We start from the raw sequence: 121,896 nt of genomic DNA on the forward strand, positions 1-121,896 counted from the left end.
GGTCACTCCAACCCTTGGCACGAATGGCAAATGAACATGTTGTAAGCTTGATGGGTGTTCATTTCATACGTGTGAACACTTGTCTTTACAAACAAACCCATGCATCATTTTTAATTGGCTGCGTTTGGACTGCAACTTGTGCTAATTAAAATGGAAAGTCCTGGCAAACGAGCTGCTGCAAAACCCATGCTGTGATCTGGTTATCTTACTTTATCTATTAGTGGATTTACTTACAGCGTATGCATGAGACTTTGGGGATGTTAACAACCTGAAGAGGATGTGAAAAAACTCCTAGCCATTGGAAAACATTAGAAAACAAAGCAGTTGTTGTTTTTGCTCAAAACTTTAAAATCTGCTCAAACATCCTCAAAATATTACACGTTAACAGGCCATGTTGCCATGTGCTGGAGAAAAGGGTTTAAAGAGCCTAAGGGAGGAGACTGCAGGGCTGAATGTAGGCACTGTTCACACAAGGCTCTCTCTGACTCCGTGTTTACTCAACCAGACATATGTCCAAATCTACGCAGAAGAAAAAGTCATATTACCGTCTTCCGCACAGATTAACCCTACGATTCAGGTTAACAGCCCTCCAGTGCAGGAAATTCCTCTTTCACTCGCTATAAGGGAAACCATAATTTTTGTATTAGTCACATAATGAATTTTGATCTGTGCTGAAGCACCCTCTGAATTTTGTCCATGAATTTTGGCATATGCAGTAAAATAAAAATAAATCTTTAAGTCTTTACTTTTTATGGTCTTTGTAAATGTTGCATACATTTATCTTTTTTTTATAGATTGAGTCACTGAGCCACACAGGTATATTTACTACCATTTATAATGGAAAAGCAATAAAGATATCTCAACTTCATATGGCTTGTTTAATGGTTAAACATAAGACGGCAATAATATCCGTCTTCTGGTTCACGTAGAAGAATCAAACAAAATTACAGTGACTAGTTGTCCCACGTTAGGAGTGTTTGACAATCAAGATATTCCTGGGTCTTTTAAATAAAGCCTGATAGGGTGGATTTTCCATGCTTGCATGCACTAAGAGTCTGTGTAAATAAAGGGAAAGAGCTGGTATAGCTCTCTCAAGGCTTTGCTCTCTGCTCAGGCCTTATAAGGTGGCTCGCAGATCAACAGAGCAGTTACTGGGGACATTTGATCCGCGGACACAAATGGAGAGCACTTGCACTGGAAACAGTGGGCAAAGAGGTTGGGGGAGGGGAGTTAACCATCCAGAACGTATCAGTGACATTGCTTCAGGCCCTTGCTAGTAATATTTCCACAATAAATCCATAGAGACATTGCATCTGGAAGAAAACTTACATCTCTTCACTGAACTTGAACTCCTTGACTTTTGCTCTGATTAAAATTAAAAGTTAAATGAAAATTTCTGCTGGTGCTCAGATGCTTTTATTACATGCAGGATCAGCTTGCTTTGGCCCACAGGCAACAGTTGCTGATTCACAAAACTGCTGTGATTAGAGGGTGATGCCAGTCTTTGTGAGACTTCAAGATGACGGTGAATCAACATCTGGACATCTGGACACCTGGAAGTCAGTTGTGACAGCAGGTTGGGTTAGGATCATCCACAGGGTTCTCAGACCTTTGCGGTAAAACCAGCAAGAAAACAGCTGTTCTTGCACGCATCCACCACCCATCCTCCCTTTCTCCATCAGTCATTCCACTTAGCAAGAGCTGAGTCAACTTTGTAAAATGCACCCCCCCTCCCCACATGAGCAACCACCTCCCAGACACTTCGCTGTTGTCTCTAGCTCATGCTTTCTATGGCTGCTTTTATGTCTCAGAAGATTGTAGGGTGACTGTGAGAGTCTTGAAGAATTGCTCACGACATTTGTTTGTCAGAAATGCTCAGGCTTCTCTGTTGGTGGTATTTCCTTGGCCGTACCTTGAACTCTAAGTCACAATGAGAGATGTGAACAGGCAGGCTCATGCAGGGGGGTCTCAGGTGGCACAGTGGATGTGGAACGGTGAGAAAACAAGCAAGATGAGGAGGAGATACAGGGAAGGGGAGACCACCAATTGCAAAGCAGTGAAGTGAAACATTACACATTTGCTCCATTGGTTCACTGATTGGTCTGAAGTTGAGGCAGCTGACTGGGAGGATTCAGTTTCATGACCCAGCACCCTTATCAGTGAGCATGTTTTCATTGCTGATCACTCAGTGAAACTCCTGCAGGGTCCACATCATGTAAGCCAAGAGGTGAATATCTGTGACGCAGAAATGCCGTTAAGACAGGGCGTTAAGTGAGTGACTTTGCAGATGTGCAGCTAACAGGCTCGGGATGCGGCAGCAGGTGTGAGGGCCAGACCACCTACAGTCCAACCTGAAAGTGCGCACTCCCTGAGAGCTCTTCCCCAGTCCCTCATAAACAATGCAGGTGAATCCATGTGAATTCATCCTAGGCACCTCTACCTTTCTGTGATCACTTGATGTCCATAAAGCTCAGTTTTAAAGTTAATAATTGTAAAGTGGTTTTTTAAAATACTGCATATCCATTTCAAGCCCATTTTATCCTTTTTTGCATTATTTTGTAAACACTTTTGTAATTAGGGTTTTTTTTTTCTGGAAACTTGAGCTTGTGTCCCTGGACTAGCTTGTCAATGTCCACTTTCTTATCAACCTCTCAAAAATCTGTACACTATAAGCTACATTTGCCTTTGTCACCATATAAGAACATAGCCACACTCACATAGATGCAGGGCGTGGACACGTTAATGTACTGAGAACGGCAGCAAGGTATCAAAACACAGAGTCACAGATAGTTATAAGGTTTGTAATTAAGACTTTAAATGACAATAAAAATGTACAAAATGTACCAAGTACCAAGAAAGACTGCCTGCACTGTCTGTGTTCGCGAAACTGTCCTTGTCTGCACCTGAGTCTAACCTACACTTTATACTTACTTAGTAGATTTTATACATACTTACTGTATGAAGTTCACCACCTGGGTGCATGTGTTGTTGGTGCACTGTAATGTAAACCTTCTCTGGAGAAGCCCACGAGCCACCAAAAGCAGACAGGCATGTGCAGGTCTGTTCAGACTCTTGGAAGTTTACGGTACTGGGATCCAAGTGGACCATAGCAGACTCATCAGTGGAAAGTGTAATCCCCACTTAAGTTTTTCGATTATGTTATTTTATTGCAAGAGCAGACATCGTAAAGAATATGTTATCACTAAGTAGTTTCCTAATATTTTATGCATTCACCCCAACCGGTCACAGCAGATGGCCGCCCCTCCCTGAGCCTGGTTCTGCCGGAGGTTTCTTCCTGTTAAAAGGGAGTTTTTCCTTCCCACTGTCGCCAAAGTGCTTGCTCATAGGGGGTCATATGATTATTGGGTTTTTCTCTGTATCTATGAAGCGCCTTGAGGCGACTTTTGTTGTGATTTGGCGCTATATAAATAAAATTGAATTGAATTAAATTAATATTGCATCTTGTACTTTTTCATCCTTTTTAAAAATTATTTTAACAAAAATGCAATTAAAATTATTTCTCTCAAAATGCATTTGTTATTGCCAATTAATACAATTTTAGAATCATTTCTAATAGCCTTGGAGGATGGGACAGCATGCCAGTAATCTAATAAATTATTCAACCTTGTAGTTTTAAACTCATTCATTGATGCTAAAATCGATAAAGGCGTAAAGCCGGGCTATGCTCTGAAGTTGTGATTTACACAGCAAGAGGCCCCTCAGTAAACAGAGGGAGCAGACGCACTGCTCAAGGGCTCCTCATTCATCTCATCATCTCAAGGACACTGACAGCTGGCCTTCGTGACGGGACAACGAGTCAGAGAGGTGCTCCAGCAGCGAGAGACGCTGGCCAAGGGCTCTTTCTGCTCTCGCTCTCTGAAGGGGTTAAAGTCTTAATCCTCCGCTATTCTCTGTGGCATAAGGATTAGCCAAACAAAGTTTAATATGCAAACCTTCAGGTTAGGGACAAGAGCAAGATCCCAGCTATGTTGCTCCAAAGCTGGTCAGTTGATCGCAAACATGCAGCCTTTGCTTCTCTCACTGGCTGTAGCTAGTACAAAAGGCCATGTTGGCCAGAGGGTGACCACCCCCATCAAAGCCTTTTATGCGAAAAGAACAGGCTGACTTGTCTCTCTGCACTTTACACATATGCATTTTGTCACCACTTAACCACCGAGCTAAGTCATGATTGAGATAGCATTTGCATTAATTCTCCGTGAAAATATTGTCAGAGTTATGTAAACAACCGCATAAATAGAGCGATTTCACAGCTCAAGCTGCTGACTCGCAAAGGGAGTTTTGTTTGCCACTGCTCAGCAGTATATAAATATTCATTTGCCTGTTAGCCACAGCTGCTGCTAATCCTCGGCAGAAGCCGCTGCCAAGTTGGAACATATTTGAGGGCAACTGGATAATAAATCATAAGAGCTCAAACACAGAAATATACCAAGGAGCTTGCTGTTTACACCTTTTGTTCTGCAGTGATGATGGTTGTGACAGCAGGCTCATGTGACCAGGACTAAACTCACTGAGAACTGTAGGCCATAAATGGACCGTCAGTGCTCGAAGGCAAACACAATGAAAGAAGAGCTCCTCTCTTGGCACAGGAAAGTATGACTGGGTAGTGTTTATGTCCCTTTTGTGTTTTTATGTCAGTAATTTATACTTTTTTCACGTGTGTGTGGGTTTTTTTTGTAGAATTAAATAATTTTCTACATTATTGATTATTACTCTTAACTATCTTTACTTTAACTTTACTTTAAGAAGTTAGTTGTTCATTAAAAATCAGATAAGGGTAGCATGACAGATGTTTACTTTGATTACACAAACATTATGTAGGACCAGGCATTAATTTTTAAATAACTGGGCATGACTTGAACATATATAATATTATACTACAGTATATTTATAACTAACTAAGCAGCTCGGTGTCTTTCTCTTGACAGACTTTTCTTTAAAGATATAACACGTCTTGGTGTCAACTTGAAAAAAATGTGGATTTGAAATATAAAAGTGAGATAAAATGGTCAAATGTGATTTGGATGCAAACTATATTGTGACTAATACATAATTTAGAATATACGACTTTCATTCCTAAATGTTGCCAAAACAATCAAAGATGGTAAAATCTGAAACATACTTCTACAAGTAAAATATATTTTCATGAAAGTTTGACCTTATTTGATCTTGAAGACGAGGTCAGAGCTCTAAAGTGTTGTGATATTTAGAATCCCCGTATTTCATCATATGTCACTCCCTATATGCCCCTATATGTAAGAAACATAGTTTTAAATAGCTCTATATACCGTTATTATCACTTTGGCCTTAACTCACATTTTAGTGGTTTGTTAACATGACCCCACTTCATCCCTACAAGGTTTTATTAGAATTCATGCAAAACTTTCCAAGCTATCGTGCTTGAAAAGCAGAACGAATTACACACTGCATGCAAACACTACCTCCTTGGTGGAAGTAACAATATCCACTTCTGTTTCATGATGCAAAGAAACCCCATATTTTCAATTACATTTGACATATTGGTATTTTTTCAAGGTTTTGGGCTACGTGTGTATTTCATGAGTCTTGTTCTATTGGAAAAAATAACAAAAATATGAAAGATGACCAAAACATGCCAGTCCGCTTCTGTTGTCCAGTAATGAGCTCTATCAGAAAAATTTTACTTCAGTGTTGCTTTGACAAGGACACGACAAAACATTGCAATAAACATGAGAGAGAACAAGTCTGGATTGCATTAAACCAAAGTCAAGCAGGAACAATAGTGTGAAATTTGGTATTCCACACTTTACAGTGTTAACATGAAATGAATCTGTGAAGGTTCTCAGTCATCCAGGTCATCGTAGTCAAAGGAGCTTGCAAAGAAAAGCGTCTGGACTTCTTTAAGTTACTTGAAGACGTTTCACCTCTCATCCGAGAAGCTTCTTCAGTTCTAAGGTCAAATGGTGGAGAGTCCCAGATATAAACCTAGTGGGAGTATCCCCCCACAGAGGGACAAAAGGACCCCCTGATGATCCTCTAATCGCCTGAGCCAAGGTGTGAAACTGGGTGTGGGTCCCAATCAGCCAGAGTTTCGGGTGTGTTCATTGTGAAACCTGGCCCCACCTTATCATGCGAATTCCTGAGGTCAGATGGCCCAGGATGTGAGTGGGCGTTAAGGCGTCTGGGAAGGGATCTCAAAACTGGATTATAGATGGCAGAGAGTTGGTGTCGTAAACCCCCGCCTCTGTTCAAAGATGGTCGCTCACAGTGGACATAGATGGCTTCTTTCACTCCTCTTTCAAACCATCTGTCCTCTCTGTCCAAAATGTGAACATTGGCATCCTCGAAAGAGTGTCCTTTATCCTTAAGATGCAGATGGACTGCTGAGTCTTGTCCTGTGGAGGTGGCTCTTCTGTGTTGTGCCATGCGCTTGTGAAGTGGCTGTTTGGTCTCTCCAATGTAGAGGTCTGGGCATTCCTCGCTGCACTGTACAGCATACACCACATTGTTAAGTCTGTGTTTTGGCGTTTTGTCTTTCGGGTGAACCAGTTTTTGTCTGAGCGTGTTGCTGGGTCTGAAATGCACCGGGATGTCATGCTTGGAGAAAACTCTCCTAAGTTTTTCTGATACACCGGCTACATAGGGGATGACAATGTTGTTGCGTCTGTCCTTCTTATCCTCCCTCGCTGGTGTCTGGTCTTCTTTTCTGTGCCTCTTTGCTGACTTTAAGAACGCCCATTTAGGATAGCAGCACGTTTTGAGTGCTTCCTTTACATGTGTGTGTTCCTTCTTTTTTCCTTCAGGCTTAGAGGGAACATGTTCTGCCCGGTGGTGTAGGGTCCTAATTACTCCAAGTTTGTGTTCCAAAGGGTGATGGGAGTCAAAGAGGAGGTACTGGTCCGTGTGTGTGGGCTTCCGGTAAACTTCGATGTTGAGTTTGCCGTTCTCTTCAATGTGCACAGCGCAGTCCAGGAAAGGCAAACAGTTGTCCTTTGTGTCTTCCCTGGTGAACTTGATGTTTTTATCCACAGCGTTAATGTGCGCAGTGAAGGATTCCACTTCTTGTGTCTTGATTTTGACCCAGGTGTCGTCCACATATCTGTACCAGTGGCTGGGTACTCTTCCTTTGAAAGAGCCAAGAGCCTTCCTTTCCACTTCCTCCATGTAAAGGTTGGCTACAATTTTTTTTGTCTGTAAAAGCCTTCGTTGTATTTGAAATATGTAGTGGTGAGGCAGAGGTCTAACAGTGTGCAAATCTGATCGGGTGTGAAGTTGGTCCTGTCCTCCAAGGAGCTGTCTTCTTGTAGTCGTTTTCTGACAGTCTCCACGGCCTCCGTGGTGGGTATGCAAGTGAAGAGAGAGACTACATCAAAGGACACCATGGTTTCATCTGGATCCAGGGTAAGTTTCTGGACCTTGTCAGTGAAGTCGGTGGAGTTCTTGATGTGGTGTGGGGTGTTCCCCACAAGAGGAGCAAGGATGGTAGCAAGGTGTTTAGCAATGTTATAAGTGGCTGAGTTTATGCTACTGACTATGGGTCTGAGTGGGACAGCTTCCTTGTGGATTTTAGGAAGTCCGTAGATGCAGGGTATGGCATCCCCTGGGTAAAGGCGGTGATATGTAAGGCGGTCAATAATTTTGTCCTTTTCAAAGTCTTGAAGGCAAGCTATAACTTTCTTTTTGTAGCTGCTTGTGGGGTCTCGCTTTAAGGCTTCGTAGGTATTGTTGTCACTGAGGAGAGTAGTGATCTTTGTATGGTAATCTGTAGTGTTTAGGACCACGGTGCATCTTCCCTTATCAGCTGGTAAAACAGTGATGTTGTGGTCTTTGCTCAGGGAAGCGACGGCCTTCTTTTCCTGTATTGTGAGGTTGGATGGAGGGACTTTGGCACTGGAGAGCGTGGCTGAGACTTTCATCCTGATTTGTTCTGCTTCTGTCTGTGATAATTTATTAATCCGTATGGCAGATTCTGTGGCTGTGATGAGGTCCACTATGGGCAACTGTTGTGGAGAAATGGCAAAATTGAGTCCTTTGGCTAATACTCTCTTTTCAGGTTCAGTGAGAATCCTGTCTGAAAAGTTCTTAACCCATTTCTCCTGACTGACTTCAGGTGTGTTTTCTTCTCTGGGTTGTGTAGGTTCAGGATGAGGAGTGTGTGTTTTTGAAAGCAAGGTGTGAAATTTCCTGCGTTGCCTTTCTTTTCCTTTAGAGTGTTGGGCCCGCTGAGCCTTGTCCACAAACTTGTAAACCTCTTCTAAGATTGGAGAGGGTAGAAGGATTTCCAGTTCCTGCAGGGTCTGGCTGATCTTGATCTGGAGGGCATCTATGGTGAAATGGACCTGTCTTATCCTTACACTTAAAAGTGAAAGGATAAGACAGGTCCATTTCACCATCATCACCTGTCTTATCCTTTCACTTAAAAGTGAAAGGATAAGACAGGTCCATTTCACCATCATCACCTGTCTTATCCTTTCACTTAAAAGTGAAAGGACAAGACAGGTCCATTTCACCATCATCACCTGTCTTATCCTTTCACTTAAAAGTGAAAGGATAAGACAGGTCCATTTCACCATAGATGCCCTCCAGATCAAGATCAGCCAGACCCTGCAGGAACTGGAAATCCTTCTACCCTCTCCAATCTTAGAAGAGGTTTACAAGTTTGTGGACAAGGCTCAGCGGGCCCAACACTCTAAAGGAAAAGAAAGGCAACGCAGGAAATTTCACACCTTGCTTTCAAAAACACACACTCCTCATCCTGAACCTACACAACCCAGAGAAGAAAACACACCTGAAGTCAGTCAGGAGAAATGGGTTAAGAACTTTTCAGACAGGATTCTCACTGAACCTGAAAAGAGAGTATTAGCCAAAGGACTCAATTTTGCCATTTCTCCACAACAGTTGCCCATAGTGGACCTCATCACAGCCACAGAATCTGCCATACGGATTAATAAATTATCACAGACAGAAGCAGAACAAATCAGGATGAAAGTCTCAGCCACGCTCTCCAGTGCCAAAGTCCCTCCATCCAACCTCACAATACAGGAAAAGAAGGCCGTCGCTTCCCTGAGCAAAGACCACAACATCACTGTTTTACCAGCTGATAAGGGAAGATGCACCGTGGTCCTAAACACTACAGATTACCATACAAAGATCACTACTCTCCTCAGTGACAACAATACCTACGAAGCCTTAAAGCGAGACCCCACAAGCAGCTACAAAAAGAAAGTTATAGCTTGCCTTCAAGACTTTGAAAAGGACAAAATTATTGACCGCCTTACATATCACCGCCTTTACCCAGGGGATGCCATACCCTGCATCTACGGACTTCCTAAAATCCACAAGGAAGCTGTCCCACTCAGACCCATAGTCAGTAGCATAAACTCAGCCACTTATAACATTGCTAAACACCTTGCTACCATCCTTGCTCCTCTTGTGGGGAACACCCCACACCACATCAAGAACTCCACCGACTTCACTGACAAGGTCCAGAAACTTACCCTGGATCCAGATGAAACCATGGTGTCCTTTGATGTAGTCTCTCTCTTCACTTGCATACCCACCACGGAGGCCGTGGAGACTGTCAGAAAACGACTACAAGAAGACAGCTCCTTGGAGGACAGGACCAACTTCACACCCGATCAGATTTGCACACTGTTAGACCTCTGCCTCACCACTACATATTTCAAATACAACGAAGGCTTTTACAGACAAAAAAAATTGTAGCCAACCTTTACATGGAGGAAGTGGAAAGGAAGGCTCTTGGCTCTTTCAAAGGAAGAGTACCCAGCCACTGGTACAGATATGTGGACGACACCTGGGTCAAAATCAAGACACAAGAAGTGGAATCCTTCACTGCGCACATTAACGCTGTGGATAAAAACATCAAGTTCACCAGGGAAGACACAAAGGACAACTGTTTGCCTTTCCTGGACTGCGCTGTGCACATTGAAGAGAACGGCAAACTCAACATCGAAGTTTACCGGAAGCCCACACACACGGACCAGTACCTCCTCTTTGACTCCCATCACCCTTTGGAACACAAACTTGGAGTAATTAGGACCCTACACCACCGGGCAGAACATGTTCCCTCTAAGCCTGAAGGAAAAAAGAAGGAACACACACATGTAAAGGAAGCACTCAAAACGTGCTGCTATCCTAAATGGGCGTTCTTAAAGTCAGCAAAGAGGCACAGAAAAGAAGACCAGACACCAGCGAGGGAGGATAAGAAGGACAGACGCAACAACATTGTCATCCCCTATGTAGCCGGTGTATCAGAAAAACTTAGGAGAGTTTTCTCCAAGCATGACATCCCGGTGCATTTCAGACCCAGCAACACGCTCAGACAAAAACTGGTTCACCCGAAAGACAAAACGCCAAAACACAGACTTAACAATGTGGTGTATGCTGTACAGTGCAGCGAGGAATGCCCAGACCTCTACATTGGAGAGACCAAACAGCCACTTCACAAGCGCATGGCACAACACAGAAGAGCCACCTCCACAGGACAAGACTCAGCAGTCCATCTGCATCTTAAGGATAAAGGACACTCTTTCGAGGATGCCAATGTTCACATTTTGGACAGAGAGGACAGATGGTTTGAAAGAGGAGTGAAAGAAGCCATCTATGTCCACTGTGAGCGACCATCTTTGAACAGAGGCGGGGGTTTACGACACCAACTCTCTGCCATCTATAATCCAGTTTTGAGATCCCTTCCCAGACGCCTTAACGCCCACTCACATCCTGGGCCATCTGACCTCAGGAATTCGCATGATAAGGTGGGGCCAGGTTTCACAATGAACACACCCGAAACTCTGGCTGATTGGGACCCACACCCAGTTTCACACCTTGGCTCAGGCGATTAGAGGATCATCAGGGGGTCCTTTTGTCCCTCTGTGGGGGGATACTCCCACTAGGTTTATATCTGGGACTCTCCACCATTTGACCTTAGAACTGAAGAAGCTTCTCGGATGAGAGGTGAAACGTCTTCAAGTAACTTAAAGAAGTCCAGACGCTTTTCTTTGCAAGCTCCTTTGACAACATGAAATGAAGATAAAAATGAAAAACCACAGAAGACCCTGAAAAATCATCTGTTTTTATTTTATACATTCTGCTTAATATCAAATGGAAATGAAGAAACTACTCCAGGTGTGGTAATTACACCTTTTTGGCCTGCAAACTATTATCGAAAGCAATCTTTCTTCCTGCAGATATTAGTCGTCTATTTCAAGAGTGCGAATATATGTATGATTAATTGCTTGAACCGTAATGATGCAATGATGTTGCAGGACTACAAAGACAGTTTTGAATAGTTTTGCAGGTGTTTGCCTGACTTGTCAGGTGAGGAACAGATTTTGTCAAACAGTTTTGCAACTCGGCAGGATATTCACAAAACCAAACAGCTGTGATTTCTTAAAGGTACGGACCACGGAGCATTATGGTCAGGGTTCTTTAAAAACATCCCAAACATAACTTTTTTCAGAGAGAAAACTCGTTACCATACCTCCAACGATCAGTGGAATTCAGGAACGGAAGAAGGACCAATAAAGGGATTCCGCTGATGTGTAATGCGGCTTATAGGATGTGTCCAGCCATTTCTCTGGTGACATGAAGAATAAATTCATTCATCTTATCAATGAGAGGGATTCTGTGTGAAGCTGATAAGTCCTTTGGCTGACCAGAGTATCAAAAATTGCTCATTAGGACATGAGTGACAAGTGGCTAGAGTCAGCAGGGCTCAGATCCAGGTAGCGTTCCACTGCTGATCTGTCCAGACCAGTTAATCCTCAATTCCTTTTTTTTTTTTTTTGCCTGTCCCGTTTGGTTCTTTTGCCATCAGAATTGTTGTCTAAAGGCATAGAAAGATGCCCAACGGATTTACTTTACCAAATGGACCATCCCAGCCTTGCCGTATTGGTCTATTTGATTCACCTTTGCTTTTATTGTTGATTTTATTTTCATTTGCTGAACACGGGACAGTCTTGACTGGGGAAAAGAAAAGGGAGAAAGAAAGAGGGGGAAAAAAGAGCGGGGAAGAGGGATGTGATAAGGGGCAAAAACCAAAAACCAACAAAACAAACAGACAAAAAATACATATATCAATCACCTGAATCACCTGTTGAGAAAGAAAAAAGAGAAAACAATCAATTCCAACTTTATGTCCAACACAAGGCACTAAACAGAGTATCACTAAAGAAAGTAAAGAAGGCCCAGCTTTGAAAGCTTCACTTCAATCCAAAGTGAAACCTAGCAACCATTTTTTATCAGGCCGTCTTTACTACGGAGAGGATTAAGTTATTTCTAGGTTAAGAACAACTTTGATCATGACTATTGGATCCTGGAATGCACAAAGTCTTGATCAGAAGCCAAAGCAACAATTACCAGATGACAGAAGGTCATTAAGATGGCCGGCTGCCGCCTGGTTCCAGACACCCACCTTAACCACAACCAACCAGTTCCTTTGATAACATCAAACGCACTTCTTCTTGTCTAAGCTCTACCACAGTCACACTAAGCAAAGCCACCTAGTACAGATCTGCTAGACTCCACTGACACCCAGCATCCCCCACAACTAAAGGAGAGGAGTGGCCCAACAGGAAGTGTCCAGGGCAAGGCAAAGCCGGAGGCTGTGAGGTGGTTATGTCCATAGAGAGCTGCTCAAATGTGCTTCAAATGTGATGCTATCTGTGTGCTGTTCTTGATTTCCCCCCTCCTACTGTAATTCCTTGGAGGCAGTAAACTGAACTAAAAGGGTTTAGGTTGACAAGTGTTTATCCTAGTTTTATTGTATATTATTAAAAAAATAAAAATAAAAATAAAGAGTTATACAAGGACTTTGCATCCATCCAAGCACCTATCTGTGTGGTTTAGTCCATCCAACAATAAACAGGATGTGATATAAAATCAAAGAGGAAGTCAGAAATCCCATTTGAAGTTGTGTCAGAAGGCCTCCTGGATTAAAAAAACAAACAAAAAAACCAACTTCCAAATCAAAACATGCTATACTTGCTATATGAATCCCACAGTGGCTAATAAGGGAGCAGCCAAGAGCAGCTTATACTGTTTGCAAGGGCGTAGATTTGGTTTTGGCATTGGTGAGGATGGATGATTCAACCACCGAACCCTGCCCTGTTTCTTTTTTTTCCTTTTCGTCTTTGCTTCTTGACAAAAAAGAAGGAGAAATATACTTGCCTACATATGCTATTCTACATGCTTTTAAACCATTTAAAATTACAATTCATAGTTTTATATGTGAATTATATAATGTTAAGTTACTATTAAACAAATGACTGACTAAGTATTTTATACTTTAGTTTACTTCAACCATATTCCATACAAAAATAAAAATAGCTTAAAATACAGTCATGAGAATAAAAGAATATGACTTTAAGGACTTAACAACATTACTTCAGTTATACTACACCAACATCTCTGATACATTAGCACTAAGGGAACACTGAATGACCTGGTGGTTTTTGTCCATAAAACTACTCATCTAAGATTACCACAAAGTAACAGATCTCTTAGCAAAATTATGCAACATTTTAGGCACTATTGCCCCGATCAAATCAGTGAGCTGGGATGTTTTATTCTAAACATGAACTATTGTTACAGCAACAGACATGGACTACTGGTGTCCCACACAACAACTCAATGTCCACTATGTGAAGGAGCCAAACACATGCCTTCTCCTCTCATTAACTGAGATAAACTGCTGGCATATTTGTTTTACATCTATACTGTCCAGTCTCTCCTGGTGGACATGGCAACACGTTATTCATGGTTACATACAATTTTAGACTGATGTGGGCCAAAGCCTAAAACGATGTGCCGGGAGTTTGCTGTTCTCCCCGGTTCAGATATTTGAAGTTTGCACAGCTACATTCTCGCCTGAAAATTTTTTAAAAGTTTATTTTGCAACCCAGAAAGAGTAATAAGAGGGGCACTGAAATTCGGGATTGTCCGAGAAAAACGGGAGGGTTGGCATGTATTGCCTTGCATAGCCTGTAACGTTATTATGACGGACAGATTTTATGAGTGAACTTGACTTTAAGTGACTTACAGGTTTCTTTGAAAAATACTTTCTTATATCCAGGTTCTTTTTGCTGCCATCCTCCTCTCCTCCTTGCAGGTCCTGGCAGCGCAGGATTGCCGCTGCTAAAAGTAAACAGAGCTCCCTGAAAGGCACAGCCAATCACATTGGCCATATTTGTCACATGATATAGGACTCCAGTAGAGAACGTAATTTAACCCTTTCTGCACCGCTGGGTGAATGAGACGTTGACAGATCGGGTTTTTTTTTTTTTTTTAATTTCTATCGGTTTTGTTTTTCTTTACTCGAAGAGATCAAATTATTGGTGGGGACAATTCAATAATCGCTGGATATTGGTGGGGACATGTCCCTTCCGTCCATGCCAAATCTACGCCCTTGACTGTTTGTATTTAACACGAAGCTAAGCGCACTGACACTGATTGTTTTGTATGAAGAATAAATGAACAAAATAAAACGTGCCTGTAAAATTGCCATGAGCATGAAAATAAGCATTAGAGATCCAAACCACTTTTTTTGCTCTTGCTCTGGTGTTTCTCTGTTGTAGTGTTGGACAGCTTAAGGTGGAAGGACTGACTTTAAGGGCCAGCCTCGTGTGGCCAATACAGAAACTGCAGTTTGTGTCACTTCCTCACTGGCTTCATTTTTTAGGCCTGGAGGCTTCTGCTGTAAAGGCGAAATTAGAGCATGAAATGTACAGGTTGACCTTTGACCCATCTGTTCCTTTTGCCCTATTGACTTGACAAGTAAACTAAGGTTACTCAAATGTCTACGAGGTCAGGGCAGGGTCAACGTACCTGCAAACAGGGAAGTGGAAAAGATCACAGGGCCGAGCTTCTGTTGAGACCTTGATAACATTTGAGAGTGGTGAGGCTCAGGTCACTGTTATGCTGGCTGTCAGTCTTAAAGGTTATGACAAAGGGGAACTCTGCTATCTGCTCTAATGTTTTGAGTCTTTCTTTTTTGTACAAATGTTGCAGCACTGGCACCAAAGTCCAAGACAGAGTCTTTTTCTTTTCTAAGCTATCAGTTTCTGTTCTGTTTTTCTGCTATGTAAGATATCTAGTTCCCAAATCTTTGAGTTGTGCTACAAAACTCCAGCTCAACATGTGTCTGTCAGTGAATATACAGAGTTTACATAATTAACAATCCTCCATTGGGTCTGATTTTGCCACAAAATTATTCAGTCCCTACGTTTTTCACTTGCTCTAGAGTTATTGCCCTCAGGTGGCCAAGTACCATTGATCCCCATCCTGAGAATTTACATTGTGCATATCAAGAGGAAACAAATCAGCAGTGAGGAAACAAACAGGGTTTTGGTTACAATCATAAAGACTCTGGCAGGAAATACATAAATAAAAGCTCTATTTTTACCCAGGTCTCCCACAGAAGCCAACAAGTCTGCGAGTATGGCAAAAGTAGAAGTAAATACTGACTAATGACATTGATTCATCAGGAATATCATAAGACAACATCTTGCAATAGTTGTCATGTCTTGTGAAGATAAACTATTTTAGGCTTTTAATTTAGCTTCTAAACGTTATGCTGTTAAAGACACCGAACTTCTTGCACCTTTCCAACTTTGAAATTTTTTTCCACAAACATTTTTTACTTTTCGCTGCTAAAAAGCCAACAAGCAGTGTAAGTTGGAAAATATGCAGGAATTTAACTACTAACCCAGATATGATTGCATTTTGAGTATCTGTACAGCTGTGGTCTTTTACATTGTCCAAAGAAAAACAGAAATTTATTTTCGATAGCTCCAGGCTGGTTTTGGAACTACAGGTGGTATTTTGACAGGGTTTCAGGAAAGGTTCTCATAAACACAGCGAGCTGAGAGTTTGTAAGACCTTTTCTATCCCCAGATTTTCCTTGAACTCTGTGTTACCACTGGTTAGTAAGCTATATTTGGCGTGGCTGATAGTACATTATGACACACATTGCTGGCTTTTCTTTTATTATTATTCCAGATTAGAGATGGATTTGAATTATTTCTGTAATTTATTAGCTTTGACCATGAATGGCAGTTCCCATTTTAGCTTTGCGGGAGTGCTCATGTGACCTGAATCCAAACGAAACTGCAAAATAAACTAAAGATCTTTTGGCAGCTCTCAGTAAAATAATAATAAGACATTTTAGTCTTCTCTGAACACGTTGGAAGTGTTTCTGCAATAAAAATCCTAAATAACACCTTCTTACGGGGGATTTTTGCACTTTCCCTCCCTTTCTAGCTCTTTTGGCACACATGCAAAGTCAAAGTGTAGCATGATTAGATCAGCAATGATTCCAAGGCCTCTGCCTCCACGGCATGTTCAGGCTTTACAACGAGACGTCGCTCTTATCAGAGACAATGCTACATTCCACAGCGGGGCAGACGGAGTCACATTTTTTTCTCTATCCATCGACAAGATTTACTATTGCGCCCACTATCTCTGTGATTTGTAGTTACAGCCCACTTTGAAATGATCCCATTTGCGTCTCCGCCCTCTGGCACACTGCTAGGCTGCAACATGGAGGAATATGGGTGGTGTTCGCACTCACCTGTCAGTGAAAATACCCCCTCTGCCCACACACCCAAAGAATAATCCATTTTAAACTGTATGTTTTTTCCCTCGTTAAACTCAATAGCAGGAGGAATAGTTTTGTGGGAAATGTGTAGAGAAGTTTATCATTTTGAATTCATAATTCTTCAATGATTTAATATTTAAAATTTATTTATTTATTTGTTTTTAAATTATTATATTAACGTTACATTTCAGTACTCATTATTTCAAAGATTTATTGAGATTAAATTACTTATTTTTACTTAATAGCCCTGCAGTTCATTCCCACGTCCCAGTTACCAACGTTAGTGGATTTTTCTGCATCAGAGCTGTTTTGATGCGTTAGTAAGCTGAATGCCTGCTTTGGGCTCATGTGGAAAACTGGGGCTTTCAAATGTCTCATCGAAGTGCTTATCTGGCCACAAAATGAGGAAGGAAAAAGTAAACATCAGGTATCTTGTGTTTAACGTCAGAAAAAAGTCCCACTAATGTTAAGTTTTCATCTTTGTATTGTCCATTTCTGTTCAGTCCACCTGCTTATACTTTATTGAGAGAGAGAAAGAGAGAGCGAGAGAGCATTTTTATAGGCAGGATAACAGTGCACTAGGGTGTTAGATTATGACTTATGTGGCAATGACAAATTGATTACATGGTTCACGGGTCAGGTAGGAGCCACCTTAGCAGGATTTTGTTTAGGACCCCGCTCTGGTCTGCATAAAATACTAATGGTTACAATTTTGGAGAACCTAGAAAACAAATTGCATTGACGGTGCTGGGAAAAGGCCCAAAATGAAAGTATAGACAAAGAAATCAGTGATTTTTGATCTGTAAGTAGAGGTGAGGAAACTTCTTTTAAATCTGCAGACTGGAGTAAAGACATGGACCAAGTATGACAAAATCTGAAGATTTCTTGCAGTGATGGGAGCTAAACTTATACACCACAGGTACCTACTTTTTTACAGAGTCAGACTGCTTAATTCTTTTCTGGCATTTGTGTAGTTCACTATTAAAAATACAAAAAAATCCTTGAATAAACAATAGAAATCATTATTTTATTTGATTCTATCTTTGCATCTCTACTGTGATTGAACCCGCTTTGACAAGCCTCTTTTTTCTTTCATCATGACTTCTGTGTGAGGATGCCAGCACTGATTTCATCAGGTATTCATAACCCCACAAATACACACAATTGTGAAGAACGTGTGTAATGGAAGGCTTTCTTAAGTGTTCACAAAGCTACAACATTTTCACATGAGTATGATTTTTGGTGTTTATTAGCCAGTGGTCAAAGAAGTTAACTCTGTCACTGAATAACCAGGTAATAGCTACTCTCAACTGAGTGTCTTCCATTGACATTAAACAGATCTGGTGACATACAGTCATCACATCAGAAACACCTGAAGGTATCAAACTTTAAAAAATAAATGATCAAACCCCAACTCACTGAAAAAGATAGAGCTAGCAGTAGGAGTTAAGCAGCAATGCTGATGCTGTGGACAAGCCTGAGGAGTTAGTTAATATCTAGTTGTCCAAAATATAAACCGAGTTTTTCCCGATGCGTGGCTGGATTTCATAATGACACTCCTCAGTGTCAGACTCAGGTTCTGACTTCTTACAGGTGCCATAAGATTTTTAATTTGTCTGACCCTAACTCAACTGTCGTATTAGTCAGATAACTATAGTCTAATTTCACTGCAGGTGCAAACTTTGCATGTTCTGATTGATTGATATATATATATGTAGTTTGGTTTTTTGAGAGATTTTATTGTTCATTAAAAAGCCAAGCTAAAAGAAAACCAATTTGACTCTTCGCAGCCATCCTTTGTATTTCTTTATGCTTTTGTTTCAAGCCATGGAAGCAATTATGCATGGAGACAAATGGGAAAACCTTTGTTATTTTATCTTTTTTCCGGTGACTGGCTATAATCTCTCAAGCAATCTGTACAGCAGACTGACCCTTGCTGTGTTAACCGAAACACAGAAGCTTCAGTACACATGGGATTCTTGGAAGAGTTGATGCTGCCGAACAGTCTTAGCTCATGAGTTAGTAAGCATGAGGATTATAGAGGAATTGAGAGAACAGTACTCACAGTGCTTTGAATTCAATCCCCCTTTCTGTGTCTCTTCTGTGTCCCCAGACAACAAGTCCAAGCTATGAGAGACAGGGCCCCATACCGGGCTGCTTATAAGCTATTTGACCTACATGAAAGTATCATGGCAGAAAGACAAAGGCTGACCTCTTCTTCTTCTTCACCATATCCTTCTCAAAAATCATTTGAAGTTAAGCTCAGTGTTAAATGAATCTCTGGACTGCGAAGATAAGCCGTACTCGACAGGAAGTCTTGAAATCTTTTCTCTTTTTTGATTGGATGATAAAGACTTAATGGAAAAGAATTATTTAAAGGTAGATTAGCTTTTAAGAGTATTTAAACACACACACACACACACACACACACACACACACACACACACACACACACACACACACACAAATGGAGTTCATGCACATTTTTGTACAAATTCATGTGAAAAGAAGACATTTTACATTTAACGTAAACCTCCATATTTAAATATCCAGAAATGTGTCTAATTCCAGTTTCTGGGAAACTGGAACTGGAATATTAAATCATAAACATGGGAAATTCATAATAATTGGGGCTGGCAATTGAGAAGATATGAAACTGCTGAATCACATGCAGTCTACTGCTGAAAGACCCTATGACTGTGAACCTGTCAATGAAGACATGAGCCGATGTTGGCCAAACACCAAAGATCTCAGAAGAGAACAGTGACTTTCAGAATTACTGCCTTCCTTTTGGCTTATCCACTTTTCTAAGGAATTTCTTGTACCTAAATAACTGTTTGTGGATTTGATCAGTTGGGACCACACTCAAGCGTCACTTAAGCCAAACTGTCTACCCTCACTCACCGAAACCCCTGCAATCTTATCACTAAAGCAAGAACATAGCATTTTTATTGATTTAATGACAGACATGACCGACAGCGTTATCTCTCGGATTCAAGTTGGTTTTTGATCTCTTGATCTTTTCTCACATTTGAAGGCACATCAAACGTTTTTGAGCTATTCAAAGAGGACTGGAGAATATGGCATCCTGTCTTCATGTGAACTAATCCAAGCCAGGTGGAAAGAGTGGAAGGAATGAAGACTGATTGATGGCCTGAAATACAGATGTAACCAGCAAAACTGCCAGATGTGCAGCACTGAAATACCTCCATGTTCTAATATTCCACTCTGATTGTTCTGATATCTGTCTGAGACAATGTAATATTTGTCCTTAGCTTAGTTTATCTCATACCCTCCTACCAGGTACACAGGCTAAAACCTGTGGCTTTTTTCAAGCTAGCTGATGCTTTGATCATTTTAATTACAGCACATTAAGTAAGCTGTAATATTGTTTTATATTCTGCCATCAGCCTGATGTAGGGTTCAGGTCTTGGCTGCTATCTTCAGCACTGTACTTGGCTCTGAGTAATCCCAACAAAACACCATTCAAAATACAGGCATTTGCATCAAAACTGTTATTAACTTAAGACTCCAAATCTACTTTAAGAAAGGATGCCAGCATTTCCCCTCAGCTCCAAAGAACAGATGCCACATAACTGCCCTCTTTATAAACTCCACTACTAATTATTGAGTACAGGCATTTGAAAGCGAGCTACCAGGTGTGACTCTGTACGCTAGTTTTTCATGAATGAAACAGCAGATGATTTTGAATTGACTGACCAGCTAGCCTTATGAAAAACTAAAGGGAACGTATACATGCTTGATCATTTAAAGAAAAACAAAACAAGGTTTTTTTTTTTACCTTTCTGTTTTAAACAACAGCAAGAACTTCTGTTTCACTCAACCAGCTTTCTTACCTCATGGTGTGCAGTGATTTACAGTCCAGGTCTGCTTCTATGTCGACCAGTTTTGCACGCTATTTTCACTTGTTCGACAGAATCACTTAAGCAGGCAAACAAGCAATTAATCACAGGTTTTAACACTGACCCCAAGCCTTAACCCGCACCACTGAGAGTTCTGCTCTTTGTCAAGATTCACAGCTTGACAGATTTAATCAGCTTGTAGATAATTATTGAATTTAAAGATTTTAACTACTGTGCTTAAAAAAAAAAGTAAAAATCTTATATTGCAAGTAAAAGCAGGAAAAAACCAATATAACTTTAAATGGAAAACAAGGGGCTTGAAATGATACACTGTGACTCAATAGGCAGACAAAGGCCAGAACACACACACTCACAGAAAAAAAGGGATGAAAGGATCAAAAGTCAAAATCACCATGTAGCACACTGGTCTTTGTTATTGCTTTCTGAATTGGCAGCATGTTAGCATACAGAAAACAACAAAGAAAGCTCCTAGATCAAGTAAATTCTTCATCTGCAGAGGATTAAGTGTTTCATTAGTCACAAAAGCAAAGTGTGGACAGGATAACCTTCAGGCAAGTACAAATGACATAATCTGTGGCAAAATCTCAGAAAACAAGTGTTGGTTCATTCTTCCCAACTGTCCAACAAACTTTGTTTTAACAGCATTTTTGAGGTGGCTTTCCTGGACCTAAAATCCTGTTTGGACTAAAACAAATAAAGAACTAAAAAGAAAGAATTGTTAAGGGACAGATTTGGTACTTCTAGGACATATAGCCTTTCTTTTTCTAAGTCATACACTGCAACATTCATGCAACGGAGAGTTGCATATGTCTGCAGCACATAGTCAACGACAAAGCATCTCACTTAAGTGTCCTCCTCACTTTTCACTGGATTGCAGGGGAGGACAACAGAGAACAGATGCCCTGCAGTCATAAAGTGAAAAGGGGAACAAAAACAGCCCTTCTAATTTGTTTAAACTTGAACTCCAGCAGGCTGATGGGAGGTAGGTTTTGGGGTGAATGGTGCCAGAGTGCTTCCCCTGTATACAGAGCCTCCCTGTGCACATCAAAGATCCCCAGCATTAGCAGATAGCTGGTCACCCCCGTGAGCAAAAACAGCTGGGCCCAAGCAAAACAAAGATGATATAAGCAGCTTCCTCCTTAGGGACGGCACTACTGCAGCCGACAATGATAAGCACCAGCCTATATATTGTTTGAAGTGCATAAGTCCCCCACCCGAAACCCTCTTACTCTACCATCTCCCCGTTTTACCCCACCTGTCCTCTCACCGCACTACTAGCACCACCAAAAACAGACAAGTTACCGCCTCATGTGCTGCAAGAGGAAATATAAACTGCGATCTCTTGAACCCTGTCAAAAAAAAGAGTTCTGGCTTTTGTCACGACAACCATTTTGGAGAAGTAGCGAGTGTGATTTTAACTGGCAACGAATGACCTGTAAAATCATAAGAACATGATCTAAATGTCTAAAGATGTCTTCCCCCTTTAAAACACTAGGACCTGTAAACCAGACATATTTAAAACAATTTTTTAAGTCTAATTTTATGGGTGCAGAATTTGACAGCAATGTGACAAGAAAGTGTACTAAGAAGGACTCTCCAGGCTTTACAATCTGCAGACGTTGCATAAAAGTGGAGGTAAACACTTTCAATTGCACAATTTCCTGTTGGATTTAGCTGACAGTGCTTGAGGCATGCACAACAGAGCAAGCTTGGATCCCTCTTCAGAGTCTGCCAGAAGCAAAAGTTCATATTTGTACACATAAGATCCTTCAAAACATAAAGATTTTAAGCTAATTTGTTTCCCAAAGTCTGTGCCTGAAGTCAAGCGTATCAGAGAAGAGGAGAAGGAATACATTTTTGTAATGCCATCCTTCTAATATAGTCCAAACAAAATTACAAGGTCACAAGGATAGAGCTCTGCAAAGGATTACACGGCATTATGTCATTAAAGGGGCTGATATGATTTTTGCTTGCACATGCTGTGGGCTACACTCTTTTGGCACTGGTTACTGTGTTCACTAAGTTCACTAATACGCTTATATTATGGAAATGCAGGTCACACGTCACCTGTGAGCTTTTAGTAACAAATTTTAAAGCCTATTCTCTAATTAATCCAGCACACAGTCAAATAAGGATTAACTGAGATGAATATTCAGAAAGAGCTGAAGTTGTGAATCAGCACACTGAGAAAGGAACTTCTTAACAGTTACACTGCAATATAGTTTGCAATTTCACTCTCACTCAAGGCACTGTTTTTAACAGTTTATTGTCTTACTTAAAGTTATAGTGCGTAAAATCTTACCGCTAGAATTCAGTAGACTGCGGATTGCAGTCAACTGAGTTCTCAAACTATGAAATGCTCTTTAACCCTGTGTTTTGAGAAGTTCTGTACAAATAAAGGTATTAAGGTAATAATAGCTTATAACCACCTGTTGTTGTTGTTGTTTCGCTAGCTTTCAATTTTTAGCTCATTTTCTGAAGACGGGAGGGTCACATGGCTAATCTGTTGAGAAGTTAGTAATTACGACATTATCAGAAATACATAAGCATGTATATGCACATTTTTTTGTATTAGAGCCCTGACTTCAGTCCAAGAGATGAGGCTTGAGGTGAGGTGGAGAATTACATTTTATTGAGATGCCAATCACGTTGTCTCCTTCCTTTGGATTTTCACTTCTTTGGTAAAAGAGGGATGATAAAATATAATCAGATGATAAAACACAGGCCTTCATGACTTCTTGACTCTGACGGTTCAGATGCAAATTAAAACGTGTCTTTGCAATTGCCTCGCTACATGACGTACTCTAAGCACATACATGGCAGACCACAAACCGGTGCCCATTTCTATATATTTTTAATTGATCTAAGTATATGAGAATGCATTGATTTATGCAAACCAATAGACATTGTTTCTTTTGTTTTGATCTTACAACTGACACAGAACTGTTGTTGGTGGATTAGTTATGTAAAACTGAATGTATGACTTCTCTTTTGCACTCCTTGGTTCTGAGTTCTTCCAAATGTCAACACTAACAATTAATATCCACGAGGTTACGCTACAAATTTTTATTCATTAAGTTTCATTTTATGCTCAAATCTCTTAATAAATTAATTTATTTTCCAATGATCTGGTATTATCCAGTTCAAAGCACCAACACTTGGCTCAGAGTGATATCACTGTCCCTGGGACTACATTGACTTTGACGAGCAGGAGGGGCCATCCCCAGAGGCCGTCCACGGCCACAGCCATGTCTGGATAAAGTGTGAGTCAAAGATCTCACAGCCAGGCTGTTACACCTCCATCTGGACCCCTGAATTAAACATCATCTAGGCAGACGGGCACCCTGCCCCAGAGCTTGAGGGACCAGAAACTGAGGCCAATTAACCCATGCCTGGTCTATTCAGCTCTTACTGTGTAGCCAATTAGGAGGGCATGTCAAAAGATGATAAAACGTTTGGGTTCTGACTTGACATCAGGAACACTGGACACCATTTGCATAAAATCACAGAGAGGAGGAGAACATTTTGTCCCTGGCTGTGATTACAGTCCGCATAATCCAACTAAATAAAAATGCCAAGGATAATCATGATTAATAAGTGGGTATTTTAGGGCCCCAATAATATTTCCCTTGAATAATTTATAGAATAACAAAACCTTTTAAGTATAACCACTAAATACTACACTTGCAAAATCTTTTTTTGACTTGCCACATTATGTCAATACGTCATCAAATACTACTTTGTCTTCTTTTCTATATACTATGAAGAAATACTTCTGCAGATGACACAAGGACATGAAACACAACGAAGAGAAGGGCAGAAGTGAAAAGAAATCAGGAAGTTTTTTTGCCTTTGCAACAAATGGAAATGATCACAGTTGTGGCCCAGTGTAACCTAGCTTATTAGACTGTGACATGGAAAATCATTTGCAATGTAACAGGATGCAGGCAAAGTTTGATTTAGCTTTCACTTCACTGAGTGGTGCCGTTAAACATTTCGAATAATATGTCCAGGATTTATCATTACACAGAGCAGTGTCTAAGTATAAGAACTGATATGTTTTTCATTGTTTGGCTCTACTCCAGCACACTGAAATAGAAATGAAACACATGCTATGTGGTCAAGGTGCTGACATTCAGCTTTGAGTGTGTTTGGGAGTGTTCATAATGATATGGACCATATGACCAGTGTAGTAGGGGCAGGCAAATTCGCCCTATAAAACCTAAATTTCCACCCCAGACACTGAAAAGGGACAGCTTGTGGGGGGGTCCTGATGACCTTTTCTTAGAAAAGCAATTGCTGTCCTCCTCTTTGAATCCATCCATCCATCCATCCATCTTCTTAAATGATTAACGGCTCCTTAACAAATTTCAAAGCCTAAAAACATAACTGTATACATAATACTAAAATTACAATCAGATAAAGTTCTAATATATCACTAAATCTCCTCCCTCTCAAATACTTCACTATGGTTTGGTGACTCCTTTACTTTAAACAAGGAAAGGATATGTTCATCGTTCATTTCTTTTACCACTCAATAGAAAAAAATGTTCTTAAAGATTTTGTTAGCACCATTACCTCTGGGTTGAATGCTGTGCTTCAGAGCAACTGCCAAAATGTTACAGAGCAACCTCGTCTTTTAATGCATGTTTATAGAGACACACATAAGATAGAATCAAATGAATTTGGTGACGTTTCAGCCAGTTCTCAGTTGATTTGGTATTTATTGCTGAGCATCCTGTTTTAAAAGAAAATCCTGAAGTCACCCTTGCAGTGGGGCTTACCTTCTGGGAAAGGGAAGAAAAAGGAATTATAGTTTTTGTATGGGAAAGCCTAAAAACCTTTATGGTCAGAAACACAAGAAGTCTCAGCTGAAACATTTTCACAACTGGATTTTGATGATCCTACTGACACAATTTCTGCCACGCCTGTCAATGCAGCGAAGCTGGGCTATGAAACTCCTCCAGCCGACAGCTTTATTAAATACATCTCTGCGTAAGTGTTTGTTTCCAGGTACTGTATTAAAGACACTAATCAAAAAGGTGGAGAATTTGAAATAAGCACGTTCTTTGCTTCATGTCAGCTATGATATAAAACACAAGGACACCATATGTTTCTTTGACTTCTGTGTCTGTGAACCTGCTGCTTTCAATTCATCGCACAAACAAGCACGTGTAATCTTTACAACATTTGTAACTAGGAATTTATTGCACTCAGCCCTCTGCACACACTCAGTTGAATAGCTAATATTTTACATCAATCTGTTCCCTCGGGGTAGGAAAAAGTGTAATGACGGTGAAACTAGAAGAAACAGGTGTTCTTCTCGCCAAGCGTTTCTTTGAAGGTGCTGAGAGTTACAGAAAGATTGTGAATCACCGCTAATGGCATGAAATTATAGTTGTGGGGTGCAAAATGAACTCATGCCAGTGCAGCATAAGCCACGGCAGTAATTGCAGTACCTTGAAGGGTTATAGATGGCACGAATTGTGGAATGACAGAGGTAAGTTGTGCGTTAAATGAACAATGAACAGTGTTTACCGGGAATGCTGTGGGGAGGATTTACAGAGCGCTCCCTCGAATGTGATGACTGAAGTGCATTTCAAAGGCAAATAGTTTATTTAATGGCATAAAGAAAAAAAAAAGCCAGCTCGTTTTCACATCTACCGAATTAAAAAACCTAAAGACCGTGAAAGTAGCTGAAGCTGTGTGCCACCTGGACACTTGTTGAACTAAAACTAATCAGGCTAATAAGGTCAGACTGTTACTGTTCAAAGGAAAATACTGTTGTGTGACTTTCTGCAGAAGAGGTCTACTCTCAAAGGAAAGCGTCTGGAAAAGATTTATAGTTTCAAGGGGCATTATTTATAATTACAAAATACACAAGCTGAGCAGTTTAACTGAAGCCACTGAAACAAAGGCATTTGTAACAAATATTAACACGAGGCAGTGGTCTCATTACTCATTTGCTTTATCAGAAAAGGCGGCCATGACTAAACCAATTTAGACTCCACAAATAAAAGTCATTTGTATTCTTCGACAGGCAAAAACCAATAACCAGAATATATAAAGCAAAGGCCAGCAGGGAAATATCTTACTGGTGATTTTTCATGTTCTTTTCAGTAATCTAATATAGCATGCATATTACATTTTTGAAATATTATACTATTGCTGGATGTGTTCTTTTTACAGAGCACAGATCAAGTCATTTATTATGATGGTGTTGCTCTTTGAATGTCTTCTAATCTCTTCCGGTATGGTGACGTTTCTGCATCTACAAATTAAAAAAAGCTTTCAAATAAGCACAGATGATAAGTTTTAACATGTTGAGCATTGATTTTTGGCATCTTCATTGTGATTACTGGTACTACTACTTGGTACTTGTTTGTATCTATTTTTTGTATTTTCGTCTTAAAGAGAGATCCTCAGTTGCTTTATCTTGGGGTTTTGGTGTGGAGCTGTTCCTCATTGGAGAGCTATGGTTAGAGGGAGTTATGTGATGCCAACTGTGAATCCCCTGTGGCTTTTATAAATAACATTTAAAAAGGTATTACTTTTTGTAATGGTTGATTAAGTGATATTTTGACCAAAATTCTTTCTCCACCACGTCACGCTGCGTATTCATGTCACATGAAGGAAAACGGGTAAATGGCAGTTACCACATGACTCTGACAGCGCTTTTAGTCAGCTTTACAGAACTGAAAGTAGACTTTTATGAAGTGGTTTCCACACTACTGAAGATTCACTTCCCAAATTTGTTATTAAGGTCAGATAAATTCTGAGTTGCGAATGTATCACTCCCATTTTGGTAGAACGGGTCCTGGAGCGAGGCTTGGAAATCATCTTGACTTCTAAAACTTGATCCTTTTGGATAATTGTTAGCTGGGGCATACTTCTGGATCTCATGGCATATTTTACAGCCATGTTTGGTGCTGCAATTCTTTTGGGATTCATCAACCTTTTAATGGCAAAAGAAGATACGTGTGATCTCTATGCCACTCCTGGGCAGAGTCTGACTCTGCCGTTTGCATATGAACGACTGACAAACTCTCATATCCTGAGATGGGTTCACAACAATAAAACCATTTTCTACAGGAAAGGAAAAGTGTCAACCGGAAAACCAGAGGACATTACTTCAAATGGATCACTCGTGCTTAAGAAAATTCTGTTTTCAAGTCAAGGGATTTACCAAGTACATGTACTGCATCCCAATAGTACATCTGCTAAAACATGGACTGGGCGCCTCTGCGTGCTGGACACAGTATCAAAACCTCAGCTCAGTTATACTTGTGACTTCAGCTCTATGGCTGTTAATCTTAATTGCCATGTTACTAAACCTGAGGGTTTGGTGTTTTCATGGACGCTTGATAAGGAGACATTAAAAAGTGAAACAAAACAAACACTGAGCATATCTCTTATCCATCTGAAAGCTGAGAGAAGTTTCACGTGTGATGTGGCAAACAAAATCAGCAAGGCGAGTAGCGACAAGGTTCGGCCGACTTGTCCACCTTTGCTTTCTTTTAAACGTCAAACTGTTATGGCAGTGCTAGCAGGAGGAGGAGGTCTGATTCTTTTTCTGCTCTTCGTTATCGTTGGATTGTGCTGTTTACTCAGACGCAACAAAAGCCAAACGAGTCCCAGGGATAAAGGCGAACTGAGGATGCTTTCTCTACAGAAGCAGGAGACTCACTCTGTAAGTCCAGAACACAAGAATAACCACCCAACAGAGGTTGTCACTCCACCGCTGATACCTCAGCCTTCACCAAGAACATATTACCAGAATGTTCCTCAGCTTGAAGTTCAGACTGAAAACAGCCCTCCACACGTGTATGAAGTTCCTGACAGACCACAGCCTTCACCTGTACCGAAACCAAGGACCAGGAACATCCAACAAGTAAACACCTGACATCACAATGAGTTTTTGGAGTGGTGACCAAAAATAGTGTTTGTGGAAAATGTCCTTATTATCTTTGCTCACACTCGTTCTTACTATTTGGTTTTGCAGGTCTTTAAGCTAAAACTTAAAATAACAAAATATTTATTTCCTTTTCAATTCAATGTTATGTGATTAAATCAACGTGTCATTCATTACTGACAGTCTTAGCTGTTATATCACGAATGATCTAATTCCAGAGGTAATTCAGTCTGACGACGTAAGCAACTAGTCATAATTGATATCATAGAAATGATGCATAATGCTTGTAATATTCTGTAATTCTCCTGCTGTTAGGCACTCCCACGAAAAGGTACTCCAAGCTTACTAAACCATTTTAGAATTTTTTTTTTTAGATTTATCAAGCAGAAGTAAACTGTTGGGACTTACACGGTATTTATGTATGTATTTTTCTTTAGCAAAGCAGGAATAGCAACTGTTCTATTAATAGATCTAGGACAAAAGTGGTTTATATCAGCATTAGGCTACACAGACAGTAACTACTAGCATAAATTCATCCACTGGTTTTATCTTTGAAATGAGGAGAACATTGCCAAGCTTTTCTTTTTTTTTCATGAATATTATAAGCTGTGGCATGAGATTTATTATTATTAGGCTTTAGAAATTATTTCAACAAGAGGAATGACCTCTTCTGTCAAAGAAATGACCAGTCATCATTTGACCTACTTCTGAAATTGTTTAAAGAAAATAAAGAGGATACCCCACTTACACAATACTCTTACATGAAAGCAGATGGATTTTCTGTTACATGTAATCACAATGTGTGCTTACAAACAGTATATGTTGTTTGAAATAAAAAAAGCTGTCAAAATGATCTTTGCATGGAAAACTACACTAAACAGCTTATCTGTGTCAAACACAGCCCTTTGTCCCAGCTTCTTACATGTCAGCATTCTTGCACTTATTAAAATTTGCTTGCTTGCAAGAAGTTATTAAAGGGAGAAAAAAAATCAATAGAGAAATGGATTAGCTAAGGCAAATATCTATTATCTCCAATGGGTAAATGGTAATCCACACATGAAAGTGTTTGCTGTCTCGCCTAATGCTGTGTGACAGCCACATAATGGAATCCCCCTGAGCGTCACTGCCTAAAACTTACAAACCAATGTCATCTTTTGTCAGGTCCCGCTCCACTCCTGCTTTCTATACATGGCAAAAAATTTTCAGTCCAGCTGAATTTGCTCGTAAAGCTGGTATCTGCTCCTAGAACAATGCCCCTTTTTTCTCCATTTCCCAAGAAACACTGAGTCTTGGCTGGCAACTCGCCACATCCAGTCACCAGCTTAAACCGTGCACAACATACATAGATGGAGATGAAGCAACACACATGAGCGTACATGTGCACTGTGCATTGTCATTTACAGAACATACACCTGCATGGGACTTCCATTCTACAGTTTAATGAAACACATCTCATATGACTATTCCAGGTCTACCCTAGAAGCGGAAGGGAAATACGTCTACTGTAAATTATGCTTGATCAGTGGTTCTTGGAGTCTAGAGGATACACCGTTTTGATCTTGGTGTGTGTGTGTCCAGGAAAAGGGTCAATTACCCTTGGAAAGTATCGTGTCAAATCATTTCTCTTGTTATCGGGGGCTGCCAAGTCTAAGGAAATCAGAACATCAAAAGTCAGCCAGTGCAATGGCGTTTTTCATCAGATTTTTCTGAAAACACAAACATTAGCCTTCTGTTACCATTTTCTCTCACTTTGACCTCCGTCCATTGCTGACACGTAAAGTATACAACACATCGAGCGAGCTGAAATCACAGTCTTTCAAATCAAGCTCCAATTTATTGAAAAGGAAACATGGCCAATTACTCTTAGAAGAAAAAACCTCAAAGGGAATGCACTTTTGTTTGCACTCACTGCCTTTAAAAATCATTCATCGTGTAAAGTAAGTAGAAACTGTAGTTCGTGGTCTTGCTGTATACATAAGAGAAAAGTGGTGTTAAATTCTTTATTCGAATGTCTCATTAAGAATCAGATTTACAGTATCTGTCAGCGCACCAGTCCTATTGATGTTATTCTTCTCCATCTGTGCACCTCACACTTTCGCTCCCCCACGCAGCACATGCAGTCTGCTGGCTGTCTCTGCACAGTCTGTGGGTGAGTGCAACACAATCTTACAAATTTGCTGAGAGATCTGGCAGAACTGATTTTTTTTTTCTATGAAAGTAGAATACTTTCCAGACTTGAGCAAGCACAAATACACTGCATGTCAAAGAACTACTCAGCGTGCACTGTTTCTAACCAGCTCTGACGTTTCTCGCTAAAAGATTATGTCTTTAAAGGGAAATTAACCTTTTCATCTGAATATGATGTTGGCTGCATTAAGCAATAATCCTTCACTGGTTTGCACCAGGTGGTGTGTGGCTCCTTGCAACATTCTTGTAAAAACTAGTTAGAAAAACGTGTCTTAATCATTTTGGTTACCTGAAAACTAAAGAATGTTTTAACAAAAAAGACTTCTGCAAGTTTCAGGAGGCTGTCTAATCAAAGGCAATTCACAAATCACTGTAGCATGACAAAATTCCAAAAACAACTTGTCATTGGAGGCAAAATAGTTCACAGACACGCATGAAGGTCTAGTTTTTTTTCTCTTTTTTGTGAATTTGGGCTATAGGTTAGATAAAACAAAATAAAACACTGGCACTAGCACTGCATAGCATCCCCTTGTCTTTTAACAACAGTCCTTAACACCTGAGTTTGGAGTTCAGGTGTTTGATTTCTTTGGAGAGGAATGTTGTCCCATTCTTGTCTGCAGTGTTGGTCAAGTTACTTGAAAAAAGTAATCAGTAACTAATTACTTCCCCAAAAAAGTAATCCTGTTACTTTACTGATTACTTATTTTCAAAAGTAATTAATTACTTAGTTACTTAGTTACCTTTTAAAAACACGATTTACAACCTGAATAGGTAATAAAGCGATAGATCTTTCAGCCTAATTCTACTTTTTCTGCATAATCCATCATACAAAATGTAATCAAATGGAAAAGTCTCTTTTTAAAACTTGTTTTATTAGTTTTAATCTTTTAACTTTATGCATCAAGCAAAAATTTAATTATATGCAACATTCTCTTACTGGAAGAAATTAGTTTAACATTTAAACCTATTTTCTGCACATTCCAGCGCATAAAATAAAATATTTTATTGTGTTTACACTCAGTCTTTCAAATAAATGCAAGTGAAACACAGCAGAAAATAAATAAAATCAAAGACTCAGTGGTCCTGCTGCTCTATTTTCACCTGTATAGCAGGCGGAGGTTTGCCCTGGTGCAGGTGTGCTGCAGCGGTCAGTTGAAGAATCCGCGAGTTTGTCTGTGAATTTCCCATTACGTCGTAGCGTACTCTGCAGTCTGCGTACTCGGTGCTTGCTCGGAAGTTAAGGGGTTTTTTCGCTGCAAAAAGAAGTTTTCTTCCCACGCAGTGAGCAGCAGACGCTAATCAGTACTTCCGCGCTTTAACGCTGCACGCTCATACTCTCTCCCGCACTCGATATATTATCCATTGTTGATCTGCACACAGCTGTTGCCATGAATGTCGCACTCGCTTACGTCATTGTCATGAGACACTCGCAAAAAAATCAAGGTTTTAGTAACGCAGTAACGCAGCGTGCTTACAGGAAGTAACAGTAATCTAATTACCTTTTTTGCAATAGTAATCCCTTACTTTACTCGTTACTTTAAAAAAGTAATCGAATTACGCGTTACTGCCCATCTCTGCTTGTCTGATATAGGATTCTCACTGTTTTGGGTCTTCTTTGTTGTAATTTTCACTTCATGAAGAGGTGCTGTTGTAATAGTTGCAGTATGGTGTTTAGCATTGTCTTGCTGAAATAAGCAAGGTCATCACCGAAAAAGATGTGGATGAGAACATTTTGGTCTAAAATTTGCACAAACCTTTCAGCGTTGATTTGTTTTTCCAGATATATAAGCTGCAAATTTCATAGTCACTAATGCACCACCATACTGTACAATCAGAGATGCAGGCTTTTGAGATGAGCGCTGACAACATGGCAAATGGTCCTTGTCCTTTTTAGTGATTTCTGGAAGATTTCCTGAGCCTGAGGATCATTATTCTAAAACTGTCCCACATTTTTTGTAGACTGGTGAATCATGTTTACTTCTGAGAAACTCTGCCTCTCTAAGATGTTCTTTTTATTCCCGGTCATGTTACTGACCTGTTGCCAGTTAATCTAATTAGTTGCAGAATGTTCCTCCAGCTGTTTCCTTTTAGTACCACTTATTTTTTGTTGCCCCATCTGAATTTTTTGAGACATGTTGCTGCATTCCAACTTTTTTGGGTACAGGGTTGTACTTGTAAGATATTAGTCATTGTGCAATATCTATAATCGTTATACCTTCACAGGTTAGTGTTTCTGTCACAAATAGGAGTCCCAGACCTCTTGCGCCTTAACAAGAAACTAAGGTTAATACATAGGTAACTTTTGATTGTTATGCTTTATCAGACTTTCCCAACAGATGTCTACTGAGTCATTACTAGATAAGTCAAAAATATTAATTTGCTGTGGTTAGGAATGCATGTATAAATTACTTGATACCATAAGAGTCCAGGAAATGAGGAACAGAGGTCACACAGGAGGAAGGAGAGAAGAACAGAATCAATGTTACAACCACATCAGCAGTGAGCAGGAAAAAAAAATATTCCCTTAATTTTATTCTAATGCCTCGGCAGCTGTTCTGAGCCAGAGAAGCTGGCGTGTGAAAAGAGAAAAAGCTGGGAAAACAACAGCCCTTTGTCAGACACAGACCTAGAAAGGATCTCTACAAGCATTAGTACTCAGGAAGGAATGTGAAAAAAAAACATGTACATTGCATCCTGTCCGCAGGAAAAAGTTTACAAGTAGTTCAGTAAAGCAAAGAAATTTCAGAATTTAAAAAATGATTAAGAATTCTATATTTAATATTTCCAAGTACAAATATTGTTTTCTTTTCATCTGCCTCATATCTGAATGCATATCAACATGTGAATCTTCACAGGTGAAAAGCTTAGGACATAATATTTTTATTTTGGAGGGGAGTGCGTGCAAAGCTAGCTAAATAAATAAATAAATCACTGAATACTCTGAAGCTACATGTGCAAATGAATTAATACCCTGAGGCTACAGTATGTGTGAAAGGAACTAGTCTGTTAAATTACATTTGTTTTGATACCTACCTAAACACTGGTTGTGCTTTTTACAATTGTTCCTCATTATGAGTAACAATTTTAAATGCTTTACAGTACAAAACCCTGTTTTGGCTTCTCTGATCATGTTTATTTTAGTCTAAGAATCATGCACTGACTGGCTGGAAATTGTCTTTAATCATTAAGTGAGTGTTGTTTTGTACAAATTTAAAATGGGTTTAAATGAACAGTGATCCAAGAACCAAACAGTAAATACAAATGGCAGTTGAAAAAGTACTTTAAATGCTGACTTCAGACCTTGTTTTAAAATGACAACCTTTATTTTTTTGACTTTTACTTTATGAGTTTTCTCTATTTGGCATCTTTATTGCTTACTTTACTTTCAGTTTGACTGCGATTGGATCATGTGAGAGATGTCATCCGTGGTTAAAAGATCCCTTACAGGATGGTTAATCTCATCTCTTTGTTGTCCCTCACCAGGTGTATCTCAGAGCTCGTCTTCATCTAGGGCACTACTACAAATTCCAGGTGACGTTCCCATACAGGGGATGATTCTAAACAAACATTCCAGGATAATCAGTCCTAGACAAAAGAATAAGGGGGGAAAGCTGGAGTCTGCAAATGCTGTAAAGTAGACCTATCATTTCCACTACAACTAGAACTCTATAATAAAAATATTTCTATCAGCGAAAATTACCCTTCCATGGTCTTGCACCTGATGTAAATCAGATGGAGGAAAAATTCCACTTTCTGCTCTAATAAGCATCTTGTGCACACAGATTCAGCGTTCATGCAAAGATCAAACATTTCTGTAACATTCTTGGAGATACAGTGTTATGTATTTGCCAACATGAAATTACAAGAATAAGGACATCAACACATGTACTTATGATGTACATTTTGCACAGTAAGACGTTCTGCTTTGACATGCAGGGCATGAACATCTAAGATGAGTCTGCCAAATAGCTATACCTACTGAGGAACACCCAGAAGAGAGGATTTTGGGTAGTTTGTAGCCCTTGTCTTGGTCTATGAGCCTAGCTCCTCTCAGAGAAAAGGATCCCTTTAGCCTTATTGTCAGTGTTCTTTCATGCGGGAATAATAGCATGCCAGTGATGGCCCGTGCAACAATAGTTCAAGATGAGAAAGGTGTAAGGGTCCAAAAGAGAACTAACAACACAAGGTTTTGCTTTGGCTGTGGCATGACTATCTAACAAAGCATCAGCACAACACCCCAATGGCCTCGCTGTGTGGCCTCGGTTTCTTCAAACACTTTCGAAAGGCGGCATTACTGGAAAATTTTGTTGAAAAGTATTTTATCACCACAACAGATAAGCGCTTAAAAAAAGGTACGTTTTGCAGCGTGTCTGTGGGTTATTAATTGCTGCTATGGAAACCATCTGGTTGAGAGAAATGTACAGAAAAATAAACACAAGAGCAGGATCAAATATATATATCTACAACACATCTGTCATTGAGTCATCTCTACATGTGATTGTCTTTAAGAAAAACAGCAATAATAAGCCCTATTTTTGTGTCCTTTTTATCTATTGGGGAGGTCACAGAGGACAAAGAAGCAGATAATATGTAGGTTTATGATCTACTATACTGTGATAAATGCTTTTTATGAGGAAAGAACTGCAAATTAGTATGTAAAATCTTACAATGAAGCATGACTGTCTAATTAGAAGACATCTAATTATGTGTCTAACAAGTCTTTTTGGCCTTCTTCTCAGTCAAGCCTTGTCCTTATGGCAGCTGACAGACAGTCTGATCAAAGTGGCCTCTGATGCTGCACTCTGTGCCAGAAAAATGTGTCACAAGCAGCTGGGTGGGGTATGCCGTTGAGCTACAATAGCCAACCATATGGAGTGTTAAAACTGAATAAATCCTGCTGCTACCAAGACATGTGAAACACTGTTAATTCTTTCTTATACTGCATGACACGTTATAGCTCACTCAACACTGCCCATGTGCATAATGCCAACATGAGGTCCAAGGAACAAGGCTTTGAGGTTCTTTTAAAATGAATACAATAAAGCTTTGGAATTGTAGGTAGGTAACAATCATTAATTTTAGAGTGGTAACAGTAAGGTTCACCTGAAGCATCAGAGAGAAATGACTGGTCGGTAGTTTGCTTGGTTCAGAAGGGCCATAAATTTCATGTACTCCACCTATACAAAACATACCAAAACCTAGTCTTTTCATTAGCTGAAAATTTTAAGGTAAAAAATATGGCAAATATCTCAATAAAAGCAGTTTTAACAAAAGCTGAATGAGAGCTGATCCATGTTTGCTGTGTCATTTTACATCCATGCATCAATACTGAGATATTCAAAGTCCTTTTTGTACCCCCTTTTCCTATGAAGACAATTGCTGTTCTCCTCTTTGCATCACTGTAGATATGTCATCCATCCATCCATCATCCATCCATCCATCCATCCATCCATCCATCCATCCATCCATCCATCCATCCATCCATCCATCCACCAAAACTGCAAACAAAAAAAAATTCTTTCTCTCACAGCTACTAAATTTGAAATTTGCTTCTCATCTTCCTTCTCTCACATTCCCTTTTGCTCTCACTCTTTCCTCTCTGCCTCTCATATTATTTCCATCCACTGCTGGTTTCAACCCTTAAATCACCCCTGCTGCCTCCGCACTCAACCAAATGTGTAACGAGCAGTGTGAACAAATTTGCGTTGTTGTGTGCAAACAATTGCATCTGCGCTGTAATTTTGCTGAACTTCCGCTACCTGTGGTTGCAACTGCCAACACAGCCACGAGTGTTTCAGTGAGTAAATGAAAGTAATGACGAATGTGTTTCTTAATAAGCACGTAAGCTTTTCCCAAACAGTACATGAAAAGTGCAAACTGCGTCTCAGTGAGCTATTTACTGTCTTACAAAAGACTCATATAATGAACAGGTTCAGCTTTTAATGTTCTTGCAGTTTTGAAAAAAAAAAAAGCCATCTGTTACACATCTCACACCCAAAACAGGAGTTTAATTACTTGAAAAACACATCCCTACTTAAAATTATGGGTTTTGGTGCCGTGGGTTTTGTTTTTTTAAGCCAACCGATTTGTTCACAAAAAAGAAAGAAAGAAAGAAAGAAACTTGGATCTGTTTAGTGATGCTTCCCCCCTGTTTTTCAGACAATAAAATAGCTGCTGATTTGCAGCCTTTTGGATTGTAAGTACAAGCAGCTGAAGCCCAATATAAGACATGCAGAGTGACACCGAGTGCACTCCCTAAAAGGATCTTTTCCATGGCTAATATATATTGCCAAGCAATCATTTACAGTCATACAATTCACGCTCGTAATTTGGGATTTTAGAGTCCCAAAACAGGCAATTTGTCGGCATGTTTTTGGCTGTGAAAGTAAAGCAGAAATTCCAGAGGAAACCCTAACAGGCAAAATACTTATAATGCACTGTTCTTCAAAACCCAGTTTAATAGAGACAATTTTGGAGGCCAGCTTTCCCATTAAACAATCCTTTTTCCTGCTTCCCAAAGCAAAGTGTCATGAGCACTGTGTGTACTACTGCAGACATACTTTAAAATAATATCAATGGGCTACAACTGAAGGTACTTATTTTTTATTGTAAAAAATAAAGATGTTCACATGGCAAAATGAGGCTGGAGAGCTTAAAAGCTTGTCATTGGCTATTATGCTGGTGTACTGAAGTGGTTTTCTGTGTTTGAGCAGCTCTCGAGAGAGAGAGAGAGAGCATCAAGTAAGACTGGAATAAGTGCCCCTCTTACTAAGCTAATAGATTAGATGTTTGTGTGTGTCCGAGAAAGAGACTGTGGTCATATTTAAATGTGTGTGAAGCACATGCACATTATCAAACACAAAGACTTCCCCAGACACATACAGTCTGTGGTCTGTAGTCCAGACAGAACAACATGTTCAGAACAAGACAGCATCACTTAGAGTGACTCTCAATTAGAGCAGGTACACAAAAGGGATGGAGATGTTTTGGGGGGAGGGACATGGCTGAGGTTTTGAGGGCCTTTTAAAGGATGAATAGCGCAGTAATAGTGGTGCTTTTTTGTGGGTTAAACATGGTCACACCCTTTTCCAAAGACAGAATGAATAATAATTACAACAGAAGTGATTTCTTTATTTACATTTCTTTTATTCTTTTTTCCCCTCATTTCCTCCTGTCCACAGATTGTATCTTACTTAGTTTATGGGTTAGTTAATGTCTCTCAGGTACAAGAAAGTAGAACATATTACTTAGTTGAGCACAAAGAAAAGAAGTTCTGGTTCCAAATTCAGAATGAACTGATTTGAGTTTACTCTGTCAGATGCAAGGTTATGGATCAATCCACCACCAGCGATAGATCCGTTCCAAATGGTCTTACCTACCACTGTTAGAGCAGAGTGATACACTCTTTGCTTTCCCTTTATAGTAGCAATAGAGCTACAGTTCAGTGCATGTTTGCTGAAGGCAACAGTGCCATCATTAGCTCATACTCATCTAAGAATATCCTAATAAAAAAAAAAAAACGAATCAAAGATGTTGCTGACGATATAACCAAGAAATGTTTTAGGTATGAAACTTACTGTGCACAAGTCTTGAGTCGCCCCTCGTTTTTTTAATATTCTTTCCTTCTAAGGAGCCTGACTTTCCTCTAAAAGGTTTGTAAAACTTATTTTTAAAGTTTGAACAGTATTTTTCCAGAGTTTTAGAAAAATATTAGTAACAGCCTGTTGTAAAAACACATCGTTTGTCGCATGTCTTTAGTTAAATTTATGATAAATGCCAAAGATAACACAATATGATGTGCAGAATTTTTTTTGTACCAACAGTGTGATTCCCAATAAGCTATTACCCAAACACTTGCCGTATTTTAGCATGGTGTACAGTGTTTACATAAAAAAATCTGAGGAAACTGGATAAGTAGACGAGAAAATAAGAAATGGCAGGCCTAAAAATCTATATAAAGCAGATGAACAGTATCTGACAGTAGTGACCATCAAAAACATGACACAGGACCTGAGAGATGTATCTGGCCTGTCAGTTGCAAAATTATACAACAACTGTAATGAAAATCAACTGAAACAGGTCTTATGGAGAAATGAATCCAAATTTGAAATTTTTGGTTCAAATTGTCATCAAATTGAGATCGAGAGAGAGTTACAACAGTGAGTGTTTCAGCAAGACAGTAATCTAAAGACCAATGCCAGTGCAATGAAAAGCATACCTGGGTAGAAAAACACAGGACCTCAACATCATTGAAGCAGTGTGGGATCATCTTGACAGGGAACAAAATAAAAGACAGCCAGCGTCCAAAGAAGAGCTTTGAAGCCTGAAGAACTATTCCTGAAGACTACTAAAGAAATAAGGGAGCTCAGGCTGTATTGAACAATGAAGGTGGCCTTACTAAATACTGACTTTCAAATGCTGTCTTTGACTTATATACTGTAATTCCATGCATGTTTGCATGTAAATCACCTTTTCCCCATTTTTCTTTCTGTCTTTTTTTTTTGTTAACAAAAACAGGTGATTACTCTGTAACAAAAAGTTACTTTAACTGAGTAAAGTAGCTTACTCTGCTACCGATTTGTGAAGAAAGCGCTGGTCCTCTATAGAATACAGAGGAAAACAGCTGGAATTGGAAAAATGCCCCTCATCTATTCTGATCTACCTGGAAAGTAATTCCCCCATGACCTCCAAAATCTTTTTTCATTACCTTTGCAAACATTTCCATTGAAGACACATAAATTTCACCCTTCTCCCCTTCATATAGCATTAAACCCATAAGATGCTGAAGTCACAATAATCTGAAAGAGTTTCAGCTGCTTGAACTGTGCGCTCTCTGTGTCATCACATGACACGGTATATGTGGGTTGTACTGTATATGCAGTTCTCACTGACTTTTGTGAAATGCATAAACAAAGGAGACATTCTGTTTAGAGGTCTGATATTCCCTGGTGACATGAGCCACAACAGTGTGTAAAAAGTCTCCGGATTAATTGGAGTGTAAAGCTGTTAAAAATAATTGGCTTCCCCCCCTCCTACCTCTTATCGTGAGTCTAGTTTCAATCACAAAAGACTGCCCACAGCTCACAGCTATAGTCGTGTCTGGCCTTTGCCTCAAGTCATTCTAAGTATGCTGACATGGGGCAACATTTTCCAGGCTTCTTAACAGCCCAAGTTTTACAATGGGAAAGTATTTTCTACAATAAAAACACTACCACTGGCCATAATGTGCGCATTTATTAAATGACTTTCAGCAGGTTTTTATAATTCCTTCACTGTGAGAACTTTGAGCTTCAAATGTAAGGTAAAAAACAAACAACAACAATATGAGCTACAAAATAAAAGCTGTCAAAGAAAGCCTTGCTGTATTGTATGCCACGAAGATCCCTAAGCCGAAGTGGAAATCCTTCAGGGAGTGTGTTCTGTTCACTGCTAGCCCTAATGTGTGAGTCACGCTGGGGTCTCACATTCATGGATCAAACAATGCAAGTCCATTTTTCACCACACCACATGTGCACATAGGCTATTGGCACATACTTGCAGGACCCCAGGGCCCCAACACTAACCAACCACCCCCTCCATACCCCCCTCCCCTCGCTTGGACTATGCCCGTTTCTGACAACATACCACCCAGCATACCAGTGAATAGGTGGTCAATGCTGGACGAAGGATGCAATCCCCCACACATCGCATGCAGCTGTTACAAAGTGGACACTTTAGACATGTAACACAATACCTAAAAATGACCTCATTCAGCTTCAACCTGTTAAAGTCAAAGCTGGCACAATTTCTTTAAAAAGAGCTGACAGAGAGCCTGACAGTAGTATCTATAATGCCCAGAAGGCAACGTGCCAACAGCCTCTACCCCTCAACAACCGATGGCCCAGTTGGCAGTGTAGAGTACTTCAAAATTGTGCATGGGTTTGTTAGATTTTGACACAGACATGGTGCATCAAAAAATGAAACTGATACTGTTCAAGGCCAACTGTTCCACTACAGGATGTGTGTGAGGAGTGGAAAAGGGGGTTATGTGTGAGGTTTACGGGATTTGAGCTTGCTTAAACAACCTCTACTCCTCCTGCAAAAGCTTTTACTGGAAACAACTGCTGGGCTTGAAGATTGGATGTTTGTGCTCACGACTCTTTATCCAGTATATGTGCATACTTGCATTTGCCCAGATATTTAAAACCAAATAAATAAATGCTGGAGTACATGAACATTTGAAACCTCGCACAGCAAAGACAAAAAAGACTTTGCATAATCAAAAACAAGACTTCACAAATATGTCACTTATATTTTTTCTTTGTATTATTGTAGGGTCTTTACCTTACAGTGCAAGGCACCTTGAGACAACTCCTGTTGTGATCCTGTGATGTAAGTAAAACTGAACTGAAATTGAACGTATACGATACACTGAACTGTGCACTGTATGTCTAGAATACACTGTTCTTGCTTTTTTACTTACAGTTAATCTTTCACATGTTAGCCATAATGAGGTAAGCCAGTGGTTTTTCTAATGCTTTAGCACCATCTACTGGCCAGCAGTAAAGGTGCAGTATAGGCTTTGCACCAACCCAGTCCATCTCAGGTGAAAGTCTTAATACCACAGTTTAAACCTACAATAAATATGAAAAGCCGCAATAATATTTAACATCAAAGCACTTGATTAAAAGATTTCTCTGCCAATTTTCAATCATTTAATATTTGTCATATATTTATATTCAAACCTCATTTATGTTCTTCATGAAGATCCCCCTTTTACTGATAAGGAAACCCGTGTTTACCTCATTGAAGAAGACCACTGAAATGTTGCAGTAGGACAAGCAAAGCTGTAAATAATAAAATCACTGATGTCGTTAGTAATACTTGTGTTTTCCTACAATGATGAGTCTTAACGGATGAAACCTGAACTCCAAGGCATTTTAACCAAACATTTAGCAAAACATTTTGTATACATAAAAAAACAATAACAACAACAACAACAATAATAATAATAATAGGAAAGGGGTTTCGCATTGTTTTTACTGTTTTTGTCCAGCACTTTCTCGTAGGCTACATTAATAAACTGGCGACAAGCAAAAATGTTCCAGTTGTGCAATGTAGTTGTAGTTGTAACTTAAACCCACTTTGCATTAAAAAAAAACCCGAGAGGAAAAAAAGCAATCGAATATCACAGTAATCGATTATTCATAGTCCTCGTAATTATGGACATAATGATTCATGTGTGTAGTTCTATGTTATGGACGGTAGGGGTCACTGTTCTCTCAGTTTGGGAAATGTTTGTTTCTCAGGCCAGAAAATGATCCCTTCTTAGATTTCAGTGCAGATTCTCATAGCTGAAATGTAATTTTAAGTGGCAAAAATGCAGTAGCTCTTCTACTGCTAAATTTAAACTTGGAGCTTTTTTCTTTGCCTCAGTAGTAAACTTGTAAACTAACTTTTTTAATGTTTCACACACTCATCAACCACTTGGTTAAGTTGGTAAGTTACATCTTCCTAGTACTGGGTTGTAACTTCTTTGGCTTTCATGATAGCATCACAAAGTTGGTAACACATCCACAATGCACATTTTGAGTTCCACCGCATCCCAGAGGTGCTCTATTGGATTGAGATCAGGTGACTGTAGAGACCATTTGAGTACAATTCAGTTCAATTCAGTTGTATTTATACAACAGTTGCTTCAACACACTTTGCATTGCAAAGTAGAACCTACAATAATACATAGAGAGAAAAACCCAACAATCATATGATCCCCTATGAGCAAGCACTTTGGCCACAGTGGGAAGGAAAAACTCCCTTTTAACAGGAAGAAACCTCCAGCAGAACCAGGCTCAGGGAGGGGCGGGGCCATCTGCTGCGACCGGTTGGGGGGAGAGAAGGAAGACAAGATAACAGACATGCTGTGAAAGAGAGCCAGAGATTAATAACAAGTATGATTCAGTGCAGAAAAGGTCTTTTGACACATATTGAGTGAGAAAGGTGACTGAAGAAGAAATACTCAATGCATCATGGGATCCCCCAGCAGCCTACACTTATTGGAGCATAACTAAGGCCCTAACTATATGCTTTAGCAAAAAGGAAAATTTTAAGCCTAATCTTAAAAGTAAAAATAGTCTTTGTCTCCTGAATCCAAACTGGAAGCTGGTTCAGTGTACAGTGAACTCATGTTCAAGAAACCAGTTTGAGATTATTTCTCCTTTGTAACATAATGCCATCAGAAGATGGGTGCAATGTTGTGGTCATAAAGCGATGATCAACAACAGCAGCACTTAAGTACACTGTGACATTTAAACAACCATGCTGCAGCAGAAACCAACACTCATGAGACCAGGCATTGATTTTCTATTAAATTTTGGTGAACCCGTTTAAATTGCAGCATCAGTTTCCTGTTCTTAGCTGGCAGGACTGTCACTCCTTATAATAATAACAAGTATTATAAGGACTATATAAGTTATATTATGATTTATTCAACAATGGGGTTATTATACCAATAACTAATTCATCTTTAATGTTTACTTAATCAGTATGAGAGTAATGCAAAAGTACTCACTTTTATGAGCAAAATGTACTATGAGACATACAGTACACATAAAAAAAAAACATTTGGCATTAAGTTTTTATTACAGATTTATTCCTATTTTTCATAGTTACTTCTGGCATATGCCCCTTAGAGCAGGTTGCAGCTGTAGATTGTACCAGAATGTCTGTGCCGTTACCTCAAAGCAGACTGTGTACCGTGGTCAACATCAATCATTAGCACTTTTTATGAGGATTCTCTGCACAGGTTTGTGTTTTTCAACTCCATCATTAGCGATATCTGGTTTATGAAAACATTAAGGCAAGAGGAGTTTTTTCCCAACGTCCACAGCCTGGGAAGTCTGAAAGGACCTCATCACAGCTTGATTTCACTGGAAAACTGCTCTTGAAGGGAGTTGTTGTTGTGCTTCAGGACTATTCCAAATCCTTAGATTAGATTTTAGGAACCAAAGCAGGCTTTTGGCAAGAAATCAAAGCAGCTCTTGAGGCACTGCAGTATCTGTTTTCATTTAATGTACAAAGCTATCTTGGTGCAATGAGCCCTAGAAAAGTGGCTTATATATAAGCACTCCACTTTTTCCTGAAGTACCTGCACCTTTTATTACCAAGGGAATTTGGTGACATAATTCCCTGAAAAGGAACCTTTCCACTTCTTTCTGGGGTTTACATGAAACTTACCTCATTCCTGGATTTTGACACAACTTTGATGATTCGCTCTGTATTTGACAGCTTTAGGTGTTTCTAAATCTCAAGAATACATATATATTAGTGAGGACTGGTTTTAAAAGGTATTTGCTCTGTTTATATGTCTCTTAAGTGGAACTGAACTCTTGAAAGTCATGTTGTGGAAAAGCAGTCTGCATCACTAAGTGAATCCACATGGAGCCACAATGTGGTGAGCAAAGCATCCAGCCAGAGCTGACCTGCTGCCCTTCTTTAGAATCCAGCTGACTCTGTGGCAGACAGAATCTGCTGTAGTGATAAGAAGGGCCCATGCTTTACGTGACTTCATACAGCCTTGTAATATTTCATTTAATATATTTACTTTGCTGCATACAGAATGTATATGGAGTTTGACCTTAGATTTTGAGTTTAAATCTATGTGCACATGATTATATTAGAAAACAGGGCAATGACTTGATCTGTTTGAAGGATTATTTATATAAATTATGTTGCATATTGTTTTAGTTCACTAAAATAAAAATAAAAAGCAGACTTTGCAAAAATGAAAACCAATTGAAATGATTTTGTCAACTTAGTTTGCTTAAAAATTGTTTTGCAACTTGCATGATTAGAAATTCATGGATAAAAAGTCCCAAAGAAATAGATAAACAAAATACAAAACTAATATTTAGTATTTTAGTTTTAACTAGTAATAGTGTTACAGTATAGATATTTATAGATTGTGATTTGGGATTTTATACTTTTTAAAATCAATATTTTTAAACTGCATTGAGCCTTGGTGTGAGAGACCCAGATCCGACCCTCCTAGCAGTTTAACGTCACGTGTCTTAACGTAAAGGGAGTTGGTATCCAACTTTCTAAAAACAGCAACAAAATAGCAAAGTATCAAAACTGAAAATTGCAAATATAAAGAACCACACCATCACTTTGTTCATCAACGAGTCTGTTGGAAAGCAAGTTTTATTCTTACATATTCTTTAACATTAGTGTAGTAGCAAGACATACAAGTAATAGTACAATTAGTATAGCACCAAAATCATTTGTTTCTTTTATACAGGCTGCATACATACTGTAGGTACATAGGATTCTTTTAAACATCTTTGGATAAAGCATGGCAAACAAGCACACCGTTTCTCTACTCAGTACCAATGCCCATTCAATATTTTAGCACACAGTTTGCAATTCAAGTATGAATATTACAAATACACATATATCATAAGTTACAAATCTTAATGGTTGTTACAAAAAAACAAAAACAGGATTACATTTCTACAAAACTGACAGCACACAGTGCATCAAGTATTCTTTAAATTTCTGATACAGACCTCATAGCACAATTGACCATCATAAAATGAATGACAGCCAAAGGTTTTCTAGCTGCTCACTGACTTTTATTATTTTCAGCCATTCTTTAAATCAAAAGAAGCGGCATTGTCTGAGAGGGAAAACAGTCTGCATCTACTGCCTAACTTTGGTTAAAGCTTACCATTAGCAAATCCGCGTGTTCAGTTGGTTGATAGTTGTAATTGCGGTCATGGTAAAAGCCAGATATGATGCGTTACAGTAAGTATTGCTCAATGGGAGAGTCCTTCGCACAGTCGCTGGTCTGTTTTATCGGGCAATCTTGCATCTAAAACATTAGCTCTGTTCATAAAAGGACCACAACAGGCTATAAGGAGATCCTAGGGAGTCTGCTAGAAAGAGTTGAATCTCTGCCCTATCGAGTGTTATTCCCAAAGCCAGTATTTTCCTTCTCAACATTAGAGGTAATTCCAGTTCAAAAGCACCTTTTAAAAGATCCTCATTCAAGATTAGTGGTTATATGCTACAAATAGTAGGCTAATACCTATTTTAGCAGACAACGGACAAAACATATCAGACAATGGCTTCTCTGTTGGTAGTAGTCATTGTACCGTCATACAGAACATATCTACAAGTCAATGCAGAATAAATATGTTCAAACATAAATATATTACAACACATATCTCAACCGAGTATGGATGTCTATGAGAGGTAGGGTTTTGCAGGCACCTACAGTAGGCCCAACGGAGGGTGTGAGGTGAGACGCGCACGCATACACACACCTGATACTGTGTCAAGGTGTAACAGATGAGAACTCGTGTGACAAAGAGAAACACCAATAACAATCTAACTATGAAACACACATGCACGCACACGCACAAAACAGAAAAAATTGTACTTTAACACCAGGAAATATGGAAATAGTTCAGCTATTTCCTCACAGCACTAGTGTTTACTCTGACAGTCGTGCCTCAGTGTCAGTCGGTGGACTGTCTATGTGGGTTTCAGTAGTTTTGTTAAAAATACCTGACAACAGATGACAGCAGACAGACTCACAAAGTACACGACAACTAAAACAAAACGTTATCTGTAGTTATTCTAAAGGCTCCTGATGTTCTCCTAACGTTTGACCTCTGACATGAGACAGGTCTGGAAGGACATCAGTACTTAGTTGCATGCTGATACATTTCAGAGTCTTGAGCCACAAAAACAAAAAAAGCATAAGAATTTCTCATTCCACCGACCGTAAGTGTTTGTACGTCTCAAACTATGTCATTACTCATGCAAGTGGCCCCTTTCACATTTTTCAGGTTAAAAAATAATGGTTATTTGATTCATACGTTATTCTCATTATTGTGTTGCAAGTGAAAACGCAAATGGGAAAAGGGGTCACCTCCTGAGTAAATCCCAGGATGAGACATAAGTTTAAACAGGAACCTGAACTACTTTTGTTCCATTTCTTTTCCATATGGGAATCATTCCTGCTCATCTGTTGCTGAGAACAAGATTTGTAATGCCCTCATATATATATACCAAAGCAGCTAGTTTCTGTAGCCATCATTTTTCTTAATCTGTCACAATGTAGAAAAATAACACAACTATCCCTTATATACTCTTCCATAGTCTGCGTATAGACCTTTTTTTTGAACCACAGTAGGATTACAAGGACAGCATGTCTCCTTGTATACTATCTTGCTGACCACCATATCAGTTGGATCAGAGCCCAAGTGTTTTGTGTCTTTCTAAGTTTGGAAAAAGTTCCTTATCAGCCGGGAGGATATTTCTTTTCCTCCTGTCTTTGTATTTGTTTTCCCAGTGTTTTCAGTCCTGTATCCCGTGTTATGATACAAAAAAAATCAATTTGCGTCATGCAAAATAATTTAGTCTCCAAAGCACATGAGTGCATGACAACGTCTGCACAACTGCTGACTCCTCTTAAGTGTTAGTAGTTTGGGTGAAGTACCTGATGGTGGCCCTGTAGCACTGCACTATATATAGCGTCCTGTCTGTTCTAGCTGCCGTTTGGGAATTGAGGATATTACTGTGGGATAATAATTGTTAAATGGTCCCCCTCTGACACTCACAGATGACTGCAGGATCAAATCTCTCTTATTGCCAGTATCTTATTCCAGACAGATTTAGGTGGTTTGGTCTCTGCACAGCTCTCAGTGGACTTGAAGAAGTAGGCCGTTGTGAGCCTGGGGAATGCACTTCCCACAGAAACCACCACAGCGGCCGTAGATTCTTGTCCCATCCTACAGACAGAGACAAATGAGAGAGGAAAAAGTGGGCAAAGGGCAGAGAATGAAATCTTCATAAATGTCATGAAGGGATTCCTGCTCAGTGAATCACATTGATGACATTTCAGCACTACAGTCTCACACCACAACTGGAGTGATCCAGCATGAGGCTCAGTCCACCCCAGCAAAATGAAAACAGTGATCCATTACTTGAAATCTGCCCAGCATGACCCACACTAAAGGCAAGCATTATAGGAGTTCACTTGGAACGTTTTGTTTTTACCTCCGATCTGTGGACTTTGACTGAAACATAGTTGCCCTGAGATGTCCACTTGGTGGCTTGAGCCACTTTGAAGCCAGTGCCAATTAGATTGATGCTGAACTGGCCCTGAAAACAAAAAAGAGACCGATTTATTTCATAGAAGTTCTCTAACAGGTAAGGTAAAAGAATATAAAACACACAACCAAAAAAAGCAAAACTGTCTTTCTTTTTTTTTCACAAACCTGTGGACATTTGGCTGCACTATAACAATCCCCCGCTGTAGCAAAGGGCACTGGTTGACCAAGAGGTGTCTGGGAAAACCGGAGGTCTGTGACTGGTAAACAGATACCAAAGACACTGATTTAGAGTCACAGTGACCACAAGCAGAAAAAAATTGACTGAAAACATCTGTGCAAAGGATGGTAACCACATGGCTGTAGAGTATCAACAACTAAGATTTTACTTTCTGGAAGAAGATATTTTTCAACATTTTTTCTCCTATAGTGAATTTGCTTAAATCTAAAGCAAAATTAGCAAAATCTTACTTTTTAAAACATATTTACCTATAAGAAATCTTTATGTTACATTTTCTAATCGTTTACTGAAATTCAAATACTGTTTGACTGCATGCAAGTAACGTTTACAATATTGCAAAAGGCACACCACATTAGCACCTCTTCATATTCTGCCCCTCATCTTTAACTCATTATTTCTCCTCGGCTCTCTTTAAGCCACCTGAAAACTAAATGAGTGCTGCGCAGACTGGGTGTGGGAACATGTGCTTTAAGGACCCAGATGAGATGAAGGATGATAGCGTAGGTACTAATCCAGATTCTCAAGCATGCAAACTCATGCAGACACATCTTGTGTTTACCTATTTTTATGGCCATAACGCCTTTCCTTAGATATTCCTAAAGCTAATTAAAAGCGGAACATCTAATCCTACCCATTACCTTTATTCTCACCATAATCTAATTCTAAACTTAACCTAGTACCTAAGGTTTAGCAATCAAAAAGCCTCTCAAACTTGCACAGTCCTGCAATTTGGTTCCAACAAATCTGCCTGAAGCCACAAGTATAATTGCGTCTCAGCTTTTGGGCCCTGAGAATATAATAAAACACGCACTAACACATGCAAAGACAAAAGAAAAACAAAAAAAACAGCACAGTAATCTACATTGTTTTATGTAATCAAAAGCATACTTGGACAAAATAGGGCAGGTGGAGCTGAGTGGAATAATGAGCAGAGGAATATGGCCTGAAGATGTGCATGTGTGCACATTGTAATTGTATGATTGCTTGCATGCAAGCGTGAGGACATGTTTTATTTCTGATGCAAAAGGATGGATGAGTGCTGACGGGCACAGTTTCAAGTCATCTCCAGGGACACGAACACACAGTGCTGAAATCTCATTATTTTGATTTGGGAGGAGAGAGCGGCTTACTTTCATTTGGACTGGGTTCTGGATGTGGCATTAGCGCTTTGGAGCGAGGCGTGTGAGGGTTAAAAAAACACCCATGTGTGGTCTCGATACAGTGTACGGCGTAAGGCAATCATGAAGTAATTACTCACTCGTTATCCTCAGGGAGTTTAGGTCCAGACGAACTTTGTGGAAGAGTGTGTATCCCGCTGCTGAGTAGTCGTTCCTACACTCACAGTCCTGTTTTCGGCTGCCGTTATACGGGCATTGAAATGGGTTCAGCAACCTGTGCGTTTAAAGAAATATGGGAACTGAGTGCAAACAGCACAATAACCATATTTCACACATTGCATAACCATACAGCGAGTCATCTCCACATCATACGCACCTGTGGCCATACACCTCGGAGTAGTTATCGGTCTGACCGCTGCGCAATGTCACATACTCCTTGGGGAAATCAGTCTGCATCTCAGCACAGTAAATCTAAGAGCAAACATGTTAAGGTAAAGGATGAGATCCCACGAGTTTGCTGCTGCTGCTACTTGAATCATGACGTGTGCCGGAGTAATTCTGGCAAAACATACAAACCTGTAGGATCCGGGATTTGACTTTGAGATAGTATTCGCCATCTATCCTCACGCCCTGTCTCATCTGGACCTCTCGGCACGTACTGAACAACTGGCCTGGGAGAGGGAGTGAGGAAGAAGAGCTTTCAGTGCAACAGTGGGAGCTGTCGACAGCTTTTAAAAGCTGGAGTATTTAGCCATCTCATTTTAAAAGTTAGTACATAAATCTTTTGTCAGCAAATAGCATAAAAATTTTGAAAGCTAAAAAAACTAAGCACTTCTCCCTAAAGCGGATTGTGACTTGGATCTATTCTTCCCAAGCTTGAGGTGTTGTAATTGTCTTGTTTGTGTTGCAGAGCTCATATTGAGCTAATTAGCTAGTCAAGATTAATACTTGACCAGAGAACTGACTGTCCAGTATATCCTTTCAATTTCATCAGTGCCTGACTTGGCAGAATCTAAGTCAGGAACGATTAACCCTGCGAACTTTGGCTTGCTGTTTTGCAGCACTTTCCAAATCCACAATAATGCCTGGCTCAGCTGAAGCCCTTGAGGCATTCTGACAGACTGCACAATTTGCAGAAAACTGCTGACTGTCTGTTTATTGTTCCACTAAGTGATCACTCCAAGAGGCTTTAAGTAGTTTATTGTGCAAAAACAAAGCAAAACACAGAGTTTTTAGAATCAGATACGGTTGTTTCCACATAAAGCACAGACAGTGACCATTACATTCCATTTTACCACTCACATTCTCTTTCCTGACACGCAGCCTGAGACTCAGGTCTCTCTGACAGACGACAGAGTTTGGACGTTTGGCCTTTTGAGGTCACGCACTCCACTCTGCGCTCCATCACTCCTGCTCCACAGGTCTGCGAGCACTGGTAAAAACACGCACATACACAAACTCATTCCCTCTAAAAGTGAAAAAGGCTCCAGTCCAAATCCACAAATGAGATTTATTAAAATCCACAAGTCATCAAAATGTATTGTTAAAACTGTGATTAGCTGAGGAGGATTTCTTGCTGTCTAAGAAGCCTTTTCTGACTCACCTTGCTCCACGGGCCAACTTTCCAGTAGGACATGTGAAGGCATTCCGTGAGGAGGCACGGCCGGCTGCCAGGAGGGCGAGGCTCAGGACAATTCATGCTGGCAAAGGAGGACTGAGTGTACACACCCTGAGCGGGAGAGGTGGGCATCAGGGAGCAGGAGACAATACGCTGCTGGTAGCCAACACCGCAGCTGGCAGAGCACTAAGCCACACGAAAATACACACAGTGGGTTAAAAGCTTTGGCTTTAGAAGAAGCTTTTGTGCAGTAGAACGGGGCCTCATTGGTACTGCTGATGAGAATTGATGACCTTGCTCATTTTAAAGCCTTCTCCATTTTAATGAGCCTGATTCTACTGAAATGCAGATGTTTTGAAGCAATTAGTTGATTACGATGAAAATTAAATTAGCAGAAGATGTCAAACGTTTTCGTGTTTTATTTAATGAACAATTTGAAATAAATACCACATTTTCATCAGCATCTTGTCAGCTGTTTTAGTACATACACAGCAGATCTCCCTATGACTATTAGAATATTTGTATGTGAGAAACAAGAAGACAGCTCTAAATAGACACAGTTTCTCCTTTTTATCTCATTTTTAAGTTAATACCTTTTGGGTTCAGACAGTTGTTTGAAAAAAGAAAAAGATGAAACAAAGTTCCTTCAGTCTTAAGCACTAAATTATTTCTTTCCATTTTAGAGAAATTAGGAATTATTTGATACCAATACTGAAACTTATTACTTATATTTTTTTTATGTTCTTACCATTGACCAGTCTCCTGTTATCCACATGTAGTGACAAGGAGCTTCTTTGCAGGGCTGGAGCAATGGAGGTCGGGCTAATGGATCACAGTAATCACCCTGAGCAGGTGTCATTCCTGGATCCATGCACACCACTTTCCTGCTTCTCACGCCTTCTCCGCATGTTGCATTACACTGATAAAAAAATAAATAAATAAATCACACACAGGGTTGTGAGATGGATTGTGGTTTCAGCAACTAAATCAACTTCTAAGACTCCTGGACATCCCTTTAGCACAATAAATGCACACCTATTAAAACTTTACACAAATGGAGGAAAGTGAGTGTTGTGTAACAACTGGAACAGTAACACAATGCCAAACATGTGCTCTTGACAATGTCAGTGTTAAAGATAAAAGTTAAAACTGATTTCCCTTCAGTAATGGCTTAAAAGTCATAAAATGAATCAGGATTTGAAAATTCATGTTTTTCTTTTCACTTTCTTCATATTTCATAAGAACAGAGAGGATTTCAGGGGCAAACTGTGAGAGAAAGAACGTTCAAAGTTTCTGCGGCAGCACAGACAGAGATCTAAACACTGCAAAGATTCAAGCAGTGCTATGTCCCTACAGGATGTCCCTTTTTTTAATGCCTCGCTTTGAGGACAAAGCACATCGCATTAAAGAAAGATGAGCCAAGAAGAAAACAGTCTGCTAGCGTGACACAGAGCAGTGCCGTTCAGTAGCACAGAAGGGGCGATGGCCATCAGTACTCTCAAGTTTGGATATCATTGATTTGTATCATATTTAGTTGCGATGGTTAACACTAAAGCCCTCACGACAGATAAAGGGTGTATGCAGGACGCCCATCTAATGGTGCAGAGAGAGAGAGTTAGCGACAAAGTGGAGATTGCAGCCAATAAAAGCTTTAATAAGATGCTTAAACATCTGAACATCTGTTTCACACTTGGAGAGTGAGCAAAGGAAATACGTCGTCACAGATAGGAAGAAAGAGAATAAACAAGTTACTTACTTCTTTCCATTCATCAGCAACCCAAGTGTAGTGTCTGCACTCTGCAGTTTGGCACGGCCGCGCAGTAGGAGGATGCACGCGAGCGTCACACAGGTCCTCGAGGACTCGTCCCGTACCTTTTAGCCTGCAGTAGACATCGCGGTTCTGAACTCCGACCCCACAGGTGACAGAACACTAGTAAAACACACACAAAACACACATCTCATTTCGAAAACATGGCAAGAAGTGGGAAATGACTCTAAAGGAAGCTTATTTTTCTCCAGCAGCAATAAGGCTATAAATACAAAGTATTCGTTTTTGTGGCTTTTTAAACTCATTTCTGTTGTAGAGCTGACCTTAAAGGGGCACTAAGCTGATGACACAGTCTTAAAAGCTTAAAAAAGAAGGCGACTGAACTTCTTTAAGTCCGTAAAGATGTTTCGCCTCTCATCCATGAGGCTTCTTTGGTTCTTAAAACAAATGGGGGAGAGTTCCAAGCATTTAACCTCTAGTGGGAGCTGACCACTTCGGAGGTGGTGCTGAGGGTCGCTGACCCACTATTGATCCTGTGTATTATCAGATGAGCCAAAGTCTGATAAAAGGGGTCATTACCATCACAGGGGGTTACGGGTGAATCCACTGTGTGACCTTGCCCCACCCTCACGCGATCTGTTGAGGTCATCTGAGGCAAGATGTGAGTGGAGGGTAAAGATTTCAAAGATTTCTCTGATTTGATGAAAGTCCAGTTGGGTCAACTGTATGTTCTAAGAGATTTCTTTACATATGTGTGCTCCTTTTCTTGGTTTTTCAAACTCTTAAGACTACCATGACCTGGATGACTGAGGACCTACACAGACACACAGATTTTACACATTAAATCCAATTTCCTTGACATGAGAAAAATGCTGTACAACACATTTTGTTATTAACCTTGACTTTGTCATTGGAGGTATGTTGCCCTGGAATTTAGACTTAAAATTGTGCATGAGTACGGTTTAGAACAAGTCACTATTTACGAGTAGCGGGCGTCAGTAAGAACTGACAGCTGAGTTGCATTTTAGGACCATGTGCTTATGATGCTTCATAAATCTCTAAATCACAGACTCACCAATTTAAACTAAGACTATATAATGTCTGCTCAGCAGCAGCCACTACAAGGGGCAGTTACAAGATAATGGTTTATTGAATTTGCCCTTATTTTCTGAGATGCTTATGTATTGCATACTACCATTCTAACAAATATGCTAAGAAAATATGTGTTAACAGAGTAATTTAAGTGAGACAGCAAAATCCATCTTATAATTCTGTTGGTTTTCCTCTCCTAAGTTTCATAGGCGATATTTTTATAACGTTTGTTTGGTCTGCCGAGTTAAGATATGCTGCTTTGATGCTCCGGTTCAATGCACTTCATGAATCCAGAAATGGGTTTGTTCCTATTCTGTGAGCTGTATATCTGGGATCACACAAAGATCTATCTCAGACATCTCTTTGATGTTCTTTGAGAAGCATGCCTGCATACTAAGGTAGTGCTCTGTAAGATTTCAGCTGACCACGCTGATTTCTCAGCTTGCCCGCCACACATTACACATTCATAAAAATCAGTGTACGATCCAGAAGTTGCTGCAACTTCTGTTATCGTTGCAGAGTTTATCCTTAGATGTGAAGGTTCAACTCTTTGAGTTTGGAGAAAGAACAAAAAGCACTGCAGGAAATCTGACCTTCAGATCAAAATATGCCTTTAAAAAGCAAAAACAACAACAAAAAAACTTGCATCAAGCATGAAAATAGAACCTGCTGTTCAAGTGATTCTAGTTGCTGTTAAGTGATACAGCATAACCCAGCTTTAAAAAGTGTGCGCTCTTTAATCACAGTGTTTAGTAAGCAGTTTAAAGGGTCAGCTCATTTCATTTAAAAGGGCATTTTTTCCTGTACTTTCAAGCTTCGTATAGTGGAATTAAACAAAACTTGTTCTTTATCATCTTTTAAAGCAAACATAGATTTTACCATATAAACAAAATCATTCCCCTTCATTTTATTAAAACAAAATAATTCAATAATTTGTGAGAAACATGCAACTAAAATCCAAACTCAAAATAAGATAACCAAATAAATAAGACACTGAATCGTCCTTTCAACTTCACTTTACAATAAACATGTGTAACATGGTATTTCGAATAGCAAGTGGAGAGAATTTTGTCCTTGAAAACCAAACCAATTCCCAATGGGAAGCACCCCCTCCTCCCCCCAGCTCCTCTAATATATTGTCTATTACATTCGCAGTCAGAGGTGACTGAGAGTGCTGGGTAGCTTCGGAATAACTCAGGCACTGGGTGCTGAGGTTTCAAAGTTGTCACATGCACGGACATTAAGATATAAAACATGTCTTTATGCTCTAGTTGAGGATTTCATGGTTGCTGGTGGTATGTGGAGGAAGATGATTGCTTCCAGACACCAGTGAGAGAAAAAGTGAGAGGGGAGGAGGAAAGGCTCAAAGAGTGGGGAGTGGCAGGAGTCTTGTGAAGGGGGAGCAAATGTAAGCCTTGCAGGACCTTTGGGGATTTTACATTTACATTTTATACTTTCCAAGCAGGCATGAGAGGCTTTTCATGAACTGCTATGAAAGTATTCAGTGTCCAAGTCACCAATTAGTACAGAAACCTCCTGTAATTCAGATATTTATCCCCTTCCCACTCTGTTTGCATGTGCATGCACCACAAACTTGGCTGCATCAGCTGCCATGTTTATCACTTTTCATTTTGACAGATTCACATTCACATGGTCAGTGTGTGGTCTGACAAAAAGCTTTCATAGAAGAACTGTACTCTAAGATAGGATTTTAAAATATTCCCTGAATATTTGAAACCACAAACACAAATGTTACACTAAGTGTGCTATAGTAGTGCACAAAAGTCTCGTGTCAGTCCTCATTTCTTTACATTTTGCTTCCAAGAAGCCAGACTTTCTTGTCATTTTTAAAGTGGTCTTGAGCAAGAGTTCTTCAGGCTCTCTGAATGTCGTTCAAAGTTGTTCTATTGACATTAACCACTTTTTGCACTTTAGTCCAGTCCTTGTACCTGACCATTTATAGAGTATTTCTTTTTTTGTTTATTGAACCATTTAACACTGACCTATGAAAAGATCAAGAATAAAAAGGCACCTAACTCAAGGGATGAACCACTTTTGTGTCTACACATATCAGAAACTTAAACTAAGAACCAATTTGAAATTGCATCTTTAGAGCTATTAACTCAAACTTTGACATATCTTGGTATGCTGTCCAATGTGTCTTAAAGAAAGCTGAGGAAAGTTGACAAGTGGAGGGCAAAAGATGACATATCAGGCATAAATAAAAACAACGCCATGTGCAAAGCATCCAGTAGTACTGCACTGGCTTCATTTCTCAGTATCACAATGATCCCAGTCACATTGCCAGTGCAGTACAAGCACTCTTGGAACGCTATCGGTTATAGATTAGCCTCCCCACATTCTGGACCTCAACATTATTCAAGCAGTGTGGGATAATCTTGACAGAAAATGGAACCAAATCCAGCCAACATCCAAAAAAGAGCTTTGAATGTCATTAAAGAAGCCTGAGAACTATTCCTGAAGACTTCTTAAACAAATTACAAGAAAGCTGCCTAAGAGAGCTCAGGCTGTGTTGAGGAATGAAGGTGGTCATCACACAATTATTGACTCTGAAGTTTGTTAGAATTTTGCACAGTACTGTACATAAACAGTCTTGGCCTTTAGAGTTTAGTTTACACTTTTGGGAATGACACATAAATCTTCAAAAAGAGCAAACTGAGCGGTGATTGGACAGGTGCTCTGTGTGTACATGTCCTACATCTGCAATCTCTAGAAAGAGTTTGTGTTTGTGCCTCAGCTGCAGTTACTCACAGCATGGCCTCTCTGAGACTTTTGGTTATTATCTAATCCCCAGAAGATAGCAAGAAGAACAAACATACCTCCCTCCATCTGTTAGCTTTCCAACTGGGGCATACTCGAGCCCGACAGGCCTTCTGTGTCCGAGGCCGGGGCAGATGACTGCAGTGCTTCTCTTCTATTTTGGTTTGGTTCTGATATACACAGACTACATCCCGCTGTTTGGTCCCTCTGCCACAGCTTACTGAACACTGGGGAGGAAATTGCAGGGAAGGGGGATGGGTGTTGGATAGAGAACAACACAAAGTTTAGTGAAACACAGTAAAGTCCAACTCATAGCTCGATTAGAGCTCATGCTTATGATTGCACCATGTAAACATTTCTGTACAGAAGTTGTTCGAAAAGTAAGTCAACTGAAAAAAAAAAGTTGTTAAGCACAAGTTACCACAGTGAAAACCAGAAGAGATTGATTTTTTTAAGGCAACCACATTCTGTTAACCAGAAATCTCATTCATAGGCCCCCCTTTATCGTGGATGAATTAACCCATCAAAATGTGAACATGGCCTCAGATCAATATGCATAAACAATCGCATTTAATGCAGAACTTAAGGCCTCAACAGAAGAACACCCCTTTGACCCAACACCTAAAGGCCGACTGAACACACACTCCAAAACAAATTTAAATAAACAACCCAAAATGGCGACGAAAAACCTTTATGTTAAACAGCCATGCTGATGGAATACAGTGAAACAATTGAACCTGTAAACACAGGGATTGCTTTTAGAGCAGCAGAGGCACGGGAAGGAGGGACAAGGGATGCAATGCAGAGCACACCGTAGATGCACACGCAAGACATTCATCTGGCACCAATAAGGAACTTAGATACACTTCAGGAAATCTAGACAATGAGGCAAGAGGAGACAAAAAAAAAGGCATGAAGAATAAAAACCAGACACACCAATAAAAAGATCTGAAATGGCCTTTGCCTGAGATGTTACAGACAGCAATTAGGGTGCCTATTTCTGCTTGCTGAGTGAGTGCCTGTATACAAGGCCACTCTGAATAAATGAGATGCTAGAATCAAATACACCAGATGAGATTTTTCCTTAGCATTTTTTCCAGTCCAGATAATGAACATTATATTCTACTGTCCTCTAATTATGATCTCAGATTATTGCATAACTCAGAGGTGGTGGCCTATGGGCTTTGCAGATGTGGAGTTTGTGTTTTTCTTCACATTCTGGGAGGTAGAGGAATGGTTTCCTGTTTAAACAATCTAATAATCATATGCTCCATTCAAAGCCTTTCAACAAAGCCACCTCATCCTGCCTTTTCTTGGTAAGTATGGTGCGGGTAGCGGTTGACACTGCACACACACGCATCATACACATTGTAATTATCAAGGCATTTTAAACACAGGGCCCGCTCAGCTGACAGACGACATCAAAGCCGAGGGCCAGAGCCTGAGTGACTAGTCCCCAAACACGGCAGATTCACATACCTGCTGCACGCTCACTCAAAAAGCAAAACAGAAATCTCCTTTACCTCAGACAAGAGCAGAGAGAGGCAAACAAGTAGGAGGGGGGGATGAGGAGGGGGGCTGGCCCCTCCTCATTCTTGTAAAAGAAGCAGGAAGAAAGAGAAAGGCAAAAAAAAAGGGGTAGGGAAAAAAAGGAAATCACAGCCATACGAGCTACGCTCCCCCAGCTGAACTGTATCTGCGTTTTAACAGTGGGAGAAAAGACATTATATGGCATCGCGCTCCTCCCGCAACCCTGCCAGCCTCATCTGTCAGCCATTACTTAATCATGGCCGATAACACAGAGCACAGAGAGCTGGCACAGCGCGTGGGACCAGAAGACAGTTTCACCTCTGAGAGCAAGAGGAGGGCAAGGACTCAGGGACCTCTGATTCAGCGATCTACAGCTGGGTTGCTTCACTCACCAGTACCCACTCAGGTAAGACCATTTTCCCCATCATTCAGCCTGCTGCTTGTCTTTTATGTCCTGCATTTGTACAGTGTCAAACTTAAAATATGTCTGTTTTTTTTATTTTCTTGGTGGAAAATTCATCAACACACATACTTATGTTAATTTTTAGTGCATTTTAGTAATGAAAAATTGCTTCATATGAACTTCCACGTATGTACAGTATGTTTTATTAGTTGTGCTGGACTTCTAGTAGTATTCAGGTGTGCTAAGGTGTAGCAGTGTTTTGAATACAGGTTCACAGTTCCTTGGGAAAAACGTATAAATCAACAGGTCACACGGGACGGAAATTAAACCCTCTTGAGACAGATTTGCCCTCCCACGTTGTCCCAGCAATTAATTTCAGATGATTTGGCGGGCTAAGCCCATTGTAATCCAGTTAGGTTCATTTAGGCACGATGTGGATTACTCTAAAATGGAACGACTCAACAGCTTTAGATTTGGCAGTTGGAAATCAGCCAAATAAAACAGCTTTTGTTAAACAAGTTTTCTTTTTTTCCCCCATGCAGAACAAAACTTCTCCAGAGGAAGACATAATTAATATTTACAGCCACATGTAACAAAGAGGCAGCTTTTCATTATTTTGCTTAGTGGCTCTAAAGCAGCCTTTTTGAGTTGATCAAGATTCACAGTTCTACCACAAATCGCATAATTGAGTGCTAAACCAAACCCAGCTAATTCATGCCATTTTTCTCCTTTTTTGCATTCTACAAAACTACGAAATACAGACCTCTGATTTTGATTAAGTGAACACTATGATCTCATATGGATGCTCCAACTGGATAATCAAACTGATATCAGATACCTTTTTGTGCATCAATGCCTTTGTCTAGGACTGGCAGGCAGGAACCTCGAGATGACCCAACCCACTGCTTTAATCTAAACAGGTAAGCCAACAGAACACATGGAAATTGTTAAAACGCCCCAGGGAACCTTGACTGTAGTTTAAAAATGTGTTACACTGCTAATAAATGGATATGACCTTGCAGTACCTTGCAGAGAGGAAAGAAAATTCCACAAAACCAAGTAACCACCTCGCTCAGACAGACTAGTTTGTCATCATGGCCTTAAGCAGCAAACATTTACTGCTGCTTGAACTATAATTATGAGATGAAGAGGTTTTGTTTGGCGATAAAAGCAGAATTCAGGTTTGTTTTATGTTGGAACTGAAAAATATTATGTACCTCCTTCTAAATCCATCTGCATGCTGGTTTATCCCAGAATTTCAGCTTTTTTCTTAGTGTAATATCATCATAGTAGCTTTTTTTTAATTAAAACAAACTGGATCATAGGACAAAAAAGTATATCTTTCGCGTTTAAAATAGCTTTGTAGATATAAATCCTAATAGAGGAACAGGGACAATTATGGTGTTGTATATTGATTACAGTAAGTGGTTCTAACTGAGTACACATCTTAAAATGTGAGGACCATGGTTGCATTCCAATCACATTGCAGCATGCTCGCAATGCAAGGGGATGGTAATACCAAGCATATGGCAAACTGTAGTCGCATACAGTCTTCAAAGGAGCTCAGTGCTGACCTGGAGGAAGAACAGAGTGTGGAATCATACTCTCAAGCACATGTTGTTAAGGCTGAGTGATAAAATATCACTCAGTTGAGCAAAGTTGACTTGTCCTGATTAACCATGCTAACCCAGCAGAGTCTTAATCTGGTAGGAGTTTAATAGGTGGGAACTAACCAAACGCTGACATAGTTGACATAGCGACATGTCTTGAGTAACTATGTTCTTGGCATGCAGCGGAACACATCAAGTTCAGATAAGGAGAAGAGGAAGACGTGGTGTCACAGAACATTCAGGCTTTTCTGTTCATGGTCTTGTTTTGCAGGGAGGTTTCAGAGACAGAAGCCAAAACAACACATGTTATCAACATGGGAACAGCTGGTAAGAGTGGCGTCATGGGGCAAAAGAATGTCAAGAGTCATAGATCTTTTCTATCCAACAGGCTAAAACACCCAATCAGACTTCTTCATCCTAGTTTCATTGATTTATACTGAATATCCAACTCCAACCAAGTTTATAAGATGCTTTGAAATAAGAACAATGACAATGCACATACAGTATATGAAGATGAGGATGCAGTTCAATATATTGACCTAACAAGTGATGAATTTGAAATGATGGAAGTTGATTTTGTCATATTATTCATTCATGGATGCAGTTGACTTTATAATGTGGAAATAATTTCTGTCTATCCAGTTTTTCACAGACGTTTTGACGCAAGATCCACATTGAACTTCCAAATGGCTAAAACTAAGCACATTCTGACCTAAATGTGTAAGTATGAACTTGCCATAAAGTGTTAAATAAACAGCAGGTTGAGCAGCATGTACAACTCTCTGCAACACAGTTTGCTTTTCAAGTCAACACCACTCAGATAGAATATAACAAGTGACATAAGGAAAAAAATGGACTATCCAGTCAATTTTTCCAACTCTAAAGATTCCACCGAGACATTTCTCAATGAGCTTGTTAAACATCCTGCAATGAGCGCTATAATGAACACAGCCAAAAATGAAGAGTAGTCATATAAACATAAGAATAAAGCAAATTCTTGATGGCACAACTTGGAAAAACACAAACAGCAGATCAGTTACAAGTCATAAAGTAGTGACCTGTGACACGGGGCAGCCAAGTCAAACTTCCTCTTCCTGCTAAATGTTACGCAGCTGCTTTTCTTTTTACAAACAGCAACGTATGGAAAAGCTCAGAGAAGAGAAAGATCTGAACCTTTCAATTTTTTCTAGGAAAAAGAAATATACAAGGAACTGATGCAAAGGAATCTTACACTTAATGCATATTTTCAAAGTGGTATTCAGTTATGTTTTTAGCCTTTGTGTGGAGATTGCCTTGTTTACCTTATAAATTGTTTTTCTCTCTTTCACCATCATTTTCTTTTTGTTGTGTAGCTCTCCAACACTGTACCTCATTTTAGCCAAGTCCAAGGATGGTATCAATTCTTAGCAAAGGAAAATTTTTCCACCAGAGAAAAAATACAATAGGAATCAAGACAAAAAGTAAATAACAACAATAAAGGAGAACAGATAATAGTCAGGTCTCAGAGTTCCTCCGTCAATCCAAATGCATCATGCAGGGGTCATGTGGTGAGGTGGAATTAACATCCTTTATAACTTAAAAAAGAAACAGAACTACCAGGTGGTGATACAGCACTTACAGTCTGATCAAAAACATATTTAGATTTTTATTTTAGCTAAAAGTTGAAACAAAGCGCTATTCGCTCTGTTACTGAAACTGAGCTAGAACACAGTATCAATCATTATCGCAGCCACAAGAGGGGAAACAGCTCCATTTCACTTCATCACTTGATAGCATCGACATGCCCAAACATGAACAGGCCCCATTAAGTCTGTGGTGGTAGCCTCATGTGAGAGGACTTTTCATGTAAGTGGAGTCTATGAAGTAACTCCTGTGGGTTTAAAAACACTTCACAGTGCTTCACTTAAAGGAATGAGAAAAAGCAGATGTTTTGTACCTGTGTGAAAACACGATCATGTTCTCTGCCATTCAGCCAGCCTGGAGAAGACCAAATTAAATGCTTCCAGAGACCTTCAATCCCTGTCTCCTCTCTGTTCATCTCACTGCATCAGCTTCCAAGCTGGATCACCCACAACAGCTACGCTCACTAAATGGGCACTTTATTTTCTTTCAGTAGCTTTCACACACTCACTGTGCTTCAGCAGGAGCAGGAACGGCATTAATAGACTTCTCCTAACTACTCATTAAACTAAACTAGATCATGACGATACTTGTGCAGCAACCTGCAAAGATATCTTCTGATATCATCTCACAGCATCAGTGCCACCTAAATCTTAGCGGTTTGCCAAAATATGTAAGCCCCAGTGATTGATCCTTTATGTTAAAGTCTTTTACCAATTTAGCGCACACAGCAATGATTGTTCTAGTGAGAAGCACCAGGAAGCCGCTGCTCTAATAACCTAAACTCAACTAGCACACGAGCAGCATAAGGAATCACAAGGCTGATGATGTCACAAACAACTGCCCCCAAAGTGACAGGTTTGATATTTCCCCCCTGTTGCCCTCAAACTGGAGTCAAGTATGTCAAAGCTCTACATGTGGATTTCATTTGAAGCAGCATGATTAGCGTGCAGACGCTTTACTGTGATCCCCCCTCCATGGGAAACCCACACTCGAGGGGAAGTGGTATGTTTTTGTTAACAACAAACAGGCATAAATCACATAAGTGGTGCAACACAGCCGTATCACTGGTCCTTACACCCAGCTGACATCAAGATTGCTTTTAAGGTAATTACCATTAGCTAATGATATTTATGTTCCTAAAAGTTTATGTTGAACTGTGTGCCTATAATCCAGAACCTGTGCAATAAATGTGGTAATTGTTTTGTGTCTTTTTCTCTTTTTAAAATACTCTCTGATGGCGTGTATTGGGAAAATGAATATGACTTTGACAGTAACTGATCAGTCAGACCTTTCTGGTTACTTACAACAGATTGATGGAAAGACACCTAAGTCAGTCAGTCAGTCAGTGAAGAAGCAAGTAAACAGTTTAATTTATCAAGATATGTTTTTTAATATGTAGAAGGTGCCAAAAAGGAAAACAAAAATGAAATCAAGGGCACAACAAGCAAGATTAGTGTCTAAGATTAAGTCTCAATCTGAAAAGGTGAGTTTTGAAAAGTCAGTTTAAGGGTGTAAACATTTTATAAATCGAGAGGCAGAGAGCGAGCAAGGCAGAGCTCATTTATGAATATTTCCAAGATGGTAGTATGTACTCAGGTTTATTTCCAGGATTGTTGTCTGGTTTAAATATATTGAGAGGGCTTGATTAAAATGGATGGCATTTAAGGCTGTCTCCGCAAGATTACAAGGACTTTAATAATACAGTCAGTTATGAAATGTTTTGACAAAAAAAAAAGGTGGGATACGTTTGAATATATTTGATTTATGATGTAACATACACCAACTAACATATACACTACTGCTCCAAACTGATATGTATAAAACTGATGGTTTAAAATGATTAAAAAAAAAGATTTGGTATATACTACAAAGGTAAGATGCTTTTACATAAGGTAAGATAAATCCAAAGCCATGAGCAATATTGGAAATGTTAATTAAAACAACTGCCTGCCCCCCACCTCCCCACCATGCTGCTTGATCTCTATCTGGCCATCTCCTATTTCACCTGAACAAAAAAGGTTTGTTTGTATGAACAATAAGTACGTTTTGAGTCTCTCAAATCATTGTGAATTCCTAAATTATATAACAGTTTATGCATTACAGAAGATGAATAGATAATTGTAATTTTGAATAGAAAAAGACTCAATGATTATTGTGTTGTGTACATTGGTGCTTTGTAGGTCAATAGCATATTGTGGGTTATTTGAAGCCTTTGTTGAAATACTAATTTAAATATAGAGTTTGACAACACTTCAAAGATTATAATTGCCTGCATTTTGCAAACAGTGTTTGTTTTTGTTTTTTTCAGAATTTCTACTCCTTTCTCCAAAAACTAAACAAGACTTGCCAGAAAAAATTAATACCAATTATTGTTGCGGTTTAAAAAAAGAAAACATTACACTGTCTCCAGCCAAATGCATTACAGAGAGCACTATTAATACAATGGTAAACAGATGTGCCACCCAGCGCTAAGGTTTAATTTGGACTCTGCATGTTTTTCTCCAAAGAGATTTGAGAAGAAAATGTTAAAACACATAAAAGGGAAAGGGCCTGGAGTGTTATTACACTGTAATGTGCCAAGGTATGTGAAACACTATAGATACTATAGAATCAGAGTTTAAGTTTTCCCCCCAAAGATTAAATTATTTAAAGTATTACTGAAAAACAAAACAGTAAAGTCAAATTGAGGGTCACATACCAAAATACCCCTAATGGCCCACAGATCACATCTTTTCTATGGGGTGCTGTATGTTAACTTTGTACATAAACTGTATGTGTATTGCATGTACACAGTATGTAGAGCATATAAATGTACTGTATATAAAAAGTCAGTGCACATGAAAACAAACTCTTTTTAAAGTCAGTTGCTATTTACCTTACCCCTTGCAAAGCAACGTGTTTTTTTCTGTCTTGCTGTTCCTCGTGCAACATTTTGGCTTTATGACATTCACTAAAGTCCAGTGTTATTTTTTGTTGTTGTTTGTTTGTCAATAAAACATTACAGTGAGAAACAAGACAAATTTCACAGTTATGTTTCTTTAATGTTCTTTACAGTTGGAAACAGCTAATTTAACATATTTATATATTTCGCATGTGAATGAAATAAATAGCAACAAGAACAACAACGTACCAAAATATGCAAAATAAAGCAGAATTGGCCCTTTGGGTTTGTGCAACTTTGCACCACAGAGTTTAATAAAACGACTGGGAGTGAAACTGCCATGGGTGAGGAGTCTCGGTTGTAGTGGAAAGTCGTCACACAAATACGCAGGGAGAGAAGCAAAAAAAAAACAAACCCACAAAAAGAGGCAGACTGCGATCCTCCTCCACTGGGAAGGATACCGACATAAACAGAGACCAAGCTGCAACACTTCACCTGAAATATTTGTCATGATAATTTTTTGGCTTAATCCAAATGTAACTCGGAGGATTTACACATGTCACAGTGTATAACTGGTAATTAAGCAGTATAGATTCAATCCCTGCACGGTGTGTAAGTCCAACACATACTCAGACTGTATATGGCAAATGCACTGTGTTTACCTGGATAAGTTACAAAGTGTTCACAGTTTACGTTACTAATACTTGACTGAAGAGCTGTCTTTTACTGAGTTAAACATTTCAAGTCTTTCATCCATATTAAGGTTGAATGTGTGCCTAGTTGCACCTGTAATGACACAAACACGCCTTCACTTCAACATTACTAACGAAAGATGAAATGTTAAAGAAAAAATGGCTTCAAGGTTCGGGTGTTTAGTTGCTCTTTAAAGATTAGAACAATAAGAGCAGCAAACATATTTCTGAAATAATATTTAGTCTTCATGCTAATATAGAACATACTTTTCACCTGACAGCCGAATTTGGAAATGATGTGGCTCTTTGAACATGTTGCCTCTCAGTGTAGCAGAGTGAATGCAAAGACCAAAGCAGAATTTGGTCTTTGCATACTTTGCTTACTTTTTTTGTACGTAAAAAAAAAAGACATTAATAACCCTCCAAATGCAGAATTATTTGGCGGACGTGTGAAAAATGTCAAATAATTCAAGTGAAGCATTACACAAGTCTAAACTGCAACAAAATATTAAAGCTGCAACAATTAATAATACACTGTAAACAAATAAATATGATTCATTTGAACGAAATCCTTCAGAAATAAAACTGGCCAAAGGATGAAAGAGAAACAACAACAATCGACTGTAATTTTACACAAAGGAGGTATCTGCGTGCTTTCTTTGATCAACAATAATAATGAACTTCTCAATGGTTTTGATTTACTGCACACTGACTAAGCTGAACTGATGCTATCAACCAGAAACAGAATAAATAAATTATTTCTGAGCCTGGAAATATGATAAAAATTCAATCTTCACAATACCGATAAGTCATCAATATTTAAAATTAAGTTATTAGCACCTTATTATGATGACGTATCCCTTTCTAACTGGAAGATGAAGTATACATAGTGAGAACTGGGACACGTCTTTGAAAGCTGTTGGAAAGTATGGAATTCTCCCGTGTGACATACATTACATCATATATTAAACAACCTTTACTATAATGCCTCTTGTTGAAAAACTTTGCATTTTATTTTTAGGTTTTAAATATAATTTCAAAACGACTTTTTACGTCTTTTGTGAAATTCTCTTTTTTCCCTTAAACATTACTGCATATATTTTCAGTTTAACCCAACAGAGATGCATTAAAATGTAAGTCAAAACAAATGATGGAAAATATTTTCCTCTGTACAAAATGTCATTATTCATTGAGAGACAAGAGAGGTTTGACCAAGAGCACCAGCGAAATATTAAATATAACCAGCTACTTGCAAAATATCATCATACTGTACAAAAATACATATACAAAATGCACTGATAGTCGTTGTCGTTGCTGTTCAATAAAGGTCATAATATTAACTCTTATACACAAATATACACTTGTGTACTTTGGGCACAGGGTGAAGACAGCAATAACAACATAAATCATTTACTTCACGCCTCATGTATAAAATAAATATTTTCTGGAGTTAGAAATATATGGCATTGTTAGACAGCACTGTCCTGATTTATATGTTTTAATTTGGAGCCTTGGCTCATAAATGGGATCCATGTGTTTTTAATGATTCCCTAAGTGGAGCAGCATTGTTTTGGGTATGTTTTTCCTCTTTTTTTTAAATTGTAATCAGCCCCATGCCACTGCAGGGCCCATCTGGGTGGGCTCGAGCTGGGTAGGCAACAGTGGTGCGAGATAACCCAGCTCTTGCTTCAGAACCTTTGATAGTTTCAGGCTGAAAACACACTGAGAACGCAGATCTGAAGTAAATGCAGCACACACCTCTCTTGAGGAAGAATAAGCACTGAAGGTAAATTAGTTAGTACTATCATACCGGCTTCCATGGGTCACGGTGCCAGGAGGCAGAGCCTGGGCAGGACTGCAAGTTGCACTGCTCCATGTCAGGTGGCTTTTCTAGGATGTCACAGTTGTAGTCATTGAGCCTCTGTCCATTGGGCCTTTGACATACCACCAGGCGAGTTCTCCTTCCTCCACCACAAGTTTGGGTACACTGAGGGGAACAGCAAACAAAATGTTCTGTTTTTCGGATTCCAGATAAGTTTGCTTTGACTTACAGAGACATGACTACCAGATTTTTAGACCAAGTCCCTGTTTGTGTGATAAAAAATACACAAACAAAAATGGGGATTGCATAAATGGTCGATGGAAAACAAAAGAGATGAGTGAACTGCAATTCTAACTATAAATATGGTCTCACCTCTCCCCAAACACCATAGTTCCACAGAGGACAGGGCCCAGAATCACAGTTCTTGGACTCAGCAGGTTTAACCCTCTCATCACAGTAGTTGTTGCTGCGTCCATCAGCATCCTGACAAACAACCACCCGCCTCTGGAAGCCTCCTGCGCAGGTGCTGGAACACTGGAGAGCACACAAAATATGCAATTATATTCAGACAATGATTATGATTAATTCAAAATGATTGGACTACCAAGCTCTTGAATTGACATCTAAAATAAAACAAATGTAAAGTCTCTTTATAGAATCTATTTGCAGCAGTATCGTGTTTACATGAGTCTAAAGAAGAAACTCCAAACTTTCAGTCTCCACTGCACCCATTATTTATGAAGTGTAAGAGTACATACATAATGCCACTAGGGACAATCTGAGTAAAAGTGACCCATATGTAACACTGCATTTGGTTTCACACTGATAACTGGTTGGAAACACATGAGCAATTTCATGCCAAATGCATGTAAAAAGCTCTTTTTATATAACATTAACAATAACACTACTACCAACAGGGACAACCACACCTACACTGACCTTCCTCCACACATGCAAACACTATGCAGACGTAAAACTACCAAACAAGGTTAAAAGGATTAAAAGAAGAAATGAAACATGGCATTCTATCTGAATTTGGGCCAACGTGATTCAAAGCCAAGTATATTAAGAGCCTCAACTGCCTCAAACTATTTGGATTTGTTCATGCTGAACTAATTTCAGCCAAGGAATCAAGGCACTACCTTTTGAATCTGTTAATAGGACCATCAAAAACAACACTTTTGATACCATATTGTTTTTTTGGTATTGCTAAATACCAGTCACTGACACTGACATGAAATATGACATTTGCTATGTATACACTGCAGCCTTCAGTATTCCTTTTAAGCTGTCCATAAAGTCCTTTACCATGTATGGCCTTCTGCCCTGGGAAATGAAAACATCTGCTACCTCACTCCTACTAGATGTGTTCGCAAGAATGTGTTCACACACACACACACACACACACACACACACACACACACACACACACACACACACACACACACACACACACACACACAAAGGTCTCTCAACAACATGTTATATAGGCATGGCCTGTATATACACTGCTGGTTCTACATTAATATGAAAGCTTACTTTTGCTGTATGTAAAAAAAAAGACATTAATAACCCTCCAAATGCATTAAAAGGAACCTTGACAAAATATATTTGAACCCTGCTATTTCTTCAACTATCTCATGCTGAACATACTGCTCCCCAAGGTCCGGTCCTCCATTGGTTGTCTGCTGAAGGCACATTCCAGCTGCTGTGCCCTGGGTGACGTCCTGGATCCTGAGGATATTCGTAGGGCTGGTCATTAATGCGTTGGCGGTGGTAAACAGAAGGACAGGGTGCAGCAGTACACTCCTGTTCTGTCACGGGCCTCTCATCCGGATCACAGAAAGACTGGTCCACTGGCTGGGGGTAGTTGGAGCAAACCACTTGTCTGGTGGCTCTTCCTACACCACAAGTCACCGAACACTGTGGGAAGGTGTGGGAAGAGAGCCAAGGAGTTTTAAACAAAGGTGAAATAGAAGAGCTGTGATTTTTAAAGAGAAAAAAATGCTTGGAAAAAAGAAAATCTACTGCATGTTCTGCAAACAATGAGAACCATATGATGTTTTCATAAAAATGTGGGCTTTTGGATACCTTAAGTAAGAATCAATGTCGTCTTTCAAACCTCGCTATGTGTTGCACTATGAGAAGCGCCGTCTTGTGTGACCAATTGCGGAAGCTCCACTACCACCACCACTACTAGTCTGACCAAGACAGACCAATCACCAATCACACAGGTTCCCAGAACCCCCTTTATAATAGCCCCTAGCCCCAAACCAAGCATTCCTGCTTTCTTCCCTACAAAGATCACAAGAACTCCTCAGTGGTCCTGGGCCAAAAGGATCCACCTTATGCTGATGCAACCATCAAGGTTAGACCATTAATGTGGGTATTTCTAGTTTAAGGATTAACGACTAAGTTATATTTGATGTACAAATTTACATCAAGAGAATATATTCTTCTAGTAGTGGTTGTTGCATAACTGTAACACATCAAGTAGCTTGAGTTTTATGTTTGTTTAGCTATTGCTAGCTGAGCATTAGTGATTACTGCTACCACTGAATATTGTCAGGTAACCATTGGTGGCGTCTTGCCCTTGCCCAGCTGCTTGTGGGTTGACCCATCCCCTCAGGCATCACCTGGGTATCAACCACACAGAGGAATCTCTGGGATGCCTGCACTTCCACGAGCACTGTGGAATATTGCTTAGCAGAGAACCGTGGTTACACTAGTAACCAAACATTTTCTATATACTCCTAATGTCTGGATAGTGAATGACTGTTTACCCTTTTTTAAATTTTGCTTTTGATCAATTTCAAGATTTCTTTTAAAAATGTATCTCTCTCATGACATTTTTGTTGGATGTTTACATTTGAGCACTGTTGTTTTCACTGATGTTCCCATGAACAGATTTGCAGTATTTCATGGTGAGTTCTTTTGATGGGAAGCCCCCATGAGACTACAAACATGAATACAACAAGAGTAGAAATCAACATTATGTGACATTAAAATGTAATGCAATTAGGGGGGGACAATGGGAAACTCCCTTTTAACAAGAAAAGTCCTCCCACAAAACTATGCACAGGGAAAGCAGCCGTCCGCCTCGACCAGCTGTGGTGCGTAGAGAGCAAAGAGGAAAAACATGATGAGTGAGAAATCAACGGACAATATAGAGTTAGCAGGTTGGTCCCACCATAAACTGTAAATCAAAGAAATCTCACTTGGGTTCAAATAGTATAAGGAATTTGTTTTTCACTCAAGCAAATTCATGCAAAAACTACAGCTCATCACTGACTCCACGCAAATGCTGGTTTAGTGACGTCACGAACAGTGTTTACAGCTCATTGTGTTTCAACACGATTTGAAATTTGTTGGAAACATCTGTTTCTATTCGACACAGCTGGATGTTTTACTTACAGGTGACCATTCTCCGGCGTGCCATTGCCCACAGGGGCTGAAGCAGGTGGCAAACTCAGCGGGGCGGGGCAGGTGGGCGCAGTAGGATTCGTCTGCCACTCCTCCGTGGACATCTCGGCAGCTGACATAACGAGCCCGCTTTCCCTTGCCACAGGACACGGAGCACTGCAGGACATGCACATACAAGCAGAGCTCTCTCACGTGGAATTTGACAAAAAAATCCTTCAACCTTGTTTGTTTTTTGTTTCTTGTTTTCAAAGCGATACCACCCACTGCATCACACAATTATGTGAGCATACTCAATACAGTATATATATATATATATATATATATATATATATATATATATATATATATATATATATATATATATATATATATATATATACACACACACACATATTGTAACTATGTGAAGCACATGATACAAGGTACACATTATATTTCCAGGGAAAGATCCGTTTTCGTGAACTTGGATTTTCACCAGTTGTGCAAAAGTTATACCTTACTATTTCTGGATGAACAACTCATGCTTTCCCTCATATCTTTCTTATGTTTTCTTAGTTATATGATGTCAAACACAATATTTGAAAGTACAAACACAAGAGTGTTGAATACTGCATTTCCTCCTATTGCCACTTGAGGCTTCCTAAAAAAGAATCTCATCATAAATCACCTAACTTTACAGCAGAAACAAACATATTTGCAGCCTGGTACAAAAAGGTTTTGGTCTCTGCTTTCTCTTCTTAATGACAGTCAATATTTCTCTTTTGTTTTCTTTATTATTTAAATTAACTTGCATTATTACATCATCATTATTGTTACTAATTACGCTCTTTAAATAACAGTAACTCTGCTACAATGTGTGCTAGAGAGAAAATTCTATTGGAGATTATGTATCGGAATTTCAGGAGCAGGACCACGCCTCCAAACATGCTCCTTCCGGCTGTCATCTATATAGGTTCCCCCAGTTCTGCAAGTTGATTATTCTCGTTTATGTACCCACCCTCCCTCCCTCCTTGTTCTCCATTCTTTAACTTCTTTGCTTCTATTTAGTACATGGGGATCTGCCAGGCCCGGGAGCCATCAAGAGTCCCCTTTGAGGCCTTCCGCAAACCGCAGCTCAATTCATGTCAAAGCATTCACTTTTACCTACTAAAACGCTGTCAAACCTAAAATGAGGACGTGGGCCCAGCTAGTGAAATGGTTTTGTAAAGAGGGAAGGGCAAGCTTTACTGTGATATTTGGTAGCACGAAGCATTCAAAAGGTACTGCTGTCTGAACACAGGCAGAAAAATCATCTCTAGATTTGTGTAATTCACTTTACTGTAACCCCTCGACCATTTTGGGCTAGAGAGAAAATTCAAATGGTTCCCGAGAGATGAGAATTACAATACAAAATACATCCAGGAGTGCTGTATGACATGATGCTTATGATAAAGGGTTCAACTTTACCTCATCTAATTCAAGTCACTGATCTGGATCTTTTGGCCATGTTCAAAGTATTGGTGCCTAATTTCATTACAGTAATAACCTGGCTTTTTTATGCAGGAAAGGAGCAACTTCATTATGTTTTTTAAACTTATATACTGTGACTTCTTCACCTTACAAATGAATTCATTGTCACTGGTATCCTGACATAACTCCCTCAGCGCTCATAATTATGCTCTGTAGGTTTACTCCTGCCATCTCAGCGCGACACCATGGAAACATTTCTGAAGAGATGAATATCTAATGCAATCGAGCAGCTCTAGCTCAAACAGAAACACTAATATCGCTTTCATATCAATGTCACTCTGAGGATGGCAATGCTGCTCCTTGGGGAATGCATGCATGTATATATGTGCATGTGGCGCATGTGTGTCTGAAAGACCATACTGGCGCTGGCCTCTGACATGTGAGCTCACACCGGTTTTTCAGATTGACAGATGGGGTTCAATCTCAGAAACCGAAGACTCGTGTTTAGATGAAATCTGGTTTCCATTTGCTCCGAATAACAATGCAAAGTATTAGAAAGGCGGAGGGATCTCTTTGCCAAGACACTGGAGCCTGCACGTGTCTGCATATTGTATGTCTGTGTGAGTGTGTAGATACAGCAGGGGGTAAAACAGACAATGCCAAAGAGGATTGTAGTTATGTGCAGTATGTACTTTCTAGAGGAATGTTGGGATATACAGTGAAGTTGAATATGTCAACCTAATATTCGTAAACACATAACATGACTTGAGTGTGGCTGAGACACACACACACAAACCGCACACAAATTGCTCCATCAATATTCTTATTTTTCATTCTTTGTCAGAGGCCAACAGTCCTACTTTCACTCAATCTAGATACACACACAGTGATGAACAGAGCAGTACAAAGATTTGTTTACAAGTCAAAAAAAACACTGCATTTATTCTGCTCACTGGAATATGCTCTAACAGACCCACCAACCTCAAGTTATTTCCTTACCGCGGTCCAAGAGCCATATCTCCACTGAGTCAGGAACTGCGCAGAGTTGTCTGGACGAGGCGTGCTTTGTGCTGGAGAGGCTCGTGGACATGATGGCATCTCACAGTCCTTCAATGACAAACATTGTAACAAACTGCCCTGTGATGAGCTAATAAGCAAATATGCAAGGATCTTAAGTTGTCTTAAAGGAATAGGGTAAAGGAAACAAATTAGGGCAAAATATGGTTATTAATATACCCCAAAAATGTATATCTTTCCATTGCACCTTTCTAAGACCTAGAACCCTAAAATTTAGTACTGTTGAAGACAGCCTTAAATTAAACATCTAGAAACGATCACTTAGCTATAAACTTTAAGATCAGTCAAATGCCTTGAGTGTCCATCATTGTCAATGGACATCAAAAAGATTTTTTAAGTCAGTGTTACCTTTATGTTTCCCCTTCATTCTGCAGAACTATGCATGTTCCAAGACTGACACTAAAAGACTCTACCTAAATTCTAGTTTCTTTATATGCATCTAAAATCTGAGTAAAGGGAGGGTACCTTTGACCAGAATTTATGACCTCAGCTTGTTTGGAAGCCAAACAAAACACCATTATATTAGTTTTCAAGCTAAATCCAGTAAGATTTAAAGCGGCACTTGTCCATGTCTATATCTTAAAAAATAATCTGCCATATCGAGCCTTACCATAACTTTTAGCTCACTGTTGACCCACAGCTGCAGTGTTTAGATCAGTTACATCACTCTTGTCAACCTTCTTTCTAGCCACAGCAGGCAGCTGTTTTCACTCAAAAGGCTCTGATAAACCCACTTTACACTTGTGTTACCTGACCAGCACCAAACCACAATCAGTTGGCAAGTAGATGGGGAACATAATAAAGCGTTTAGCAATTTAAAGTGCTAGTCTCCCCATTGGGAGCTGGTAAAGCCAAAACAGGAAGGTTAATGTTGGACTTAATGCTGATATATTAACATTAATTTGTAGCTCTGACAAGAGTGTTGCTCGCACTGCTTCATTTCTGGTGGTTGTTCAGATGGAAGAAGTGTTTTAAAGGTGATAAAATACAGATGCTTTTAGTGCTTTTTCCACTTCCTCCAAAGTAATCAGAAATTACTTAATGCTGCTTTAAAGTGACTTAGGAACATAAACTCATCAGTAATCTAAATTGTGCGTGCCACTTGCCGGATTTACAGTAGTAATGAGCGTTGTGTGTGTGCGTGTGTGCGTGTGTGTGTGTGTGTGTGTGTGGGCGGGGGGATGCATTTTGGATTCATATATTTGAAGGTCACATTACAATATATTTTCAGGGAGTAGTCCCATAAAAAACTTAACTGTTTGTGAAATATTTCGCATTATGGTGAAATTACGGTAAAATCCACTTAAAACCTATTAATTAAGACTCTTTATGGTTGACTCTTGACTCCATGCACGATCTTAGGTTTCTTTTTACCTGACTGTCTCTGGGCATCGCTGCAGCACTGCACTCTCTGTCATCTACTGTGTCGCCGTAATCCCCCGACACACACCTTACAGCTCTCATCTGGTAGCCATGGTCACAGGTCACTGAACACTAAAAGAAAAAAAACAAGTTACACACATGCGCACCTATGCCGACTCTACTGAAGTTGGAGGTTGAAGGTTGATATCTTAGACAGGGCCTCAGTCAAGGTCCTGCTCAGCAGAGGCCCTGACACGTACACACAGACATCCATTCACATACACACCCGGAGCCTCAACTCGACCCTTTACCCAGTTCTTAATTCACATACAAGGCTCTCCCATCATGTTTAGGTACCACACGAGAGCACAGGAAGTGCCACAAGATAGGTTTATTTGATCTGCAAATTATAATTACCCAGGCAGTAATGAGTCGATATATTCCAGCTCTGTAAATGCTACTATCTGACTTAATACAAACATGTCTGGGAGCGTATTATTAGTTACAAAACTACACTATGAATGGTGAAAAACGCCCATTCATGCCTGTTTTATTTAGTTTGTTCTTTACTAAAATGTAGTTAAATCTACCCAGAGACAGTGGGAAATTTGTATATTTGAATGTGTATGTGTGTCTCTAATAGTGTGGGTCAGGTTTAGTCTTACAGGATATGAGGGCAAAGTGAAAGTAGCATAAAGGAAATGGGAGCTGGTGTCACAGTAAGCACACTTTGCTGTAACTTGCAGGTATATCAGGTTACACACAAATCTACACTGAGTCTCCTACTGCCACATTCTCTCTCTTTGACCACACACATATCCACAACCACATACACAGAGTAAATCCTAGGCACTCACACATGCAACCCATTTCCTCAGTCAAACACTGAATGGAGTCACCTCGCCCCGCTGTGTCAGTGTGTGTGTCTTACTCGTGTGCGTGCGCACAACTCACCGCTCCCCAGACGCCAACTTGCCAAGATGCACACTCGGGCAGCTCGCAGCTTCCCACGGCAGGGGGTTTACTTGTCATGTCGCAGAGGTGCTCGCTCAGCTTCTCCTCCCTGGCTCCCATGCTGCAGGACACTTGTCTGTGCCTCATCCCTTTCCCACAAGTCACCAGGCACTGATGGTAGAAGAGTTGTAGGTTGAGGTTTGTTTGTTTTTTATGAAGTTACTGAAAATCTACGAAACAGTCGATGGTGAGTACACATTTTTATGCTAATTGTCCTGTCCTATTTATGCCATTGGTGTGAACACTATAAGAGAAAGCAGTTATACTTCAAGCTGCAGGTTCAGGGTATCCCCTGTATTACATCACATATACACTATATATAGTACGCCAGTAATTTGATTGTTTATTATTTGCATGTGGCTTTGCAGAAGCTTACTTTTATGAGGTGTGTTGAACTCATCTTCTCATTCTGAGGAATAAATCATTTCTATTCTGGGATATCTGTTTCCGTGTGGTCATATCTGCATGTCTAAGAGCATCCAGGCTCACCTCACTCCACTCACTGATGATCCACTTCGGACACGGGTGGTCGTTGCAGGTTTCAGTTACCACCCTCTGGTATTCATTGCATTCTCTGTCCATGAGCCGGCGGCCCAAATTGTTCATGCAGTAAGACTCCCTGCTACGGCTGCCACGTCCACATGTCTTAGAACACTGCATATGGAAAAGTCATGCAGGTTGGATGCCTTAAACGTCCTTAACCGGGCTAGGCCCTCACAATGTACAATGTAATTTCCACCGACTGTACCTGTGACCAGGCGCTGTACTGCCAGCTCTTCAGCAGACAGTCACCGTGGCAGGGCTCTCTGGTCGTTGGTTTGGGGATGTCTGCACAGGCACTGGTCTCCATTCTCTCGCTCTGTCTTTTCATCCGGTTGTACTTCATACACTGAACATCCAGGTTGCGATAGCCTGGGCCACATTTAGCTGAACATTCACTTTTTCCAGCAACGTGCCACCTGCGAGACAGAGAAGGGTTGTCATGAGGTGTCTGACTGTAGGCGTGCAGTGGAAGTGGGACCGTGGGACATTAATACACACCTGACTTCACAGTCTGTGTTGCATGGCTCGTTGACGGCTTCGGGATGAGGTAAATGTTCACAGCGTTGGTCCGACACCTCAAGGTGATCGCTCCTACGTACACACACTCTCTTCCGTCTTCGCTCACCTACACACACACACACACACACACACACACAAACAGTGAAATAAAGCAACGTTCAGATCGTTCAACATCTGGTAGTCACTTTACTTAAAAATATCACATTTCATCGCCTTTAACAAGTCTTGCTAGCTTTCTAACATTCAATCCTTCAGCCTTAGGGGTGTGCAGGTCTCACACCCCTCAAACACACGCTGTGCACTCTGATCCACTGGGAAACCGAGTAGCTTGCTACTAAAACGAAAATTTGTGGGGTGTAGTAAAACCAGGCGAAGGTGAAGGTGTCAGGTAATGTGATTACCTGGGATCAGAATGGGGTTGCAAGGAAGGGGCTTTTTAGAAACCAGAGGCTGATTGAGTAAGTTTTTAAAATCTAGAGGTGTGAGTAGCATGATGGAGAAGAAATCAAAATATTAATAATATTAATTAATAATAATATTTGCACTGAAGCTCACACTACACATTTTGATCCTGTATACTTCACACTTTTGGAGTGTTTGGCCATTGACTCTTCACAAAGACAAATACTGCACATTTTGAACAACAGTGAGCTTAAAAAATATTCATTTATGTATTTATGAAGGCATCCCAGCAGCTCAAAAGGTCCCTTTCCCCCCCATTTCTGAAGTGATTTTAAATTAACAGAAGCCAATGAAAAATGATCCTGTTCTTCATGTGTGGAGATTTGGAAGCCAAGAGATCTTACCCTGGCAGATGCGGTTGCACTCGAGCCAGGAGCCTGAGGGATCCCAGACAAACTGCTCCCTGTGTTCCTCAATGGGTATGTTAAAGGAGTAACGAACATCTGGGTTGTAGAGGTTTCCCACACACAGGACCTGTGGGAATAACGTTGGAAAAGGCGAGGTCAAAGGTCTGACATGCTTATTATTTTGTCCACACAGAGTTCTCACCTCTTTAACAGAGGGATTAAGATCAGTGTGTCACTAGGTGAGAACGAAAGCAAACTTTTGCAGAAAAGAGACGCAGAGGTGAAAACTGAAGCGGTGTGAGGAGAAACATTAACAGAAGAACGCACAGTATGCAAATAATCAAAGCAGAACTGATATAGTAATAACATAAAGGTGATTTAAGCATTAAAAGAAAACAAACTTCCTATTAATACCTGCAGAATGAGCTCCTCCTCAATACGGTCAGTGCAGTTAATGCGCTCAACTTTTGTGTCTGAGCCGCTGTAATCAATGACGGTTCCCTTGAAGTCGATTTCCCTTTTGAACATGGCCACCACAAAGTTTCCATTCAGGAGGAAATTGGAATGGCTATCGGATAATGCTGGAATGACATTCGAATAAGAACGACACATTTCACCACAAGAGACAGAAGAAGGAAAGCTTTGCCCTCGCAATTTGAAGTTTGGGGAATGCGCGAGACGGCATTTGTCACTTTCAGCCTACATTTAAAGTAAACAGTCTGGCAGACAGCTGCCAACCTATTGTTCTGCCGTCCGAGGAGGTACCGTATGTTGAAACAGCGGTGACATCAAATTGCATTTATTTGGAGTCAGACTCCGGGACTCTCTTCGGTGATTGACACTGGAGTGGAAACAAAGGATCTTCACTGACTGCAAATACACACAAATACCTAAACAACCACCTCTGAATTACAGTCTGTGAGTACATGCCAAAACAATGCATCTAATCAAGCCTAGTAAGAACTTTTGTTGTTTTGCATTTAAATCTGCAAGTTGCGCAATGCCAAATAATCAGAGAGAATTGACAATGATGCACGCAGATAACTTATGGCAACATATCACATATTTCTTATGCCTGACCAGAAGAATTTGTGCACTGTCCAGAATCGTGTACGCGTAAATGAAGAACAATGACGAAAAGACATTAATGTGCAATTTTCATTACACAAGGAAAAAGAAAAAAGCGAAGAAAAAGGGAGAAAGATTGATAGCACCCATGAGAGTAGCCAAATGAGAACGCAATTATGTTTATTTACTGAATTCAAAGTAGCACTCATTCAGAGCATACTCGGAGTACTGGCGACAGAGACGTCTGATGTTTCACCAGCTCTGAAAGGCTGTTCTTGACTCACGGTACAGCGCAAACGCTGTATTTACATGATTTTTGTTTTTCAACCTGTTTCGTTGGAGTATTTTGAAATATTGTCACAATATACAAGTAATAAATGGAGAAAAATGGCGCCTGAACTTCAAAGCCACTGACACCCATTTATGTCACCCTGATCTTCTCTAAACAAATTCCGCCATATTGCACCAGCTGAAGTGGCAAAACTGAAAGGGTGTTGCAAAAACACTGACCATATTTAATACAGACAGCACTCCCAGAATTGGCGGGGCAAAAGAGGTCCACCAGAAATTTCTTCTGACAATTGGAATTAAAACATCTTGAACACAACTTGATCCATCTGAAACATGGATGCCTGTACACTTTACAAAGGGGGCAAAAGAGCTTCTCTCTTCTCTTTTGCTTGTCTTTTTTCTTTTCCTGTGTCCTCCTCTTGCTCACATGCAAGCACAGAATAGGTCCATCTGACCCTAAAACCCTTATTTCTACTTCCATGCAGCTCAAGCTCCACATGCATCTAATTAGCACTTATTGCTGCCTCATTTATCTTTCTGAGTGGTTGACACTCCATTTGCTTTCCCGATGAACCCTCAACCAACGCTCCTCACATTTCCTCGATATACGTGCTCAGTAAAAAAAAGAGAAAAAAAGTCCTTTTCCTTTCATTTTTGAAAACAGTTTGATAGTAACTTGGCTCGTTTCTCGAGTTCAACCCCTTTTTCATTAACATCTGCCTTTACTGCTCTGGGTCACCGAGTCAGAGCGGTTTATGGTCATGTTCGGGGTAATGGCATTGACCTATGAGATGAGAACCGAAGAAATGTAATGTATACATCTGACTGGTTTGGACTGCCACCGCATTCAGACTGAATGCTTTTAAATTTGACCTGGTGTTGCTTTAAAAACCACACCTTCTTACTGGTACACTCACCGAGGTAGTTGTCATCTTCTGGTTTTCCAGAGTAGCTGACCTGTTTGATATCAATGTTCATGGCTCCAGCTGGAATCCGAACCACTGTGTTGTAACCTAAAGAAGAAGAAAGAAAGAAAACCAGGCAAACAAGAGACTGAGACCGTTTTTAAGAACTTTTAAGAGGGAAAAACGTAGCTACGATAACACCAATGCACTGAACACTCCCCACTGTGATTTCCATAATAGCTTCACTATGCTACACCAAATTCCTCTTAGGGAAGTTCCAACCACTAGGGATTTAAATGTCACACTTGGAAAAATACAAAAAAAAAAAGTCTAGTCATCTCAAATAACCTGCAGGAGGCCCTGTTATAGTCTCAGAGGCCTGACCGTTAAATTATATGTAATTATTCCCTGGACTTACCTTTGGCCTGTAATTACTACACCAGGCCTGTTGTCCCATGATAAACTAACAGAGAAGGCGACTGAGCATGAGCAAGAGAAAGAGCCTGTGAAGACCAAAATATGATAACCGAGATGCAGGTATGAAGGTTTAACAACAAATGAAGCAAAACACAGAACCAGCGAGACCAGACTGGGACCAGAATTTGATGTGTCACATTTAGCTACTTTAATTTAACACAGATAGGAACTTTTAGATTAATATAAATATCCAAACTGCATTCATAATGAGCAGCTGTTTGGTGCACTTTTGGTCTCTCTAATAGACTGCCTTTAGTCTAATGTTTGCAACAGGTGGTGGAAAGGTAAACTAGGAGACGATTTAATATTTACTCATTTCCTTTTTCATATAGGCTTGAGAGTCACAAGTGAGAAGTGAAAGGAATAAAATACGAGAGGTGGGTTTGATGCGATCTGACAATTAGCCTGACACCTTAAGCCACTCGGGGGCAGCACTTGTTTTACATATCTTCTTCTCATCAGCCTTGTAGATCTCACACATTCATGCACGCAGACGTGTAGGTCTTTCTCTTTCTGTCTGTTAGTCTTGATTTGAAATGAGCTGCACCAAACAGAGATGACAGACAGTAAGGTTTTTTTGTCTTGACACTTTTCACTCATAAAGATTTGCGTGAAACAAAACAAAAACCTTGCCAAAGTTGTCTTTTGAGTTCACTGTTACTGCTTTTAAGTGCTATGTCACATTCACTACCTAGAGCCACTTGGGGAACGATAAGCTCACAGGCCCACAGAAATACATCAGGAACAGCCAACACTAGTCCCTCCCTGAGGCTACGTGGTATCCCCTAGCTTAGCGACTGACCGCACACACAATCAGCCCTCACCACAGAGTGACCCAGAAAAGAATAGTAAATACAACACCCCGAGGTTAAAAAAAACAAACAAAAAAAAACTTGCACTTGTGGAATGATTTGGTTTACCTTGTACAGACTACTTTCTGACACTAGCGAGAAGAAATACTATATAGTATTTGCTTTGCTAAAGAAAATTAGCTTGTGTTTTTAATCCCTTAAGTATTTTGTGTACAGATTATTTTCATTTTAAGTGAAGAACATTGAGGAAACTTCAGTAAAAGGTGGATGGTGTGTGAGTTCTTGATTCACAATAACTATCAATAGTTAATGTAAGTGAGTCACCAATTCCTGTGTTTTAACACAGTTTTTTAAAGAATAATAATGTATTTGTGCTATTTGAAGTATTATCAGGCCTTGGTGTTAGCTACAAAAACATGTTTAATACAAATTGTATTGAGAACATAAAGATATTTGTTTACAAGTAAAAGAAACCAGACTTATGCTTGACAGTTCATCATTTTGTGTCGGCTGGTGAAGAAGGATTAAGGGGAAAACTAAGTAAACACAATGAATGAAACGCGGACAAAAAAAGGAATAAATCAAGAGACATGAAAAGAAAAAGAATAAAAGGTTCAATGGCAAGAAGACAGGCTCAGACTCAAGACAGGAGCAGAGGGATATCCTGCCTGGGCTACACTCCCACTCCTTCTTTTTTCTTTTTGTCATTCTTATGGTTAAGCCAGATTTCCAGGGCTGAGGTCAGTGCCTGATTTGGTTGAATACAGTCCTCAAACACTTTGCCACCCCTGATCCAAAGGAGCGCAGAAAAAGGAAGATGGATAGAGATGCTAAAGTTGAGTGCCAAACTAGCACAGTACAAATGACAGAGGCCACACCCATAGCTTTTTATGCTAATGCTGGTCCTGTTTTACTGCCCAGACTTAAAAAGGATTGGATGCAATCAGCAGTTGGCCCACAGTGAGGCACTGCTTTAAGCACCACAGCTGAAAGGGGATGATGTCAGGTTTGTGTTTGCTATCAAAAGACCAGACCGAGTGACATGAACAAAGTTTGTAAAGCTTTAGAGCAAACTGCTTTCATGTATTTTTTCCCCCAAAATTTGTCCAAAGCATACATTGTTCTTCACATCAAGCTTAATATGTTAACCATAACCATACATGACATCAGTGCCTAATATGAACATATTGAATGTCAGTGTTGTAGCCACATATAACTAAAAGTCTTTCTAAGCTCGTCTATGTTTGCTGCATATACAATTTATAACAGCCTATTTATTTGCAGAATGTGCTGACATACCGAATGTTTTGTGGAACAGTCAGTTATTAATGGACAGGGCGTGCAATCTGAGCTGAGAGGGACTTACCATACTGAGCATCATTGAAGGTTCCTTCCAGAGTTTTGCACGATGAGTTGTCGCCGCCACACACGCCGCACTTGTCGTTCCTGGCCTTTGAGTTCAGCACGTGATCGCAGCCCGCTTGCTGCAGAAGTGCAGAAGATAGAAAAGACAGAAATGTGTGCTTTAGAGTGAAGCTCCTGACAGCGCGCAACTAAGCTGAAGCTGACGGCGTCGGAGGGTATGTGAGCAAGTATTGCTTTGAGTGTAATCGGGAAAAACAAGGAGCACGCAGACATACCCTGCAGAGGCCCTGCACACAGATGTCGTAAGTGTCTGGCCCGCACGGTGTTCCGTCGATGACACGGTCCTTCAGTTGATAGTATGCCGTAGTCCCAGCAACCCGGCAAAAGAGCTTGCACCGATCCTTCATTAATACTTAAAGGATACAAAGAAAATAATTAAATTAAAATTCTGAGCAATAAAGATACATTTTCAGTGAAATCCTGCGAATGCTTAGGAAACAAACTTTTTAACTTAAACCTATTTACTTCTTTGTGACCCTCAGCAGACTCTTGCTTTATCTCTAATATTTAGATGGTATCTGACAGTGTACCCGCACCGGGGCTTGGCTTGTTCGCTTCAACAGCATCAATTAACTAAAAGAATCACTTGCAGCAACTTTGCCAGATGGTAATCTCATGGGGCAGACTATCTAGGCAGGGCCTGACATACATCTGTAAGAGAACGCTGCCAGGAAGTTCATATGGAAAGACTTTATGTTGCCCTTGATTAGTGTCAATTAAAAGTTTACTTAAGGACACCTTAAAAAAATACAGCTGTAGATTTGTATCATACATTCATCAATTTCTCAACAAAAATTGCCTGTCTTCCCCTGCCATGTATTAAAATTCAGGCACATTAGATTCAAATGCAATGGCTGTGGAGGCGTCGCAACTTTGTAGGTCTTGGTCCTTGCTTCTCTCTTACACACACTTGTGGATTTACAGATAAGTTTATTGACGTATTTGTGCAAACTGTGAGTAACTGGATGCAAAATGTCTGTGAAGGTTCTCAGTCATCCAGGTCATCGTAGTCAAAGGAGCTTGCAAAGAAAAGCATCTGGACTTCTTTAAGTTACTTGAAGACGTTTCACCTCTCATCCGAGAAGCTTCTTCAGTTCTAAGGTCAAATGGTGGAGAGTCCCAGATATAAACCTAGTGGGAGTATCCCCCCACAGAGGGACAAAAGGACCCCCTGATGATCCTCTAATCGCCTGAGCCAAGGTGTGAGCCAAGGTGATTGGGACCCACACCCGCTTTCACACCTTGGCTCAGGCGATTAGAGGATCATCAGGGGGTCCTTTTGTCCCTCTGTGGGGGGATACTCCCACTAGGTTTATATCTGGGACTCTCCACCATTTGACCTTAGAACTGAAGAAGCTTCTCGGATGAGAGGTGAAACGTCTTCAAGTAACTTAAAGAAGTCCAGATGCTTTTCTTTGCAAGCTCCTTTGACAACTGGATGCAAACAAAAATCACTTTAAAAATGTGGGATGTGGTGTTTAAGGTGAACGTTTACGTAAAGTTTAAGCTACATGCTCAGTTGCATTTAAATAGTGTGTATTGCTGATGGTGTGGCTTGGATGGTTTGGGTATACTCACTGCCACTGTACTTGGGGACCCAGCGGACGGTGGGAGGTAGACCGTTGATGTTGAAGTGTTTGCCGTCAAACTGAGAGCACTGCTCTTCCCGGAAATCCTTCTGTCCTCGTGGGCATGGCTCAGTGTTGCAGGAGCGGAACTTCATTCTGCGACCCACACAGAACTTACCGCCGTTTCTGGGCCTACAACGACGGGAAAATTCACGATTACAGAGGCGCTACGCAAAGTTTGAATTTAAAGATCACATTAAGTGATCGCACACATATTTGCACTCTGACCGTCAATAACGATCTCATTCTTTCTTACTCAGGCTTGTTGCAGTCTCTAGTGGTGCTTCTCGTTCCTCCACCACAGGACCTGGAGCAAACACTGTAGGGCCCCCAGGGACCCCACTCGCCATGGACTGGTTGCAGATCCAAATCTTTATTTACACACATCCCATGTCTGCAATACTGAAATGGAACACACACAAGCAAGAAGAGAGCATGTTAAAATGTATAAAAGCAACCCCTGCATTACTGAAGGCAACATAATCTAGTACAGCACACCTGGGCACAGTGTTCTTCTTCGCCATCTCAGTCATCGGCTTATTAGATCTTTAGTGCCACATGAGAAAACTGCATTTCCACAACACAATCGATAGTAAGAGGAAATTTAATGAACACAATGACAATTTGACCCGACCCCTGTATTCCAAACTTTCTATTTCATAAGCCATCTTCGAAATTAAAAAACAAAATACAGGAACACAGAGCTTTCATGCAACAGACCCAATTATCCCACAAATAAGGCATCCAGTGTCAAGCAGTGTGTACCCGCTAAGCAACTTTTGCCAAAAAGAACTAATACCGCTTTCATAAGCAAAGCACAGCACGCACATTTCCCTTTGTGTGTAACCAAATCCTCCTCTCAGTGACTAAGATATCAGAGGGTCCTGTTCACAGAAAGAATGCAGGACAAGACGGCGTCTGTCTGGGTACGTAGCCCGCCGTCCGGGCACACAGGCGAGGGGAGCAGTGGCACCATGATAAGGAAACTCTAGAGTCGTGATAACAAGAGGAAGAAAGTTCATTACTAGCCTGACATCAGAAGCTCCCTTCTCCTGCTCAGTTTTTTTATCCTTTAACCAGAAAAGGAGAACGTTCTTTCTGGACACCTCACAGTGTTTATTTTGACTGCACTCCGTCTGTCGGGAGCTTCATGTCCATCCTGTTACTCCCACCCCCAGCTCCGATCAGCTGAGAAATGAATCTACTATCTCGAATCCTTTTTCCACTACGAGGCATTTGAGCCCCTGCGTCATGTTCTGAAGACTCATGAGAAAATGGAAACAAAACCGTGCAACATTTACTTCACTGGAATTTTATCATTTTAGCTCATTAGCCAGTGATCGGTCAATCAATCAGAGGTAGCTCCTGGGCAATGGCTGACCTGGCTAATTTCTGCTTTAACACAAATTAACAACATGTATTCATTACCTCAGATGTACAAATGCAAAAGGGCATACACAAAACCACATGGAAGCAAGTACTATTTGGCTGCTTCTGCTATCCTGGCTTTGTTTGCATGTGTGTTTTACACACTTGTGGGTCTTTAATGATGGAGTGTAAAGTCTGTACACAATGGCAGGCAGGTGTTAAGAGCTGCAGGGTATGGACTAAACAAGCCACAAACATTTTCATAATCCAGGCCTAGTTTGAAGAATTCCCGGGCTCACTCCTCCTGAGTCCGAGTCAAGCGTAAATGCAAACTGAAGGCGCCGATAATTCTGTTGGAGCGCAAACAATGAATTAAGAAAAGAATCAAATGGAAAGCGCTGAAAAGAATTTGATAAAGCAAGCGCATTATTGGAAACAGTTTCCATGCCACAGAAAAAGGCAAACAGGTGCTGGACTTTGGAGCTCACCGAGTTCATGGAACTGTCAATGAAACACATTTAGGCAGTAAGTCCAAAAGCTTTCCTTTGTTACAGCAAATAGTTTCCCCTCCCCTTGCAGCCCCCCACGCTCAACTTGAGGAGTGTCAGCCCAGACCTGAGCATCCCTTCTATACCTTTTCTCCAGGGCTACCCATCCCCCCTTATCCCCTCACGGTGAATTGCAAAGGCCGAGCGGAGACCACCAGAGTGCAGACAGGCAGCAGGACCCAAGGAGCTGTCAAACACAAGGCTGACTGTCTGTCACAGAGGACCACGGACTGTGTAAGCCTCTGAGGCATTCCACTATCCATGCTGGCACCCTCTGTTTACATCCATTTTGTTTGGCCTGAAAAGGTGATGTGGTGAAAAAAAGAAAGGAGGAATGGGGGGGAACAAAAAAAAAAGGGGAAAAAAACACATAAGTGGGCAAATGTGAATGTGTATTAAGTGTTAAGAATGACTGCTTAGGATCTGAAGGCATCTGGGATCCACACTCAGTTCCAATTAGGTTCCTACCAAAGAGCATATACACATTTGGAAAACACTGAAATAAAAAGGCGTATTTGGCAAAGCCCAAGTACCCATTAAGGACACCAGGCGAGCCTCTTTTTGTTAAAAAGATTGTCAAATTTTGACCTCAGCTGGGAATGTGTTGAAACACTTGGAGGTCCCGTGAGAGAAACCCGTCCAGCTGTGACTAGCATGTGTTTCAAATTAGAAATTTCACAAAGGTACAAGCTAACTTACCAGCTCATATGAAAGTATGCATATGTGCATACACCTATATTGCATGCATGTATATATATAGATCATGCAAGCTGAAATATACCCAATACCTTTGCCTCTTGGCTCTCAATGACATACTCAATAAAGATTAAATGAGTAGCCCATGGAGTCACAGAGAGCAGTTACCAGCATGCTAACTCAAACAGTGAAAATAGTAAGGACAGCAGCATCTGCTCTGAGCACCTCAGCTGCTTTGGAAGTTAGCGCCCTGTAATTGCCAGGAAACTGTTGCAGAGAGCGCCTCATTTCTGAACCCAAGCCATACATCACAAGAGGAATGAGAAGGTAGAGGACTGATTTAAAAAGCACTCCACTCTTTCATTTTAACACGGCCATTTCCAAAAGTCATCACCTTTCATGCTGGCGGTGCCTTTCTCATGCCTCTGGGTTAGGAGTTCACCTCGGATGGTTGGGGGTTTGTGTATTGTCTCCAGCAGCTGTGAGCCCCCTTTCCTCCCAACAATGCAAAATTAAAACAGACTGCAATCTTAGAAATGCTAGAAACATCTGGAGCAACCCCTCAAAATGCGACGGCATGGACCACCGCTGTTAATTTTCAATATGGCGTCATTTCGTTTTACGTGTTTTATCGCTTGACCTGGAGGTGAGGGAAGCTGTAGAGGCCCAATGACAACATAGGATCATCTACAGCACTTCCATTTGCTGGCCATGCGACTGGAAATCAGTCACCTTACAGCTGCTTTTACAGAGTGGATACACACAGACTCATTTTTTAGCCCATGCATGTGTTTTCACTGTCAGTTCCTCGAGTCTCCTCTTTGGCCGTGTCTTAAAAGACCATAAGACAAGACAGAGAAATGAGACGACACATTGGAAGGAGTGTGGCAGACAACAGGAGAAACAACAACCTCTAATTTTATCTCCTCTTTGCTTCCTGTCCTCATTTGTGGTCTCCGTCTTTCCGAGGAGTGTAAGAAACATTTCCGTAATAAAAAAGGATTGATGATTGATGATTTTAGTAAATTGATCACCATTTTTGAGAAAAAAAACCTTTAAATATAAACCCAATCTGTGATTAGAACTTAACACCAAAACTGAGCAAAGCCACAATGTTACAATGCCACTCAAAGGTATAAAAGTATACAACACCATTTGCTGTTTGATCCCGACAGACCCTGTGTCCAGGTCACTACCAGTCACACTCGTACAGCTGTTGTGTATATGTGTGTTTTCATTATGGCAAAATGTGGTCACAGAAAAACTGCAGGTGGATCTACCAGCGAGTGGTCAAATGTTCATCTGTTTCTGCATGTCTCTGACTTTGGACAGGCACTACTAAAACAAAGATCTATGCAAGACACACTTTTGTGCAGTCTTCCATAGTTGGCTGTGATACTGTTCTCAAACCAATGACTAGTAAGTGCTTACCTATATATGTGCTCACCTAGTTTTAGATATACAATTACACAATCTACATACAAATGCAAAAAAGCTTCCTGCAAACAGCTGTAACAAACAAGCTCAACTTCAGACTCTTTTTGCTCAGCAGCATGCATCTGTGTGAGCAAAAATAGATCAGGTAAACTTACCAAACAACAGACAGGCAGAGTCAGCAATTATTTGTTTATTGGTTATTTTTAACAAAGTTAAGCTCAAACATCCTCAGGAAGTGGTGGAGACTGCAAACACATTCGTTAGGCACATATGTTAACTCTAAATGAATGCTTATGTTGGGTTGTTGTAAGACGTGTAAAGAGACAACTGCTTGCTAACAAGTTAGCCAAATACATTATTGTGTACGTCAGTGTGGTTCAGAGAGAATACTCTCATAAGTGTCTCCCTGAACCATCCTTGTACAAGCCAGGGAGGGTTGACTGGCAAAATGACTGCACACTGACTAATCAACATGTCTCTTCTTATATAGTTACATCCTGGGACTGTGAGGACTCTCATACTTGGAATGTAACACAGAGCATCCATAGGCTTTGAGTCCTGCTCAAGCAAGAAAAGCTTGTTTAAGTTTGATGCACTGGGGCACATGTGTATCAAACAAAGTATTTGAGCTATCATGTTTGCAGAAATAACGACACACAAACTCGACCAAAAACATGACCTCCTCTTGAGGTAATAAAGGCTTTCTACGTTAAGTCTGTGCTTGGGCTTGTGCAGGAAGTGGGTTCACTGCTACAGTCGGATGCAGTGTTTTCAGCTTCTTGCTGTTGTCCCATTATCTTGTAACTCTTTCCAAGTTCCACTGAATATATCGCCTTTCACACAGCGACGGGTTTAAATGTCACCACACTATACCGTAATCAAGCAAATACACATGCAATGAAAGCTCCACTCAGTGGTTTCCGGACACAGAATTTCAATCAGTAAACTGCACGAATGCGAAAACAACAATCCTCTTGTTACCCCAAACCCACAGATATGTCTGCGATGATAGCAAATCAAAGTGGCAACATCCTGCAAATACCCAGAGATTAGCTGAGAGTAACACTGATACTGGCCTCGCGATCCCCATGCAGACGTGCACGCTCGCACAAGACTGCACACAAACGCACTGCCTGTCCCGGCATCGTACAACAAGTCTGTCAAGCTGCCAGCGGAGATCCAGCCGACACTCATCGCCTCCGCCAGCATACTCCATTCTGCCCCGGCTTCACTTTTCAAGACCCCACTATCTCAACTCTAAATGGCTGAAACCAGAGCAGGTCGTCATTCTTTTCCAAACAAGATTCTGTAAATCAAAAGCAACTTCCTGTTTCTTAATTTACACTAACTGTTCATTTAAGCCACAAACAAGAGTATGTGGAAATCTTTCTTTCAAATATTTCACACACTAAAAACTTGGCTAGCAGCCACCACATTAAATAAATTTAAAAAAAACAATTCATTGAATACTTCATCATTTCTTGCTGAGATGCTTTAGGTCAAAACCTTCATCCAAAAAAAAAAAAATAGAGCCAGCTTAAGCTCTGTTGCCTCTCTTTTGCCCCTCTGCCACCCACTGAGCCACAACGTGGTGAGAAGCAGCACTGGAATCTTCAAAGGGTAGGATACCGATACAAGGCCAAGCAGCCCTGCACTTCGGCTTGACACTTATTGACCATGCAGGCTGGCCCCTAATCTATGCACACACAAAGACACGTAGTTGCATGCACACATCTACACATGTGCATCTGCTCACACTTAAAAACAGGTACTTCTCCAATAAACGCACACATTGAAGCACACAATTAAAACACACACGCAAACAGTCGCAGCCAGGCGTGAAAGCGGCATCCTTTTGAAGGGTGAGGGGACTGAAACGGGGAAGGGCAAGAAAAGAGAGGATGGAGGGGGAAGGAGGGAGGAAGAGTGGTGGTGGCATTTATAGACAACAAGTGATGGGATGCCCTCGTTAGCGCACGGCCCACTGAGCCAGATGACAGACACAGCGGCCACGAGGTCATGTGACCGCATTACTCACTCCGGCACCCAGTGAAAGCAAAAGATGGGGAAGGAGGGTGGGAGGGAGACAAAAAGGCAGGATTGGAGATATTCAGAGAAGAAGGGAACAGAGAGAGAGACGGAGAGAAAACTACCCATGAACCCTGCACTGCCCAATGCCCTGATTTAACTGAGCAGTATACAAACAAAGTTTTTCTCCACCTCCCTCTTTCATTTACGGGACATGCTACTCTCCCACTATTTGAGGCACTGACCTCAATTACCCAATGTGGTCAAAACTTTGTTTCATAACAGGAGAGAGCAAAACTTCTTCCCAAAAAGCACAGAAGCGCAAGAGGGAAAATTAGTTTATGAGATGACATGAAATCGCTCAGAACGACACAGTAAGCAACAAAACACGTATCTGAAAAGTCCTCAGTCCCCCAAACCCCCCACCCCGACCCCTATCCCAGAGACATAGCTGCAATCCTACGAATCTGACAGCTAAAAGCCAAGAAGCCATGAGGGTCTGAGGCCCGTGCAGAGCCTAACACTTGAACCTAACCACGGACCAACGCAAAAGCAGAACCAAGACATGTAAAGAAGGAACAACACAATTCTGACACAAAAGAATGAAGAGGAGTCATCTGGGCATGCAGATTATCAGACTTTAAACATGCTCAAAGACACACAAGCACACCCCACTCAGACACCACATTAAAGAGCACTTGTGTGGGCAGGTGAGCGTTGGTGTAGGGTCCCCTGCTCTTTCAACTAACGCCACTTCAAAGAGCACCCTGCATGAAGATGAATCTGGGCCTCGGCACCACAAACAAAGGTGGTGCCACTGCTGACGCACACACAGGCAGAAATGAAAGAACATTTTTCTTTGATTTGTTATTCCAGAAAAAAAGAAAAGGAGAAAACATTCAGTGAGCAGCAGTTCTCTTGGTGAAAGTGCTTTGTTTGATACCAGAGGTCAGAGGAGAATGGCCAAGCTGCTTCGAGCTGACAGGAAGGCGACAGTAACTCAACCACTCATTACGTCCAAGGTATGCAGAAGAGCATCACTGAACAGAAAACATGTGGAACCCTTGAAACAGATGGGCTACAACTAGAGTTGGATGTCTCAAGACCGGTCTTGGTCTCGAGACTGGTCACAAGACCACTTTTACGTGGTCTTGGTCTTGTCTTGGTCTTGATACCCTCTGGTCTTGGTCTTGTCTTGGTCTTGATACCCTCTGGTCTTGGTCTTGTCTTGGTCTTGATACCCTCTGGTCTTGGTCTTGTCTTGGTCTTGATACCCTCTGGTCTTGGTCTTGTCTTGGTCTCGCTGTCTCGGTCTCGCTGTCTCAGATCAACATAGTGGTCGGGAGATTTGGAGTCAACAGTATCCATGACACACAACGTAAGGTTCGATAATGTGTCATGTGCAAAAGCATCAGCTCTAAGAGCCGTGCTTACAGAGTGCTTTGTAGTGAATCAGAAGAGTTGACTCCCATTGAGCGAGAGCCGGCTCCTCACTTAATTTCCTTTCGCTGCTCAGCTCTCACACAGTGGCTCAGCTATGCTCCAATCCCTCCATATTGTGGCCAATCACATGCGAGGATATAGGATAATATCATTATGTGAAAAACAGAGAGGGTGAGAGACGCGGCAGTCAAGTGGAGCGTGCTTCTGTCCTCTCGGTAAGTGAGTGAGACAATAGACAGCGATGAGGAGGGCCCTGCGAGTGCATCGCAAAAACACATAAATATGCCTGACACCTGTAAACGAAGCAGCATCTGGCTGCAGTTTAAAGACTTTTTTGTCTCATCTCGACTTTGTCTTGGTCTTGACTCGGTCTGTCTTGGTCTTGGTCTTGTCTTGGTCTCGATACCCTCTGGTCTTGGTCTTGTCTTGGTTTAGGCAGTCTTGACTAAAAGTCTAGCTACAACAACAGAAGACCACAGCGGGACCTGTAAATCTCAGATTAGGAAACTGAACTTTGCACAGTTTCATCAAAATGGAACAATAGATGATTGGAAAAACCTGGGTTATTTGTTGCTGACCATATTCATCCCTTTATGACCACAGTGTACCCAGTATATCACTGAGTTCACTGTACTCAAATAGTCTCCACAGTCACCTGATCTCGGCCCAATAGAGCACCACCGGGATGTAATGGAACAGGAGATTTGCTTTATGTGTGTGATGCTGTCATGTCAACATCAATCAAATAGTTTCCAGTGGTTTCCAGTACTTCATACCTACAAAAGTGGCCTGAAAGAGCATGTGTCTAGATTTATTACCTATGACAATGTAGGCAAGGTGGTATCTTAAACATTTAGCTCAAGGCAATGTATGCCTACATAGTGATTCATAAAGTGGCAAGTGGACAGAGTAATCAAAGAAATTTTGAATTTGAAATAGAAATTAGTTGTGGAAGGTTAGATTAAACCGCAGCTAAATCTGGTTAAAACTATACATGATATGCATACAGTATATTTCACTGTGAAGTAGTTTCTTGTAAAATGCTGTTATGCATAACTGTTGAGAATAAAAACCTGACTTGATATAAGATTGTATGCTAGTCTCTTTAAACCTTAAATTAATTCTGATATAGACTAGTCTCCACTAAAGATCAGGCATCAGTGGTAATCTAGCTAAATCAGCTCCAGTGGGATTAAGGGGTTGAATCTTAATAAAGCAAACCTGTGTGCGATTGAACTCTATGTGTTTCTCCCACATTCAGGTCGAGAGCAGTATGGGAGCTACAATCCCAGGACCATTACTGTTTAGTCTGGTTGTTGTAGTTGGATTAAGATGTTAGCCATCCCCTGTTAACCTTTCTTCGCTAGACTGGGCTGATCCAGGACCTAACATGGTGAGGAGGGAGATAGAGCAAGATGAAAGGATACAAGGGATACGAGATTTACATGGGTCCACACTACAAGACTGCTGGAGGGCATAAGGTTAAGGAGAAAAAGAGAGCCCTCCTTCTTTCACGCCCTCTCTTTCCTCCTCTCCAGCATGTTTTGAATGCGAAACACCAGCCCACCATAACAGCCTCCTTCACCTCCTCCTTGCTTTCCTCAGCCCTCTCCTCCCCACCTCCTGCCCAGCAGAATCACTGATGTGAGGTCTTTTGTGAGAGCGCTGGCTGGCCTCAGACTGGCTCTGTTACGGTCTGACCACTGACCCAATCACCCGCCTTTTAAAGAGGTTTTGGGGTCGTGGGTTCACAACAAGGTGACTCAACTGTGAACGGCGGTCGGCATCCTTTTTCAAAGGGCCCATGTATTTACCTTTCCCTATCAGGGCTCTCTCTCCCTCTTTTCTTTACATTTTTGTTTCTTCTTTTTCACCCCTTTCTCCACATATCTTAAGTAACTGACCCGTCTCAGGCCTAATTAGCATAGCATCCCAGAGCGAGGGGAACACTAAGGCTAATGGGGGGGTTGGGTCTTCGTAAAACACTTAGAGTACAGCTTCAAGTTTCTAACAAGGACCATCACCTGAACCCACTCGAGCAGGTTTCTACAATCAATGTGGCGACAGCATGGTAATATATGATAAATTATTCCTTTTTCTTGGCAGAGGAAATGAACTAGCAGGGAAAGGCATCATGATTCAAAACAGAACTCCATTAGAGGTTTGGCTTGTGTCATTAATTTAAATGCACTGACAGAAATATCACATTGTTAGCCTTTACTGCATCACAATAATTAATCATGTCCATTTACTAGATGAGAGACATGTTCCTTCCGCTGTGCAAGAAGGTGGAAAAAATCCTATGGAGCTCAGTGCTCAACGACTGTTTTTTGTGCCGCACCTTTAACCTACACTAGAGGTTCAGCGGCGGCATTATCTACACCTACATTCTCAAATGGGCAATTCTTGAATATCAGCTGGGACACCCTAAGTGTGTTCCTTAAAATTGTTAGCATTTTTGGTGTAGATGATTTCACATAATCTATACATGGAGAGACTGAGACTTACCATTCCATGTCCACAATCAGTGCCATCAGCGAGTGGCATGTGCTGTGTACGGCACCCTTTGTGGTCCCCCTCCGCACTCGTACACCACAGCCTCTTGCACTGTTTCTGTGGGGGAAAAGAAACAAACGCAAGCAGTAAATCATTTGGGAATTAACAGGAAAAGAGCTTTTCTGTGATGTGAATATCCTGCAAGGTGTTCAAGCATGTACAAAACCCCTCTTATGCCAAAATATTTTTTTCAAGAACACTGAATAACAGAAGAAATAAGTGCTCCAGCCATATTGGTCTTACATAAGAGGGATAAAGCATGTGGTTGTAGTCCCAGTATATTAACAGAATTCTACAAACATTTCAATCCAAGCAGCTGGTAGTCGACTTTTTCTGATTCCCCGTTCGGTCAGTGTAAAGAAGTTTGACCCCATAATGGCAAGTCTATCATATTTGATACATGAGTTTTTAAGACCTCTACATCAACAGTGTGATTCATTTTCTCCTGAAATACCTGATATATACTATGAGACAGTAGCAGTATGCTACAATGAGCAATTAAATCACACTAAAATGAAGAATGTAGCAAAAATGATACGAATTAAAACTCAATTATGCAAAGTGATATTTAGTTTCCTTGTTTTAATTTGTCAGGAGGTTCAATTAACACTACAGTTTTCTCCTGATTACGTCATGGTTCAGGCTTTAAGGGGTTAACTACTCAATGAATCCCTCAGATATCTTAATATAAGAACGAAGATGTGCAATTTTAACAGTTTTTCTACATGATAAATAAATGCTGCTGTAGTAAATGGAAGATATATGACAGTAAGAAATAATCATAAGAAATAAGTGTGTAAAATTACAGAAAAAATATGTGGTAGCTCCTTAAAACACACTGTAACAAAGTTTTGTTCATTCACAGAAAAGTCCTTGTTTACCTTTTTCCTCTTTTTTTTAACTATACTACTACAAAACTATAATAGTGAGAAAACAGGAAGTTTTTACGTCTTACTTAGGTTTGAGTAATAAGAATGGCCATGTCGGAGTTTCAGTAACAAAAGCTAGAAATTCAAATAAATTCAGTTAATAGTCCAAAAATTAAGCCCTGCTTCAAATGTTTTGGCCCAGGTGTCCAGTGGGTCAGATTGGAGCCTTCGGTGGGTCAGTTTTGGATCCTTGGCCTTATTTTCACTTTAATTTTTTACCATGGCTTTTTAATCTATTTTGATAGCAAGACAACGTACCAAGTAAGGACAAATTTGGGAACCGGGACCAAACATCAGTTCACACTGTCTGTTGGCATTGTAGAGCTGACCAGGGAGGAGGGTGGGCATGTCATATGTTCTGCCCACAGGCTCATCAAGGAGGCACTCCCCATAGCCGGTGCTAAAATAAATAAATAAATAAATTCAAAACAAATCATGTACACATTCAACAGGCAGACTTTCACGGTACAGAATTCTTCATAACAATGTAGTAATTCCAACCCTAAAATGTATCAGCACACTTCATCTCTTTCATAAAAGCAAGGTAAACATCTCTGTGTCACTGTCTGTGATCATCCACAGATGTGTTTTCCTTGTGGGTGGTCTGTAACGTTACCGAGGGGAGAGACTGATACCGCTTCCCCTTTAAAAGCCTAATAGCAAACGCTGTCACTGTGAAACTGGAGTTAGGCGCCACAGACTGAATAAAACAGTATTTTGATGGAGACAAAAAAAGGGATCTGCTTACTGATCACATTTGTATTAGATGTATTTTCCTCTGCTGAAGGCAAACAAGAACATTTAGAATGCTAAAGCACCATGATTAAGTTAAATAAATCTGCACCAGCCCTAGCGCTGCAGTATAATGACAGATTGTGCCGTATATGAGCCACACCCTGAGACCATGACACAATAAAAGAGACAACAAAAGCACAGCTGGACTTACTGCGTCTATCCACCAGCAGTCTGCGTATAAAATCATCCGCATTTACGGCCGTGAATGGGCACAAATGAAACATGTTAGCAGAGCAAGGCGAGCCACAAAGGATCTTCTCTCTCTTTGTTTACTTTGGGAAAAGGAAACTTTCAGATGAGACAGGTCTAGATGTGTAATTAGACAACATGTCTGCACTGCTCTGACAAATTTCATCCTGGATCGAGCCGCTAAAACACCTGCTCAACAAAGCACCAGCTGATGTGACAGGCCAATAATTACACAGGATTATCCTCCGTTACCATTACTTTGTTTCTTTACCCTTTCATTTCCAGCCATAATGTAAGAAATTGTAGCAAATGCTGGCTTGTGGCAAGAGGAGGGGATGATTACACTAGAAGAAAACAACAGTAGTGGAAGACACTGAATGCAAACCACATAGCAGCCTGTCGAGGAATCATTCGGACAGTCCCATATTACAGTGTCTTTCAGCAGTTGGTCATCTGTCTAATCGGTGCACTGGAACTTAATGGAATTATTATTAAGACCGAGACAGACCGAGGGAGAAGGGGTCATTGTGGTCATATTTTAAATGAAACATCTATGTTCTGGGGAGGGGGGACAAAAAAATCAGCTGTGTGGATTCAAGACGGTGAGCCAATTCCCATCTGGAAACAAGAGCTGTCACACCTGGAAGCCTTTGGCAGACTTGGAAGTGTGTTTATTTACAAGGTGACTCGGTTATTGTGTTCTTGTCACATGAGACTAAACAATAACAGTTTTCACGTACACCATAAAGGCAAGATGTCAAGAGGTCAGCTCATGACAGATTGGAGGCTTCTACAAAGAGCTAAATGACATGTGCAGTGTTCGATCAAACAGTAGTAAGTCTGTCATGTCAGCATTTTGCCTCTGACAAAATGAATTATTATTGTCCCTTTTTTTTTTTTACTGCTGTGCAAAGATGTGCTTTTACTTTGTAGTGCTTAAAACTTGTAAAACTTAAGGTTCTCTTCCAATTAAGTGTTAAAAACTTCAGCAAGGTTTTGAGCTGTCACTTCAGAAAGAACCGTGCCAAAAACAACAGAGATCCGTTTAGATGATGCTCACAAAGCAATTTATGACAGCGTTGTGTCAAGATCTATAGTGAGAAGTAGCATCAAGAAATTCAAAGAGTCACACAGTAAAGAACAAGCCTGGCAGAGATGTGTCTAAAAACCCCAGAACAACTGCCAAAATACTAGTTAACGATTTAGTCAAGTCAGGGATAGTGGTCTCAAGGAAGTTAATCACAAGAACTTTGTGCAGGAATGGACTGTGAGTTCACAGACCAAGAAAAACTTCTCTTCACTGCAGAAGAAACAACTTCAAGTCAGACCTAAATATACCAGGAACAACCTGGAGAAAGATACTAGAAGTGGGTCCTTGGGTCAAATGAGACTAAACTGCTTGTTTGATTAAAGAGACAGTGTTTATGTTTGGATTACGACAGTAGAGGCGTGAAACACAGTAGTGGTGGTATTGTGTTGTAGGGACGTTTAAGTGCATCTCAAAGTGGAAGGAATCATAAAGAAAGAATATGTGACTACTCTCATGGAGGGAGGCTGATAATTCTGTCTTCAACTGTATGAAGATTGTCTTCAGCTTCCTCATCCACAACCAGATGGCTGTCCCTCCGTGAACCTGGTCCCGCCTGAGGTTTCTTCCTGTTAAAAGGGAGTTTTTCCTTCCCACTGTCACCAAGTGCTTGCTCAAAAGGGGTCATCTGATTGTTGAGGTTTTTGCTGTATAATGTCTTTACTTTAACATAAAAGTGCTCTAAGTCAGCTGTTATTGTGATTTGGTGTTATATAAATAAAATTGAATTGAACTGAATTAGAGTTATATATGAATAAACACAAAGTAGATGTAGTAGCTCCTAGTTTTCCTCAAGAAAATAGATGCTGATGGATTATTTATAATGATTTCACATTATACTTTATAAGAGTTGTCGCTGCTTTGGCAAAATTTGAGATGTACATAGGAAATCGATAGGGTTTCCCCAAAATGAACAAGAACTAGAGGGTAGGAATAGTCAAAGAGTTGCATTTAAATTTTATATTTGGATGTTGTGGGTTAAATCAAATTGCACAGTGCCAGAGTAGGAATGAATAGTGTCTTTGTGCAGCAGATGGGACACAATGACACTGCACTACAACAGTACAGTTTTCATCAGCTTTCAGGTACGGGACTTGAGTGCACATTATTACAACAATATTCAGACAAGAGGGACCGCATTGGGGAATCCGTTGCTGTTTGAAAAGGGATGTTTGAGAGGTGGCATGGCCTTTCGTTTTGTAAACTGGTACAGGTTGAATTTACTCTACAGGAAGAATGGGCAGTCAAAACACTGATATACTTGACCAGGTCGGTCCACTCAGCAGGAGTGGTGCTGCAGAAGTGCTACTTTCAATCAATGCTCCTCATTGTTGGCTGGCGAAAAACTTCAAAAGCACTTGGACTGCACTCTCAAGATCCTTTCCCACCATCGCGGCTCCCACACCGAAGCCAGTGCTTCGTTCTCGATACCTGCACTGTGTGTTACATCCAAAGTGACTAACAAATGTTACAGTTTAGCATGAATGCGACTGATGTTCACGTCATGCTCTTCCTGTTTTTTTGTGTAGTAATTATATACAAACAGAAGAGCAACACAGCTTTATCCAAACAATAAAGAGACAGATGGACATTCTTCTCAACTTTGGCTGTAAGTTCCAACCACTGGATGCTGAGGTCCGGGCTAGCTGGAAACTATGCAAAGAGCATGGCCTTAAAACTCCATATGAGGCCATCGCCTAACTCTCGAGACGCATCTGGTCAACAAGGCTGTCCTTTGTGAAGGCCTCTACAATTAACAGAGGAAAGGAGGCAAAGATTAAAGGGTCATGTTCAGGGAAGATGTAATTATAACTGACATTTCCCATTTTGAATCGAAGTCAGGATGAGCGTCCGTGGGTGCGGGTTTGGAGTAGCTGAATCAGCCACCTCCCCATGCACAAGGTTGTGGTGATGAAATGGGACTAGTGACTAGATTACTGTTTGGCCAGCTTCTTTACAAAATAGCTCTGTCTGAGCAGGGAGACAGATGAAGGACTTCAGGAGGTCCATCGTTCAGCTCAGCTGAGGAAGACCCCCAAATTCAAACAGGAAATACTCTTTCAACACAAGGCAATAACAACTCCACACAGTTTACATTACACTGACCTGTCTGCAGAGTTCTGTGGGAGACTGGAAGCAGTTACATGTAAAAGCTGGAAAAACCATCAATTTCTCTCCCGTGAGAAGAGCTCATAATGAGTCACGTGTTTTGATTACGAAGCAATTTAGAACCAGATAGGAGAGCTGCAGATACCTACTCAAGAAAGTCGGTGATGTACTTGCGACTGCACTTGGACCACGACCAAGGGTTGGTATCGTAGTTAAGTGTAGGAGCCATGACGTGATACTGGTGCTTTATCCCTGCCTCCCGGCACTTGGGGTTGTCATCATGAGGCATGTTGAACCTGGTGCAGAACAAAAAAAGGGGGGAATTTAGAGATTGTGAGGGTTATCATCCGATTATTAGATATGCCATAGTAAAAAGGATAAATGTCTAAGATCGACTCTCAGTCATTTGTAGCAGGGGTTCACAACTAGTCCACAGATCCGGTAATATCTTTGAGTTATTCCTCACACTTTGCACTTTTCCTCTACTGGTCTGTTTGTTTTCCACTTCCAAATACATGCACATCCTTATTTGTATTACTTGCTAAATATTTAGAGAGTAAAATCCTTTCAAGAGTTTCAAGAAAACTCCAACTGGCCAGTAGGTGGTGCAACATTGTCTTAAAAAAAATGTCACACTCCATCTATCATTATCTATTGGCTTCAACATCGAGAACAACATGCTAGTGAGATCTACCTCCAGCTTAGAGGTCAAAGCTCACCATCTCACATTCTCAAAGGGCTTAATGCTTAGAAAAAGCTGGGGGTAATAGCACCTCACACATCAGTTGCTCTCACAGACAGGAGAACAAGACTGATGTCCACACAATCTTACCAATAAAGCTGCTATAACATTGTCACAAACATTTGCTGAGATAATACTATTTCCTGTATTTTCTGCAAGTCCAAAAATCAGTTAACCAGCTAATTGTTTGAGCATTTGTCTTTAGCGATCAAGCAGTGAGACGGGAGTCTTTGCAAAAGAATAACTGTACGTAATGAGGCATGGAAGCTGCAAACTAATGAATTCATCCAGGCTGTCTGTAGCTGGCAGTCTCATAGAGCAGGTTTTCTTGATCATGTCCAGAACAGTGCAGCCCAGCATAGATGTCCTGTTTTGTACTGCGGTTTGGCGCATTACCCATAAATACATGCACGCATGAGTACACATGTATTTATACACACAGGATCCCATGCAGCTGTATGATGTCTTGAGATGTTTACGCCAGGATGTGGGGCAGTGCTGTGCTCTGGGCTGGAGCTGAGGGTCAATCCATACCACCACACAAACAAGATCTAGCATGGCTGGCATGAAGCCCACCCTACGGGAGACGGAGGGCCCGAGGGCAAACACCCAGGAAATAATTAAGCCTCTGGCACAGTAATAAGCTCTGCACACAAACCAAGCCGTTGGATAATACTCACAACATCAAAACTGAATCAACTGGTACTATGCAAAAGATTTTTTGTCACTTATGATGTAAAAAAAAAAGTAAATAGAATTGAGTTTCACAAAAAAACGAGAGAAAACATAAAACTGGATATGTTGCGTCAAATAAGTCGATTTTGTCATTTTGATGATGGGTGATCTGGGAATTGTGGATGCTATGATGAGTTATTTGAACCAGATCAGAAGGATACAAATGAGAATACAACCTTAAAATCCTGAGATGAGAGCCTTTTAGTGTAATGAGGTTATAAATCAGGCAGTTTTGTGGCTAGATCAATGGAGGAACCAATTTCAGTGATTTACATGCATCCGAAACCACTCACTTCAAGTTCTTAACAAAATAACTGCATCACTCTGTGCACATCACTGTCCCCGCGCCACTCTGCCACCCTATTTGATGGATCTTCAGCACTGAAAAAAGTATTTCTTTGATTAAAATCCTTTGAAAAGCACTTCAAGATAGGCAGAGCTCACTGTCTGTGAACTACACATCTTAGCTGCTCTGAATGTACTTGTCCATGAGAAGAAACCATCTTTAACAATCCCAGAGATTTTATCCCATTGGCTTTCTGATTTGTTTTGTTTTTTTTGTGCACTTTACACACTTGATATACTTTTTTTGCAAAATGTCAGGAAGATTTAGTTTTGATCTGGGACATCTGAAGCCAGACAAATGTTTTAAGTCCTCATACATGTCACCTTTGAGGAGCTATCAAGCGACACCACGCCACCTAAAAATCCCTGTGCTGCCTATTAGTAATCGCACATTCTCGCAGTTATCTGAGAAAGGCCTCCCAGCCATTAGTCTAAGTCTCTGATTAATCTGCAGTGCTCTTGAGTGGGTCCCATTACCTGACACTGGCTTTCTCAGAGCGCCAAACACTCATGAGAGCTCACGCCTGCAAACACAGTGATCCGCCATGCCAAGAGACAGACCCAAGTGGGCCTCCAGCTGCTTGAACTTTAGCATAAACAGATCCACATGAGACTCGAAGTAAAAAGGGGAGGGTGTAAGCTTGGTCCATCTGCTGCTGCTCTGGTCCAGTCTCTCCACTGGAAAAATGTGTGACCGTGGCAGAGGAACTAGAAAAAATATCTCTCATTCTTAACTATTACCTCACAGGCTCACACTGACAGTGCGCCTTTTTACTACCCAGATGGAGAGAAGCAGAAGAGAAAAAAAAACAAAGACAGAGGCCTTGTCTTTATCCAAAAGTAAGCTCTCTGTTTTAAATCACCTGGAGCGTTCGTAAGAATGAGAAGGTAATGACTTATTTATCATAATTTCGCCACAAATGGATGTTTGGAATAAACATCGCTTCATACGAGAGATAAAGTCATGTGTTTTGACTCGGTCATTTGAAGACAGATTATGCGTACGAGTCTTTCTTCACTCCACACATGTGGCAATATTTGCTTGTTGTGAAAACACTCTCTGGCGGAAAGGCATGTTGTGATAACCCCGCTATTACCCGCTCGAAGGCGAGCCGCACATGATGGCGATGTGACATCTCCAGTTTGTTTTACCTGTCTTTGGCGCTGAGAAGTGGGGGGGGTGGGGGGGGTGGGGGGGGGGGTGGAAGGCTTTCCAAGTACTAAATACAGTATTTAGCTTTGTACTTGCTCCTTGTACCATTTCCAAGAAAATCTTTGTTGTTGTTCATCAATGCCAGGTCCAATTATTATTAGGATTTTCGAGGGTTTTTTTCTGGCATCCACATAAAATTGTGTCTTTGAGCTTATAGCTATCGAGGTAAAGCTCGGACACATGGAGGGTTGACGTCCTGAGCTCTATAGTAAGGCATTGTAGGCTGGCATGTTATTAAAAGTCAAGGTTTTTTTTCTTTATTATGTTTTGCACCTGTGTCTGCTGCACTCTGTGTCTCTTGATAAGAGGGCTTTTGTAGTCGAGCTTGGCTTTGAGTGGTGACATACGTCCTGTGTGTGTGTGTGTGTGTGTGTGTGTGTGTGTGTGTGTGTGTGTGTGTGTGTGTGAGTTATAGGGGTGGTGGGGCAACAGGTTTAGAACTGCAACTTACACATGGCCCAGCTCATGAGCGATGGTGAAGGAGGCACTAATTCCATTTTCCTCACTAATGGAGCAGCTCCGGTACGGGTCGCACATGGTCCCCAGCTCAGCAAGCCCTACAGGGTCAACACACACCAATACGCACACATAGGAAAACACACAGATCCGCATAAACATCTACAAGCCAAGTGTGTCTGGGGGAAAAATAGTTGCTTGAGCGTTTGAGAAGATTAAAGGCATCAAAACTTCTGTTTCCTAAGAGAGATTAGCACTGCCACAGTCTCCCTCCTCCCAGGTCTACCACTCTGTTCTGTCACGATAATATTATTAGCTGACAGCTTGCCATAAACTCATTACAGCACAGTTCATGAGCTGTGGTCAGTGGAGTGGAAAGTTCACTGTAAAAGAACTTAACGTGCAGATATTTTTGCATGAAAAGCCAAAATATTACCTAATGTGTCACATTTGTCTTTAGCGCGGCAGATGTCTTCCCTGTGAAAAAGAAAAAACACCATCCTGTAAATCCCTTCTGAAAAGGGCAACGTGCTTGAGCGACTTGCTTTCGAAAAGGAGGTGAGGGGTGCGGTGGGAAATGCAGATACCTGGTTATGAGGAGCGCAGTGTCGTGGTGAGAAGGATGGCTGTCGTCCTGGACGTTGTGGCTCTGCTGCCAGACACAGAAGTTGTGCAGAGTGGTGGCAGCGTTGAAGCTCACAGTGGGACCTTCCTGTTTTGGGTGAAACAGCAGTGGGGTTACGACAAACAAACTGGGCTTACATACAATAACCTTTTTTAATAATGGTGGTAAAGACATATTAGAACATCATGTTCTTTAATGTGTGAGCCTGTCTTAATGTCTTATGTTTGTGTTCATTATGATTATAATGTTTGGACTAAAGATTTAGGTGCTGGATTTTTGGAAAACAAGGACATACATTGGTAATTTTTCAGTGACATCTTGCAACCTACAACAGCCTTATGTTCTTTCTTGTGGTCCTTTCAATAACAGAGGTAGTGAGGAAAATCTCACCGTGACCAAACTAAACAAAGAAAATCCCTAGGCAAATGCCTACTTATTCAAAAACTGATAACAGAGCATTTCATTTGCAGGTGGCTAGCAGCCTTAATACATTATGATTTGTATTCCACATAAGCCCGACAAGAAAGACAGTGTCCTTTCAAAGAGGCCCCACAGAGAAAAAAAAGCCAAGCCAAAGACACCTGCAATGACGTCAGCCACGCGCAGATGACCTGCGTACACGTAGCATTCAAGACCCCGTACTCACCTGTTCATTGTGGATGATGACAAGCTTGACAATCTTGATGCTGATGAGGTTTCCTATGCTGGGGTCCCTGTACACTGCTGCTACCTGTAACAAAGACAAAACACACAGACAAAAAAAAAATGCAAACTTCCACTAACCTGAGTCAGAGCAGAGCTAGAGTCATGTATTACTTAAAGTACTTGGAATGGGAACACACAGTCAAGGCTCTTTTAGCTAAGCTCTATTTTGGTTTAATCAAAATAGCAGCAGCTCACCAAAGTCAAAAGAAAGCACAAAGTGCCTCCTCGAGGGTAAGTTTAATCAACAGAGTATTTAAACCAATTACAACCCCCCCACCCAGAAGACCATAGAAAAGGAAAAAGAAAAGAAGGAAACTGGACCTGGCTGCAAATGTGAAGCAGCCCCTCTGTGGGGACAGCAAAATATTCCAACTCTTTTCCCCTCTGCTACTCTTGCGTTTCTCGTGCACCCGTGTCACGGTCAGCCAGCAGTCCCCCGAAACAGGGTACGGCCTCATGACAGGAACTTATTAGTTACTATAAACATTTAGCTCATCGTAACATAGAGGGAAGCAAACGTAGCCCAGGCTTGCCCGGGTTGGGTAATAAAACGAGACTGTCTTTGTATGCACGTCATCCAACGGTGACACATGACCCCGCTCATTAGACTCTCACCTCCAGTTTATGCTCTCATGCGATCAGTTTAACAGCCAGAAGCGAGGGGGACGACACCATAAATTACTGCAAAATGCATTCAGGAGCCGATGTTGTTGACAAATGTTAAACAGTAAAGTTTTTTTTAGGACTTCTTAGAATTTATATTTTGCTACATGTGCAACATTTTTTTTACATGGTTAAGAGCTACCTTCTTAAAATAACAGTAAGACAGTAAGACATCAGGGGTCATATCTATACAGTTTATCGGCATGACCAATAGAAAATAATATGGTAAGTTTGGATAAATTGTGGCAAAAGTAGAGCAAATGTAACCATTTGAAAGAGGACTGGGGGAAAAAAGCATGCATTTGTGTATGGCTGCCCCCTGGTCTGCAGACATAAACATGATTTGCTGTCAAACTTTGGAAAAAAAAAAAACTGGCCAATGCAACCCTCACTATACTCCAGCAACCTTTAAGGACACTCCACTGACAATCATTACTCCTCTGCAAGTAAATGAGTGTTTCAAACATTTTGCCTGTAATGGTGTAGAGAGACAGCAGATACTAGACTCAGTTCAATTAATAACCCGTCCTGAGTTGAGACGTTTTACTACCCAGTCCATCACAGTGTCACTGGCTTAATTACCAGCCTTCTTTCACAGTCAAAAGTAGGACTCATAAAGTGGTCAAGGTGCTGGACAGGCTAACGGGGTTTGTTTGGCATATGCAGAAGCATGCTCAGGTTACATCGGGGTTAATGACCAAAAATGCCAAACAGTAAAATCTGAGACTAGAAAAACACAGACCTGGACTGTGACCAAAATGTCAGATTGCTCTTTATTTCTGTTGCATTAATTTCAGCAGAGTTGTTCATTTTTAAAAAGGTTCAATAGCATGAGTGTCATTGATTTGATGTTAAAATCTGACCCTCATGATGGAGACGATCATCATAAGAAGTTTCTTATCTGAAGTTGTTTATTTTTTACTGTAAAGTTTTGGTCATTTCTAGAGATCTGTCACAATTAGAAAAAGACTATGCATGTTTTCAATGTAAATGTCCACAAAACCACATTAAAATCAATACAGCTCTGCTGTAGACTTGGCATCAATTAAATTAGATCCATCTAGTGGAAAGGTTAATGTTTGTAAGTGTATTCCATCAAGCCTAATTTTGATCTGGTTTGAGATGCTTATTTACACATGGGGAAACAGCACGCTGAGCATACAGCCAAAGAACATGGCCACATAGAGTTAAACATTGCTTGGAAAAAAATATGCATTTAGCAACCGAGCAACCTACATTTGATTCAAGTTTAACTGACTATTCTATAAGTCTACAAGTCTCAAGTTTAAACGATTCAATGACTTGTGAAATCTGCTGTGAACAACAGCATGGCTAACACTGAGACGTTTGTCGTGTTCTTTCACTAAGTTTTTGTTACTTTTCAGTATTTTAAATGAACCTCTAAATCTTTCACTTATTGATGTTTGATTAAATTGGTTTAACAGCTGATTTTAAAACCCTTCTCCTCACATACAAGGTCTTGAGTAACTAACCCCATCGTATGTTAAAGACCTTTTAGTAGCATGTAATCCCAACAGGAAGGCAATGCCAGCAAATAATACTGAGCAAAAACACATTTAAACACTGAAAAAAATGAGAAACATTATTTTACTTACTACTGACATGATTGTTAGAATGTAGTGCTCTAGGTTGCGTCCATGGTGACGCACCATTTTGGCATCTGCTGTCACCATCAGCTCAACGTAGCGAGGATAGGACAGGAAACGCTTGTGCCTGCGTGGCGATCTCGGGTGTGGGCCGGTGGAGTTGTTCTCGAGCACGCGTTGGTGCTCTACTGTGGCTCTGAGAGATTCTAGCTCCTCTCTCATGGTCCCTCTCATCTCTGAAGAGGCTGGCTTCTTCAAGTTCTCTGTTTAAGAAAGAAAATAATTTTAATGTGGTAATTAGCCTTGTTTTTAATGGACTACTTAACGTCATAAAGGTGTTTCATAAGAGAGCAAGCTACATCTACAGTTCAGTGCCATGTTCTGGCGCAGCTTAGTTCCAATCACATAACTAGGCTTCTGTTGCAGACACCTGCCATAAACCGTCTCATTCAAGTGTTCAGGAAAGCAGTTGAACCCAGAGACACAGAGTCACTGGTGAGCTTTGAGCCTGTGTTTTATCTCAGGCAATCTGGATTCTCCTGTCTCAAACGAAGCCACACAAACTAAGAAATCCCTTAACAGCACTTTACTGAGTCACGGAGACTAGGCTCAGTTTACGCCATGCAGAGGCGTAAAAATCCTCAAATTATTCCGCTCTGGATACCCCAGTCATTGTATTATTTTGGTAAATTGTTACAATCGTGGTGAAAGGAACACATTAACACTCAAACAGTTCCATTCATGCGCCGCCTCCAACAGCAGCCTCAGACCCAGAATGACAGCCATACACTGTGCACACTCAAATGGCTCACTTCTCTCAGCTGAAGCGCACGTGTTGTGCTGGCTACAAACGGTAGATTCCATCATCATGACAGAGTGAAGTTAAAAGAGGAACACAGAGGCAGAGACACAGACCGATTGCCTATATTATTAGAGGCAAGGCAAGAAAAACTTGCTGTACTTAAAAATGAAGTAGCGTTGATTGCACATTAATAAGAACCCTGGAGTTCTGAATAAAAACAGAGTGGAAAAAACAGCAAGAGGTTTCCCAGTCACACCACAGGAATAATCCAAATCACAAAAAAGGGTTGAGTTTGTTTTCTGCAATGTCCCCAGATTCTCCTGACTGAAAATGACGACCAATGGAGGGCCAGATAAACTGCACGTATCAACTATGAACATCAAAATGCTTAAGCAGTCAATCAGCACTGTATAACTTTACACTGCATTTTGTGAGAAGTCCAGGACCGGAGCATGCAGGTCGATCATTATGCTCTTCTGATTTCCACTGTTGCTTTGGCGCACATCCGTGACATAGTGTAAGAAAGCTTGCTTAAAGCAGTTTCACCTGTCGCCCTGCCGAGGAAAGATTGATTTAACGTATGCGGAAGAGAACGATCAAAGAGAAGATTCATGAATGTAGTGCAGGAGGACATGCAGAGGGTTGGTGTGACAGAAGAAGTGGGATAGGGTGAGATGGAAATAAATGATCTGCTGTGGCCACCTCTAAAAGGACCAGCTGAAAGAAGAAAAAGAAGAAAAATATCAGGAGCCACTGATGAAATAGCTAAGAATTGACAATGAAAGATTTCACTGTCAATTTCCTATTTTGTCAAAACTCAAATTGCTGTAATTTTTAATAAATGTTTGTACATATAGGTGTAGTATTTTTCTTTTGCCTCCATTAAACCAAGCCGCAAAAGGGACACAATGTAGCAAAAGTTGCTAAAAAAAATTACACCGACTATGTAATTACTTTAAGTAAGACCACTAGTGCTTACGATCCGAGCATAGTTTGGAATCCGTCATCCTCCTCAACTTTGGATAACCCGATTACAGTGAAGACTTCCATTGTGTTTTGTAAACTCAATCTTTCCAGACAGTCACACAGAGACAGATTGTGTGTAACTGTTAGATTAGGGAAAAAAAGAGAAAGGAAAACTCATTCAGTGCTCCGTGAGTATTCAAGCGATGCCCCCAGTGGGCACACGAGGCGAAGTGTGACTCCCTGGCACAATGGCCCACAGCTCTTGCCGCCGTGAGGCCCAACCCCATGCCAGAACCAGCATCCAAGCCAGCGCCAAGCCGGTCTGTGCCCGTGCACGCAGCCCGGGCAGCTGGGCCAGCACGGAGCTTTGTATTTTCCAGGGAAAGAAAAATCTCAAAGGCCAAAACCCACCGCACTAAACCCCTTAAACAGACTCATCGCTGCAGACAGTCCGACATCAAAGGGATTATCAAAGCACAGAGGAGTATCTCTCCATCCTCAGAAATTGGTGTTAAGACTCAGAGTAAGCAAGTGTGTGATGGGAAAAAAAGAGGAGGAGGTGAAAATATTGCCTTCTGCTATAATAGCCTTTGAATCAGTGCAGATTAGCCACACACAACCTTCCCAAATCGCCTTAGGTTGAAATCCCCCTCTCGCTAGGTAGTGAGCTGCTACTTACACCATGAGAAGACAGGGGTGACTGACCCACTGTACGCACAGAGGCATTACATCACCCACTGGGCACTGGAAAAATCAGCCACAGAAGGTCTTTATATCTCTGGGCTCTGCATGTTGGAATTTACTATCAACAAAAAGAACCTGATAGATATTATTTCTTTTCAAACTTGGAATATAAACTCGAACTTCAGAGGTTTCTCATGATCGGGAGCATTAAAAAGGGGCCCTGCATGGCATGAGTGTAGGCATTTCCAACTTATAATCTAGTCGATTCCAATGTACACACAGCTAAAATGTACCAACAGAACACACTCACTTCTATGTTCCAACACCTAATTGACTCGGGGATGTGTAAATCTTTATATCACTGTGCCAAAACACAATCAAAACAATGAACATTACCCTGTTTGTGTATTCACTCAATGCCATGAATAATTGCAGACAAAATATCCCATACACACAATGACTGAACACTTTTAAACATATCTAGACATTTTGATTGGGTTTGAACTGCCACATATGTTAACAGTTAAGCATTTGTTTACATTAATCCATAAACATTAAAGTGTGGAAATATTTTACTGTTGCATAGACTTTTAGTCTGAGTCCATCTATGTATACCAGCCTGTCCAAAAGGATCTCAATGGGATTTTAACATAGAGCTGCTCTTTCATGCCAAGAACCAACACATACGTAGTTGAACTAATAACCATTGTTTTACAGTGTTTTGCTGGCCTTCTGAGAGTTGTCATCTTTGGCTACACATTAAACCAGGGGTGGGCAATTCCAGGCCCCGAGGGCCAGTGTCCTGCAGGTTTTAGAGCTCACCTTGGGTCAACACACCTGAATCACATGATTAGTTCCTTACCAGGCCTCTGGAGAACCGCAGGAGCTAATTTAGCCATTTAAATCAGCTGTGTTGGTTCAAGGACACATCTAAAGTACACTTTCCAATCAGTACAGGTAGTGTCTGCTACTTAAAACAATCAGACAGCGCGGTTATTGGAATACAAGTTAAGAGGGGAAAAACTTTGAAACCACCGCAGACAGGGGCACAATTAAGTGTAATTCTGCGGCTAGACAGTGGAGAAGTAAGGCAGCTAATTGCTTCTGCTGAAGAAGGCTTTTAAAAGTGAAGTGGCGTGGCTGTCGACATCACTGGAAGTATGGTCTTTGTACACTTGCAGTCCACTCGGTTGATATTTTCAGTTCAGAGATAAAGACAGCATAGTGGTCGGCTGCAGACCTCCTCAAATGACGAAACACTACTTGTGGATCAGAACTGTGACGGTAGTAGCCTGGAGTGTTATCTTAGCCAAACCAAGATACTCCCGATGTCTAGTTTAAAAATGTTCATCCAAATATACTAAAGATGAAATCATTATGGATACCATTTGAATTCAATTGAAAATGTTTGGATTGGGATACGCAAGAAGCAACCTTTCCTCTTTGTTGAATACACATGTCTTCAAATCTTACAGTAATTTGGTTACATCTGGAAGGCCCAGTCAATAGTTTATAGGACAGATGTTGGCGTTTTACAAGGAAGTGCCAATAAAGAGCAAATACATCATTTTCTAAAGCTCTTCAAAATGTGTCAAAGATTTGATGAAAAGTCTCTATAATATTATTTTTTATTTATCCAAAAAAAAGTTCAATTGAGATTAAAAAATCCTTTTTCAAAAGTGATCTGGTCAAGACAGAGGCAAAGATTTAGTCATTCTAAACAGAAATAAATAGTTTCTGCTTGTACTGACATACAAAACAAGCGAGTGAATACAACATATACATGATACACGATGTTGTATATACAATAACACAGAACTAGTGCCACTTCAAGAGCAAAGACATTAACAATGAGCACTATGTTCTCGATCCTTTGAAACTCCCCACCAGGAACTATTCTGGACAGTTTCCTGTCCTTCTGTAGATTATTCTAATGACAAAAAGGGGCAGCATATTTTAAGGTCTTTTTTTGCAGGGATAAATACTGCTAACGTTTTGCTTGAGTGAAGGCCATACTAATTATGGTTTTACACATGTATGTTCACAGGTATACAAAACCAGCCCAATCGGAGATTTGCACACACAGGATGCTAATAAAATGCAAAGCAGCAAATTAAACAGGATATTCAGGTTTTGTTAAATGCCTCACTAAAGAGCATCAACCTCAACACTGCAATTTATGCAATCACATGTTTATACGTAATGTTAAAATCTGATGTCAGAATGTCAGAATCTGATAAGGACATATACAAGGCCTCATTTTTCTTTTCCTCGAAGACGACCATTTGTGACTCAACAATGACTACAGATCTGTTCAAGGAACCATTTAAATATCAAGATGTTGATTTTACTCCAAGACAATCAGTATGGATGACTTAATCATGTCTACCATATTTTAAAAGAAACCCCTACTTTAGATACTGAACTATAATTGATCTTTACATTAAAAATGTAGCTCTGTGTTTTTGAAGGATGTCTGGCCTCTATGATAGTAAACAGCCTGAGATCCTGGCCAAGTCACTGATGATTTCTGGTCATCTCTTGGGTTTACCCTTAGTGGGAAACTGTTGCTCTTCCAGCATCCATGCCACCATGCAGTTAATCACTGTCACTCAAGTTGTTTGAATAAGCTCAAGTCTGTTAAGAATGCCCAGACAGTATTCAGTGGCAGAAAATAGCTCAAGTTGGAATCTGAGCAACACACCCAACACACTGGGTTCAATAGGGCTGTGGCCTCAGGGTAGGCACATGGCAGCTATTAAAGTTACAGACTGTGTGTGTACCCAGCCCTACTCAGCCCTGTCCGGAGTATCTGTTATCCTAAACTCAGCGAGTGCAATGGACCAAATTATTAGCTGCTTGCATTATCTGTCATGGAGTGTTATGAAATTTGAGGCAGTAACTCAACAGAGCATCCTGCCTGAAGGGAAAACTCACTCATTACACACAAATAGCACATGTGGTGGCTCAAACTCGCAATCAATGCATGACAAATCAGGTTTTTTTATACTCATCTGACACATTTTAAGGCTAGCGTTCAGATCACAGTGATTCAAAAGACAAAAATATTCAACTGGCATTCAAAAAGACAAGAGAAATGAGTCTTTTTCAAATGAGGGCCAACAGCAATGCAGTGAGTAAGAAAGCAACTTTATAGAAGCAGGTGTAAAAGAAGAAAAGCAGGCAGTGGGAGCTTGAGAAAAGGCAAGGGCCACTGCCAAGCTCTGAAGCAAGACAGACAGGCACATGCAGTGCAGGCCAGAATTGCTCAAACTCACAAAGAAAGAAGTTAGTTTCCCCATTCCTCTCCGCTCTTGCTCAGCAATTCTCAGCACTCAGTGGGACACTTCATCCACTGACAGGCCAAGGAGATGACATGCACTTTCACAAACACACATTTACACAAGCAAACCACATTTACACACGGACACAAAAGCCCCAAAACAAACTCTGTTTTTATTCTTTGCCACAATAGGTACTTCCTGGAATGCAGGAGGTTGAGTCAGTGCAAGGGCCATAAGGCCACAGAATAAGCCTAAGCCCTTTGGAGCCATGTGACACCCAGAAGTTCCACACAATCTAAAGAAAGATGGTGAAGATGACAGAGTAATTGCTGTTCGCCCATCACACCCTAGCTGACCACATTTCCTGACCCCTGTCAAGAGCCGTGCTTCAGAGGAAAACAAAGGGTTTAATGCATACATAGTTCCAAGTGAGGCCCGGCAAACAAGCCGCCAAGCCCAGAATCCACGCACCTCTAGGAGGGAAAAGTTCAAGGTCACATCAACTCATCCAGTGAGTGACTCCAAACAAAGAGGGAAGTGAGGTCACAATCAACAAGTGCCTCCATTCACATACATGAAAGCGCAAAGGGAGGGCAGGCACCGATTCAAGTCGGCTAGTTCAAACCGCAGGCGGGGGAGGACATTTTTCCATGTAAATGAACCCATTGACCAAAAACCTGATGCTAGCATTTGAGCTACCATGTATACACAGTGGGCACTGAGAGGGGAATCGTATACGATGATTGTGTTAAGGGTCAGGGGGCACAGATGCCATCTGTGCCAAGTATTGCCGCATCAACGCCAGGCAATTCGGTCTCCAAGCTGGCCTCGGTTACCCATCAAGAAATCAGGCAAGCTGCTTGAGAGCTGACGCTGGAACAGGACTTTGGGTAGTTGGATTTCAGTTTGGTGTCAAGCTGTCTTTTAGTCTTTTCACTGTTTCTAATTCAGACAAAATACGACACCCCACAGTTCTGGACTTGCAGCCAGTGGCTTGGTGAAAGAGATTCTTTGCAATTCCCACTTCCCTTCGCCTTTTGCTTGTCTTCACATGGATTTTTAAAAAGCAAAGGGAGCAGAGCGACAGAAGAATCTACCCCTACCTGCAGCCGCCCTCATTTCTGCGCTTATCTCTATCAAAGGATGACACGGGGATTCACATGCAAGCCGACAGACTGATACCCTGTAGAATGTGTCATTAGGGGTCGGAGCCGTGTTGTGGTTTGAGCCTGTTCAGCTTTATTCCCTCTATGCTTTCAAAATTCAGAGTGAGGCACAACAAGGCACTCTGTGACTTTAAAACATTAATCACCCACTCAACAGCTATCTACTCCAGTAAAGGTATTCTAAACAGAAGGAAAACCACCCAGGTTGGCTGACAGAGAAAGGAAACTGATACAGCTGCAAGCAATGTCCATCAAAGTCACTGGCATCAGTGGTTCAGTAGGATGAATTTACATTTAAAAATGTCATATAAACTTCCATCCATTCAACACAGCATTACAATAACAGCCTCTCGCTTTATCAACAGAGCATGAACACATGTCGTGAAGAAAAGCAGCTGAAGACAGCCGTGTCCTGACTGTTAAAATAACAAAATAGAATTTTCCATCAAGGTAACACTTCAGTCTTATCAGTCTACTTCTACATCTGACATCTCACAAGCAGTGACAGCACAAGTATGAATAAGTCAACTATTTGTACGTGTCAGAGATGACAAGCTCAAAGCTCAAAACAGAGCGTCATCTTTGTGAAATGTTTCTATGTGGAAACATCGCTTTCCTCTCCTTTCAGCATTTTTTTCTTTCAGAGATCTTGGAAACTCTTACTTGTCTTAAGACAGCAGATACAGAAGTCTCCGTTGTTCTGGCGCACTGCGCAGTGCACGAGGGAGGTATTCTGAGCCAGCATTTCTAAAGGAAACTCTTATCTTACCATTCTGCTGATACACATGCTGTTTCCTGAAGGTGTGTTTGATAAAGCGCAGTTTGTTTCATCTTTATCGTTTTCAAAAATATGTTTTGCTTCAGGAAACAGCAAAAAAAGGGGGATGGATAAGGAATAAAATCACCGTATGTCTTGCAAAAACTATTTTTTTTACAAATCAGAGTGGCTGCTTGGAAGGCCACCAGCACTTCTCTGTGTGGCTCAAACGTTCTCACCACAAAAAACACGAATATGGAAGAGAAAGCGACAAAGAGAAAAACAGAGTCATAAGATTGCGTTGACCTTGACAGAGAGTCCTTTTAGAGCCAGTCAAAAAGAAAGGAGATTGGAATCGGCTCTCTTGCTAACATCACAGGTTTTGGGTGGGTAATCTATGTGCTTCTTGCTTAAAATGTGGTCTTGTGTGATGCCTATGCGCTCCTCTAATCCATTAATAAAGCTTTCCAGTTTTTCAAACACAATGACAAGCTGACAGCCTGAGTGTGTTGACATTTATTTTAGAAGTCAGTTTAGTCTAATGAAGAAAATTAAGTGGACAATTTGCCTTCTGAGACATCAATGTGCAGAAATACTGCAAAGCCAGGAGGAAAATGCCCAAAGACCAGGAGAAAAAACTGCAAGTGTTCTGGAAGCAGGACGACACGCGTCAAGTTAGTGTTTATATGTAACCTGCACTGCGCTGTGTGTCATAAAAAGACAGGACAAGCCTATTAGTCTGTGCTCAGTGAAGCCTTCAAAGAACCAATTTTTCACAACATGTGGAGATTGCCCTTTCTGATAATGGCACAGTCTGGGGACACCTCACAGTCCTAACCCAGGCCCACTGCTTCTTTTAATCCCTTGTTCATTGTTTACTTGCTATCCTTTGATGAGGCCCCACAGGTGTCTCTAACACTTTAAACACCTACATCCCAGCTACCTCCTGCTGTACACTGAACAAAAGGATTTCATTTCACAGTAAAGGTCATGAGAAGCTATTTCAGGATGCTTCTCATTTCATGTTAACTAGACATTAAACTGGTTTACACACTTAAACTGAATGGTGGAAATGGATGTTCTTAAAACATTAAAAGTCAGGGGGTTAATAGATATATATATACACAAAGCTTTCAGCGAATGCTGGGTCTCTGTTTGCCTCACACAGATTGAGCGAGTGAAAGGGTTGAGCATATTGAGGCAGCGTTGGCCTGTCCAAGTTTTTTTAACCCACCGCCACACACAAAGGCCACCACCGGGCGACAATGGCTGCGTTCAGACAACAAACAAATCAAGCAGTCGGCATATAAAAGATTTATCGCGTCACTCAACAAAGGCCCCCCTCGGAGATCCTTGTGAGGACAACTTTAAGGTCTTCCATCGAGGTGAACTTCACTCAGTCACCCTGCTTTTCTCTTGAGGGCCTCACCACCACCCGCAGGGCCTCAACCATAAAAATTCAAATGAAATTGGGGGAACTTTCCAGCAGCCTCCCAAGTGGAAACCCCCCCCCCCAGTTCTTTTCAGCTGCAAACTAAAAAGTTATCGCACCTACCCTCTGAGCTCCTGCTACAAACCTGGGACTCAATGTTCCAGCAGAGGAGGCATGAAACCACCACGCAGTGCACAAGTAACAGCCACTAATCAAGGCTGAAATCTGCAAGCCAAAGATCGTGACTGAGTATAATTTACATTTTAGGGCAGTGTTTATTGCCACGGTTCAGAAAGAAAATACAGGAGATAAGGAGGTAAGTGTTTGTGGGTGAAAGTCAGACAGACTGTGGTTACAGGTAGAATACTTAGGCAGTCTATTACCTGAGGCAGCGCAGGGCTCTGCATTGTTGTCAGTTTTGGAGATGTTTCTTTTCCTCTCATGTCGATAGACGAGATGAGGTTTGTCGTGTTCTTCATCGTATTCCTCCCCCGCAGCGTTTAAAAGGGGTTCCAAGAAGAATTCGCCATGTTGTGTCGTAAAAGTTCCAATCTATAAGGGGGGGAAAAGCCAGGAGATGTCACTGGTACAAAGCATGCACGTGCATGTGTGCATATTCTACTGTACGTGTGTCTGTTTATTTCACAGTTTCATTTACACAGGTTGTGGTCTCTTTGCAGTCACTCTGTCCTAGCCTCTGGCACCAGGGTTCACATTATTTCCATGCTTTTAAATAAGCTCTTTTGACAGGTGTGTATGGAAAGAACATGCTGATTGAAAAGGCAACAGAATATCCGTAACTGCTTTCATGTCAGTTATTGTTGAAGTTTTAGCCCTGAGAATCTCATTCCGTGACAATGAAGGCGAGTTTTGAAACATTTTAAGTCTTTTGCATGATACATTTATCAGGGCGCTGTTGCAATTCAGTAAACCGTTTCACACATTTATGCACAGGTTATTAGGTAAGCTGTAAGTGTCAAAATGCGTTTTTCCCCAAAAACCCTGACACTGGGAAGAGTGACATCATCATACACGGACCGAGCTGCTGACAGAGGAATGCTAATATTGATTTGGCAGCTCGGTCCCTCACAAAGCTTCTTAGCTCACTCAGCCATGAGGCACACTGGTGTTTGCATGGTAATTTCATGCGCACACTTAAACAGGATATTGGAGGCTGGAATGTTATCTTTAAGGCAGCATTACGCCATAAACATCCCCGAGTGATGGACATTTGACAATGGAAAAGATACAACTCGGATGTGGAAAACAAGTACAAACTGGAACTGCACTTTTCCTCCCTACTTTTCAAAAAGTAAGGGATTAGATCCCCTGCAGGTTTACACTACAGCTCCTGAAAAGGGTTAAAGGCACTCAGTTCTACAGTTAGGTATTTGGAAAGTGGCACAATTTGTGTAATTTTTGCCTTTGTATGACATTCAATTCAAATCAAGATGTGAAGGCAGTTTCACGGCCAAGTGGGGCCTGTTTCCTCGTCGTTCCACGACAAATTTAGCAGATAAAAATTCTGGAGTTGATTCCAAGTGTTGCACTTTCATTACTTAGATGTTAACTGGAACTATGTGAAGGTCAAAGAGATATCAGTTTAGGTGAATGAGGCCATCATTAGGCTGAAAAAAAAAACTATTAAAGAGATAACAAAAACTTTAAGAGAGGTTAAATCAACGCTCTGCTACATTCTTTTAAAAAAAAAGGAATGCACCAGCCAGCTCAGCAACACCAGAAGGACTAGAAGACAAGGCTATGTTATGGTATGGGCAACTATCACTGTCAACAGAACAAGTTTGCCGGTGTTTATTGATAACGTGACTTATTGAGATAATCAGCAGGATAAATTGTGAAGTGTACATGTGTTATACTTTCTGCTCAGATTCAGCCAAACACTTCAAAACAGATCAGACAGTGCAAATAGTTAAATGACCCAAAGCATTCTGCTAAGATAACTTTGTCAACTCAACTTTCTGAAGACAAAGCTGAAGGCAAAGAGACACACAAACAAGCAGCAGGTAAGTAAGGTGTCTTACAGTAAAGGCCTAACAGAGACTTCAGGCAGTCTAGAACCCATCAAAGTATGAAAAACAGTCCTGATATTTAAAATTATCCAAATCAGTTTGAGCCTCTGAAAATAAGGGAGGGGTGTATAAAAGTGGCTGTAATTCCTGAAAAGTTAATGCAATACTTTTGCTTAATCGCTTAAATAAAAGCTGAGAGTCTGGACTTCAATCACATATTAATTCTTTGATTTAGAATAACTATGCCATGTTCCAAAAACATATGGATGTGGGTTCAGTGCAATAGTGTCAAAACTTGCATAAACAATGCACAGGATAGAAACGCCTTCACTTGTTGAAGCACCCCCCCTCTGCCCTGGATCAGTACTGGTTCTTCAGTTCTCAGAAGCCAGTGAAGTTGCTTCTTCAATGCAGAAACGAAATAGAAGTAGTTTTCAAATCCAGCTGGGAACTTTGAGAGAAGACAGCATGAACGGATGCATTTGTATGAATGATTTCGAGATGATGTGACTCTTTTTTTTAATTCCTAAAGTCCACCAATCACTCATCATAGACACAAAACATGCTGTGACAACAACTCGCCAGAGAAGCTGATACTGAATAAACAGTGTTCATGAAATGGCCTTTGCAGTCAAAATAAGAGTCAATCCACTCAAGCATACACGACTACATCTTCTTACATTTACACGGTCGAGTAAAAAACAAATTTATGTGGCTAAAACGCATCAGGAATTATCCACTGCAGAGAACGTTTCCCTTTGTGTTTCAAAAAATGATCACTGAATAACAGTCAGATATTACTTCATTCTTGACCTTGGAACTACAAAAAAAGCACAAGGTTCATTTGGTCCTTGCTCTGGTTCGTTTCGGTGCAGATCTTGAGCAGATGGAGATTACTCTGTTGTCATCAAACTGTCGATGTAATGTCCTCTTTGTTCAAAGCAGGCTCAAAACATTCACTTTCGTCTCATCTGGTTGTGAAAATAAAACTCTGTTTAAATATACCTGATCAACATAGAAGTACTGCAGCCTTTTTCAAACCATTGCAGTCATAATCTAAATATAATGAATGATTTATACAATGCAAAAATTGGTAGATGTTTGCCGGTGTCTTGTAAATCACTGTCTATGGTGAATTAACTTCAATTAGGTAATTATGGGTGATCCGGTCTAAAGTTTCGTGTGGTGTTAACAGAAAGCTGAACAGATAAATGCTCCCTTTAGTCAGCGGAGAGGAAGAGATTCAGGGCTTCCCAGCATTAGCTCAGCAGCATATCTGACAAAGGTTTGGGCAGACACAATGGCTGCTGTTCAGTACTGGGTGCTGAAATGGACCTTACAACTGAGAGACCCCTTTTTGAAGCGAGGTCACATTTGTGACATGAGTGGACCGACTGCTGGCACACAGCTCTATTATGAAATCTCTCAAAGACACTATGATTTTCTGTGGCTGCAGACACCTGCAGTCAGTCTCTGTTAAATATCCTACGGCATATAAAGGTGCTGTGAACCTGATCTTTGTGCAGAGCTGCTTCATTCTGTGCTGGAAGTAAAACAGATGCATTTGTCAGAACAGCCTGACTTAACCTACACTTCTATTATGTGAGTGGACTGAAAGACCCAGCTTCTCAAGGAACCCAAATTTCCCACGGTGTGAGCAATCTTTAAGTCTCCTCCGCAACCTTCATTGGCAGCTGTCTTCTCTTCGGGGCATTTCTCCTCTTTTCTGCCCATCATGACTCACTTTGAAAAGGCCAAAAGCTCCTCAACCCTGCCTCCCCCCAAGCTCTCCTCAATTGCCCCCCGGTGATAGCTTTGAGCAACATTGGACGAAAGGGGAAACTGCTTTTTCCAGAATGACCCCTTTGTTTTAGGGCCTAATTATTCCTTAATGACCTCATCTCACCAAAATGTGCCCGGGCCATTAAGCCCCAGTGATCAGACACGGAAACATTTATGACCCAATAGCCTCTGGTGGTGTATCCATTGTCTTGTCATTCTCAATGAGTGATGTTGCAAGGTTTGTTGAAAAAAAGGATGCACACATGTTTGTATAAGTGAGTCATATATCAGAGAGGGCAATTAAAGGCTGCCCTGATAAATGGAGAACACCTTGTGTCTTAAATTGGTGAATAAAAAGAAAAACACTTTATTTGACCTTATTTTATTTTTTGATAGCTACACTGCTGTGAGTCAATTCTTGCAAAGTGATAATACAAAGATTTATGTTTTTTAACTGAATGTGCAAATAACTATATGACATGCTATTCTCCTGCTGCACATGTAAAATAAGGATAACCATCACTGATAATGGCCTAGAGCAGGAGGAAGACTTTAAGGCTATGGTCAGTCTATCTGTCCACTCTAACAACCCCTGCTCTCCCACCCTGCCCCATCCCCAGGCACAGTCTATGCCAGAATCCGCCTGGCGCGACTAAGGTCAACCCCCTGCCCCTGTACCAGTAACCTTATGTGACCCATGAAGTCATCGCTGTCAACAGTTATCAGATTCCCTCACATAGGAGTCAGCAAACTAAATGACTCTGGCATCAGGCATCCGATATTACACATAAGTCCTATAAACCCCCTTATTACCCACTTATTCCATTACACCCCTATAAAGTTGGCGGGGGGAAAAAATGTGATACATTTTCATCAATGAGCATCTTCTTTCTTCTGTCAATTAATGAACATGCCTCTTTAGGCTATGAAGAGTGACCACAAGAGAAGCGAGTTCCAGGAACTACATGGTGGCATCTTCAAAAGACCTATTTGTCTATGGGTCAAACTTATGATGATTTGAGTATCATATTATAAACATTAAAGAAGCTGGAACAAGGAAATGTTCTGCATTTTTATTCATAAAATTAAAAACTGGACTGCTTTAAAATTGGGTTGTCAAACATAAGGCCTGGGCCAAAAATCGGCCCAAAGAATGTAAATAGATTTTGAACTTTTAACTGTATTTTTATAACTTTTACAGCTTTTCCAGTTGATTAAGTCCCCCCTCCTCCCCACTGCCATTCATACTAAAACAAAGTAATTAACTATTAGTTAATTGACAGAAAAGTTCTTCCTTTTCCACTGTTTCACAAGCACGAGCATGACACCAAATAACTAATAATCCATTTCTGTGTGAAAATCCTCTATGACCACATCAGGGTTTTAGTGTGTTTGCTGACGGACACTTCAATAGAGTGGCTTGTTGTCAAATCAGCCCCAATCCCAACCATAACAACCAGCCCTCACATCCATCCCACCCCACCATCCCCACAGGCACAAAGGTGCAGGGCTTCCCATTGTCACTAGTCCAGTAACACTTGCTCTCGATCCACACTTACACACATGACTTGAGCTGTGGGCTGTGCGTGCGTGGATGGAATTCGTTGAAATGGAAGAAAGCATGTCAGAGTGATTAAAGCTTCCCAAAAAAGAAGCTTGAAGATAGCGGAGTGGAAACCAAGTACTCACCAGACCAGTGCACAGGCTGAAGACGGCAGGGTACTCGCTCTTGGCGTTGACGTGTCCACGGAAAAAGCAGTGGCGCATATCGCCGGGGTCAGTGGACTGGGAGTCCGTGTCGTTACTCTGCTCCTCTCCCAAGTGTGTCACCGTGTAAGAGGGCGCGATAAAGCTGGAGTCTGCGGTTAGATTGAGATGAAAGCGTTCCCCGAAAGCATCAATCCTGTAGTGAAGCCGTAAACCGGACAGGTCATCGTTTAAACTCCGCCGTCTCCTTCTGTAGTGCAATTTGTGGGGGAACGACTCTCCGAAGTCATTCACACGTAGCGGCTTGACGATTTCATACGATGACAGCTGCTTGATGAAGCTTTCTGCTCAAAAAAAGTCAGAGAAAGTTGGGACTGAGAGACAAAGCAATGGTAACAAACAGCTTAGAGCCTGTGCAACAGACTAAATGCAGATGCAGGGTGACAAGCCTACCGCACGCCGGGAATCATGCTCAATCACCGTTAATAATGTTGAAACACATTTCAGCAGTATCACTTCATCGTACTCGCAAGCCAAAAGAAAACACTACCTTGTTTCGGATGCAACTGGTATTGCAGAGTCTCCCGGACAAAAGCTGACAGATGACACATTAGTCCAACCAGCCAGATTGCAAACTGCATGATTCCCTCCGCAAAGAAACCCGGGCTGTCGTCTCCAAGGCAGTACCCTCAATCTCTCTCCGAGCGGCTCCCCCTCTGCCTCTCCTTTCCCCCCGGCTTGTCAGCAGCAGGTCGTGGGATCCGTGGACGCTCTCTGCAGCGCAAGTCTTGCAAAGTGCACTGGCCTCATCGCATTGCTCAATATGCATCCACTACCCTCTATAAAGGCGAACTATTTATGACACATTCATCCCCCCCCCCCACTCGGAAAAAAGTGCTGCCTAATGTTAATTGCAGTCTATACTGAAAGGAGGGATCAGTGCCAAGTAAGCTTTCCCTTAGCCATCCCTAGAACACCCCGTGCACCCTAAGCACTCACCAACTGCGAAGCAACGCCCCTACAATCTCGAGCCAATAGTGAGTGTGCCTCGGCCACCACACAAGGTACAGGCTGGAGTGTTGCAGTGCTGAGACCGGTCATGTTGCAAAAAATCAGCCAAAACGGTAAAACGAAGTGAAAGTCCGGTGATTTCTGTTTGTTTTCAGCCGTGATTCTTGCTATGATTCTAGCTTTGTCACTCTCACACACACAAAGGCACACTCTGAGGAAAGTAAGCCACACTTTGAAGCTGTGCCATGCAGCACTAAATTTCCTTGATTCTATATTAGGCTGTTATTATAAAGAGTCGTGATGTAACTGAGATGCCAAACAATGAAG

At 40.8% G+C, this 121,896-nt stretch overlaps 2 protein-coding genes and 1 long non-coding RNA gene across 4 annotated transcripts; 2 read left to right on the plus strand and 1 right to left on the minus strand.

Moving 5' to 3' along the window:
- Positions 1–27,286: 27,286 nt before the first annotated feature.
- LOC146382895 (T-cell surface antigen CD2-like) lies at positions 27,287–29,261 on the plus strand. Its single transcript, XM_084933896.1, has one exon. It carries the CDS (start codon positions 27,398–27,400, stop codon positions 28,397–28,399), a length of 1,002 nt encoding a protein of 333 aa, XP_084790022.1. The 5' UTR covers positions 27,287–27,397; the 3' UTR covers positions 28,400–29,261.
- A 15,478-nt stretch (positions 29,262–44,739) lies between these two features.
- LOC146382896 (A disintegrin and metalloproteinase with thrombospondin motifs 20) lies at positions 44,740–121,547 on the minus strand. Its single transcript, XM_084933897.1, has 39 exons — positions 121,109–121,547; positions 120,541–120,902; positions 115,423–115,591; positions 105,958–106,211; positions 103,620–103,703; positions 102,936–103,060; positions 102,785–102,825; positions 102,344–102,449; positions 99,007–99,153; positions 94,936–95,077; positions 93,701–93,805; positions 83,929–84,074; positions 83,623–83,804; positions 82,260–82,396; positions 81,986–82,103; positions 79,343–79,438; positions 77,481–77,647; positions 77,064–77,193; positions 76,237–76,363; positions 75,944–76,154; positions 75,685–75,849; positions 75,136–75,306; positions 74,194–74,313; positions 72,742–72,849; positions 70,285–70,449; positions 68,524–68,793; positions 67,243–67,404; positions 66,859–67,035; positions 56,369–56,536; positions 52,425–52,598; positions 51,417–51,587; positions 50,654–50,854; positions 50,353–50,482; positions 49,627–49,721; positions 49,427–49,521; positions 49,191–49,324; positions 47,860–47,951; positions 47,639–47,743; positions 44,740–47,370 (listed from the first exon to the last, which is right to left on the minus strand). Exons 1-39 carry the CDS (start codon positions 121,197–121,199, stop codon positions 47,281–47,283), a joined length of 5,733 nt encoding a protein of 1,910 aa, XP_084790023.1. The 5' UTR covers positions 121,200–121,547; the 3' UTR covers positions 44,740–47,280.
- Positions 57,807–64,430, plus strand: LOC146382897 (uncharacterized). 2 transcript variants are annotated; one of them, XR_014800697.1, is made up of 5 exons: positions 57,807–58,245; positions 59,109–59,162; positions 60,124–60,179; positions 60,495–60,572; positions 61,205–64,430. It is a non-coding gene; the product is annotated as an uncharacterized LOC146382897 (long non-coding RNA). The 2 variants fall into 2 exon arrangements; XR_014800696.1 differs by having other exon boundaries at positions 57,815–58,245; positions 60,495–64,430.
- Positions 121,548–121,896: the final 349 nt, after the last annotated feature.

Source organism: Perissodus microlepis, chromosome 7, assembly GCF_051167445.1.
Source record: "Perissodus microlepis isolate ML-2025 ecotype Zambia chromosome 7, ASM5116744v1, whole genome shotgun sequence".
Classification (NCBI taxonomy): Eukaryota; Metazoa; Chordata; class Actinopteri; order Cichliformes; family Cichlidae; genus Perissodus; species Perissodus microlepis.

Coding starts and splice junctions, on each gene's coding strand:
- LOC146382896 (XM_084933897.1), bottom strand. CDS start 121,199: ATGCAGTTTGCAATCTGGCTGGTTGGACTAATGTGTCATCTGTCAGCT. Junction 79,439..81,985: donor CTTCAATGATGCTCAGTATG/GTAAGTCCCTCT, acceptor CTTCTTCTTTAG/GTTACAACACAGTGGTTCGG. Junction 52,599..56,368: donor AAGCTAACAGATGGAGGGAG/GTATGTTTGTTC, acceptor GTGTTTTACTAG/TGTTCTGTCACCTGTGGGGT.
- LOC146382895 (XM_084933896.1), top strand. CDS start 27,398: ATGGCATATTTTACAGCCATGTTTGGTGCTGCAATTCTTTTGGGATTC.